The 144,179-nt window shown below is 37.6% G+C and overlaps 1 long non-coding RNA gene across 1 annotated transcript, besides 1 other annotated feature; it reads right to left on the bottom strand.

Moving 5' to 3' along the window:
- Positions 1-38,397: 38,397 nt before the first annotated feature.
- On the bottom strand, positions 38,398-128,535 carry LOC124904447 (uncharacterized). Its single transcript, XR_007066704.1, has 2 exons — positions 128,375-128,535; positions 38,398-39,065 (listed from the first exon to the last, which is right to left on the bottom strand). It is a non-coding gene; the product is annotated as an uncharacterized LOC124904447 (long non-coding RNA).
- Positions 108,202-108,703: an enhancer, noted in NCBI's record as "H3K4me1 hESC enhancer chr1:163724583-163725084 (GRCh37/hg19 assembly coordinates)". NCBI's record gives its function as "activates a minimal SCP1, AML or CMV promoter by ChIP-STARR-seq in primed H9 embryonic stem cells {active_cell/tissue: H9 hESC(primed)}" and the evidence as "EXISTENCE:reporter gene assay evidence [ECO:0000049][PMID:30033119]".
- Positions 128,536-144,179: the final 15,644 nt, after the last annotated feature.

Below are 144,179 nucleotides of genomic sequence, written 5' to 3'. Positions count from 1 at the left end.
AGGCTTGGCCTGCCTTTCCATCTGCACCTTCTGCTGGCTCCCTCTGAAAAGTGCTAGCTTGCCATACGACATTCCCTTGAATTATTTAGATTGGTAAATCTTTCTGCATCTCACATCTTTAGTCCATCTGTTAGCCGGAGCTTTGCCTTTATAGGAAGTGTCCTTTATGCATGCTGGCATCTGTCAGCAGTACACTTTCCTCTTTTATTCATGATCGTCTATGGGAGAGGGTGCAAGCTGCAGAAGCACCGCATGCCTGGTATGCATTTCATTTTAATGGAAGATTACATGACTGGGGTACTGGTTTATTACCTTGCTCCACATGCATCCATTCATCACCTGGCAGCCCCTCACTCAACCTGTTAAGAGCTGCTGGCCCTCCTGCAGCCTCTTGGTCCCAGCTTTTTGCAGGAAGTGGTCTCGATGGGAGAGAGCAAACTGCTCCTTTAAAACAAGAAGAAAGATCGTGAGAAAAGAAAAATTATATAATGGAGAATCAAGGCCAGAAAAAAGGCAAAAGGTCTTGACCTTATGCTGATATCCAGATGCAGACATGGAATTATTTATACAAAGCACTAGATCCATTAAGGAAAATGTTACTGTGAATACCATATCATAGCTGAGTATGTTCTTTCTGAAAATTGTGATCTAAGCTTATACTTTTTTTTTCTGTTTTCACTCATAGGATAATAGAATCTTAGAGCTGGCTTCTCATTCAATTTTCCTTTTATTGATGGAATGGGCTTTATAATAATTTAACTTATAATTTAAATGTTCTCTGGTACCAAAATGTTATCATTTTTATGTCAATATAAAAATAATCAGTAACCCAAATAAGGTTATCAGACATCCTCATTGCAAGCAACCTTCATTGCCTATGCCTCTTTTAGATCAATTAGTACCTGACAATTTTTGCATCGCCCCCTTTCACTCACAAAAGTGTGCTAGTTTGGATGATAAACTATGGCCACCCTAGTACTAAATCATGGGCATGATCACTCTATGTAGGATCATTACTAATACAATTTCAGTGCCCATGTTACTGATTGTGTCTACTCTCCCGTTGGTGCCATGTCAAGCTACTTAACTACGCAAATAATGACTATAGGTGCCCAGTGAGATAGGGGCCAATATCTACATTTGCAAAACATTTTCTCCTTCAATCTAGGATCTTATTCAGCAGAACATTAATTCATTGATTTAATGAATATTTAAAGAGTGCCTACTATGTATCACACTCTTTTAGACACTAGGGATAAAATGTAAGCAAAAGTCTTTGCTCTTGTGGGACTTACATTCATTGAAAATGGCTAAAATTATATTCTGATTGACAGCCAGTTATGGTTTACTACATAAATTAAATTCGTAAAGGAGTGTTTACGAATTAAATTACGAATTAAATTCGTACAGAGTGTTCTAGGCCAGGGAGAGCACAGATTTTGTTAAGTAGTAAAGATAAGCAGAGCGAGGAGGACAACAGATCAGAGAGACAATGAGACCTTAGCACCAATTTAGAGACACTGGAGACATACAAACTCTTATTATATATGAACCATATCCCTTCTCCCTCTGCCACTGCATTTGGTACATCCTAAAAAGAACCAAGAAGGATGAAGGCTGAGGTCCTGACATTTGTTACGGGGACCTATAGAAAAATTGGAAAGTGAAAAGAAGCTACATAGATTACTCCTGTAAGCACAAGTGAGAATTCTCAGATATTTTATTGGAAGGGAACATTGGAGAAAAATCAAATCTGGACTTCTGTGAGATAATCAAGTGAGAACCTGGCTTGTTGAGATTTGGAATTACAGTTTACTGATATGTTTTCAATGTTATCTTCCAACTCTTCCATTGAATTTTCTATTTTTACTACTATATTTTTAATTTTCTGAAGCTCTTTCTGTTCTGTGACTTTTCATTTTTAAAATATCCTACTCAAAGTTTATTAGTATAATATAATCTCTTCTCTCTCTGAAGATAGTAACTACAATGGGGTTATGAAAGCTTTCTTCTCTTTGAAATTGTCTTTGTTTCCTGTGAAGTTCTTTTTTCATACTTGTTGATTTTCATACTTGTTGATTTCCCATGCTCAGAAGAACCCAGAGCTTTGTTTAGTGCTCTGCTGGCACTATCTTGAAATTCTTTAATGTTAGATGCTTTTTACAAATATGGACCTTTGACAGTCCATTTTTGAGAGAGTTATTAAAAGGCCCACTAGAAGCTCTATGTGCTTGGAAAGGACTTGATGACTACTGGCATTCACTGTGTGGTGATTAGGCAGGGACCATATACTTTCATTGCAAATTCCCCCAAATGTCAGTTTCTGTAAGTCTTTTCTCTTTGAAGGTTGCTCTCCTGAGAGGGCTAGCCTCCAATCTCTTGCCTGGAAGACCTAAGCTGTCTACATTACAAAGGGAAAATGGGTGGTAAGACTGGAGAATCTTTTAATTGGGACTGAACGCTTTTACTTAACATCCTTCCCCCTTAGGCACCAGATCTTTCTCTAATATGCCTGGTATATTCCTTTGCTTGGAACCCCTCTGATTCATTTTCCTCAGAGAGTAAAACTGCTTATTCCTGTTAGGATGGAGAGAAAGTAATCACCTATATGAGAAAGTGAAAAAGGGCCTTGGGGGATCAAGTGAACTTCAAACAAACTTTCAGGCAATCTTCCCATTTCAGTCCCTTTATATCTCCACCCTCAGAGATAGGGGGTTCCTCCAATTTCCAAGCCTTTTGAGTGTTCTGAAGCTTGAATTGAGTGGCTTATTTTTGGCCCCTGAACTAAAGGCTTGAGTTTTGATATTTTTGCTCTGCTATGTGAGTTACAAGTAGTCTATCTGCTTTCTCTTTTCAAAAGTATTACCTTTTATCTAGTACCATGTTCTTCTCTCTTCTTTTGAGTTTATTGATTTATACATTATTTAAAATTATTCCATACAATAATAGTAGAATTTCAGGAGGGGGCAGAGATAAAAGTTTATGATCCGTTTTCCAGCTTTAACTGGGGATCCCTTCATTTCTTTCCCAGGGCAAAGATTTCTGATTACTCTTGCAAGTCTTTGTATAAAAAGGTATCAAACTCTCTTGCTATACTAAATACCTTTTCATAACAAAATCCATTGCTTTCTGGCTTGTTTCAACTCCAATTATTACAATAAATATAAAATATAAGATCCATGGAAGGAAGGATTATTTTATGTTGCCACATAATAAAGTAGCAATAAAGAAATAATGTATTATATTGCCTTGGTACTTAAGATAGTGATGATCTATATAGGATTTCAGCCTCAATAAGTCAGAAGGTTTGCAAGAAATCATTGAGAGCAAAAGACTGTTGCTCCTTATTTTTTCTGCTAAGTGAGCCCTCATCAAACAAAATTGGTTCAACTTTCTTGGCAGGTTTAATATAGATAAGAGCCCCAACTGTCTCTCTCACTCTATAAATACTCATTCCATTTGAGCTAGATGACTATGTGGTGGAGAACCCTTGATGTACTGAAGAATGTAGACTAAGAATGTTGTCCTCCCAGCCCTGGGCATCAGAGCTAGCTTCATGGATATCCAGACTGGACAGTTGCCTAGTTCCTCATGCTCAGAAGGACCCAGAGCTTTGTTTTAGTGCTCTGCTGGCGCTATCTTAAAATTCTTAATAATTTTTTAATAAGAAACCACGTGTTTTCATTTTGCATTGAGTCCTGCAAATAATGTAGTTTCAGTCCTATTTGACATATTGAACAAATACCTTGCAAATGTGAGAGTGTCTTTTATGAAGAAACAGTTGGGAATACTCATAGAAGCGATCAAAGCTTAGAGTCTATAAATAATAGGCCAACAAAAGATACAGTACAGTTTGGATCCACAGTTGCAAACACATGTATTCAGGTTCCAGGCAGGCAATTTAAATATAGGAAAAGATTGGTATAATAGAGCAAGGTTAGCTGTGGACGAACAGTAAGACCATGTCCTTTCTAAAGATATTCAAATTCAATTTCATGAACACTGGGTTGTACTGAACAGAATATGCAGGTGGGTATACAAGTGGGTCACCAATTTTCGACCCATGATTTGACACAATCTAGGAGGCAATGGCAAATACATAGTTATTGCCCCAAACACCTGGTCATTTTAAACAGCTTGTTAAGAGCCAAGTGTTCTCTAAGTCAAACCAGTATGCCAGGTCAGTTCATATTGGTTTTTAATTCTTCTTTCATTGCCTTTCAAAGATGTAAATGCATATTTTATACCTAAGACATATACTTGGCACTAGATTTGGTGTTGAATCCTCCTGTTTTTCTTTACTTTGAGTGGAGTCACCCTTGTTATTTATGCTGTATTTAATATTTGCTGTAATATCATTAGATAATTGTGGTGAAGGCATCATTCCTTGAGCAGATGGCCTGAACATTTAGAGTGAGCCCTGTAGCACAATGAATGAAGGCACTAAGAACCTGGCAGAAATGGAACAGAGGTGGGGTGTGTATGTGTATGTGTGAGAGAGTGTGTGTGTGTGTGTGTGTGTGTTCCCCCAAAATAAAATTCACCAAAACAATCGGCAAAAGGTGGCCCAGTCCTGACTCTTGCTGCAGAGACTCCCGAGGGACTAAGACAGTTAAAACTTCAGTGGCTGAACTCTTTCACCTTTAGTTTCTGGGTGTTAGCCAAGCTGCACGCTAACTGATGGAGGTACATTAGTCAGTATACAACTCCTTCCTCAATTTGAAGTTGATTGTTAGTTTCCTCTCAGCATGTCTAAATACATACATATATAAGAATTAAAATTTCTTACCATGATTCTTGGTCTCTCAAAATAAACAAACAAACAAAAACTTAAGTCCTTATGGCCTTGATGGCTACGTGGCATTTGAATGCATAAATATATAAGATGTGTAAAGTATAGGTAAAAAAATGAAAGATGTAGATTCAAGCTCTAATTCTATGTTTATAATATAGACTTGTATAAATCCCTTAACTTTGAGCATCCTTTTCTTATCTGTGAAATGGGATCTTAATGATAACTACCTTTTTGGATTATTGCCAGAATCAGAGAAATAAAGGTCTCTCTCTGTCACCCAGAAGTTTGAAGGTCTTTATAGCTCAGAAGCCTATTCATAGAACACAGAGTGGTAAACCATTTTATATATGAAGCCCAACAATGACTCTTCTCTGGTGGGATAAGGAGAGTATCTCTCATGAGGCAGGTGGGAAAAGCTACTTCTATCCAGAGAAATCACTTTTGTTTAAGAATGTGTAACTTTCCTAAATCAGAACAACTTTCAATGAAGGGGAATACTAGCTACTTTGGTTGGAGACCAAAGATAAAGACAGAAACTGAACTTCATAATCCTTAGGCTTGTGAGTTCTCTAAAGGTCAAAGAGCTAGGCTTTAGAGACACAAGTCATTTCAGTAGACACTGAATTACTGAAGCAACACAAAGCAGCAATAAGAAACTAATATAGACTGGTTTCATCAATTTTTACTCTCCAAAAAATTGTCAATGGGTAACTCATAATATCTGAAATAATATTCAGTACTTACTATATGTTAGGCACTGAATTAAGAAGAATATTTTACATCTATTATCATTTTATCTGCCTGACAATACTTGAAGACTGAAATTAGTATCATTATCATTTTATAGAAAAAAATTGAGGTTAATAAAGGCTAAGTGTCTTTCTTAAGGTCATCAACTAATAATTTACCTGGTTTTACTGTTCCATACCTGATTTATCCCAACTATGAGGTTGTAGTCTTCTTGAAGGCAGAGATTACAACTTAGTTCTCATTATGGTTCCTGAATTCAACTTAAAATATAAATAAAAATGAAGCCCACCTTCATGATGTTAGCCAATGAGAAAATAATTTTATATGCATTAACTTAATCTACAGCCATCTGTTCAGAATTCTACTAATTAAATAAGGAAAGATGTATCTGATTTCCCTTGACAGTCACCTCCACTCTATTTTCTTGTGTCTGGCAGCTATGGCCAGAGGAACATCTCATCTGTGCATCTGGGTTCACTTTCTTCTCATTGGCTGCTCGTTTTTATTATTTATTTATTTTTAAATGATTTAATCAGAGGAAGTTGATTTCTTGCAGGAGATCTGTCATGCAGAAGCCAAATGCTTTTGATATTTCATTAGATGCTGATGGTTTTAGATTTAAAGTTGACACCAAAGTCTAATTAAACATTATGCTAGTGCACATATTCTGCAAATTAAGACACAACACATTACAGAGCCCAGTCTGGGATAAGTTAAAAAGGAAGCTGTCAACATGCAGAGGACCCTGTTAAGTGCCTTAAATACATATTTTGAATTTAAAATGCAAATGGGTTGAAGCCTCTTTTCCTTTCAAGTTGGAAAGGAAAATTAAGGGAGGCAGAGAGTTTTTTGTTTTTTTTTTTAACTAATCACTGAGTTTTGACTCTACTTGCAACCACAGTACATTACAGCAGTTTTAGAAATGGCAAGAGGAACTAATATACAGCTAACAATTCACTTTTGGCTCCTCACTAGCTGAATGAAAAGTAGGAAGCAAACCAATTCCATCAATGTTGACAAGTCAACACATGTATTGAAAAAGAAAAAAAAAACTTTTCAGATTGAAACAGGCAGGACCCCTGGCACTATTTAGATCTGCACAGCTGTGGGAAAATTTCTGTACCTGACTTCATCAAATTGGGGTGGGCGGAGTGTTGGGAGAAGCCAGAGATGCTGTGAAATCTGAGGTGATAGACTCCAGAGGTGCTGAGCTCAGAACAGAGCTGAGTATATTAACTGTGACAAACTGTGTTTCAGCAAAGCAGCGAGTAGGGTGGACCACAGGAAAAAGTGATGTAAGAGGTGGATAAATTTGGGATATTCTGTTCTGCTTTCCTGGATCTCATCCCCATCCCAACTCCCACTACTATCAATTATGTTTGAATGGGACAGTAGCCAATTAAGAGGTTGAGATGAGATTCCGTCATGCTCCACCTAGGTGTAGTTGCTTCTCTGCATTTACTATTTCTCAATCCCTTCCTACTTTTCTTTGAAATGTTATTTGTTTTCATCCAGTAATTACCAAGTGCTTGCTATATTCATGTTCTGGGTAAACACACATATATAAAAAACTCTCTGTTCTGAAAGAGCTTGCATTTGGGAAGGAAAAGAAGATATAGGCCTATACCTTACTGGCTGCGCCTCCAAATGATAAATGCCTCAATGGAGAGTGACACATAGTGTTATCCACCAGGGTGAAGACAAAAAATATGGGGGAGGCAGGTTAGGAAGGAAGGATCTGTGAAGGCCTCACAAAGACAAAATATTTGAGTTGGACCTTTAAATGAAAGTGAGATTTTGACTGTTGGACCTCAACGAGAGGTAAAATATAAACTGAAGTACTTTGAAAACACTGTTGAAAAGTAAAATCATTGGAAGAATTAAAAAGGGTAACATAAAAGACATGTCATGTTCATTCCACTCAGCCAAAGGAAGCACAACTTGATCACTTTCTCTTCCGAGTTGCTTTGATAATAGCTGACTCTAAGCCATTTTAGATGGTCTTTCAAAGGGCTAAAATGGCAGTATTGACTACTTTGAATTTTTAATTACTTTGGTCTTAATAAATAAAACAGAGTTGGGATGCAGGAATCTGATTGAACAATTAATCCAGAAAATTGGATATAGTTGGTTTTATAAAACCTTGTCATTGGATCATTAAATTTGTTTAAATCTTACAGCTTCTTCAGAAAGAACTCCACAAGCTTTGGTCAAAGATCTATTTCAATAGTCAACCCAATTTGTTTTGTTTCCATTAAATTCAGTTCCCACCATATGTACAATAATCTGTTAAATAGCTGGAGAGAAAAACACGTTTGTGCACACACTCGCCCACACATTTTCTTCTCTGCTCTTAAGGAAGTTAACATTTTGATGGAGGGAAGAATTTGTGTACATAAAAAAGTATAGAGCAATAATACATTATATAATAAAACACTAGATTAAATACGATGTGGTGACAAAATCTATAGTAAAAGACAAGCTCTGTAGGTAGCAGAGATGAAAGCAATCAAAACTAGAAAAGCTTGATTGAAGTTGGCTAAAGTAAATAATTTTTTAAATGTATGAACACTACCATCTTAAAGAAGATTTAATAATTTTATCATGGTATATAGTTTGAGATCCAAAAGTGAAGTGACATGGATCTATCAGAAGTTGCAATTTTGCAAAACTTGTCAGTGTACTTTCTTTTGAGGTTCATATCTTTGAAAACTATCTTTAACATTTTGAACTTTTTAATGTTCTTAAAATTATGCTGAGAAGTTTGTGATTTTTAAATTTATCTTGATTTGAAGGCTGAATTAAATATAATTTACTAAATAACATACTTGTGGAAAAATTGATTGAATGCCAAATGGATTTTGCTAACTATAATAATTAAATGGTAATTGCTTAATAATGTCAAATTATTTTATGCTGTGTATAGTTATTAAATACCTGCAAAGAACAATTGAATAGTTTATTGTTTTTTGGCAACTACAATATTGAATAAATTATTTAATAGCATGTAATTGTGTTCTATTCAATGATAAGGTGATAACTGATTGAAAAGTAACAGATGAATTTAGTCTTCACACTCAGTAAGTAATACTACATGGAATAAAAATCCATATTAAATCAAGAAAAGGAATAAATCATATATTTATGCTTATACATCAATAGATTATGTTAAAATTAATTTCTTTTTCATTTCAAAAGTATGCTAGAATGCAAGTTTGTATTTTTAAACATGTTTCTCTAAAAAAATGTTAAAAGATATTACATAAAGCCAGCTTTACCCCTTTCTGTGCAGTGAAGCAGGTGCCTTCCCCATTATATAAGGATGCAGAAAAGAAAATGATATAATGTAACACAATGCCCTATGTGAGCCTGTAGAAGGCTTCTAAGTAATAGGATTCATAATCAATAATCAATGACAAAGTAAGACAGGTTAAGACACAATCTCCTTAAATATGCTCTGTCAAAAGTGGTATTTCCATGGGTAAATTCTCTCTTTTTCTATGCTTTCTTCACTAACAATACCACCTTTGATAATAGGAATATTTACAGAATCATAACACTACAGTTGGAATGGCTCTTAAAATTCATCTAGTTGCTTCATCTTCCAGTGCAGGAATGCACCTCCCATTGGTGTTGCCAATGCACTGCAAGGGGACTCATGCATCTGTGCATGTGTGTGGGGTAAGAAGCCTCAGGCAGAAGTGAGTGTTTCATGAACTACACTATGGTGATAATTGTAGCAAGAATTGCCACAGAATCTTCTCTACTCAGAAGCAGCAAGTACTGCTTCCCACATAGTAACTGACAGAAACGTCCTAGAAAAGAGGGTAGAAAAATGGAGGCAGGTGCAGTGGCTCATGCCTGTAATCCCAGCACTTTGGGAGGCTGAGGCGGGCGGATCATTTGAGGTCAGGAGTTCGAGACCAGCCTGGCCAACATGGAGAAACCCCATCTCTAGGGGGATGGAGCCAAGATGGCCGAATAGGAACAGCTCCAGTCTACAGCTCCCAGTGTGAGCGATGCAGAAGATGGGTGATTTCTGCATTTCTAACTCAGGTACCAGGTTCATCTCACTTGGGAGTGCTGGACAGTGGGTGCAGGACAGTGGGTGCAGCGCACCATGTGTGAGCCGAAGCAGGGCGAGGCATTGCCTCACCCTGGAAGTGCAAGGGGTCAGGGAATTCCCTTTCCTAGTCAAAGAAAGGGGTGACAGACGGCACCTAGAAAATTGGGTCACTCCCACCCTAATACTGCACTTTTCCAAAGGGCTTAACAAATGGCACACCAGGAGATTATATCCTGCACCTGGCTCGGAGGGTCCCACGCGCACGGAGCCTTGCTCATTGCTAGCACAGCAGTCTGAGATCAAACTGCAAGGTGGCAGCAAGGCTGGGGGAGGGGCATCCACCATTGCCGAGGCTTGAGTAGCTAAACAAAGCACCGGGAAGCTCGAACTGGGTGGAGCCCACCACAGCTCAAGGAGGCCTGCCTGCCTCTGCAGGTTCCACCTCTGGGGCAGGGCACAGACAAACAAAAGGCAGCAGTAACTGCTGCAGACTTAAGTGTCCCTGTCTGACAGCTTTGAAGAGAGTAATGGTTCTCCCAGCATGCAGCTTGAGATCTGAAAACGGGCAGATTGCCTCCTCAAGTGGGTCCCTGAACCCCGAGTAGCCTAACTGGGAGGCACCCCCTAGAAGCAGGCAGACTGACACCTCACACAGCAGGGTACTCCTCTGAGACAAAAGTTCCAGAGGAACGATCAGGCAGCAGCATTTGAGGTTCACCAATATCCACTGTTCTGCAGCCACCGCTGCTTATACCCAGGCAAACAGGGTCTGGAGTGGACCTCCAGCAAACTCCAACAGACCTGCATGCAGCTGAGGGTCCTGACTGTTAGAAGGAAAACTAAAAAACAGAAAGGACATCCACCCCAAAAACCCATCTGTACGTCACCATCATCAAAGACCAAAGGTAGATAAAAACACAAAGATGTGGAAAAAACAAAGCAGAAAAACTGGAAATTCTAAAAATCAGAGCACCTCTCCTCCTCCAAAGGAACGCAACTCCTCACGAGCAATGGAACAAAGCTGGACAGAGAATGACTTTGAAAAGTTGAGAGAAGAAGGCTTCAGAAGATCAAACTACTCCAAGCTAAAGGAGGAAGTTTGAACCAATGGCAAAGAAGTTAAAAACCTTAAAAAAAAATTAGTCGAATGGCTAACTAGACTAACCAATGCAGAGAAGTCCTTAAAGGACCTGATGAAGCTGAAAACCATGGCACAAGAACTACATGATGAATGCACAAGCTTCAGTAGCCTATGCGATCAACTGGAAGAAAGGGTATCAGCGATGGAAGATGAAATGAATGAAATAAAGCGAGAAGAGATGTTTAGAGAAAAAAGAATAGAAAGAAATGAACAAAGCCTCCAAGAAATATGGGACTATGTGAAAAGACCAAATCTACGTCTGATTGGTGTACCTGAAAGTGACGGGGAGAATGGAACCAAGTTGGAAAACACTGCAGGATATTATCCAGGAGAACTTCCCCAATCTAGCAAGGCAGGCCAACATTCAGATTCAGGAAATACAGAGAACACCACAAAGATACTCCTCGAGAAGAGCAACTCCAAGACACATAATTGTCAGATTCACCAAAGTTGAAATGAAGGAAAAAAATGTTAAGGGCAGCCAGAGAGAAAGGTCGGGTTACCCACAAAGGTAAGCCCATCAGACTAACAGCTGATCTCTCGGCAGAAACTCTACAAGCCAGAAGAGAGTGGGGCCAATATTCAACATTATTAAAGAAAAGAATTTTCAACCCAGAATTTCATATCCAGCCAAACTAAACTTCATAAGTGAAGTAGAAATAAAATCCTTTACAGACAAACAAATGCTGAGAGATTTTGTCACCACCAGGCCTGCCTTACAAGAGTTCCTGAAGGAAACACTAAACCAGTACCAGCCACTGCAAAAACATGCCAAATAGTAAAGACCATCAAGGCTAGAAAGAAACTGCATCAACTAACAAGCAAAATAACCAGCTAACATCATAATGACAGGATCAAATTCACACATAACAATATTAACCTTAAATGTAAATGGGCTAAATGCTCCAATTAAAAGGTACAGACTGGCAAATTGGATAAAGAGTCAAGACCCATCAGTGTGCTGTATTCAGGAAACCGATCGCACATGCAGAGACACGCATAGGCTCAAAATAAAGGGATGGAGGAAGATCTACCAAGCAAATGGAAAACAAAAAAAGGCAGGAGTTGCAATCCTAAACAGACTTTAAACCAACAAAGATCAAAAGAGACAAAGAAGGCCATTACATAATGGTAAAGGGATCAATTCAACAAGAAGAGCTAACCTAAATATATATGCACCCAATACAGGAGCACCCAGATTCATAAAGCAAGTCCTTAGTGACCTACAAACAGACTTAGACTCCCACACAATAATAATGGGAGACTTTAACACCCCACTGTCAACATTAGACAGATCAATGAGACAGAAAGTTAACAAGGATATCCGGGAATTGAACTCAGCTCTGCGCCAAACGGACCTAATAGACATCTACAGAACTCTCCACCCCAAATCAACAGAATACACATTGTTTTCAGCACCACACCACACCTATTCCAAAATCGACCACATAGTTGGAAGTAAAGCACTCCTCAGCAAAGGTAAAATAACAGAAATTATAACAAACTGTCTCTCAGACCACAGTGCAATCAAACTAGAACTCAGGATTAAGAAACTCACTGAAAACTGCTCAACTACATGGAAACTGAACAACCTGCTCCTGAATGACTACTGGGTACATAACGAAATGAAGGCAGAAATAAAGATGTTCTTTGAAACTGATGAGAACAAAGACACAACATACCAGAATCTCTGGGACACATTAAAAGCAATGTGTAGAGGGAAATTTACAGCACTAAATGCCCACATGAGAAAGCAGGAAAGATCTAAAATCGACACCCTAACATCACAACTAAAAGAACTAGAGAAGCAAGAGCAAACACATTCAAAAGCTAGCAGAAGGCAAGAAATAACTAAGATCAGAGCAGAACTGAAGGAGATAGAGACAAAAAAACCCTTCAAAAAATCCATGAATCCAGGAGCTGGTTTTTTGAAAAGATCAGCAAAATTGATAGACCACTAGCAAGACTAATAAAGAAGAAAAGAGAGAAGAATCAAATAGACGCCATAAAAAATGATAAAGGGGATATCACCACCGATCCCACAGAAATACAAACTACCATCAGAGAATACTATAAACACCTCTACACAAATAAACTAGGAAATCTAGAAGAAATGGATAAATTTCTGCACACATACACCATCCCAAGACTAAACCAGGAAGAAATTGAATCTCTGAATACACCAATAACAGGCTCTGAAATTGAGGCAATAATTAATAATAATTACCAACCAAAAAAATTCCAGGACCAGATGGATTCACAGCCGAATTCTAGCAGAGGTACAAGGAGGAGCTGGTACCATTCCTTCTGAAACTATTCCAATCAATAGAAAAAGAGGGAATCCTCCCTAATTCATTTTATGAGGCCAGCATCATCCTGATACCAAAGCCTGACAGAGACACAACAAAAAAAGAGAATTTTAGACCCATATCCTCGATGAACATTGATGCAAAAATCCTCAATAAAATACTGGCAAACCGAATCCAGCAGCACATCAAAAAGCTTATCCACCATGATCAAGTGGGCTTCATCCCTGGGATGCAAGACTGGTTCAACATACGAAAATCAATAAACATAATCCAACATATAAACAGAACCAAAGACAAAAACCACATAATTATCTCAATAGATGCAGAAAAGGCCTTTGACAAAATTCAGCAACACTTCATGCTAAAAACTCGCAATAAATTAGGTATTGATGGGACATATCTCAAAATCATAAGAGCTCTCTATGACAAACCCACAGCCAATGTCATACTGAATGGATGAAAACTGGAAGCATTCCCTTTGAAAACTGGCACAAGACAGGGATGCCCTCTCTCACCACTCCTATTCAACATAGTGTTGGAAGTTCTGGCCAGGGCAATCAGGCAGGAGAAGGAAATAAAGGGCATTCAATTAGGAAAAGAGGAAGTCAAATTGTCCCTGTTTGCAGATGACATGATTGTATATCTAGAAAACCCCATCGTCTCAGCCCAAAATCTCCTTAAGCTGATAAGCAACTTCAGCAAAGTCTCAGGATACAAAATCAATGTACAAAAATCACAAGCATTCTTATACACCAATAACAGACAAACAGAGAGCCAAATCATGAGTGAACTCCCATTCACAATTGCTTCAAAGAGAATAAAACACCTAGGAATCCAACTTACAAGGGACGTGAAGGACCTCTTCAAGGTGAAATACAAACCACTGCTCAAGGAAATAAAAGAGGATACAAACAAATGGAAGAACATTCCATGCTCATGGGTAGGAAGAATCAATATCATGAAAATGGCCATACTGCCCAAAGTAATTTATAGATTCAGTGCCATCCCCATCAAGCTACCAATGACTTTCTTCACAGAATTGGAAAAGACTACTTTAAAGTTCATATGGAACCAAAAAAGAGCCTGCATTGCCAAGTCAATCCTAAGCCAAAAGAACAAAGCTGGAGGCATCATGCTACCTGGCTTCAAATTATACTACAAGGCTACAGTAACCAAAACGGCATGGTACTGGTACCAAAACAGAGATATAGACCAATGGAACAGAACAGAGCCCTCAGAAATAATGCCGCATATCTACAACTATCTGATCTTTGACAAACCTGAGAAAAACAAGCAATGGGGAAAGGATTCCCTATTTAATAAATGGTGCTGGGAAAACTGGCTGGCCATATGTAGAAAGCTGAAACTGGATCCCTTCCTTACACCTTATACAAAAATTAATTCAAGATGGATTAAAGACTTAAATGGTAGACCTAAAACCATAAAAACCCTAGAAGAAAACTTAGGCAATACCATTCAGGACATAGGCATGGGCAAGGACTTCATGTCTAAAACACCAAAAGCAATGTCAACAAAAGCCAAAATTGACAAATGGGATCTAACTAAACTAAAGAGCTTCTGCACAGCAAAAGAAACTACCATCAGAGTGAACAGGCAACCTACAATATGGGAGAAAATTTTTGCAACCTACTCATCTGACAAAGGGCTAATATCCAGAATTTACAATGAACTCAAACAAATTTACAAGAAAAAAACAAACAACCCCATCAAAAAGTGGGCAAAGGATATGAACAGACACTTCTCAGCAGAAGACATTTATGCAGCCAAAAAACACATGAAAAAATGCTCATCATCACTGGCCATCAGAGAAATGCAAATCAAAACCACAATGAGATACCATCTCACACCAGTTAGAATGGCGATCATTAAAAAGTCAGGAAACAACAGGTGCTGGAGAGGATGTAGAGAAATAGGAACACTTTTACACTGTTTGTGGGACTGTAAACTAGTTCAACCATTGAGGAAGTCAGTGTGGCGATTCCTCAGGGATCTGGAACTAGAAACACCATTTGACCCACCCATCTCATTACTGGTTATATACCCAAAGAATTATAAATCATGCGCTATAAAGACACATGCACACGTATGTTTATTGTGACACTATTCACAATAGCAAAGACTTGGAACCAACCCAAATGTCCAGCAATGATAGACTGGATTAAAAAAATGTGGCACATATACACCGTGGAATACTATGCAGCCATAAAAATGATGAGATCATGTCCTTTGTAGGGATGTGGATGAAGCTGGAAACCATCATTCTCAGCAAACTATCGCAAGGATTAAAAACCAAACACCGCATGTTCTCACTCATAGGTGGGAACTGAACAATGAGAACACATGGACAAAGGAAGGGGAACATCACACACTGGGGACTGTTGTGGGGTGGGGGGAGGGGGGAGGGATAGCATTAGGAGATATACCTAATGCTAAATGACGAGTTAATGGGTGCAGCACACCAACATGGCACATGTATACATATGTAACAAACCTGCACATTGTGCACATGTACCCTAAAACTTAAAGTATAATAATAATAAAATTAAAAAAAAAATAAAAGAAACCCTGTCTCTACTAAAAATACAAAATTAGCTGGGCGTGGTGGCGCGTGCCTGTAATCCCAGCTACTCGGGAGCCTGAGGCAGGAGAATTGCTTGAACCCAGGAGGTGGAGGTTGCGGTGAGCTGAGATCACCCCATTGCACTCCAACCTGGGCAACGAGAGCAAAACTCCATCTCGAAAAAAAAAAAAAAAAGAAAGAAAAGAAAAATTGGTGGAGGAAGAAGCAGGAAGTTTTAGAAGTGGAATATTGGAAAATAAAAATTCTGTGCTGAAGGAGCACATTCTAATCATATGATAAAACTTAACTCTCTCTAGGTATATATAGGTAGATGTATAGATAAATGAGAAAAAGAGGTAAGGACTGAATGTTTGGGTCCCCCAAAGTTCATACTTTGGGGTCCTACTTCCCAATGTGCTGATGGGAGCCTTTGGTAGATAATTAGGTTTAGAAGATATCATGGGGGTGCAGCCCTCATACTGGGATTAGTGCTCTTACAAGAAGAAGAAAAAACCAGGGCTCTCTTTCCCTCTGCCATGTGAAGATAGAAGAAGAAGATGGCCATATGAAAACCTGGAAGATTGTCGTCATCAGACACCAGATCTGTCAATGCCTTGATCTTGTACTTCTCAGTCTTCATGCTGGTGAGAAATATGCGTTTGTTTCTTAAGCCACAAAGTCTATGGTATTTTTTTAATAGCAGCCCAAGCTGACAAAAATAGATAGATGGGACATGACATGATGAATGGATGGGTGGATCAATGAATCAATCACTATTCCTTAGGATTATTGTATTGGTTTTATGACAAAGCCACCTCTCTACCTATGCTCACCATCACTGTGGTTGCTAAACACAGGTTAAAAAAAATTCACATCTTGTAGGCCTAGAATAAATAAACTTTGCTCTTGGACTCCTGATATCTAAAATTAACATTCTTACTATAAGATTAAATGTTTTCTTGGTAAGACATTCAAATAAAAATGATCTTTCCTAACCAATGCATCTCCACCAGTTCTACTCCCCTTGGGCACAGATTATTAAAAGATTATTAACAACTTTTTATCTAGCCTTTTAGAAGTGTGTTTTGGGGTGGATAAGTGAGGCTGTAAAAGAAGGTGCACCAAGTTGACACAAGAGGGGGAGTCAATAAATAATATTCTGGAACTTGATTTTTCTTTAACTTGAAACATAGCTTGGGTATATTTTTATGTGAAGACATATAGATCTACTTACCATTTCATTCTTTTTTATGGTTACATAATATTCTGTTTTATATTGGTGAAGTTATTTATTTAACTAATCTGTACAAGATGGATGCTTACAATATTTACAGCCTTTCATCATACTGGCGTGTTGAATTTTAAAATCAACTCAGAACATGGATTAAGAGCAAGCTGGTACAGAGACTATTCATTAAATAATAGGTCAAACCTATATGACAATAAACACAAGTCTGAAAAGAAGAGCATCAGTGTTCTTTGGTTTGCAATAGATTAAGACAGCAACATAGCTGACTCAATTTATTGCAACATTTAAGGTTGATGATATTAAGGGAAGTTAAAAAATTGGAGTTTGAGACCAGCCTGACCAACATGGTGAAACCCCGTCTCTACCAAAAATACAAAAATTAGCCAGACGTGGTGGCAGGCACCTGTAATCCCAGCTACTCAGGAGGCTGAGGCAGGAGAATCTCTAGAACCCGAGATCGCGCTGAGCTAAGTTTGCGCCATTGCACTCCAGCCTGGGGGACAGAGCGAGACTGTCTCAAAAAAAAAGTGAAAAATAAAAATAAATAAAAAAAATTGTGTCTCTATTCTCTGTGAACACTGGGATGGTCACTTTGTGATTGTGGTCAGTCTGCCTCTTCACCTCCTTCTGGAGGGTGATGATAAATCATATCATGTCACAAACATGCCTATGTGAAGTATTGCCCAGTTTGCCATCATAATGAATAATTGATATTGAAGATAATTAGGATGAACTTAAATACACAAAATGGAAAATGGCACTGGTACTATTCTCTGAAGCTCATCATGCACCATTACATAGAGGACGAAATTTAAAAATCACTTCTCATTCCTTGGCTCTACACTTTTAAATTAAGTCCCCATGCCTCATTCCTTTTTAAAATTATTTTTAGAGTTTTATCAACTTTGTTTTATTATTTGCTACTTTTTAAAAATACTCACCATGGGCCAAGCACTGTGCCAAGAGTGGAAATGCAAAGAGGAAAATGCTCCAAAGTAGTGTCTCCATATCACTTCAAACCAATATTTTAAAAGGGCATGCTGTTATTTTCTTTGCCTTCACGCACAATTGAATCTGGATGCTTTCAGATTGTCCCACTTCACGCTTTCCAGTTACGTTCTGATCTCCTGGGTTCCGGTTTCAAGAAGTGGCAGGTAGATGAGTGTAGCTGCAGCTTAAGGAAAGTAGGAACCAGAGTGAGACTGGAGAGGACCTTAGCTAATGAATCTGAACTTTATTTTATAAGTGCAAAAGGTTTTAACAAGGTAGTGATAAAACCAGTGACTTAGAAAGAGAATGGGCAGTAGGGTAGACCAAAGAAAGAATGCTATTAAAGACTGAAAAATACATGATGGAGGGCCTGAAATAAGAAGAGTGAGAGTAAGAAAGGGGCAGTAATTGTAGAGGTATCATGGAATAGCAATCAGAAATACACAGGAGCAACTGAGTACGGGAGTGAGGGGAAAGGGCATACCGATTTTTTCAAAAGCCCATTCTCTTTTTGCGTCTAGTGAGGAGAGGGTGTTCTTTATCTGTGATTGTGTCACTCTTACCAGAGAGCTTGGTGCTATGTGTGTCCCTGTAAAACCCCCCAGCTTCCATTAAACAAAGTGCTCTTCTTAAATGCCTTCCTTGTAAGACCTGGCTGCCCTACCCCAAGCCATTAGTGGGAACAGAACGTTAATAAGGAGGGACTGTGGTATCTCTAAGAGAGGTTGACCTCCTTCAGCGGAAGCAGGGCACCCATTATAGTGTAATGATAAATCACAGGCTTTTCCCTTAAGACTGTTCTCTGAATGCATAAACATACTGGAGGGAGGAAGAAAGAAAATCAAGCAACAGATGAATAGAAAGGTAAAAAAGAAAGAGAGGGACAGGCAATCAACAGACTCCCAAAGGGATTTTAAAAAATAAATACACCATATACATCCACATATTTGCATATAGTGAAACTTCAACATAACCTCATAAGGAAAAGTCTCCATAAAAAAATGTCTAAATGAAGTATAAGATACAAGGGCTTCAATCTGAGAACCGTAAATACAAATGACATCTCTAGGAATGTTTCTCTGTATTTAATATTATGATGCTTTTCTTTTTACTGCTGAAAATTCAAAGGCAAACTAAAACAAGGGGCAAGGGGGAGTATAAATAATCAATAAATTTGTAAGTGAGATTATTATTTACTTTGCTTAGTCAGGCTTTTAGCTGTATCAGTGGTTTCCTCCTGTTTAACAGAAATAGGTTTTCTGAGGAAAAGATTTGCTGGAATCTTTTCTCTTGAAACATAAATTAAGAACCAATATGAGGAAGGTGTTGACAAATCTTGCAGGCTATTCACTGATGTCTAGGAGACACCTCATTAACTGTTGCCAAAGATCTGCTCTTATATTAGCCACAGCACTGTGGCTATCAGATGACTTTTCTTCTAGAATCTAGGACAGACCAGGCAAACATAAAAATGACATTTAGAGCCCTTGGAAGATAGTTTCTTCTTCAGTGGCAACAGGATTAATGTGAAAGCATGCTGGGAATGAGTAAAGCAGGTCCCAAGGCAGTTGATCTGAGCCTTGTGTTTTTATAGCTTGTCTATGTAGATCAGTGAGCTCATCGTGAGTGTGTGGATTAGTTGGACTGCCTCCACCCAGCTCAGGACATCAGACTCCATCTTTGACTTCTACTTCTACTCTGTCTCAGACACCAGGAGCTTCTTGTTTAGACAAAATCTCTCCAAATTTCAAACCTTGTCTTCTGTCAATGACTTTGTCATGGCTTTCCTCAAGTTTGTCACTTTATATCTTTTCCTTTCCAGCTATACCTAGTATAAATCTTATAATCCAGATCTAATCCAGTGGAAATGGGTTTTTATGTGGCAACTAAATAGAGCCAGATTCAATCTGCTTTCTAAGAGACGCGTTTGGATAAATGAAGGATTGTTGGACATTAAGAGCACTGGGAACAAAGGAATTCTAGCTGTTCCTAGCTCTTTGTACCTCTGGATGCACCTTTCTCTATTTAATCTTCTAGTAGACATTTGGGTATATGGCAATTGCATCCTCACCACCCTTGTTCCATCTAACAAGCTTGTATTTGATTTGGATATCCAAATCCAAACAGTTCTGGAGAGGCTGACTGGACCTCTGGCTGTGGAAATGAACTATGTGACCTAGTCTAAGCTAGTCAATATGTTCCACTCTGATTCCTCACATCCTGGCCTGAGTAATAATTTTAGAAATAGATATGCGACTTAAGCTTGTCCAATCAGAATGAATTTCAAAATTTGCTCTAAGGATGGTGGGACAAAGGTCTCTTCTCTCTTCTAAGGCAGGTCTGAACGAGGAAGCATCTAGCTGTTGGAACTGTAGCAGCTCTCTTGGAGCCATGAAGTCAGGCTTAGAATGCAGCCCACAGCAGGTGAAGTAGAGCAAAGAAATGGGAAGTAAATGGGCCTTAGGACAACACTAGGACTCCATATCAAGCTCTCTGGTAGCTAGCCCTATTTCCAGAAATTTCATTTATATGAGGCATTTTATTAAGTCTGAGTCAGGATTTCTGTTACTCATAATCAAATGTGTTGTTAAGTAATTTGCTTGTGAAGGGTATCCCTGGCTTCAATATGGGTTTTGGTCAAGATCCTTTATAAACCTGATGTATAATTTGTCAATAGTAAATGCATTTCCAATGTGTTTTACCTTCAAGCAAAAAGGAACTGACACGGTGAAGTGCATAGTCCAAAATTATTGGTCTATTCCTTTTTTTCTATCGGGCATCTAGCTAACTTTAAAATTCTTTCTCCAATATATTAGATGTATCTTATTTCCATTATATCAAACTTTTACAATTTCATCCAAAGATTGTTTTCCATGTCCTCCCTTCCACTCTCTTTTCTTCATGATTGCTTTTTGTTTTTCTTTTGATTCTATAGCTCTTTTTATGACAGTTACAGGTATCCCCCCCTTCATTTTAGTAAGAATTGCAGTTAGCACCACTTGCATGGCAAAGGACCAGATCATCTTTGGCTTGAGCTGAGAAGTATGTCCTCCCAGACTACTGATTTATGCTTCAGATTTTTCAAATATTTTCTAATAGTGCTTTCCATCAATAGCTACTTTATATGTACAAAGCATTCATTGCTTTTTAATAACCCAGACTTCTTTTCCTTAGCTTTGTTGTTAACATCTATTCTTTTGACCATACGTCTGTTCAGTAAGTCAGTCATTTTTGAGCCATCATGATTTTCATTCCTTTTCTGATTTATTAGCAGACTACTCTCTCTCTAGTAGGCCTTTCTTTCTTAATATATCTGTGAAAGGCTCTTTGACCCCAGCTGTCCTGAATGTTTTACTGTGCTTGCTGGCCACAGCTTTTGCAATGGGTGCAGTTTTATGAATCAAGATGGGCTTTGCTTTTAAAAGCTGCCCTTTTAGTTCGTTTAAATAAAATGTCTCCAGCTGTGTTTATACTACAAAACCATTTGTAACCATCTCCTCCACTTTGGCCCCAAACATTTTTTATTCATGGACTTTTAGATTGCAGCCACAATAGCTCATGCTTTTGTGCTTTGTTATGAATCTATAATAGCACTATTTTCAAGAATTATCAGTCACTACTACCATTTCTGGGCTTGCCCTTGGAGTCTGAGCCCTGAGATCAAAACATTAGCCTTACAAGCAGCATCTCTGCCCAGAGGCCCAGACAATGTTCCCCACTACCAATTTTCAGAAGCTGATGACATCCGGTGAGTAACTCACTTAGTCTACATGGGATGGGGAGGCTGGCATTACCAGAGGCCCCTATGACCAGGAGAAGACCTTCTGGCTAATTATGGGGCAAGAGATTTAGCCCACATGAGCCAAAAAGAAAAGATAACCATGCCGATATTTCAAAAATTATATTTTCACCGTGGCAATGGCACAAAATAACAGAATCCCTTCAGGGATAAATTATTAACCCCTTATTTTCTCTTTTCCCATAATTTTGCTGTATCTCTCATTTTGTTTTTCTATTCTGTTGCCATTTGAGTATTCCTTCAAGTTCACAAGCAGATATAGAATACTCATTTGAATACTCTCCTTTCCCCTACAACTTTGGTCCCATACAAACATAATTTGTATGGCACTGCTGTGGTTGGGTTGGATTTTACTTTGCAGTAAGAAATGTTGCCAGTTCTGGTAATTATTCTCTCACTGTGATAGAGCATTAATGTGTTATTACAGGTAGCACTATACTACGGGTTATCAAATACCAGTAAGGAACATTAGTCAGACTTAGTCAAGGAGAGAGGAAGAATTGGGAATGTGCACTTTAGTGCCCAGTAATGCGAGGTCTCCTACCCTGGGTAGCCCAAACTAGAAAATAATAATGATAATAGGTTGATTCTAAGCCAAGTCCTTAAGAGAAATTGGAAAATCAAGCTGAGAAGACAAAAAACACTAACACCAAGTTCAGAAAGAAAAAAGGATTTTACCTTGGAAATATAGCCAAAAATAAACCAAACAAAACAAGGGTAAAGGAGGTGTTAATGGATCGTAAAGAATGGGATTGGCCTTAGGGCAATAAGTGAAATCATATAAGTGATACTAAATGCGGTAACATTAAATAAATCTTATAAAGTGTTATGATTATTGAGTAATAGAAAGAATGTCTTACAAATAATCTGTTTAAAATATAGTCTACCCTCCTTACCGGTGGCATCCGCATTTGTGGATTCAACAACAAACTGCTGGTCAAAAATACTGAAAAAAATAATAGCATCTGTAGTGAACATGTACAGTTTTTTTCTTTTTATTATTCCCTAGACAGTACTGTATAACAAGTGTTTACTTAACATTTTCATTATATTATTATATGTAATCTAGAGATTATACAAAGTATATTGGAGGATAAACATATATTAAATGTAAATACTACACCATTTTATATCAGAGATTTGAGCATCTGTGGATTTTGGTATCTGTGGAAGGTCCTGGAACCAATTCCCCACAAATATCAAGGGACAACAGGAGTTTAGGCATTGAGATACTTCAATTAGTTTTACAGAAATCTAGATGTAGCCATTGCTCTGGTGATAGTTTATCTGGGGGCTGACATTATTTAAATTACTATTTTTCATTAAAATATTTCCTGAAATATGTAGTAGCCTTTTTGGTTAATTGCTCTAATTTCTTGTAAAAGTAACAAAGCATGTGCTACCTGTGTGGCAGATTTTAGAGGCAGATTTTCCTCCATAGCAGTTATTGATTATATTAGGCAATGTTTAACTTTTCCATGACAAAGGAAAGAAGAATAGCATAATTGTGTTTGAATTTCATCATTCATCATTAATTACATGTTGATTTTGCAAAGTGTCCCTTAACCATAAATATGATTTCATGCCCATTTGTGTTTTAGAAGCATGATCATTAGGGCCTGCAGTTCTTAAAAGACTCAGTGTTCTCTGTAACATGCAGTGTCTTCTCTTTCCTTCATTAATAGATCTAGTGTTCTCAGCTAAATTGGAGAGAATCCAGCAAGTCTTTTCATAGTTAACAGATAAAAAACAAATAAGTTGGTGGGGTGTGGTGGCTCACGCCTGTAATCCTAGCACTTTTGGAGGCCGAGGCAGGTGGATCACTTGAGGTCAGAAGTTCGAGACCAGCCTGGCCAACATGATGAAACCCCATCTCTACTAAAAAGTACAAAAATTATCTGGGTGTAGTGGTGCGCACCTGTAGTTCCAGCTACACAAGAGTCTGAGGCAGGAGGATTGCTTGAACTCTGAATGTGGAGGTTGCAGTGAGCTGAGATCAGGCCACTGCACTCCAGCTTGGATGACCAGCTAGACTCTGTGTCAAAATAAATACATAAATAAATAAAATACAAAATAAATAAATAAATAAGTTATTATCTTTTTTACTCTACTTTAGTTAGAAAGTTCCAGTTGAAGTTAACAGTGAGTTGCTTACATTTTAGAGCTCATGGGGATTTCAGAAATAGAAATTTAATATTTAAGAATATTAATTATAATTTAAAAGAAAGTGATGTACTTAATGAAATATGATATTGTGGGTTGGATCTTGAAAAAAATTAGCACATTAGTGAAGAAACTGGTGAAATGAACAAAGTCTATAATTTAGTTACTAACAATGTGCCCATACCCATTTTCTAGTTTTGAGATGTTAATGTTGGGGGAATAAGGCAAGTGTATCTAGGAACTCTTCATAAAATCTTTAAAAGTTTTCTGTAAATCCAAACTTATTCAAAAACAAAACGTTTATTTAAAAAGTCAGGCGGTCAGTGCAAACCAGAGGACAAATTGTGATGCCTACCATCACTGTGTTTTATTCTTCTTTGGCAATGTTCTTCTCCTGTATTTAAATGGTTGTATTTGTTTCTCTCGTTTTCCAAAGGCAGAAATTAATTATTAAAAAAGTAGACAGTCAGTTCTATGTATATCAATAATATAGGCATTGGAGACACTTATATTAAAACAAAGATCAAACAAAACAAAACAAAGCAACAAACAAAAACAACAACAGACTAGAAAAGTAAAGGTTAGCTTTCCTTCCTCCTTTCTATTTACACCAAGTTCTCTAAAACGACAAAGACTTTGGCTCTTGAGTGGGGTGAGGATTCATACAAACAGTTTATCAGGATCCCCTTGGCACTTGGCTGAGAATACTCTACAAGTTTTTCTCTATGTGGCAACTGCAGATGCTGTTTGGGCACTAGGCCGCACACCCAGTTCTCTGGACAGCGGCAGATCACTTGGTAAGAACAAGACTCAGTAGAATTCTGATTTGACCCCACCCTAAAGACTTGGATAATGGTGGCTGCTCCATAAATATTGTTGAATGAATAAATTAGATTAAGCAGTGAGCTGGTAGCGGTCGCAGAGTCCAAAGAGCTCTGCTGCCCTGGTCTGCAGATGCTGTATTCCTGACCCAAGCCTAACGCCCAAGCAATGTCCAATGCCTTCAGTGCTAAAACTCACTGCTGGATGTGGGCATGTACTAGGAACTAAATCTGCTTTGTCCTTGAACTGCCCGTGGCAAATCTTGTTCAGAGGTAATAATCATACTCTGGAATCAGAATGGAATAATTTTTCAAGGAGCTTTATTCTTGTCTTCAATTGGAGAAGGCCAGTTGACTGTTGGAAGTTTGATTTGGCATGAACAACACAGCTTTATGCATACGTGCATGTGATGAAGGGTAATGACAACCTACATCATTTCAGGAAGAAATTCTTTTGGAACTTACAACTGTCAAAGACTGTGTGGGCCAGTCCTCTGACATCTTTGCAGTTAAAAAAGCTACTGAAGAAAATAATTCTGAAACAATTTATAATCATTTCTGGCACTGCCATTAGTTTCTAAACAGCTTGTACTTTGAAGTTAGTTTTCTTTTAAATGGCCTACGGCAGAATCTCTATTTGTACAAGGACAAAAAGAAAAGAATCGAATGACTGGGTGTATAGAATGAATTTCAGATTCCCAGTTGAAGCAATCACAGTTGGCCATTTGCTAAGTGTCTACACTTTTCCTCTTGGCTTTCATAGGTGATAGTTATTGCTACAATATGTTTAATAACAAGAAAAAAAGGTTTCAAAGTTTTGCCATTCATTGTGGGGTCTATTATCTACCCACAAATGAAGAAGGGCATCTATTGCTTGGAAAGATTTCAAAGGTATGGAACTCCCCTCTCCAATAATCTAATTCCATAATTAGAAACTCATTCCTTTTGGCCTAAAGCATTCTAGTCTGTTAAAATGCAATTGCCCCTGAGAGAAGTAGCATATTAAGCTTTAGAAGCCATTAGTGTAGATCAGTTTAACAGACCTTTCTTGGAGGGTCTGGGGAGAAGAGTAAAAGGTCTGGAGAAAGAAAAGGCAAGGAAGTAGACTCTCCTACATGCATTTAACATGTTTTCACATTTAATCTTTACATGATCTCAGCTTCCGCTTTCAGATGGGGAAAAAGAAACTCACCAACATTAGGCAAATTGCTCAAGAACATCCAACTGGTAACCAAAGAATCTGGGGTTTAAATTTGGTGCAGTTGACTTCTAAACCCAGGTTCTTCCTGTTAGAGGAAGTTTAGAACACAGAGTTGCAAGTCAGGGTAGGGGAGAGCAGAGTTCTACTCAGAACACAATGGGGAGGGACAGGTAGAAAAAAAAGGAGTGGCCATTTGTAAACTGTGTGGTTGCTAAATCCCAAAACCCTTACAAGGTTTAATCCAATAAAATATTTTCTTTATTTTTTAAGGATTTTTGCCAAACCTATATGAAGGCAGATTAATGTAGTGGTTTCGTTCAGGAGTTCTGGAGTCAGAGAAAGATCTGGATTTTCATACGTTCTTTGCTTACTAAATGTGTGGCTTGGAAACCATATTTTTTCCCTTGGTCCCACATTTATAAAGTGCAAATATTAATTGAACCTTCTTCACAGAATTATTGTGATTGTTAAATAAAATACTGCATGTAAAATGCTTAACATTTTGATTGAGACAGAATAAAATGTCCAATGTTTGCTGTCATTATTTCTGCAAGGAAAGACAAGGGGGTGGTATCCTGTAAGATTGATCCTTCCAATCTTTCTTAGAGAAGGAGGAGCCCCAGTCTCTTGAATTTTTGACAATGAGACTTGATTTATAGTGATATTTGAAACTTCCTTTGGGGTGTGTGTGTGTGTGTGTGTGCATCCATGTGTGTGTGTGTGTGTGTGTGTGTGTGTGTTTTCCTTTCCATATGGGGCTTCTCATCAGCTCATTACAGTTCTGGCACCTTCCTGTCTCTGAATATGGAACAGAAAACACTTTCAGTGCAGTTTTCTCTGAGAGGAGAGAGAAAGAGGGAGACAGGAAGAGAAGAGGTGTCTGAAACCGCTGAAGGATCTGGAAGCAGGTTTATGTTAACTCATATCTTTTCTTTAACGATGGTCAAATGTTTCTGATTGCCCTTTGCCATTCCGCACTTGTGTGTCTGTTGGGGTTATGGATGGGAAGAGTCGGTAGATGAGAAACAGTAAACAGGAAGTTTTCCAAAAGATACTAGGATCGTTAAGTCCTGTGTGAAAAACTGAAGTTAAATGGCCTAGGGAAGGGGAGCCGTTCCCTGTCATTCAGAAAAGTCATCTGGCTACAGTGGAGCATAATATCTAGTCAGAAATATTATTCTTCTAAAAGCTGCAGTTTTATGTAGACGGAAATAAGGGAGAAGGAACAGAATCAGGCTATGGACTTGAATATTGCCACAAAAAATGGATTGGGTTGGGGGTGGTCAGGAAGAGGAGGAGAGGGGAAAATGGGATGAAATACAAAACAAAACAAAGCTGAAACACCCAGGAGAGTCCCAACCTCTTAGCTTGTAATAAGTCAGCTTTTGTTAGCTTGGCTTTTGAGTATTAAGCACTCAGTTCATCTCCATTGATTTGTAATGAGGCTGGGAGGCTCACAAAGCCTTAATCAAGCCAGGATCCCTTTAAAATGAACTCTTCTGCGAAGATAGCTGGCAGATAGCATCTGTGGAGGAGCTATGTTGGAGAGAGCTCACTGTCCCCATTGTGAGGCTTACACTGGGCAAGAGAATGGGGTAGGGGCTTCATTAGTCTGATAAAAACAGACAAGCCAACTTTTCATTAGAGGGATGCACAGATCCACTTTACTTGGCTTTCCTCCTTTACATTATAAAAGCATTATCAGGCCCAAGCTTATGGGACTCATTATTCCATACAAACACCAGGCTTGGAGGTGGGGAGGTGCAGTGTGTGCTGAGCCATCCATCCTGGAGTGGGATTGAGGACCTCTGCTAGCTTTTCAAAGCAAAAACACTGCATGAACCACAGGCCAAGCTTCCCATCTCCATGAAATTAAGATCCACAAGATAATCTACTTTCTTTTTCTACTGTCGGACAAGAGAAAATGTAGAACTTTTGACCTTTTGCAATAAGGGGCAATTTCTTCTAAAGCTTATGCATCAGGGTTCTGGGTTATAGAGAAATTCTACTGCTGATGCTTCCCATGATCTCTGCTTTACTAACATGATTTTAAGTACATTAAATAACTCAGACTGCTGTTGTTATTTATCTTTTTTCTTGCATCATGTCTCATTGTGACATCATGCATGATATTTATAAAATTTTACAGTAGATTTTAATTAGAATTTGGGTGTAGAGGCATTGATATTGAGGCTTGGATCAAGATGCCTAATTTAACTTTTGCAGCAGTTTTTCAACCTTGGCCTTTGCCTTCTGCTACCCCCAACTCTTTGTCTTACTCAATTTCTATACTCTCAACTCTTTGCCATCCACTAACCTGAAGAATTTACACCTAAATTCTAAAATATGATCTTGTCAGCAAATTAAAATTCCTGAGTCTATTTTCCCCACCCTTCTTTATATATAATGATGGATAATGTTTAACACTGCATTTTGTCAGGTAACCCCATTTTCTCTCATGTGACATTACTGTTTGATATTATCTTTAGACTAATAATAGTAATGAGTAATACATGCATCAACAGTATAATATGTCCCAAGTTCTGCAAGATACGTTTATTTAAAATAAAAAATACTTAAATTACCTTCATAACCTGCAAAAATAAAAGTACTTTTTAATTTGCTTTTTAAAAGTTCTATGGAAACCTTCGAAGATGTCTGATCCAGCCACGGAAAACACAAATGTTGGGTGTACTCTTGCTCCAGATTAAACAAATACCTTCCTTTCTAAACCAAGATCTGTAGCTTCATGAGAAAAAGAAAATAGGTTGGACCTGGAGAAAGCTGACATCAACACAGAGAACCAGGGATTCATTGCATTCCCTGGCACACCTGAGGCAAAAGCCCAACTTGGCCTGGGACTTCCTGATGTCATTGTCCATTTGTCTATGTACTTTTGACCAATCAAAACTTCATCAGTATTGATGAAGTCTGCCCAAAATGGCAAGGCCCTGGACATGCTTTTGTGAATTTTAGTTCTGCCACAGAACTAGGCATGAGCATTTCACCTGACCTGTTGGCAGTAATGCTCTTTATCTGGTGCCTGAGGACCTGACCTACATGGACTGGAACTTAACACAGTGTCATGTGCTGGAGTCATGTAATCAACTCCTGTTCGCATCAATCCCAATGTTGTTGATGGTGATAAAGCTAGTGAAGCAACTTGACACATTCCTCTCTTTCCCTCTGTATTTTTAACTTCTGACTCAAAGATGACAGAGGCTGAGGAACTGAAATCTCAACTGTATCTACTGGCAGAGATAAGGTGATTCAGCACCTTGGGGTACAAGAATCCACCAGGCGACTCTTTGACTTAAGGTGTTTCCCAGGGGTAGACAATGAGATCAGTCAGGCCCAGAAATACCAAATGTGAGGGACTCTCTCAACTGTGACATGATGAGAAAGGAAATAAACATTATGCTTTTCTTCAGGAGCATCTGAGTTCACTAGACAAAGGCCTAATTTTACCTCTAAGAATGCAGAATTTGGGGCACTGTCAGGTATATATAGATAATAGCATGGTTGATGAAAGAATTCAACTATTTTTCTAGCTTGTGTAAATGTCTGTAAAAGCCTATTAGTTTCTGCTCTCTGAATCTTTACTGAGACAACGGTTACCAATGTTTATATCCAAAGAAGAGGATAAAACTCTGACCCTTTCTTTAACTTTCTCTTATCTGGGATTGCCATACATTATTATTGTAAATACAGAGATGCTATTCAGGCCTAAACCTGTCCTGAATCAGTGGGAATTTAGGGGGTTTGTATCATCTGCTTGAGACCACACCATGGCACATGTCTACTTGAGACAATCTATTTGATCTGAATGTTAATTTTCTACTTTCATTCAATTAAGAGTTAAATTCTTTCTCTTTTATATAACCGGCACTAAAAGGCCTGAGTTATTTTGTTCCTTTTAGTGATAAATCTAATTGGGTCTCAGTCCTAAAAACAACCTCTTTTTTGGCACTTATCCCAAGAGAGATGGAGTGTGGTGTGGAGGTCAAGCAAAGGGTGATAAATTGAGGAATTATGGATCATACCTTCAGCTCTGTTACTTTAATTGCTTTTAGCATCATTGTGGAAGGAGACAAATTCAGCAGTGGTCAAGCACTTAACCAAATAAAGCAAGAATTGAGGGTGTGAGGAACAGGAAGACACAAGCTCTACTGTGGGATTTTCTGAGGTCAAATGATGTGTAACTCCAGGTTTTTCAAACATTAGCAATGGAATCAGTAAAAGTATTGTAGCCATGGAGAGATCAAGCATCTCAAACAGCACTGATTCTAATACAGTGTGAATGGGCTAATTGCAACAACTAGGGTGAGGTGTGTGGGTGAAGGGGGAGCTGTGTGAGTGAATGGGTGGTCTCAAAGACTGCTTTGGACTCCAGTATGAGGTTGGCAAAGCAGGAAAAGGGCCCGCAGGGCAGTACAGAATTGGCCAAGTCTGATGGTTCCTGCAAGGGTCTCCCAGTTTGGACAAAGAAACTCGGAGAACATGGACCTTAGCCGTGGTGGAATTGCATGGGATGCAATGAGGAAAGGTTCTGACTCCTCAAGAATCTCCACACCACATCTTTTCCCCTAATGCTATGAGCTCTGGTGAAAAGACAAGAAAATAGAGAGGAGGAGAACACAATAAACTAATTATGTATTTAAACAAAATTCAGTTTTAAACAAAAAGAAATTTATATAAATTGGTACATTTTAATTTTCTACCACCAGAAGAAAGTTATATATCTGTACTCCTGAACCTTTGACTATAAGAGTTCCTATAAATGTTAAGAAAGAAAGAACAATAGTAAGTATGAATTGAAAAGGATTTTCAGAAAGAGCATAGTTTCTTAGGACTTTGTTGAGAGATTTTCAATTAATCGGTAGAAACAGAAAGTAGGTTGAGGAATGAATGGGAAATGAGGACCTGCAAAGAGTGGCTGCAGCTGATCCAAGAGCAGAGATGGAGAGAAAAGAAATGAGGCTGGAGGATAAATATAACAGGCCTTGGGGTCAAGTCATGAATAGAGGTGGCTGGAACATGCTATGGTTTGAATATGTCCCCACCAAAATTCAGGTGTTGCCAACATGATAGTAATAAGAGGTGAAGCCATTAGGAGGTGATTAGACCATTAGGTCTCCTCCCTTGTGAATGGGTACTTATAAAAAGGCTGCATACAATGTTAAGCTAGCTTGCCCTTTTGCGCTCCTTCTTTCACCAGTTGAGGACACAGCATTTCTCTCTTTAGGAGGATATAGCAACAAGGCACCATGTTGGAAACAAAGAGCATCCCTCACCAGGCAATGAACCTGCCAGGGTCTTAATCTTGCACTTCTCAGCCTCTAGAGCTCTGAGAAAATAAATTTCTGTTCTTTATAAAGTACCCAGTCTCAGGTATTTTGTTATAGTAGTACAAATGAACTAAGACAGAATGCTTGTAAGTTAAAGACAAATCCAACAGAGAAATAAAAGAAGCCACAGGAAAAATAGAACATATCTTGAAAGAGGAGAGAAGTATGGGATAAAGTGATAGGTAGATTGGTTATTCTAAATAGGAAGAGATGTGCTTTATCTTCTCAGACAGGAAGAAAATAGGTAAAATGATTATACTAAGCTTTATATAAAGGGCAATGAGAAATTGAGAGAGGTAGCGGTTGGTCACATTTCCAGCATGGAAAAACTGCAGCATCTCATCTAGACACTGCTGCATGGTTAACCCTCTCCTTTTAGTGAATACTTTTAACTGCCCTCTCACTTCTAGCATCTGAGATTGTTGCATTTTATAAAAAGTCATTGAAACCTCTCTTATGAGTGTTTTACCCTCTATCTGAATCTCCTTTCTCTTTCTAGTTCTCCATTGCCCTTCCATCGACCTGAACTTAGTCTTCACTGCTCCGCATGCAGTCTTTAGATTGGTTGCCTGCCATGTTTCTAAGTGGGAAATTTCCTGATATGTAACCTGCAATATTACTCCATTATCATTATAATAAATCTAGTATTAAGATACACTGTCCTGCATGCCCTAAGTTTCTATCCTACCCACCTTGAGACTCTACTTGTATCAGAGAGGTAGAGACAGAAGATAAACCCTCTCTTGTTGATTTTTAAAAACATACATGTATGATCTTCTTTTCCTTTATCTTCCTACATTTTAGCATAATGAAACTTCCTACTACTAATTGCTGACCATCTTGGAACCTAGTTGGGCAAACAAAACCTTTAGAAAATGATTTTTTAAAATAAGGAATCTGAGGTTGAGCCTATGGCACTCTATTTTCCTCTGTGGAACTCAGGAGATATGGTTGTTTACTTTTCTTCCTCTGGCAGGTATAGGTCCTCCAAATAAAGAGAACTATATCAATCAATAAAAAAAGAGAGCTATATCAATAGTTTGACAATAGTTATTCAAAATGGTGATGGGGATATGGCTTCTTTTTGATAGTATTGAGACTTCAGATTCTAATAACTTTCAATTTCATGGCAACAGAAAAGGCTTGGTTTGTATTATAGCTTAACATCTATGAGAGATTCACGGGATGTTTGTTGGTTGTGCATGAAAGAATAAGGTGAATACTTTGGGGTAACAGTTTTCTGTTAACCTAAACAATTTAGGTCTTCAATAATACAAACTGAGATCTTAAGTGATTGCTTTATTTACTTATGTACAATCAGTGAGTATCATGTGAAACCTCTTGGGATCTGACTTTTGTAAAAATGTAATATATTTAATAGGAAAGAATGTCCCTTTTAATAATGAGAAGAAAATAATATTTATATAGCTGTTCCATAGATAGAATTTTGGAGTCAAACTGAACTAACTTCCAACTCAGCAACTCACCAGCTGTGTGACCAGAGGTAAGTTATTCAATCTCCATGAGCTTCAATTTCTTCAGTCACCAAATGAAAATGATAATATTTAAGTCTGTCACTTCCCACTTAGAAAGGGCTATGATCAGAATCCTGAATTCCTAAATGTTGTTTCACTGTCAATAAGATATAAACTATTAAATTTATTCCAGTCTAATTATATTATTTATGGCTGATTGGTGCTTTGCCTCAAATCCATGTATGAATAGGCTGAAATTCTGTTTCTCTGCTCCCCTAATATCCAATTTCTTCTGTGCCTCCTCTCCCTGTACTCCATCGTGGTCTTACAGGGCCTTCTAAGAGGGAGGGCAGTTCTAATTAGGGGGCTTCTCTGTACCTACCTCACCAAGTGTGCAGTAGGAGAATGAAGAGAAAAAAAAAGAAAAATGAATAGAAAGTGTTTGCACCAGCTCAATTCCACTTGTAATCCCTTGTTCCCTCCACTATGATTTCTTTATCTCATACTGGAGCTCCTGTGCTTGTTCAATGGGAAATGTGTAACACAACAGACTGGAATGTAGTAGGTACTCAATCAACACTGGCCATTTTTATGTCATTGCAATTAATATTTAATAATTTGGTCATTATTAATGAGAGCTACAATAAATAGGGCTTTCTTGGAAAAAAACTCAATATTCCAGACCACAGGCATATCTTTTTATATAGAAGGGGCTTAGAAGTCCCACCTGGCTTCGGTTAAACTGTCATTGATCTTCTAAAGAATATGAATGAAGTATCTGAGTGTTACTAGAACCAGACAGTTTATGAGGACTCCGTTCTAAGCAGCCTCCCTTTCCCCTGGAAACATATAGAAAGGAGGGTCTTAGGAGCCTTGAGGCTGAATATCTCTTAGTTTGTGCACAATTTTCACCATAGATTGATACTGCCCTGGATCTATAGGCTAATGTTTCTTCTCTGAGATTAACATTTAGCAAGAAATGGAAAATAGAGGTGTGGACAGTATAGGATATATTGAACTACACACAGTAATTTGTGCCAGAATCAGAGCCCCAAGTGCCAGTCAATTAGCAGGTCACTACCAAGTCTGTAGTGTATGCCATTTGCTGGTGCACTGAACCTGACTTAGAAGAAACACTCACCTTCTTGGAGACAGAATGTGTGGTTGGCAACATTCTCACTGACCTTCCACTGGCATTTATTTAAGGTCCATGGGGGTACCCTCCCCTAACATTGGGACAGAGAACTTTGAACTTGCAGTGCATCCTGTGAGCAACAAGTACCAGCTGCTGCCAGAGAAACCAAGCAGGATTCAATGCTACCGCGGAGGACACTCTTTCTGAGCTGCCTGGCTCCATCCCAGGCCCAGCATAGATCAACTAAGGGACTCGAGCCCACTATCTACAAAGGACAGAGAAGTCTGGGCTAGTGCAGACAGCAGTTGTGCCAGGGGGTTGCACTGAGGTCCCTACCTGGGAAAAGGGCCAGAAGAATGGTACTTGGAATGTAAGTTTGTCGATCAGGCATCCTGTAATAAAGCAACCTGTGAGTGGAGCCAGACAGCTCCCAAGTCCTTTCACTGAATAAGGCAATAAATACATCACTGCACCATGAAATGGCCTCTAGGTGGCTTTAGAATGGTTAATTATTGATTAATCTTTATTAATTAATGTATTTAAACACTACTCCTGCTAAACAGGAATATGAAAACCAGTGTTCATGAGAATAGAGAGAGAAAGGCCTGCTGTGATCCCATAGCAGGAAGACTGCTCTGGGCACAGACCACTGCCCAGGAGTGGTCAGCCACACTTTAGTCCTGAAATGTTACCACTAGGGTTGGTAGTGCCTGTAGGTATCACTGCAGTTCCAAGACTGGATGTAAAGTAAGGTAGGTGATAAAATGATAACAAAGGAAGAAGGAGACAGATAAATTGAAAGCATGGAAAATGATGGGGAAAACAGGTATGCAGTTCAACTTTTATTTACCATCTACTATTTGCCAGGAATTGAGGTTTTGCTGAATAAGAAATTGTCCTGCCTTTCAGTGATTTACAGTGTAGTAGGAGAAAGAGAAGATTTCAGTTTATTGTGCAACACACGTATCAACAAATTTTCCCAGAAAATTCTGGAAATACAGGATTAGGATCAGAGAGCACTGAAGCAATAATTTAAATCTATCATGTACATCATTAAGTTTGAAGAGGCTCTGAGATGCCATAATAGTAATAATAAACAATAATAAATATCTTCCTTCAATGAGGCGAGAGAAACAAGTAAATTATTCACTAATTTAATCCCATCCTATTTTCTAGGGCTGTGCAGGTAGTCCAGAATTTCCTCAAAGACAAGCACAGCAGGTAAATGCTGGCTTTATCACTTACTGTCTTTTGGGCTTCATGCAAGCTCCTTCACCTTTATGACCTTTAATTTTGTTCTCTGTTTATTGAAGATAATGATACCCTCCTTATGGGGTTGTTATTAAAAATTAGAGATGACTGTGTGGAAAGTGCAGAGATTCCTGACACATAGGAGTCATTTATAAGTAGTGTAAGAGTCATTTATAAATAGTAGTAAGTAGTCACCATTCTATTTGGCAGTGTAAATTGTAATCCTTTTATTATGTGACATCATGCTCAAAAACCTTTGATATTCATTAATGAACATAGTAAAGAAACTATTACACCAGGAAAATAAAGGAATTTTCACCTTCAGAGAATGACAAACTCATAGCTTGCTCAAGAGCAGGGATCCTGTCCCCAGCTGATGTGGGCTTGAATTCAACCACTGCCATTTTCTAGCTGTGTGACCTTGGGCAAATTACTTAACCTTTCTGGCCTCACTTTTCTTATCCATTGGATGAGGAATAATGATAACACCTATCTCAGGGTTGTCATAAGAATTAAGTATTTTATATTCTATGTAAAGCACTTAGCACAGTGCCTGGCATTTAAAAATTCTCAAACGTTAAGTGTTAAAATAATTACTTATAATACTGCTATTAGAAGGGATCACAACTAAGTCCCATCAATGAAAAATATTCTACTGCCTGATTAAAAAGCAAACTCCTCTTCTGTGCTCCCACTACCCCTACCTTTGCCTTACTCAGAACCACTCCCAACCACGCATGCAAACACTTTGTCATATTAAGTTCACCTTGAGAGCATCTAGAGGGACTTTTCCTAACCTCCAAGCTGCAGTGGTCTAGGAGGACCCTAAACCTCAGAGAATCTCAGCAGGACTTAACATCTGTGCACATTTTTTTCATTCTGAAAGCCAAAATACAATGAACTATTCTAGGACATGATGTCAAACGGTTTATGTTCTTCTTGGTAGAACTCACAGGAATGAATAAGTTGGCTTTCCTATCCCCTAGAAGTTTACAGTTTAGAGGGAAAAAATAATGCCTCTATAAGTAATTCAAATATAAGATTTACTGTCTTAAGAGCTAGAAAACCAGTATAAACAAAAAGCAGAGGGAACGTGAAGGAGAGAGAGAATTCACATCTGGGTTGGATAAGGTGATCTTTCAAGGAGGAAGTGGCATCTGAATGATGTTTTGAAGGATAAGTAGAATTTCAATAAAGCAAGAAGATGAGCAAAGTTAGTCTAAACTGAAGAAACTGTATAGGTAAGTGTAATAGCATAAAAATATAGAGAATATTCTAGAACCTATATACTTTTTAAGCAGTGATTTTTATAATTACGTATGTTGTTTAATTTTATAGTTTCCTTGCTTGTTTAAATTTGAGTTACAATTTCAGTTCCTGAGACATACACAGAGTTCCATATTAGAAAAGGCCTTTTTCAGTTCACAGGAGGTAAGGAGGAGATAGTGACATCTCTCCCCTTCGTACCTTCATATTTTTCTCTATGGAAAACCATTTTGTAGAAAATAATGTAGGCTAGAGTCTGGGGCTGGGCCTTGAAAAAGATACCTCTAAGAAATGCTGAGAAATAATTTCCTTAGTATGTCACCTAGGTTCATTTTCGTGTAATCTGGAATGTGTATGATTCGAATAGAAAAATAAAGAAAGACATAAAAGAGAAACAGAGAGGGAGAGAGCAGGAGGAAATGAAGAAGGAGGGAAAGAAGGAAGGAAGGAAGGAAGGAAAGAGGGAGGGAGGGAAAGAAGGAAGGAAGGAAGGAAAACCAAAATAAAGCAAAAAGATAAAAATAAACAAACAAAATCCCAATCCCATGAAATGCTTCCTCTGACCCCATGGGAAGGCTGGAAAAGCAGCTAATGACAACAATTTGTTGAGGAGCAGGCAGAATGAGCTAGGACAGCACTATTTTCTAGGTCTTAGGTGGGCTCCCCCACAGAAGACAAATCATCAAAGGGTAGTGGCTCCCATTTCCCAACCTCCCCACATTATGCACCACTGAATGCCTAAGGGAAAAGGAATAAATAGCCAGGTAGAGTTCAAACCAGAGAAAAATGGAAACCAGATTCTCTGAGGGAAAAACACAATCAACAACACAGCAAGCAGTGAGAGAAACCTGGAAAGCAGAAATGCTAAAGCAAGTGAGTGAGGCTCTTGCAAAAGGAAATTAGATATGAGCTGCCAGGTGATATAGCAGCTGAAAGGTCAGTGCTATTTTGGGCTGAATATGAAGAGGCTTCAGGCATCTCAGGACCAAAAAAATAAAAATGTACAAACTAGAGAGGGTTCAGAGAAAGGCAACAGCATTGATTAAAGAAGGGCGGTTGGCTTTGTGGTGAAAGATTAAAGGCATGAGATAGGCAGGTGCAGCAAGGGGAGTTGATGCCAATTGTATATTAATAGCACTTTGCGGTGACAAAGCACTCAACACTATGTTTGTTTCTTATCTCTCACATGCGTGTTCTCTCCTTGTAATGTATTCATTCATCCAATAGTCAGTTATTGACCATCTGCTTTGTGCCATTTATTGTGCTGGTAAGCTAAAGTTAAATAAGCTACAGCCTCCATCCTTGAAAAGCTCACTGGCTAAGAGAGACAATGACAAGTGGTAAGTGAAATGCCATGGGGTAAGTACTCAACAGGTAACATTAATTCAAGAAAAGAGATTATTGTTGTGTTGTAATAGGGAAGGGAAGGTTTAAAGGAAAGGCAATCTTTTAGCTGAATTTTGCAGAATGAATAGGTTTTCACAAAGTAGAATGGGCAGGGTGGAGGTGGGGAGAACATTCCAAGCAGAGGGAATAGCACAATTAAATGAATGGATTAAGGTGTATGGCCACACAAGGCTAAAGCCTAGAGTGTGGAGATAGAGCAAGGAAGGGATTTTTGTGAAACACGTTACGAAAGGAATCAATCATTTGTTAGAGTATGTTGGAACATGATGATTGACATATGCCTTACTAACAAACATCTTTGAAGGTCTACAATAAAACTCTGTGCTAGACATTATAGGAAATATAAAGGTAGAAATAACAGTTGCTGGCCTCAAGGAGCTTATTAATCAATTAACAAACATTTGTTGAAGTCCTACCATATTCCAGGTACTAAGCTAGAAAGTAAGAGGATTCATCTTGAATAAGAAAAGCTCCCAGAAAGCCTTCAACTGAGATGATGCCAATGGATCAATTATAGAAATTATTAATTATTCAAAAATACAATAGCAGTCCACAGATATTACAGTGTACCAGAGGTAGGGAGGGAGGACAGTATACAGCAACTTTCTGCTTATTATACCTATTGTGATAAAATAAACTCCAAATCTTAGTTGCTTAAAAAAACAATTTATTATCATGATAACACGTGATTCTGTGGATTTACTGGGCTAAGCTGGGTGGTTCTTGTCTTGGGTCTCAGGCAGTTACTGACAGATGGCAACTGGAACTGGAATCATCTACAGGCTTGACTAGGCTGGACATCCACAATGATTCCTTTACTCTTATGTGTGGTGATTCTGATGGGATGGCTGGCACAGCTAGGGGCTACCTAGGCATCTGTCTTTCTCCGTATGGTATCTTCACATGGCTACTTTGTACTTCTTCACAGCACAGTAGTCTCTCCCACAATAGTCTGAGATAGGTGGTCTCAGGCATCTCATATGACATTTGGATTTCCTCAAAGCATACGCTCCAAGAGCAAGTGTTTCTAGAGGCTGAGGAAGAATCCACAAGGCTTTTTATGAACTAACCTTGGACGTCATCCAATGCTACTTCCACCACATTCTATGGGTCAAGATGGAAGTCACAAGGACAACCTATTTAGGGCCTGATCATCAGGAAGCATGAGTTACTGGAAGGCCATCTTTGGAGACAAGCTACTATGGTTCCAAATGACAATAACGATTCCAAAGGAGGAGGGGTCACTGTGTAGAGGACTATTAGGGGGGCCACATCACTGAGGAGGTGCAGCTTAAATTGGAAGAAATGTGAGTTCCACCTAAGGAGAGAGAAGAAAGACCTCATGGTGAAATGAACATATACTCTCAAGAGGATCTGAGTTCAATTCATGCTTCTATCACTTCATAACCATGTACCTTTGGAAGTAATACCTCACAGGGTAGTTGAACAGAATAGCAAAAACATATATTAAAGCCTGGATCATAGCCAGAAAAAAATAGAAAGGAATTATTATTATTAATCACAAAAGAGGACATTCCAAGCTGTGTAAAAATTAGACACTAGGTACTTTGAGGACCCAATGAGTGACCTACAACATCACGTATTCAGAACGGGTTAGAAGAGGCATCGTATTACAAGAGGCTAGATCTCACAGCTTCTGCATTTGTCACAAATTATACTTCCTAAAATGTGTATTTGAAAAAGAATCTGGCCAGACAACATCATGGTATGATTAGAGAACAAAGAAAGATTGCTTTATCTCAAAATGTCATCTTCTCTAATTTGCCCAAGGGTCTTCCACTCCATCATAGGTAGTTCATTCCTCTCAGTTAAGATATCTTATTCCCTGGGGTCACCTATCACAATGGAAATACTCTGGAAGAGGTAATACCCTCAGATATCATCAATTACTCACAATGTATTATACACTTGAGATTACTTTTCAACAATAATAGTCAAGATATTCTAGGCTATGCAGTAGTAAAAACATTCCCACAATCTTCATTATTTTTTAACACAACAAAACTTACTCATTCATACAAATTCCCTTGCATGTCTGGGCAACTCTCCAGGGCAGCTGTCCTCCACGTGTTGAGTCAGTACTCTAGGCTGCTCTGATCTTATGGCACCTCCATATCAACACATGTTCCCATGATCACCACAGCAGAAGAGAAGCTAGAAGACTCATACACTGGCAAATAAATGTTCCTACAAGAAAGTGACATGTATCCCTTCTATTCACATTTTATTGGCTGAAGCAAGTTACCTGGCCATGCCTAGCTTCAAGGAAGTAGGAAATTATAAGTCCCTCATGTGCCCAGAATAACTGGATATCAATTAAAAATAATATGCATAGGGCATTGACCAAAGAAAAAATTCAAAAGAAAAAGAAATTAGGCTGTAATTGAAAATATTTTCAATAGTGAAGTGGAGAGGAAGAGTTAGGTACAAATTAGGAGGCAAATCTAATGGGTCAACATCATTGGTTCCTGAATACATAGACACACAAGGTAACATTCAGCTCCTAGTAGAGGAGGAGGTGTCAGAAATAGAGGTTTCTCAAAAGAAAAACAACTCAGCACCAGCTCTGACTCTTCCACTTTTAAGTATAAAGTCATTTGTCTTTAAACAGTGTTGTGATATTCATCATCATCAAAAAACCAACAGTCTAAAAGTAATCTTTTGCCAAAAATTAACAATTTGAGAGGGTATTGGGGTAGGTATTTCTGGCCAAAGGGTAGGTAGAATGAAATGAAGAAGCAGAAAACCAACAGTCTAAAAGGAATATGGGGGTAGATATTTCTGCCCAAAGAAGGGTTAGGATGAAATGAAGCAGCAGAAACTGGGCCAGAGTTGAAAATTCAGCAAAGAGACAGGCCAGTAAAAATAAAAGGTCATGTCTGGGATCAAGAGATAAAGTCATGAGAAATTTAAAAAGCAAGGATAATGGAAGCTGCTTTGAACTGATTTCAGTTCAGGGCTCTGGAGTGAAATAGGGCAGGATGGTGCTTCCTGAGAATGATGTCTTTGGGGAGGCAGCAGCAGGAAGAGGCTAGTGATCCAAATGGGAATCTACTAGGCTTATAATAGAAATATCCCAAATAATAGAAATATCTCAAATATCCCAAATAGTTCATCCCTCTAGTCCCAGGACTGCTGCCCAACACAGCCTCTGTGAACTTAGGAAGCTCTAAGGGCTTATCTCTGCAGCCCTGACAAGATTCCTACATGATTCACCCTTTAGCCCTAACTGACTGGGGTTATATTAAGTGAATAGCCAGCTGCTTTTTCTGCTTTAATTATTTCTATTTTGAAAATTTTCGACTTACCAAAAAAAAAAATGAGGAGATATTACAGAGAGTTCATATACATTCCCCCTGCACATACCAGTTTTCTCTATTATTTTCATCTTGCATATCTTACACTACTATGATATGTTTGTCACAATGAATAGTCCAATACTGATACATTATTATTATTAACTAATGAAAGGCAACTTTAAAGAAACCACTTCTAGGGTAGATACTGCATGATCTCACTCCTATGTGAAATCTAAAAAAGTTGATCTTATAGAAGTAGAGAGTAGAATAGTGATTACCAGAGGTTGGAGGGTGAGGAATGGGGGGATGATAAGAAGAGGTTACTCAATGGGTAGGAAGTTATAGTTACATAAGAGAAATATGTTCTGATGGTTTTTTGCACAGTAGGGTGACTATAGTTAACAATAATGCATTGTATAATCCAAAATAGCTAGAAGAGAAGATTTTGAATACTCTTACCATGAATAAATTGTTAATGTTTGAAGTGATAGACATACTAATGATACTGATTTTATCATTATACAATGTATATAGGTATTATAAACATCATACTGTACCCTGTAAGTATGTACAATTATTATGTATCAATTAAAAACAAAATACAAATTTTAAAAAACCTACTTCAGTATATACTCTAGAGACTGATAATGATCATAGTGTCTATTTTTAAGTGAAGTAGAAGGGGTTATGAAAGAGTTAAACTTTACACATAAAGAATGGAACATTTCAACAATCTTGTCTTTGATAGGCAAAGAAAAACAAGAGCAAAATCACATACAGAAAGAAACTCTAGGATCAATATGAGTATTATTTATGCACTAAAGTTCAAAGTCAGTGAGACAGAATAAAATAGGCAGGACTCTCAAGAGATTGAATTCACGATATCTTTAAAAAAGAAATAAAGAAAGAAAAACAGAAAAAAAAAAAGCCTAGTCACCAGGGAGGACTTTCAGACTACCTGTGCCAACTCTCCTCAAATGCTGGTTTTGGAGACTTTTGGCCTATAATTTCTAATAGTTCCTGTAGACTTTGGCCTATAGTACACTAACAATGAATTCAGTAGCTTGTTCCCACAGGTGGGATCTGGAATTACTCATGTTGCTCCAGGCTGGGTATTTGATCATCACAGGTGAATCTCTGGATACTTGTGTATCTTCTAAGCTGAAGCTTTCTCCACTAACACCCAAGATGTTTGCATATCTTAAACCTTTCCATCATGATTTACTTGTTCAACCCTCCCCTGACACCCTAGCTTGCTTGAATGATGATGCCATGGGTCTTCCCACATGTTTCACCAAAGAGCCAGACTTTGTCCCCACCTGTAGCTGCTGCTTGGGAGTACTGTTTCAGGCCAGGTAGACCTCCTATAGGAGGTCAAATAGACAATTATATTGCTTTTCCGATGGAATATTACTATTTCCAAAAATACCTGCAGCAATTCTTACCTATTTGTTGAGTATCCACAACAGTTGAGATCAGACCTAAGATCACTATATCCATGTGGTCACTGTAATCCAAACTGCTGACTGCCTTCCTTTGTGTACAAACCTGACCATTTCTAGAAAGTCTGACATCACAACACAAGTATACAGCACTATATGATTGACCCGAGCAGATCCAGAAACACAGATCAGCACCAAAGGCTATGTAGGAGGATTACTGCTAGAGTTCATAAGAGAGGCCAGGGGGCACAAATATGGTATAATGATTAGGGAAAGTCATTGATAAGGAGAGATTCTGGTGGTAAATAGAGTTTAGGAATAAGACGAAAAGGAGGCCTTCCAAAAAAGGATTAGTTATCCTTGTCATTTCTCAGGACCTCCATTGAAAGTTACTGGTAGTGACTCAGCAACTGCCCTAAGTATCCAAATCACTGCTCTAAAGCATCAGAGTCGCTTGTCCCTAAATTTCATCTCATCTAGTTTTTGGCACAAACCATAAGATCACTCACTTTAAACATTTATCTTACATTTTCAGTTTTTAGTCATGCTTCTATTTCATTAGTGGAAAAATATGAGAGCCCTCCAGTGGCCAAAAATAAAACCTATAAATTTATATCATCTTTAAGTAAAACCTCTTTAGCCTTGTGGAAGAAAAAAAAAAAAGTTGTATCTGTATTTCAAAACCTAAGAGTTCAGTGATAGATAAGGTGGGACTTTTATTATTGTTCCATTGACTCACAAATAAGTTGAATCATTCTTACCATGGCTAAGGAGAGGCACAACATTGGAAAAAGAATCAGAGATAAAACATTACAACACATAGAAAAAAACCTCCTGGTATAATTTCTTAAATGGATATTTGTTTTGTAAAAATAAAGCAACAACAAAGAAGAGCTAACATTCATTAAGGTCAAGTTAAAGAACTCATATAAAGAAGAACTTGGATTCCTCTCTTTGAAGATATAAATCTGTAGCCATGAGGAACTGCTCCTAAATCCTAATAGGGATTTATATAGATATATGGCTGCACTGTTTTTTTCCTTCCTCCCTCTGGCTTATCTGTGCTGTACACTTTCTCTTATCCATGCTAATGGAGGGGATCAGTAGTGCAGATAATTGAAAGGTTGTGTGCCAACAAACTGCTTTGTGGTTGCTGCCAAAAACTCCCTAGTGTTGCATGGTTAATGAAAAGTCAGGCAATGGCAGGGTTCTCATCACATAGCAGCCCAGCATAATAATAGTAGCTATTATTTATTGAGCCCCCACTACATACCAGATTAAGTGCTTTACATCCAATTATCTCATTACATCCTCACCTACAACCTTACGATATTGGTATATTTTCCCCTCTTTTATGGGTGAGGAAACTGAGGCTCAGAAAGACAAGTAATTTCCAATGACCACTCTACTCATTTCAGTGATAAAGCTGTTTTCTGATCCAAGTTTTTTCTATTAGTGCAAAATTCAAAAATGCAGTAATTTTGTTATGACACCTCCAAATCCTAGGGTGCATCAACCCACACTTGGGGAAAATTTTCTTTAAATATGGGATTTGGAAATATTTTCAGAGCATTGGTCCTGATCTCTATAAAGAGATATTTTCAGGCTAGACTTAGTATCCATAGGCTTTCTGGATTTGAGTTTCTCCTAAAATTTTCAGCTAATTTCTGGATGAAGGAAAGGGTAAAGTGTCCATATGCAGTGGATATATTTTAATCTCGACTTACTAAGTTTCTCAGCAGAGTATGGGCTTAGTAAGGGCTTCCTTCTTAATATCTTTCGTATTTTAGCTTTGGAACCCCATTCATCCTGATTCTTTCTTTACAACTACTTCTAATTTATTTCATGGTGGCTTCTTCGTCTACTCATGCTCTACTGGCATTTTCCTTTGCCTTCTTTTTGGCTTGCGATAACTTCAACCAGGACCCAGATGCCAATAGCTTGCCAGTCTCAACAGTTAGCTCTGATCTCACTCCATTGCCCTAGCTTCATACTTCCAACTGCCAGATAGTTACTTCCATGTAAATATCATATTGGCACCTGAAACTCACCAGTTTTGAGTATATTGCTTAGATTACTAGGAAAATTATAATATTACTTAACAAAGGGCCTAGCATTTAATGACCCTTTTAAGTGATATGCATTGCTGTTACCATTATTAACAAACAATGGATGAATAAACGTATGAAGTTCAAACTTCTTAGCCAAGAATATAGTGACTGTCTTACCCTAGCTTTATATCAACCTTCCTTTTCATGCCCTCAATTCTTTCCATTCTGGTGCCCTCTCCCATCTACCCTCAGATACTCTAAGTTCATTTATTAATTTGCCACACCTAAGTATAGACAATATTTTTATTCCATGTCTCTTGTTCTATGCATTTTTTAAAATTTTCTCTTTATCTTGTAAACTGTGGCTCATAATATAAATTTATTCCAAATGCTTTCTTTTTGTCCAGTTCTTCCAGGCAAAGTTAGCAGTACCACTTTTACCTGTGATCCTGTAGTACCTTGTAATATATAATTTGTATTTTAATGGCAAAACTTGATCAGAATATCTGTCTCTTCTCCACTATGAGCCATCTGAAGTGAAGGACTGAGATGTATGCTTCTTTCTATTTTGCTTATCAAAACAGTTTTTTAGCACACAGTAGAGATTTGATAAGAGAATAAATGATCCAGATTCCATATCTTTGGAACATCCAGGCATAGACAGTGTTTCAAGTAATCAGAATTAACTAAATTAACCCCTCCCGGGTGCCTGAAGAGAAAGGAGAAGAAGCTCCACTTCTGAAATTGTGTGGCATTTGGAGTAAAATATAACGGGGAATTTCATAAGTAAACCCTAAGAAGAGAGGTAGAGGAAACTAGAGGGATGGGTGAGGAGCTAAGAAATCAATAACTATAAATAATTAAAATTTAAATGAGATAGAAATAGCATGAAAGATCAGTATTGCATCTTCTTTCTCACTAATTCAAACCACATTCCTTTCTCTCATTCTTCATTCTGATCATTTTCTTCAGCACTCTGTCTAGGCTCTGGCTCTCCAACAGGAGGACCTTCCCACTCTTTCTCCTTTTTAGTCTTCATTGATGTTATGCTCTGCTGGTTGCATGCAGACACCCTAGAGTAACCCCAGGTCCAAAGGAACCCAGGGAAAGCTGAAGTAGCAGGCAGTAGGAGCAGAAAACAAATTAGATTTGTAGGGTTAGCTATTATGAAAAGTGGGAATTCGAATATAGCTGGCCCATAGGAAAACTGGACCTGGGAATCAATTTGGATTCAGGCATCCTCATAGACAACAGCAGCAGGACTTCAAGAGGGTACCCTGTGGTGTTCCACTTTGGACAAGGCTGGACTACTTTCCATGTATCAACTTCATTATTTTTGTACAAACAACTGACTTCTTGTATACTTACTGTATACTTTTTCTGTATCCTAGCTTCTACTGGTACATATTTTATGATTTTTAAATTCACCCATAATTTTTGTCTCCCTAGTTTGACTTGTCATGCTCCTTTTGGAAGAAGTAATTCATTGTCCCTCAGTTTCTTTTTTTTTCTTCTACAGTAGAGGTTTTTAACCTTATTTGACTAAGCACTCCATTTTACACTGAATATTTTACAAAGCTCTCTTTACTATCCTGAAATTTATAAATATACAAATACTTTATAAGTACTTTAAAATTATCTTAAATATAAAAAAGAGAAAAAAGTTTTATTTAAATTAATTAAGTTTAAATAATATATAATGCAATACGTAAATGCTCAGGCGTACCTACAATAGAAAATGAAATAAAGTAGTAAGATGCTTATACCTACACATGAACCAGGATGAATGTGACACAAATGTGGACTGACACAGTGCCTTATATTGGTGACTTAAACACCACAGACAGCATTGCTGGAGATTGTAAGTTTTGTTTTGGTTTTTGCTGAAATGGTGAACAACTCTAAAGATACAAAAATAATACATAATGAAGTACAATTTTTTTAATTAAAAAAAAGTAGGACCTGGAAGTAGGTATACTCCTAGGAAATTCAGTGTGTATTAAACGATTATATGTTTATATGGGAAATGGAGTTAAGTTCTAGGCACAGAAAATTATAAACATTTTTTTCCCACCTAACTGAATGTCCTTCAGGATATTTTTAAAAATGTAGATACAAGACAACTCTTTATTCTGCTGGGTTATTCTTGACATTGTAGTTCATCCAGCCTCCTTAAACGTGCTAATTAAAACACAAGGAAACCTTCCAGTCAGTCACTGTGTCAAATAAAAAACCACCATACATTTCTAAAATTCCATCTAGGGAATAAGTTGAAAATAAATGTTCTATATAACTAGAATCCTTGATTTTGTAACAGGTATTCAGCAACTCAGAATAACTAGACTGCATTTTCCAGCCTATATGGCAACTAACTATGACCATGTGACTAAATTCTGGCCAATGGATGTGAGCACAACTTTTTAATTTTGCTCTTAAAGATGTTCCTTCTTCTTCTTTTTCCCTTTCCCTCTGGCTTAAATGAAAATGTGGTGGAAGAATTTTTTTTTTAAACATTATAGTGAGGGCATCACTTTCAGGATGAAAAGTAAGATGACAAAAGGATCTTAGTCCTTGAATTGTGGAACTGCTTTACCTGTGGCATCAGACACCTCTGATGCCCCACCTTGCATCTCTTTGGTCTTATCTCTGACTTCATCTGCAGTTGCAGTGGAAAGTCCCATGAGGGCTTTAACTCACTTCATACTGACTGTCCTGCATCAAAGGTGTATTCCACATATCTTTACTTTCTGCTATTTGGCTTCTCCTAAAATTTGAATATCAGAAGCAACTTACTTATCTAGAACATATGGGCAGCTAAGAAGTGCAGGGGTTCTCATGCCCTTGGAGAAAACTATTAACCATTTGGGAATGGGAAACTTTGGATAAATGTTCTTGCTTTCTTTACCCTTTTGGATGCACTATTCTGGGAGACAATCTGAACATGTTTCATGAGATCCCTGCAAAATCTAGCCTCTATTGCCCTTAAATTTTATTAACTTCTATGGATGCTCTAAAGAAAAATAACTACTAAGTCAGGTCATAGGGTTAAAGCAAGAAAGTACCCATAGCAATGATTAAAGTGATACTTATCTTTTGCAGCCACAGGTCAAAGAGTGCTCAAAATTCTAATCATAATTTAATTGTAAAGGTGTAATTACAAGGGATACAAAGAACATGGAATGTGCAGCCACAGTAGGTTTATTTTCTTAGATAATAGGAACTGACAGGAAAACTGAAAAAACCCTGAGACCTAGGATGAAGATATTTGGATGAACGGGTCTGAGAGCTGTGAGTCTTATGTTGCCTTAAAACACCTCCCCATCAAAATACCACCACCATTCTTCGTAGAGTTAGAAAAAGCAATTCTAAAATTCATATGAAACCAAAAAAGAGCCTGCATAGCCAAAGCAAAACTAGGCAAAAAAGAAAAACAAAAACAACAACAACAACAACAACAAAAAAAAAACCTGGAGGCATCACACTACCTGATTTTAAACTATACTATAAGGCCATGGTCACCAAAACAGCATGGTACTGGTATAAAAATAGGCACATAGACCAATTGAACAGAATAAAGAACCCAGAAATAAAAACCCAGAAATAAACCCAAATACTTACAGCCAACTAATCTTTGACAAAGCAAACAAAAACATAAAGTGGTGATAGGACACCGTTTTCAATAAATGATGCTGGGATAACTGGCTAGCCACATGTAGGAGAAGGAAACTGAATCCTCATCTCTCTCCTTATACAAAAATGAACTCAAGATGGATTAAGAACTTAAACCTAAGACCTGAAACTGTAAACATTCTAGAAGAAAACATTGGAAAAACCCTTCTAGACATTGGCTTAGGCAAGGATTTCATGACCAAAAACTCAAAAGCAAATGCAATAAAAACAAAGATAAATAGTTGGGACCTAATTAAACTAAAGAGCTTTTGCACGGCAAGAGGAACAGTCAGCAGAGTAAACAGACAACCCACAGAGTGGGAGAAAATCTTCACAATGTATACATCTGACAAAGGACTAATATCCAAAATCTACAATGAACTCAAACAAATAAGTAAGAAAAAAATCAATCCCATCAAAAAGTGGGCTAATGACATGAATAGACAATTCTCAAAAGAAGATATACAAATGGCCAACAAACATATGAAAAAATGCTCAACATCACTAATGATCAGGGAAATGCAAATCAAACCCACAATGTGATACCACCTTACTCCAGTAAGAATGGTCACAATCAAAGAATTAAAAAAAAGTAGATGTTGGAGTGGATGTAACAATCAGGGAACACTTCTACATTGCTGGTGGGCATGTAAACTAGTGCAGCCACTATGGAAAACAGTGTGGAGATTCCTTAAAGAACCAAAAGTAGAACTACCATTTGACCCAGCAATCCCACTACTGAGTATACCCAGAGGAAAAGAAGTCATTATTTGAAAAAGATACTTGCACATGCATGTTTAGAGCAGCACAATTCACAATAGCAAAATCATGAAGAAAACATTGGAAAAACCCTTCTAGACTAGGATCTAGACCCTTTTATGGGTGAGTACTACTCACCCATAAAAAGGAATGAATTAACAGCATTTGCAATGACCTGAATGAGACTAGAGACTATTATTCTAAGTGAAGTAACTCAGGAATGGAAAACCAAATGTCTTATGTTCTCACTGATATGTGGGAGCTAAGCTATGAGGATGCAAAGGGGTAGAATGATACAATAGACTTTGGGGACTTGGGGAAAGAGCGAGGGAGGGCAAGGGATAAAAGACAACAAATATGGTGCAGGGTATACTGCTTGGGTGACGGGTGCACCAGGATCTCACAAATCTCCACTAAATAACTTACTCATGTAACCAGATACCACCTGCACCCCAATAATTTGTGGAAAAATAAAACTAAAACAAAATCATCTGGACCTGCAGAAGCACGCCAGCTCTAGCTGGAAACCAGCTTCCCTTTATTGAGGAACCATGCAAATACATTAACCAAGGCAAATGCTTCAAAAAATGATGCCTATCTTTAAAATCTGTCCCTACATATCTTTATTGACTGAAAACTAGGATCAGGGCTTATCATAACCCAGGTAAGGGAGTATTGTCCATGTTTCAGAAGGAAATGGCTTACTCAATCCAAAGAATTGTAGTACTTGGCCAATAAGTACAAGCAGAGAGTTGATCTTAGAGGAGTTAAGGACTTGGGGAGAGGGGCAAAATATATAGCTACACAAACCCAGTAGTTATTTGCCAAATGTGTAATTGAGATGTATATACTTAAAAGCTAGCAAAATATTCACACTGGTTTTCTAACCTGTGGAATTTAGAAGCAATTATTTTATATAGGGCTAATGGAAGCCTCTGAAACATCCCTCCATACTCTCTTGCCATTATAGTAAAATAGAAGTAATAATTCATCCTTGAAAGAATTGCAAAAATTGGTGTTGTACTCAAAGACTTAAAGTTTGCAGGAGTGTGGTCTCATCATATTCCCACTTAGTCCCACTGTTGGATATCTGAAAAATCAAATGAATCATAATCAGACGTAAATAATTGTGAATCACCATAAGCTTAATCGATTAGTAGCCCCAATAGCAGCTGTTATGCTGAATGTGGTATCTTTACTGAAATTGACACTTGATTGCCCCTATTAATCTGCCAAATGTGTTCTTTTCTACCGGAAACTGTTCATGTTTACATAAAGACAACAGCTGAACATATCTATTGTCTTGTCCAAGCACTAGGTTAACTCTTTTGCTCTCTTCCACACTGTAATCTGCAGTGACCTTAATCATCTTGACATTCCTCAGAAACATCATGTTAGTCCACTATATCAATGTCTAATGATAATTCTAATTGGACCTAGTGGACAGAGAATAGCAAATACTCTGGATATCCTAATAAGACGCATACATGCCAGAAGGGTGAATGATAAATTTAAGGCAGTTTCAACATTTCAAGGACTTGACACTTTAGTTAAGTGTTTAGGGATTCAATAGATCGGAATGTGAGTGAATATCCCTTATATGTACTTTGTAGTTTAGGCTTCTTTGGATTTTGGAGGTCACACATGCCATGACTGCAAATGTTGCTTTGACCTAATTTTTGAGTGACTCATAAAGTTGTCTGTTTTGAGGAAGACAACCCACATCCACAGGGTTCTAGGCCATTCCTTATACAACCAAACATTGCTCTTGGATGAAATGGTGAACAGACAATTCAGCAACCATAATATAATAAGAGCAAGGCAAACTGTAGACTCAGATAACTCAGAAATGAAGGTTTTGGTCACCTCACCAAGCAAACAACCTATATCAACAGAAGTTCCAGGCAACAGTAAGAGAAATCTAGAATGTATGGTGGAAGGAAGAGATTCTGAATATCAGTTAAAGCCACTGGACTAATTGCAGCAATGACACCGTAGCTTTTTTCAGTAACCCTTGTTTATTAAATCTTTTGCAAAGGTTGCAGCCAGCCATTGCCTTGAAGATTCATCAACAGATCGAACTTTATGTAGGAATGAACTAATTTGCACAATGTAAGGGGTGGACTGTGTCAGATATCTCTGCTGCCCCAACCAACATCATCTTAGTATGCATGTGTTTCATGCCACGACAATAGTGGACAGTTCCATATAGGGTTCAACCAACTTTGTGCTGGCAGGGCTTCCCTTCAAGAATGTTTGTGTGGGTTTTGTTACTGCCCTAGAGCTTCCCTCACATGTAGATCCCTGGCAGAAACTTGCTTTGGCAGAATGCATTATCTTCTAAGATGTTGGAGGGTTAATACCTCTAGGAACAATGCTCAAAGGATAAGAAATGGACGCTGGTGTACAAATGCTCCCATCTCCCATTTTTCAACTGAATCATTCTGGTAGGCATTCTGTATTTTTCTCGAAAGATGCCAGTGGAATTGAGGTCCTACTGCTCAGTAATGTGTCCCTATAATGGCTTTTTCTCCTTTACTATCTCACTTTCCTTGTCCCTCATTCTCGTTTACTATCTCACTTTCCTTGTCCCTCATTCTCGTTCTCTGAAATCATAAACAAAATAAACTCCCTGAAAATAAGTTTCCATCATGGATATGTATTTGGGAGAACACAGAGTAGGCCATCAGCCTACTCAGCTCTGGACTGCTAATTCCTGGTCTGACATAAGATTTAGAAACAAACATTTAACTTATTTATGCCATCATCATTTTGGCCAAAATATATCCAATGAATGTACTCCAATTCTAATATTATGCATATTCTACTTATTTCTATCTTGGTGTATCTTTTCCATTTCAATTTCTATGATTTCTAACCATAGAACCAAATGTCAGTCCTCATCTGGCATTTGTTAATTTAAATTTCAGAGAGAAAGACTTTGATTGACTTGTTATTTCACACCAGGTCAATTCATAGCCTGAACATATAGATTGACTGACCTCATGGCCAAAGTGTATTATTGAATAAATTAACTATGTCCAGAAAGGTGGGGGGCATGTAGTAATAAACACAAGGCTGTTCCTTCAGTAAGTGCGTGAATGAGACAGTTTCCCCAGAAGGGGTTGTGAGTCTGGCCAGCTTCATGACTGACGAGAATAATATAGTCTTCCAAATCTCAGAATCTTTCTCATATATCTCTTATTTTCATTCCTTCATTATCATTTCTGCAAACACAGAACCACCCCATACTTATACTGAGTTCTGATAGGTAACCACAAAAGTCTTCTACAACAGCTTTCATTCATACAGCTTCATCTCATTTTCATTCAGCTTTCAGAACTCTGCCAGAGTCAGATTTCCATTTTGATAATTATCCTTCCCTGCTCAAGTATCTACTGCAGGCATTTCTTGCCTATACATCAATTCTAAACCAGCAACCAGAGGTGTCCAATCTTTTGACTTCCCTGAGCCACATTGGAAGAATTGTCTTGGACCACACATAAAATGCACTGACACTAATGATAGCTGATGAGCTAAAAAATAAAATCGGAAAAAGAAAAATCTCACAGTTTTTTTTTTTTTTTTTTTTTGGAGACAGAGTTTCACTCTTATTGCCCAGGTTGGAGTGCAATGGGTCGATCTCAGCTCACTGCAACCTCCACCTCCCGGGTTCAAGAGATTCTCCTGCCTCAGCTTCCCAAGTAGCTGGGATTACAGGCATGCGCCACCACACCCAGCTTATTTTGTATTTTTAGTAGATACAGGGTTTCACCATGTTGGTCAGGCTGGTCTCAAACTCCTAATCTCAGGTGATTCACCCACCTTAGCCCCCCAGAGTGCTGGAATTACAGGCGTGAGTCACCTCACCTGGCCCTCATAATGTTTTAAAACAGTTTATGAATTTGTGTTGGTCTGCATTCCAAGCCATCCTGAGCTGCATGCAGCCTGCAGGCTGCATGTTGGACAAGCTTGCACCAAGTTTGATATTTAAGAACACCCATAAACTACCTTCTTGGATATAAGGGTTTTTGTTAGGAAAAGACTATGTTTACCTTCCTGGTAAATATCTCTTGGGGTCTCTGTAGAGTTCTAGGGAAACAAGAAGTGCTCAGTGGATGCATGTTGAATTTAATTTAATTGCTGCTTCTGAATCTTTCTCCCGTCATCTTCTTAGGCACTTAAGAAATCCTCCAATCTGAGAAAACAAGCATTTTTCAAATGAGAAATCAATCCAAACAAAAGAAAAAGAGTCTATATCATTTAAAAAAAAAAAAAAAAAGACCTCTATCAAGTGGTATCAACGGAAACTAGAGGAGCACAAAATAGATTGCATATTACCATAGGCTATATCCAGGGGGAAAAAAATAATCCCAGAGTTATTTTTGGTTTTTTATTCAACTAAAAGTCTAATGTGCATTGTTATCTGATCAATTTTGTTAATTTCTTTGTAATTAATAATTAACATGAACAAAAATAAATCCACAAAAAATTGGTCAACATGAAAACATAAACACAGTATTTCTGAAAAAAAATCATCTAATTAAACATTATTAACTGAATTTTACTTACTTTAATATTTGTTGTTATTTTTAAATGTCTCTATTTTAATAATAAATATTGTTTAAAAACTGACTTTCTCTATGTATAATTAAATTTGGCATTTTGTTATAGTTCCATATGGCTAAGGGCAAAACAATTTAGCCATTTAACTCCTGTAATAATTATTAGCATAATCCTACTTCTAGTCAAATCAGGTAGGGAAACTGATTCCCAGTGGTCAATTGCTTCAAGGCTCCCAGTTGCCCTTTAAACTTTTTTGGGAAAGTACCCTTTAGATATCATTGAGGGGTACATAGAATCCCTCCCTAGAGGAAAAAAATGTTTGTTTAAAATGTATTGCATACAATTATTGGAAGTGAGGGGGCTGTGGACTCTTTGAAACCTATCCATTGATTCTCTGGGGGTCTTGGATTTAAAACTTATGTTTTAATAAATGTCTCCAAAGTTACATCATGCTCTTAGGGAACATTGTTGTACACTCATTTAGCCATCCTAAGGCCTTTTATGTATCAGACACTGCTAAGTCCTGAGTAAACAGGTAAGTAAAATATATTCCTTTCCCTAAGGGGGTTTAAAACGTAATATGGAAACACTAAAATGAACACAAGTGCAATGAATGATTCTGAATACTATCATAGAAGTACACTTTGGAAGAAATCAACTTGTGTGTAACATTAAAGGTAAAATGTGGAGTCAGACTGCCTAGGATTACATCCCATCCTGGCTTTTTAGAATTAGTATGATTTTGTGCAGTTTCTTTTTCTGTACATTGCAGGTGATAATATATGCAACTCACAGGGTTTTGTGAGGTTAAATGGCTTGGTGTATGTAAATCATTTAGAATAATTTGTGGGCCATACTAAGGCCTCAATAAATTAAGATTATTAAATTAAGATTATAAATTTTGATTATTGTACTCATCGGGGAAGAGTGCTTGCAGCCAGAAAAGTCCCCCTACATAAATGAAGGGGAAGGAATGGCTAACTAGGGGGCAGGAAAAGGAGCAAAGTAGGAATGGTAAATGTAATGTGCTCTTTTCCTTGTCTTCAGCTGCTCTTCTCTGGGCTTTATAAGAGCTCAATCTTCCAACATTCTCCAGAGGACTCAGATGTGTGATGCTTTTCTCTGTGAAACATCCTTCACTCTAATAACTATTTGCAGCAAGTGCTGCTGTGCAAGCAGAGTAAGTGACTTGCACAAGGTCACATAGGGGAGTGCCCACAGAAAGCCAAGGAAACTCCTTATTTTTGCTTGGTTTCTTCCCCAGCACACCAGATGGACTTCCAAATGAAAATTCATTTATTTGATTTATCCAATGAAGCACACATCCCTTTAAGATGACAATAATTATTTTGGATGGGCATTAGAGCAGAATTTTTTTTTCCTAGGGGCATAGAGCCACTATTTGCAATATAATAAGAAAGTCATCAGAATTATTACCATGACTTAATAGCAGAATGCCAACTATTTGCTGTGTACTTGAATCTCTCCAATAATATGTCAGTTTATTTTAATAAAATTAATTTGTGTCATTTAGTTATATTAATACATAAACTAATAATCTATAAAATATTAAGTATCATTTAAAAAAATTACCTAATAGTTCTAATACAGCCTCAAATTCCTGAAGTGGGATTTTTCAAATATTTTCCTATATAAGGCAACTAAACGTTTCAGCCATGCTTCTTGCTTCTTTACTCTAAATCTTGGTTTTGAGAATTAGGTGAGACAATGTATGTAAAGCGTTTGTCATAATGCCTGATTTAATAGGACTCTTATTAATAATAATATCAATAATAACCTAGTGTTTTCATTCTCATAATATGTTTACTATGGCAACACTAGATTTCTTTTTAATACACAAACCTGAAATATTTATAGATACAGTAGATGAACTAGACTTGACTCACAGGCAGAGGGCACAACAGGTATGATTTCACAGCCGGCAGAAACAACTTATTCGCTTGAAAATCCTCCTTTGCCTTTTGCTTCATTTTTGAAATTCCACAATCAGAATTCCAGCCTTGATTGTATATATAATATCATTGGTATTCTACAACTTTCCCTAGTTTGCCACTGAAGACTAATAATTTAAGTAATGTTCATCCGTTTCACCTAAATGTGGGAAACACCTAGAGAAGAGATTTGATCAGGGTTGCAGGCATGGAGGCGGAAAACACAGCGTGTCTGGTATGTTGCAAATTAGTAATTCAGGCCACACTGATGCAAGGAGAAGGCTCAGACTGTGCCCTTAAACACTGTCCTTCCCCAGGATCCTGATCTCTAGCCTCTTGTTTCATTCCCCACTCTGTCCCTTCCTCCTAGTGATCTCATTCATGTCAAGGTTGAACTAGCTGTCTACTGGCTAAGGACCTCAAACCTTGGCTAAGAACCTCAGACCTTTTACATCAGACCATCATTCTGAGAGGCTGGCTGCTCTATTCAACTGCCGTGGGCTCCTTCCACTTGAGAAAGTTTACATGAGCCTCTGAGAGAGCATCAGTAGCCCTGTATGGGCTTCATTACATTCTACCCATCTTTTCCATAGCACTCACCATAAAAAAACTATAATGGTCTCTTTAATGGTCTTTCACACTGGAATAGGAGTGCACTGGGGGCAGGAACTATGCCTCTTGCTCATTCACTCACACATTATTCATTCAACAAATATACAATTCATATTTAGATCTCAAGGAACAGAACTGTTCTTGGCCACAGAAGGTAGTCAATGAATGTTTGTTGAATGTAATAAATAAATGTTGAAGTAAGTGAATAAGCAAATGTCCAAAATAAAGTGGCTACAAACACTAAATACATGCCTTTCTACTGCACAAGTAGACCTGGGTCTGGCCTTGGTTACTGATGATCAGAAACTGCCATCAGAGGCAAATGTATGACTGTCTCTCTTCCGGAACAATGTGTAGCAAGGTTCAGGAAAAGGCTATGTGATGAGAGTGAGATTAAGCAGTTTGATAACATCAGTCTCCAGGCACCATTTCTCATGGTGGACTGAATGATGAATGCTGGCCTGTCAGGCATCTATCGAAATTCCTGGGGTACCTGTCTTCTGGCTTCCAGGGTAGTTCTATCTCTGAGCAGAAGTCAGGAAATGCATTTCCACATTAATGTTATCTCAGCAGCTCCAGAGACTGGTTTTGTTTCTTGGAATTTCCCACTAGGAAAATGTTTTATTGTACTTTCTTTGACCTCTTGGGTAGCTGGACCTGGGTTGGGTGTTATTTGACTAGATAATTAACATGTCTATAAATGGAATAAAGGGATGTATACCTTGGAGCTTTACAAAAACCAGTTCTGCAGGACAGAGCAACCATTTTTCCTCTGAAACCAAATCAGAAAATGAACCTGGGAATCAAAAAAATGGCTTAAGGTGTCTGACTCAGGATCTTTACAAAGCAAAAAGTGAAGAAGAGTCCTAGTGTTTCCCAAAGGATTTGTATTCAGTAAGCATCATTGTTGATTTCAGGCATAGAATTAGAAGGTAAATTTGTATCTAATTGAACCTTCTCATGTTACAGTGATGAAATAGAGTCCTGGAGATTTGAAGTGACGAGCTCAAGATCACTCAGCTACATAATTGTAGAGCCTGTAGTAGAACCAGTATAACCAAATTTGTTGATTCTTCCCTCATTCTTTCTCTGCCTTTATTTTGTTTGGTTTTGTTTTGAACTATACCACATGGTCTTCGGAAAATATGCTGCGTTCTGGCATATATAGGAATCACAGATTTGTTCAGTATTTAACAAGACTCATTGACATTATACATAAGATACACTTAACCACCATGGAACATTCAAGGATGAATTAGACACTCAGTGTTCATGAAGCATGCAGTCTGCTCTATGATAAAATAACATGAGAGTTTCAAAAATGATCTGTAGTATAGGACCAATGAAAGAAAAGATTTCTTGGGAATCGGAAAATGGAATATGCTGTTGTGCACCATAATAGAATCTAACTGTGTGTCGCCAGCTATTATTTTGGTAACCATCCTTATAGGCATCCAGGGAATCTCCTTTCCGGATGGTAAGCAAGATGCTGATTTGTTCAACAATCTTGCATTTTCCGTTCCTGAGAACTGTCATCCCATGTTTCTCCAGGGGTCTCTGGCTTCATTCACCCAAGTCTTAAATTAAATCCCTTGTGATCATTACTGCTAAGTGGAAGAAGCTGTCCTCAAAATGACTGGGAAGTCTCACATGTGCGTTCAGCAAGGATTTGAGCTATAGGGATAGTTAAGGCTTAGGTCAGAAGTTGGAAATTGGTGGCCTTCAGACCAAATTCGGCCTGCAAGTATATTTTATTTGACATATCTAACGTTGATTCACACAGTGTTTTAAATTTGAACAGTTACCAACATCTAAATACTGAGAAATTGTACTTACTAATCTGGATTTCCAGACTCCATACATACACACAAACTGAAAATTCTCCCCACACTGAGTCTGCCTTTCCACATGGCAATGATCAATTGGAGATCAGTAGTCGCTAGTTCTTTAGACAGTGCATGTGTTTTCTAGTTTGCCACAGTCCCCATAACTTGATAGGACTTTTGCAAAGTGGAGGTGCAGTGTCTGATGCCAGCCATCATGTACCACCTATTCGCTTTTCCAGATGGCAACACCTAGCTCCATAGGTATTAGGCTTGCCACCCTGCTTTAGGTAATAATGCCAATACTTTGATTCGTTTAGAAGTTGTTTTATATTTTTTACGTTAGTTTACATTTGATTAGCATGCAGTATTTACAAATTGCTTTCACATAAGTAAAATTGCCTTCTCACAAGTTAAATTGCCTTCTCACAACTCCATGAAATGTGTGAGATAGTTAAAATTATGTCCATTTCTCAGCTGAAGGCACTGAATCTTGAATAAGTAACATAATTTGCCTAAAGTATACAGATATTCCCAAATTACCCAGCCCAAGGCCTTTTTTGTGACATCTCTACTACCATAGCAATAGATGCTATACCTCTAAGAATAAGAAATAAGTAGACAATTGTCTTTTGGTTCTTGTGTTAGCCACCACACTGCTATTGAAGCAAGCCTGCATTAATATACAATAGCAGTGACTTCAGCTACATTGAAATATCTGTATTAGCCTTTAACCCTAATTCAGAATAAACCAAATGTTCTAATTGATAATTTTTTTTACTACAACTGTTTGGCTTTTAAATTCCACCATGAAACATTAGAATATAAGGCACTTTGTATATAAGTTAGTTTACCCCATTTGTTTTACAGATGATAAAACTGAAATTCAAAGAAATGAATGGCTTATCATAGTCATCTAGACAGTGCCAGGATTGATATGATAAGAGTGTCTCAATACTAAAGACATCCTTCCTGCTTTTCATTGTATAATATATATTCTTTGTAAAGAACTTAATTAGTTCAAGGAACATGCAAATGAGTGTAGAAGATATTAAATAAATTGAAGATGATTCTTACCTGACTTTAAATACCTTTAACCTCCTCTACAAAGTACAAACTAAAACCTATTAAAGAAACCAACAAAGAGCTGTATTTAATTTTGCCATATTATATAAAAGACATATCATGTATTAATGCTGTAGGTGATACTAGAAAAAGTTCTTATAAAATTTATAGACTCAGCTGCTTGGAGTTTTCATCTTTTTCTTTCTTTTGAAGTATTGTAGAGCACAGTACACAGGGAGGATCATGCTATAGTCTTTGGGAAAAGGAGCAGAATCCAAAAACATAAAGAATGGAGCTAAAGACACCAACCCATCTGTAGGGAGGAAAAGGACAGAATTTCAGGCTGAGGAGGGATATCTAAGCTAGCTGGTAGAATATAACTATGGAGATGTAGGCAACATTTTTGCATGAAAATCAGGAAGTATGATATGAGTCCAGTCATAAGTACACCTGCAAGAGAAGTGTCTCCCACTGTGAGGGCCAGTGATCAACATAAAACATAACTGAGTTAATGTGTGTGTTTATTACATTTGCACATCTTTTACTCTTGAACATTGAAATGTCAGGTTGGGGGAGGTGCACTGTAGTATGATGGGCAAGATTTAGGGTGCTATGTTCTATGGCTCTTGATGCTATGGTATAGTAGCAGGGCTCATGATCTTTAGATAGTTTGTGAGGAGAATGAAGAACGCTCTCCAAGATTCCAGTGAAGGGCTGTCACAGGGGTATAGTAGTTTACCAGGGCTTTATCCAAGCAGGCAGGGCTTTATGTTCAAACTTTAGTGTGGTAGTGCAGTAGGATACAAGAGTGCTAAGTGGGGAAACCAAGGCAGAAGACAAATTGATGGTTATAGTTACAAAATGAGGTTACAGATTAATTTCAGAAGGCTGAAAGTTGATGAACAAAATCTATGGATTTACTAATCTACTACAAAATCTCATTCTATAACCATACTGTTAAGACAAGATCCCATCAGTTGAGGGCTGAGGGGTGTAGACAGTTAATGTATGTTCAACTCTGGTCAAGATCACCTCACAACCCAAGCTAGCCTGAAAATAACATCAATGGCTGTCATCAGAAGAGTTTGGGGAGATGAGATGATAAATAGGAATCTTAATGATTTTATATATGGTTATACACATTTGAAAAAATACATATTCTCAAATTAGTAGAATATTTATTATACATATTACAATAAATCCAAAGAGAGTGAAAACCTAAATTAAGCATTATCTCACTTCTCTCTTAACAAGAAGTAACACATTTAAGTAATTTAATTTTTTTCACTTGTATGATGCATCTGCCACTGACATTACATTTCTATTTCTGAAAACATTAGTAAATTATACAGGAACATTAAACATTTCAACCACCATCCTTCATCTTTCAGAAAACAACTCTCTATATTGTTATTGAAGAAAATAGTAATTTTTTAAAAAATATTACTTCATCAGCTTTGGGGCTTTGCACTGTAATTTGAAAGCATTAGGAATAAAAACAGAGAATGAGAGCATGCACACTTGAATATTGAATGAAAATTCTGCTCTTCAGAAACAAACAAGCAAAACTAATTGATCTTCCACAGTTTCCATGTGCTGGATTCCACATGTTTAACAATGCAGTGGCTACTGCTTTCTGTAAATTTGAAATATACGAGAAGATCATTTGATTTTAGTTTTGCTCTGGGATTCCTCTCTTTCCACAAGGCACTGAGAGAGAAACACATCTCAATCATCTGCAGATTACCTACTTTTAATTTGTACATGGCAAATCTTTCAGAAGCAAGGCAAGGCTGGCTTGCTTTCAGCGCCATAATAAAAAACGAGAAGAATGCTTCGTATCCATGTAGCTGATAATTTACATAGTATTTTCACATCTGTTTTTTTTATTTCATTGCCACAGAATTCTTGTGAGGTCAGTAGGGCAAGTATTATCATCTCCACTTATAGATGCATTAACTGAGGGACAGAGAGGCAGCAAAACTTGTGCAAGATCACACTACTAGCACATTTTGGGGACAAGAATAGAATCATAATTTCAGAACCCTTTGTGTGTGTATGTGTGTGTGTGTGTGTGTGTGTAATATGCATAAATTTGTGTGTGTGTCTGAACATGCATATATTTGTGTGTGTTGTGTATATGTGTCTGTATACGTATATATTTGTGTGTGTCTGTATGTGCACATATTGTGTGTGTGTGTGTGAGAGAGATGTGTTGTTCCACTTTACTTCTTTTATCCCAATAAGAAATGATAGAAAAGATATCTTTGGTTTAGCCACCCCAATTAAGTTTTATGATACAAAAATTTGTTCTTTGCCGCACGAAAAATGGATGAACTAACCAGATACAGAGTTAAAACTAAAGCCAAAGATGGCTACTTTGCTCAGGCTGAAGTGGACTGCAGGAAGAAGGGAACCAGAAGAGGTGGAGAGAAGGGGAAGAAGGGGGCCCGCAGAAAGGCCTTGATCAACTATGGAGGAATTGAGGAAAGCCATGATGGAGAATGTAGTTGGATTCTTATTTTTCCCCTCCAGAGTGAAGCCTTCACAATGCAGCTTTGCATTCTTGGATGGAGGTCCCTGAACATCAATTCAATCCATTTCAACATGTATTTATTGAGCACAAAGCATGTGTTCAGTCATGAACACAGCACCGTGGGGAACATAAAAAAAGAACATATTACACAGTTCCCACAATATAAAGAAGCGTGCAATCTTGCAGAGAGGAGGAGAGATGGCAAAAATATATATAAGGCAGTGGAGAAAAATCTAAATACATATATAATAAAGTGCTAATCTGAAGCATTGTAATGCATGGAACAAACAATAGGTGTGCTGGGAACTCAAATAAAGGAGAACTTGTTATTTATAGAAGTTCTGAGTGAAATATTTGTGGAGAAAATAGCGCTGAAGATAAAAAATGAGTAAGAAAATATTGAATTTTTGAGTTGGAATCAGCAACTTATGCTGACCATAGAATTAAATTTCATGCCCCAAATCAGAATTCTCTACAAAGTTTTGATAGCCAGACATTTTGCTTCAACTTGAAGTTTTGGATATAGAAATTCTTATTACTGTGAGATATATCTTTTAAGACTTACAAGACTATGGTCTTAACACTATCTTGTAAACTTGTGGATGGTACTTCCCTATTTTGAGTTGAATTCTACCTTCCTGTCCCTCTTGTCATTTGACCATTATTATGCTGTCTTTGGAACCAGTCAGAATGATCCAAATTTGTCTCCCACATGAGAAACTTTTAGGTGTCTGAAGAGAGCCCTTGTGTCTCCCCAAGTCTTCTTTCCAATCTTTATACCCCAGGTTTTTCTGCCAGACAGCAGTCCAGAGTCTTTGAAGTGAGTTGGGGGAGAGAAGGACTGAGAGGCGCAGTTTTTCTTTTGCCAGGCATTTGCTTGGAATGTACGTCTGTAAGAGTAGAGGTATTAGTATGGGTTCAGGTGGGCAGAAAAGTGTTTCTCATTTTTAGCCTGCTGCCTTCATCAGACTAAATGATTGTGGATTTGTGTGTGTGTGTGTGTGTGTGTGTGCTTATTTGTTCCCCTTTTCCTTTCTGTGATTCTTCCATTCCCTTTTGATAGGGTAACCAAAAGTTAAAAGTGTTGTCATGAGAAAAGAACTTCTATGTACAACACACATCAGAATCTGGAATATAATCTTCCATTATTAAGGAGCAGAAGCATTTCTAATGTTGAACCAACACTCCTTTAGACATAAGCTTTGCCTCTTAGTATGCAGAGTGATACTCAGTACTCACATACAGACAGAACTTGTCCAGGGTCACTGCATGCAGGGTGTGGTTGAGGCCAGTATAAAACCCTAGACTTTAATAACTAAAAATGACTTAAGATACCATCTTGTCCAACTCTCATCCTTTATTTATAGATATGGAGACTTATATGTCCAGTGTTTTATCCCAGAAACTGTAGAGAATATGCTCCATGTGGATTTATCAGTCCATATCAATTTATCTAATGTCTTCTGATGTTAGGCTCAATTCTACAGTGATCAGAATAATTTGTCCTATAAAGCCCCTGGAGATGCGTTTAGAGATGATGATATGCCACCCTGTAAACCACTTATATGAGCCAGGTGCAAGACTTGAGGTAGTGTTTTCCAATTTGCTTTTAGGAACCCATTGTTGAGTCACTACCAGTATTGAGTCAGCAGGATGGGCAGTAGAGAGCTGGGCAACATTTCACACCATGAAAAGGAGTTGCTGGGTCAAAACATCAGAGTGCTGGACCCCTGATCAGTTTTATCCTCACTAAAAGTTAGATAACCAAACATTAGTGGCATGTAAATGTGAGATATTACAGAGAACAAAATACCAACAATGAAGTATTCAAAAAATAAATTTAATCCAATCAAAGTTTTAGATCTAACTTTTAGTTCATAGGAAATATAATAAAGAGAGAAACTAGTGAAAAGATACCAGAAGCAGACAAATGCAAAATGCTGAATATTGTGACCTAGTTTCTTCAATAAGTCAATCAGTAGGTCCGTAGGAGGAAAAGAAATAAATAAATAAGGGAGGGAGATGAGATAATTCTTAATTTAAGGAAATTTAAGAGATATTTACATATAATAACCAAATACAATAAGCAGGCTTTGTTTAAATTCTGATTGAACAAACCAACTGTAAAATATCATTTTTTTAGACAAACAGGGCAATTAAGTATGGACTGCGTATTAAGAGGTATTAAGGAATTATTGTTAAATGTGTTAGGTATAGCAATGGCATTTGGATCATGTAAGACAATGTTATCTTTGTAATGCAAATTAAAGCATTTGAAAGTGAAATGAAGTCAAGTATTTGATTTAAACTACTCCAGAAAAAAATAAATGAGTAAAAAAGATGGGGGATGGGTAAGAAGCACTGATAAAACAAACAAAATAGTGATGGTTATTGATTGCACTAAGATTTTCTGTACACTTGAAAATTTTTATAATAAAAAGTCTAATATTAGACTGACAAAGAAAACACATGAGACTGAATGTTTCATATTTTAGATCAGCAACACTTAGCAAAGTGATTAAATAGTGATGTTACAATCATTCTGAGGGCACATTGAGAGATCTGTGATGATGTGATGTCTTCGTTTGGCTTATGAGGTGTAAAGAGAACTTGTTCCTGATTATAAATTGAGAAAATAGAAAATTTCTTTGTTAGAAGGCATGTTGAAATTTCCTGGGAGGAGGAATTCCTGTAGTGATTATAGGAGATAATTTTATTCCTACTTCTAGCCTGACCTATCTTAATCTCGCCTAATAAAAAGATGTAATTCATTTGCATCAGTTTAGGGATGAGAGTTTAAAAATTTAGGAAAAAAACACTAAAAATGCTTAATAAGCAGTAGATTAACAGGAAATTAGATCATTACCGTGAAACCATTTGTTGCTTGTGGCCTCATTTTGCCCATTGTAGCCTCTCTATGCAATATCAGATATAAGAGAAACAAACCATTTAAATGGGCTGAGTGCAGGGGCATTATCAGGACCATAATAAATTGACTCTGTTTGCTGGGCCCCATTTCAACGGGTGCCAATTTGAATACTTTTTTTTTTTTTTGCTCACCAGATGATCACTTCTCACAGGCATAGCCAATCCTATTCAACTGGCTCCTTTGCCGACTGCCCTTTGGCTGAGGGCTGTTGGAAAAATGGGCTGTCAGCCAGGAGGCACAAATTACTTCTCACTCCTTGTCAATGGTTTGAAATACCTGTCTGCTTTATGAAAAGGCAGGAAATTCTCTATCCACTAGGTTCACAGAAATTCCCTTTGTTTCATCTAAGCAAACCGATTAAGAGATCTTTTATTTCTTCGAGCAGAAAAGTCAAAAGTGGCTAATGTTGACACAAAAATCCATCAGACACAATCATGGAACCACTTACGAGTTTCTTGGTCATGCTATAGTTTAGGCTGAAATCTTGACTACTCACATCAGCTGACCATTAATATTTGACTATTGTTAAGCCAAGAGAACATTCCTTATTCCGTCATTCACTATCTAATAAGAATTATTTGAGTACCAGGCGCAGGGCTAGGTTCTGGGAATATGGCTGTGGAAATAACAAGCATAGGCCCTATGACCATAGAACCTATAATCTAGGGGAGAAGACAGAGTTGAAATGCAATGATGGTATTTGATATTTGGCAATGAGGTGAGGAAAAGCATTCTTAAGAAAGCAAGTATCAAGATGAGATTTGAAGGATAAGAAGGTGTTAGATGGAAGAGGCAGAGGAGTGGATGAGCCATTTATTGAGACTGGGAGAACTATAGATAAAGCCAGCAGTTCAGTTGGCTCCCTAAAAGAGTATCAGTCACACCCCAGATATTATTAAATTGATGGATTTAAATAAGTGCTTTAAAGAGTTGCACATTTCTGTTTGATTTTTTCTTCAATATGTAATATGTGGATGATACATAAAATATGGAAATATCCAGAATTTTAAACTTGAGATGGAATGAATTTTATCTGCTTGACTTTTCTTGTGGGATTCGTAGATTCGTAGTGATTAACCACACCTCTGCTTCCATTGATTTCTCTAACTTTCTCTGTCTGTACTTCTCACTGTGTTTTTGCATGTGTTATACACCAATTTGGTGATGATACTAACATGGCCTGCTCACTCAAGTTGTGTGTATCTTGTAAAGTTGTGTAAATTATCTCTCACTAATAACGCTGTGGGAAACATCATTGAGAGTTGGTGTACGTCAACTAGAACACCCATATAACAGTGACTTCAATGAAACAGAGGCTGATTTTTCTCTCACATAAAATAATTCTAAAGGTAAATAATACAGAGCTAAGATGACAGCTTCAAAGTAACCAGGAACAAGAATCCTTCTATCAGTTGGTTCTACCATCCTTAACACATGTCTTTCATCCTCAAAGTCATCACATGGTTCAAGATGACTGCTGTAGCTCCAGCCATACTAACAGAGATTTGAAGAACAGGAAGGAAGAAGGGCAAAAGGCCACACCTACTGGTGGAATCAGCTGAGTCAGTCCCCTTTAAAGGCTTCATGCACATCACAACCTGTTTTAGAGGTTAGGAAAAAATAGGCTTGACTGATTATTCATTCATTCACTCAATCTGGGTACATTGTTGCCAATAAACAAAAATTATGTTACTCAGAATGAAAGGGAGAACAGATGTTCTATAGCAGCAGTCCCCAAACTTTTTGACCTAGGGACAGGTTTCGTGGAAGACAATTTTTCCATTGACTGGCAGGAGGTGTGGGGGGTGGGGGGATGCTATTGGGATGATTCAAGCGCATTATATTTATTGTGCATTTAGTTTCTATTATTAATACATTATAATATACAATGAAATTATATATATTATAATTTATATTATAGTATACAACTCACCATAATGTAGAATCAGTGGGAGCCCTGAGCTTGTTTTCCTACAACTAGGTAGTCTCATCTGGGGGTCATGGGAGACAGCGACAGATCATCAGGCATTAGATTCTCACAAGGAGCATGCAACCTAGATCCCTCGCATGTGCAGTTCACTATAGGGTTCCTGCTCCTATGAGAATCTAATGCCACAGTTGATCTGACAGGAGCCAGACCTCAGGTGGTAATGTAAGTAAGGGGGAATGGCTGTAAATATAGATGAAGCTTCATTCACTCACCTACTGCTGTGTGGCTTGGTTCCTAACAGGCCACAGACCAGTACTGGGCCATGGCCCTGGGTTTGGGGACCCCTGTTCTATAGAAAACAATCAGCTTCTATCACAATAGCTATTATTTGATGGGTACTCATCACATGCCAGGCACTGTCCCAGACAGTTTAATAATGTCATTTTTATTTAATTCCACAATTTTGTAAAGTAAGTATTATAATCTCATTTTGTGGATATTATAAGCTATGGGTTAGAAACAATGTACAGGCGCAGGCTGGAGCAGTAGAGCAGGGCTGTGGGCAAATACTGCTAGAGATTTTCACACAAAATTCACTTTCTTTTATGTCTCCTTAAGCCCTCTATAATCTACAAAATTCAAGATTCCTGTGTGAATGTGTCCCTTTGTTTCTCATCTCTCTTTTTTCACATGTACCTTGCATGTAGGAAGTGTTCATTAAAGATTTGCTATCTGGTGTCTGTTGAGAGCCAAGAGAGAGTTAGGCAAATCAACCTCAGAGCATCCCATTGCATGCCACAGGTGTTTCTTCCAGCCTTCTTACCAATCAGGGTTGGCCTTTCCAGAACAAACCAGTATTTACAGGAGATTGTACCAAGACGTGTACTTATTCACTACTTGCCTGAGGGCTGGCTGCCTCCAGCTGCTCCCTCTATCCAGGCAGAGGCAACTTGGAAAGGAACAAAAGAAGGTGGGGAAAAACACAGAGCCCAATTTACAGGCAAAGTTTCACATCATACTGATATTACAGCCAGTGACTTCTAAATCCAGCAGTCCTCTAAAGAAATAAACACTAACAATGCAAAACAAATCCATTTGCAAATGACTCATTCCCTGGTGTTTTCTCACTAGTCAGTCTTATGAATCAAGGTTATTGTGTACTTTGACTCTTTTTACAAAACTGCTCTGAACAACTTTAGCTATGAATAATCGGAGACTAAGTATATTTACTCAAGGCATTATGTATTCAGCTCCTGTATGTTACTGTGCAGAGAAAAAGAAACCCTACAAAATGCAAGGATGCATACAGATGGCTTCTGTTATCAAACATTTCTTCCAATAATATAGAAACAAACACTGGATCATGTGTCAGAAAGAAAAACAAACCTGAAAACCCCCCACAATGCAAAAGTTAGAACTATCTTCAGTCTATATGGAGCTTTCCAGACCTTCTTTTGCTTATCTCAATTTCTTTAATAGTAGCAGTAGGTACTTCATAGGTGTAAAATTACCAATTTTTTTCTTTCTTTCTCTCTTCCCATTTCAGTCCATTTCCACCTACCTTTTGTGGCATGTCTAATGCTAACTATGTCATTTATTATCCACCTCCTAGGATGGTTGTCAAATCTTAAATGAGATAGACCATATGAAGTACTCAGTATAGATACATCACTCTTTTGAAAATAGCTAGTGGTAAAAAAAATAGAAATTACTTCAGAAAGCTAATACTTTATTGAATGCACTACAGCTGCTTTCTTCAAACTATGTCTTCATGGGCCCCAGATTTTTTGAAGAGGTACCACAGGGGCAGCCTAGGGGGGTGGCGTGGAGTGACAGTCTATATGTTATGCATATAGACTTCTCGTTAAGACGCCATTTTAAGGAGAAAAAAAGAAAGAAACATTACACTGAAAAATTTGCTACTCTATTTCAAGCTTTATGAATGTAACCCTTCATTTGTTTCAGTCACCTTAGACTTCCCAAATGCCTCTAGATCAGTGCTTATCACATAGCAGGGGCTCAGGTAATAAACGTTGAATGAAGGACTGGAAAGGGCCCAATGTGAAATTTTTAGGATATAGTACAGCGCTCCTTTTAATTTTCTCTAGTGTAAAACAATTTTACTGGGATTTAAAAATCATGATCTACCCATTTCTACACATTTTCATGTCTGGAAGAACATGTGAGCCATTCATTGCTTTTTAAATTTCTTGAAGATATTTAATGAACTACTCTAAAATTCCACTACTAGGCACTGGGAATTTGGAGATCACCCAATCCCTGCTGTCAAATTACCCTTAGTCAAAAAGAAAAAAAAAGATACAAATACCACTATTAAGATAAGGAGATCCATGTTATAATTAAAGAGTTAATACTAAAGTTAATATCTTGCTGTTTACAGCAAAGAGTCAATCCACCTATGTGTTCTCAGAAAAGGCTTCCTAAAGGATACAATTTTTAATATAGGTTGTGAAGAATAAAGAGGATTTCACCATTCACTATGCCCTCAGAGCAAATGATTTAAGCCACAGTAAAAATTAGTCTGCAGCATAGTAAAGTGCTTATAATGGGGTTTGTCATATGGAAAAGAGAATGGGAAGTTAGATCTAGACAATTGTGCCAAACTTATAGAACTCTGGGATTCTACATTCATCTGCCAGTGATGTTTAATCCTTGCTGATAAGGTATAGTTGTTAGACTGCTAGACAGCAGTAGACTAATTGTAATAATAATTAGGATCTGGGCAGATATTATTTCTTTAAAGCAATCAATGACTGCCTGAGAATGCTGAACCTGTGAAAGTTTGAAATGAACGAAGATCTATTAAATCATCTTGGCTGTTCCCCCTGGAGGCCAAATTCAGATCAGATTGTGTCATAGTATCTGCCTTTACTCTAGATCTATACTCAGGTTAGCTCAGGGGGAGAGAGAGAAAAGTGATCAAGATAGCGGTTACCTGATTTGTCAGAGTTTCACACAGAAAATTTCCTACAACTTTGGTTAGCAGAGTTCTGTCCCTTGACTCTGAAGCAACCATTGCTCAGTTGATTTTAAATGAAAAACAATTTAGATAGTTATACAAAGATATACACGATTTTAAATGGTGCTTTTCCTGGTCTATTATCTTCACAGTAAGGTAGCCTCAGTATAGAATCACCTTTTAAGATACAGGGTTGCAAAAATGTTTACAAATACTATGTAAAATTTATAACATACTGATCATTCTTGCATTTATTGCCTTGCCTTATCTTAACACAATCCCCTGCCCCTTTACTGCCTAACCAAGAACCACTCTTGCTATCCTAAATCACTCACGCCAGCCATAGAATAAAATTTGACTCTTGCCTGACTTAAAGGGGATCTCTTCATTCGGTTCACTGACAGTTCATTTATAGACTTCTTAGGATTCTTGGGCATGTCTCTAATAAAACACACACACACACACACACACACACCATGGTCATCATCATCACCATCATCATCTCGTTTGCTTGCAGTGTAGCCACATTTTTCTCCTCTCCCCAACACCTTCCATATAATTGCTATGGTTTCTACAGGTAAATTGGAGTCCTGCCTAATCTCAAATTATATAAAATACATCAATTACAGAAGCTGTGTGGAAAAACTAAGAGAATATTTTAGTTTATTTGGCAAAGCCTAAGAAGTTCTCTCTATAAGAAAAGTTAAGGACCCTTTATTCAATCATTCATTCAACAAATACCATGGAGCACCTTATCTTTTCACTGAGAGCTGTCTTCAGGCTGGCTTGCCAGGCTGTGGGATTTTCACCAACAATCAGAGGACCCATTCAGAAGAAAAACTGCAGACGCCCTCTTGGCTTACCTTATTTACAGAATTGTTTTACTTTGCTCACTTAAATTGTTTTAATGGAATCTGTTTCTAACATGGTAGGCTTAGACCATTTCACATTAACAAGAACATTTGTATTTTTAGAAACCTCCAGAAATCTGGCAACAATGACTGCAGCCTCATATTGACTGCCTCTGTGAGATGGGTTCTGTGCTTTTCAGTGTACCATAGTGACTTGGACCACTCTCCCACCCCACCCCAAGAAGCTGGTTAAGGCACTTGAGTTTATGATACTTGCTTACCATAAACTACTTATCTAGAAAGTAGGTCATTTATCTAGAAAACTACTAGCTATGAGGAAGATGTAGAAAGTTTATGGCATCCCTAGGGAATGAAAACACTAAAAGAAGAGAGCGAGAGAAGTATGAGACCAGGGAGCAATATTGAATCAGACTTCACCCAGTTCACTATTGTATGAGGTTTATCACCTCCAACAAATACCAATCAAGTAGCTGTCTTTTCCTAAAGACTTAGAGGTCCTGTTTAGAGATCCATGGTTGTCAATTGGGATCAGGAAAAATCAATTCCATCATCTTACTATCAGACAAATCATTGGCAGGAGTAACGAGTTTCCTGTAAAATGCATGATCCAGGTGAAATTGTAACATAGATTAAGTTTGACTATTATGCCAGTGACAGACAGAGCTTAGGATGACTCCCAGTGATTCTCACTTCCTGGTGTTTACAGCTTTGTGTAATCCCTTCCTTTTGAGTGTAGGAGATATCTATGGCTTGCTCCTTACAAATAGTATATGGCAAAGGTATTGGGATGCCAGCCCGACAATTACATTATACCATAAGTACTGTACCAGGAATAAGAAGACTCAGTATTAGCAGACTAGAGCTGGAGAACCTCCCTGTAGGCCTGATGAATTAAATCATTGTGTTGGGGAGGCACACATACCAAGGAACTCCGGAGTGGCCTCTGGCACCTGAGGGTAGTCTCCAGCTAACAGCCAGCAAAACAAGGGGGGAGGCCTTTAGTCATATAGTTACAAGAAAATAAATCCTGCCAACAACCTAAATGAACATGAAAGTGAGTTCTTCCCCAGTTGAGCCTCCAGATGAGAACAGCCTCACCAACACCTTGATTGAAGATTTGTGAGACTATGAACAGAGGATTCAGCTAAGCTGTTTCGTGTCCTGACCTACAGAAACTGTGAGATAATAAATGTGTTGTTCAGGAGGCTGAAGTGGGTTGTTCATCTGAGCCCAGGAAGTCAAAGCTGCAGTGAGCTATGATTGCATCACTGCACTCCAGCATGGGTGATGGAGTGAGACCCTGTCTGAACAAAATAACATAAAATAAAAAATAAATGTGTTGTTTTAAGCCACTCAGTCTGTGGTAATTTTATCATATAGCAACAAAACATGAATACAGTGTTCTTCAGTCTCCCTTTTATGTATCCCCTCTTTCCCCCTTGGTGCATCCGTTTAATACTGCCATGAGTTATCCATCTGCCCAATAACTCCCCCACTCTACAATGTATTCCTCAATAGTAGTTTATTTTCTGAAGTGCTTACCCCAGTCCTTCCCATTTAATCTTTACTTGCTTATACACTTACCAGAACAGACAAGTGCCTAGTCCTCTGTATAACAGTTTCCACTGCTGCTATAATAAATTACCACAAATTTACTGCCTTAAAGCAACATAAATTTATTATCTTACAGTTCTGTAGGTCAGGAACCCAAAATGGGTTGCACTGGGCCAAAACCAAGATTTTGATAGGGTTATATTCCCTTCTAGGGGCTCTAGAGGAGAATCTGTTTTCTTGCCCTTTTCAGCTTCTATAAGGTGACCAAATCCTTGGTTTATGGCCCCTTCCTCCAGCAATGTTGTAATGAGTCCTCTCACACTAATATCTCTGTGTTTCTCTTTCTCTTCTGCCTCCCTCGTCTACTTATAAGGGCTCTTGTGATTCCATTGAGTCCACTGGGTAATCCAGGATAAACCCCCTATCTTAATTCAATCTTAAATTTAAATCTTAAAATTAAATTAAATTAAATTAAAATTAAATTTTAAAACAATCTTAATTCCATCTATAGCCTTAATTTCCCTTTGTTGTGTTACCATGTAACATTTGAGGATTAGAATGTGGACATCTCTGGGGAGCTATCTTTCTGCCTACCACAGTTTGTGAAAGCTGTAATTTTAAAAAGCAATCTGTGGGACTCACTGAAGCCCTGGTGCTAATAGTCCATGGCGGTTTATAGGGTTAGCCCTTCCAGAAGAACTTGTATCCTAAAGAGGCCTCTCCAAAATACATTAAACTTTCATATCTAAGGAATTCCCCTTAAACTGGAGGATGTTCTGGCACTGGGGCAAGTCTGGGAGAGAGAGATATAATAAGCAAAGATGCGTTTAACGATTCACAGGTCACATCATAAAAATGACTGTTTGCTCTACTCACTTGTAGAAATAGTTCCCACTTTCTTCTTCATGGTCCATACCGGTATTATTCAACTGTCATAATCTAAATAGGTTGTGGTTATAGGCTTCAATGATGAGGTAGTTAGATTAAAAAAACTAGGAGGCTCCCCACAGAGCTGATACAATGACTGCACCACCCTAGGGAAGGAGCAGAAGCAGTGAACCATTTCGGTTGTCACAAAACCCAAGCAACACTCAAATTCAGGGGCTCAGTTTTGTGACTCCCCAGCTCCCCAGTGTGTATGAATTATCTCAGTGGGAGTTCCAAATTTTCCAACATGTCTCCAAACAAAATCAATTTGAATGGCTTTAATTAGCTTTAATTATATTATTACTATTATTATTATGCTCCCTTTGTGAGGTTGATGAGAAATACTTTCGGAGACACAAACCAACAAGCAAATGATAGATACAAGGAAAAAAAATTGTAAATTAATTGCCTGTATGTCTTCTTACTTATATTTCTGAGATTGAAAATAGGTCAATTGTCAATTATAAATGGTTGTGGCATATACACATATTCTGAGACAAGGTCAAGAAACATAGACTGAGTTATTTCTCTTCAAAATGGCTGTTTTCTCCACAATAGGCACACAGTCAAGAAGACACACTCCCTCTCTCTCTCTCTCTCTCTCTCTCTCTCTCTCTCTCTCTCTATATATATATATATATATATATATATATAATCTGTGTTTTCCTGGTCCTCTAAATCATAGTTCTGAGAACTGTCCTGTAGATCACTGTTTCAACTCCCCCATTTTTTTTTAATCTGGCCATGGTTGTCAAGAGGAAATTAATCTCTTGCAGCCAAATGAAATTTGGGCTTCCCAGCACTAGCCACTAATGAAAAATGCATTAATGGCAAGCATCAGAAAAACCCCTGGCTCTCAGTACCAGAGGGTACATTTAAATGATTCTATGAATATAGATCAATAAAACTAATTTACTTACAGCCTTTGTGTGCAGTATTCAGATCTGAATAAAAGTCATTTGTATTACAATGTTTTGTATTAATTTGAGGTATCTATTGTTTTACATATTAAATTAATCTCGGTCTTTAGACAGAACTTCATATACAATATTAAAATATGAGGCCTGGGATTTGATATTAGTAATGCTATGATTTCATAATTCAGCCTGGTTTGCCTGGATGTCATTTGAAAGGCTTGGAGGGTCCCAGAGGGCCAGCTCTGAGAAGCCAGGGTTAAATTGGAGAGAGAGTAGAGGGCTTTAATATTCAAGTATGCAGCATATCAGCAGCAGTACCCAAGGGCCCACTGGCACTTTGAGGGTTTAGAATGGGAGCCTGCTGAGTAGGGATGTGAGAATGGCGTTCACATGCACCTGAGTGTTTAGAGCGTGATGGCTACTGAATATGAATATCCTGACTCGAATGCTGGGATCAAGAGATTACTTCCTGTTTCAATGAAGATAATTATTCATCCATCCAGTATTTACTTAGCACCTTCTTGTTACTAGGTGTGTAGACATGAAGGTTAAGATAAGATTTTAGGAGCTTAAAATTGACACAGGCAAATCACTAGGCATTGTGACTTAACATGATAAGTCTTGTACCAGGAATAAGTACAGGGTGCTTCTGGAGCCCAATGATACAACTCAGCAGCTACATGTTTCCTGAACTTACTTGGCCATGGAATTCTTTTTATTTAAAAAATACTATTAATAGTCCCTTAAACTCTATTCTAATACATAACTGTGGATGTAAAACAGTGACATAGTTAACCAAGAAGAAATGGCGAAAGTTAAAAATTCAACCCAGCTCTCTCCACTGCTAGAAAGACAAAGCCAAGTCTCTTCACCCACTCTGACTCCTTCAGCACCTTCACCACAGAAGGACTCTTGCTAAGTATCCTGAGATATTTTGTCCTTCAGCTAGATGCTGCAGGAGCTACCTAAATGGTAGCTGTGTCATGTCCTATAGTTCAAAATAAATAATAATGTCCTGAGGACCAATGGCAGTTCTGATATTTTTGGTTTTCAGTTATTTGTTTGAAATGATGTAGCGACTGTTATTAGTCAGTTAATCCAGGTAAGTATCATCTTCCACATCAGTAACATTTCTTCGGTGCCTCTTTCTTAGTTTCAGTCATGATGATAACTGGATGTGCAATGACCTTTATAAAATGCAGAGTTTTAAATATATTTAAAGCATTATTACTAGTAGTATTAGTATTATTGCCAAGAAAATTTTTAAAAAAGCAGAAACTACTTATCTCATCCCACTGTACTTTCAGAATTCTGGGACAGCAGGGATTATGAAACGATTGCACCTCCATGCCTTCACTCACCTCCTATCCCCCAGGTGAGAGTTAAGGTGGTTTAGAGAATGGAATTAGAAGGGGTGACATCGATTCTCTGTGCTATCTGTTAATTGTAGAATGACCCAAACAACACCACCCAGCAACTGTAAACCTTAGTTTGCTTATATATAATATGAGGAAATTAGTGATTGCCATTCCTACCTTAATTAAAAGGACTAAGTTTGGAAATGAGATGATGTGTGGGCAAATGCTGTGTGGACCACAAAGTTCTAGATATTATTTTATCCTTTTACATAATCTCTGTGCTAATTAAGACACTAAGCTTGCTGCTAGGATACATCAATGTGCAAGAAAGGTGCAGCCCCTGTCTCCATGTGGCTTCCAGTCTACTGAGCGAGGCAGGAATCCTGGACCTGAGACCTGTGTGGTTGCACAGGGCCCTGTACTTAGAAGGGTTCTACTTTGTCTTAATGTTCTGCTGTTATTGTCTTAGAGTTGTTAATAATTTTGAATAAAGTATCCTGCATTTTTATTTTGTACTTGGCTTCACAAAATATGTAGTCTCCCCTTCTGGTGGGTATAAGAAGTGAATGTTGAAAGTAAAAAATTAAGGGCTGCCCATGTTGAGCCATACTAAAAAAGAAAAGAAGAAGATAGAGGGGAAACACTCAAAATGTCCCAGTGTCTGCTTTAGATGGATGAGGAGGAGAGACCAAAGGTAGAGAGATGACAAAGGAAGTCTGGATGCTTGCCAACAGACCTAAGTAGAAAAATCTCCTTTAGCGACATAAATAGGTTTAGAAAAGAGAAGCAGATGAGATCAAAATGAAGAGGGGCCGTGGAAAAATCACACTTAAAACCTAACTGTGGCCATATTGCTATAAGAGCCTGAGAGGAGAGCACAGTCAATGCAGGTGTGAAGAAAGAGATAAAATCTAGGATAGTGAAGGGTAACAGCCAGATGACCAGGATGAGCTACATCACCTTGGTGTGGCCAAATTCCTTCAGTATGGAGGTAGAATTATTTATGGATGGTCCCTCCCATAAGGCAAAGGCTCTTGCTTTATTGTTTCATAACAAGATCTGCTTGGGACATCTGCTACTGAACAAATATCTAAGCTTTCCCTGCCCCTCCAGAGGCCCTGAATCTGGATAGCTATGTATCCTGTGTGTTTTGAATCACTATTCTTTCCAGATTACCATGTACAAAAGCTTGGTTTATATATTTTATTAATTTTTTCAGTCATTTTCCATATGACTAAGTTGCTGAAAAATGGTCAGTTTACACTAATCATAAAAATTATATGACTTAAGCTGGATAGTTCTGATCTCTACTCATGTGCATATGAGCTTATAGTCTACTAAGAAAGAAATATAGGAAAATAAACAATTAACATATTGCGCAGTATGTACATTAACAGAGGAATGTACTCTTATGGTGGCCAAAGGGAGGAGACAATTATCTTCAATTTTATCAGGAAGCTATCTCAAGAATGCCACCCACTCTGCCTTAAGCAGGGTCTTGAGGAATATATAGGAGTTTGCCAGTAGAAGGGTGGATTAAGTACACCGTAAGTGATGTGAGAAAATCTTCATCACTTAAGGAAACACAAAAAGTTAATATAAAGAATTAAAATAAAGTATATAAACAAAACCTACTCTTCATCATAAAGTCTAAACTTGCTTTGTACTCTGCACACACCTCAGAAGTAAGTACCTATGCTGAGTGAATAGCCTGAGTTAGAGTTATCATTTTTCTTCTTCCCATGAGTTCTAATATTATAATATCTTAAAACAACTCACCAAGTTGGTGGCAAAACATATAATGCCATTTTTCTTATAAAATCTTCTCTTAAAAAACCCAGAATTCTCTGCATTGGCAATTTGAAAACTGGAATATATATATATCCCCCTATAGATTATGAATATACAGTGTCAACTTTAGACTATGAATATGCAAGGTCAACTTTAAAGGTCAAAAGCCATTAACAAATATGGATTGCATAAACCTCCACCTTGTTATGCTCATTATTATTTTAATTTTATTAATTTCATATTATAATAAATAACAATAATATTACCTGACATGTGTAAGCTTTCTACATTGTAACTTATTTTCATAGCTATTATCTGACTTGGGTTAATACTCAAAAGCTCTGTAAGATTGAAAAGAAAAATACTATATAGATGAGGATGCTATGGATCAAAAGGTTGGAAGAATTACTGAAGGCACAGAACAAATTACTTGATGGGAAAACTCTAGCTCCTAGCACCTTACTTTCCAGTTCAGGGTTCTTTGGCACTTACAGCATCTTTGAATAATTAAATATGTCTATGTAGGATATCATATGTAGGACTGATAAGCTAGTTACAAAATTTTCTTTTAGAGGATTTACTGCAGTTAAAAGGGAAACATCTCTAGTTTTTGTAATCTGCTAAGGAACCAACACAGGGAATTGCTTTCTTAGCACCATTCAAGTTGATGCCACTCTATAAACCAAAGATTCCCCTTTAATTTTTAAAGACAGAGAATCATCAAAGGATACATATCAGGAAAACCCCCCCTAATTATCTCCTAACTATTCACACAGATGTGGGCTCAAGTGCATACTCTAGTGCCAGTCACATAACACTAGATTATTTATTTCTAATGACTTTATTTTTACTAGCGAATACATGAAATGAATTCAAAAGCCCAAAGGAATGAACTCAGTGCAAACAGTTTCACTCCCACTCTTATCTGGAGCAAAGAACTCTTTTTGAACAGCTTTGTTAAGATATAACTTACATATTATGCAATTCACCTATGTAATGTTTACAATTCAAGGTTTTTAGTATATTCGCAGAGTTGTGCAACCATTGCCATAATCTAATCATAGAGTATTTTCACTACTTGAAAAAGACACCTCATACACATTAGCAGTCCTTCTCCACTTGCCCTCTCCCCTAGGCCCCAGACAACAGACATCATTATGTCTCTGTGGATTTGCTGACTCTGGGCATTTCATATAAATGGAATACCACAATATGTGGTCTTTTGAAAATAGTTTCATTTACTTAGAATAGGTATACAAAGTTCATCCATGTTGTAGCATGTGTCAGTAATTCATTCCTTGTTATGGCATAATAAGGTTTTATTAGATGAATATACCACATTTTATTTATTCATTTATTAGTTGATGGACATTTGGGTTGTTTCCACTTGAGGTTATTTAAATAAAACAGGTGCTGGAGAGGATATGGAGAAATAGTAACACTTTTACACTGTTGGTGGGACTGTAAACTAGTTCCACCATTGTGGAAGTCAGTGTGGCGATTCCTCAGGGATCTAGAACTAGAAATACCATTTGACCCAGCCATCCCATTACTGGGTATATACCCAAAGGATTATAAATCATGCTGCTATAAAGAAACATGCACATGTATGTTTATTGTGGCACTATTCACAATAGCAAAGACTTGGAACCAACCCAAATGTCCAACAACGATAGACTGGATTAAGAAAATGTGGCACATATACACCATGGAATACTATGCAGCCATAAAAAATGAAGAGTTCATGTCCTTTGTAGGGACATGGATGACACTGGAAACCATCATTCTCAGCAAACTATCGCAAGGATAAAAAACCAAACACTGCATGTTCTCACTCATAGATGGGAATTGAACAATGAGAACACATGGACACAGGAAGGGGAACATCACACTCTGGGGACTGTTGTGGGGTGGGGGGAGGGGGGAGGGATAGCATTAGGAGATATACCTAATGCTAAATGACGAGTTAATGGGTGCAGCACACCAACATGGCACATGTATACATATGTAACAAACCTGCACATTGTGCACATGTACCCTAAAACTTAAAGTATAATAATAATTAAAAAATATTAATAATAATGCTGCTATAAACATTTGTGTATGAGCTTTTGTGTAAATGAATGTTTTTTTCATTTCTCTTGAGTATATATCTAGGAGTAGATTTTCTGGGACATACGATGATGTTTAATTTTTTGAGGAACTGCTGAAATGTTTTTCAAAGTAGTTGCATCATTTTACATTCCCACCATCAATGTGTGAGGATACTAATTTTTTCAATTCCTCAACAACACAAACAACATTATTGTCTGGTGGGTTTTTTTGTTTGTTTCATTATGCTTCGATTTTTTTTTTTTTTGGATTATATAATTCCTAGCAGGTGAAAAGTGGTATCTTATTGGGCTTTGATTTGCATTCCACTAATAACTAATGAGGCTGGGTATCTTTTCTTATGCTTTTTATATACATTCTTCTGAGAAATGTCTGTTCGGGTCTGCTGCCTGTTTTTAATTGGGTTGCTTATCTCTTTATTATTGAGTTGTAAGAATTTTTTATATATTCTGCTTATGAGCCTCTTATCAGATATATGGTTTGTAAGTGTTTTCTCCCAACTGTGGGTTGTTTTTTTACTTCCTTGATGGTATTTTTCATAAGACAAAGTTCTTAATTTATATCAAGTCCAAATTATCTATTCTTTCTTTTATCACTTGTATTTGTATGCCATATCTAAGAAATCTTTAAGTGAAACTAACAAAGATTTATACCTATTTTTTCTTCTAAATCTCATAATTTTAGCTCTGATATTTAGGTCTGTGATCTATTTTGGCTTAATTTTTGGCACATGATATTTGATTTTGGATATCCAGTGATTCTAGGAACATTTGTTGAAAAAGATCATTCTTTCCTCATTGAATTTTTTTGGCATTCTTGTTGAAAATAAATTGGCCATAAAGTAAGGGTTTATTTTTGAACTTACAATTCTATTATGTTAACCTATGTGTCTTCATATGCTAATATCAAACTGCTTTGATTACTATAGCTTTGGAATACATCTTCAAATTTGAAAGTGTGACTTCTCCAACTTTGTTCTTCTTTACCTAGGTTGTCTTGGCTATTCAGGATTCATATTCATATTTGATATCTGAAAAAAAGGTAGCTGAGATTTTAATAGGAATTGAGTTAAATATGTGGATTTATTTGAAAATATCACCATCTTAACAAATTAAGACTTATGATCCATGACTATGAGATGTTTTTCCACTTATTTATATTTTCTTTAATTTTAGGATTTAACTGATAATTTAATTTAAAACATTATAATTTTCTAAAGTTTCTAAAAATTTCTGATTCTTTTAGGAGTGTTTTGTAGTTTGAGTATAAGTTTTGCACATCCTTTCTTAAATTTAGAAAACATTGTTTATTAACTCCTTCTGTTAAATGTATTCCTAATTCATTATTTTGAGTGATTGTAAATGAAATTGTTTTACAAATTATAATTGCAGATTATTCACTACTAGGGTAAAGAAGTACAACATACTTTTGTATGTTGATACTGTATTTGCAAACTTCCTGAGCTAGTTTATTAACTAGTGGCTTCTTTAAGATTTCTTAGTATATGGAATCATATCATCTGCAAATGATCATAATAGCATGATATTAGCTGTTAGTTTTTTACAGCTGCCGTTTCTCAGGTTAAAGAAGCTTCCATTTATTCCTGGTGTCTTTTTTTTATCATGAAAAGATTTTGGATTTAGTAAAAAAAGAAAACAAAAACAATTCTGCATTTATTGAGTTGAATATGTGGTTTTTGCTCTTTTCTTTATTAGTATGGTGCATTACATTACTGAAACAGATTTGGTCTACTAGTTGGCTGTTTCTGTTTTCTATAAACTTTGTGGTTTTGTTTTTTTATTGTATGTTCTTTACTTTCTTTGGTTAAATATTTTTAAATGTAACATCTCAATTTCTTCAATAATTTTTGAATTGCATCTTTTAGTTATTTTCTTAGGGGGTCACTCTAGGGTTTATCATATATATCTTAATTTATAAGAATCTACTAAGGAATCTAATTCCATTGAATATAAAAATATTACTTCTTTATTACCCTATTCCCTTTTCATCATTTTTCATGGTGTTATTGTTCTACATATCACATCTATATATGTTACAAACCCAACAATACATTGTTATAATTATTACTTTAGGTAATTTTATATCTTTTATATCTTAAGCTGAGTGAAGAAAAATGAACATGTTAAAGAATTGGCTATATAATCTTCTCATTTTACATTGCTGGCTCTCTTTATTTCTTCCTGAATATTTGAGTTACAATTTGGTGTCATTTCCTTTCTCAAATTTAGCTTTGCTCCCATATGCCTTCCTTGTGCTGTTATTGCCAAACCTATTCAATTTCTATGTTTTGAGTCCAACAGTAATACACATATTGTTTTATGTATTTGTTTTTAAAATAAGGTAAAATAAGAAATATGTAATTGTACTGTCTTTTATTATCACCTACATATTTACCTTTACTGGATCTCTGATTTTTTTGTGTGTGAATTCACATTCCTGTCTGGTGTTACTTGCTTTCAGTTCAAAAATTTTCTTTAGTATGTCTTGTAAGGTGGATCTGTTAGCAATGAATTATTCCAGTTTTTGTTTATCAGGGAATGTTTTTATTTCACCTTCATTTAAAAAAACTATCGAGTTAGTGGGTGCAGCACACCAGCATGGCACATGTATACATATGTAACTAACCTGCACGTTGTGCACATGTACCCTAAAACTTAAAAGCATAATAATAAAACAAAACAAAACAAATAAATAGACTTATTTTCTAAGCAGTTTCAGTTTTCAAAAAAAAAAATTGAGTGAGAAGTATTAAGTCTTCATATGCTACTCACCTCCACCAATTTCTCCTGTTTTTAGCTTCTCCTATTAGTGTGGTACGTTATTATACTTGACGAACCAATTTTGGTACGTTATTATTAACTTCAGTTCATGGTTTACACTAGCATTTACTCTGTGTTGTACATTCTGTGGGTTTTGACAAACGTGTAACATGTATTCACTATTACATTAACATACAGAATAATAGTTTCACTGTCCTAGAAATCTCTTTTGCTGAGTATTCTCTTTCTCTCTCCTCTCAAACCTCTGGCTACCACTGATATTTTTACTGCCTCCATACTTTTGCCTTTTTCAGAATATCATAATGTTGGAATCATGCAGTATGCAGTCTGTTCCGATTAGCTTGTTTCACCTAGCAATATGCATTTAAGCCTCCTCCATGTCTGTTTATGGCTTAATAGTTTATTTTTATTGCTAAATAATATTTCATTGTATGGATGTACCATAGTTTGTATGTCAATCACCCTACTGGAGGACATCTTATTTCTTTCTAACTTTTGACAAATATAAATAAAGCTGCTATAAACATTTGTATGCAGGTTTTTGTGTGGGTGTAAATTTTCAACACATTTGGGTAAATACCAAGCAGTGCAATTGCTGGATCATATGGTGAGAGTATGTTTACTTTTGTAAGAAACCATCACTCTTCCAACATGGCTGTATCATTTGGTATTTCCACCAGTAATAAATCAGAGTTTCTGGTGCTCCACATCCTTGCCAGGATTTTGTGTTGTATTTTGGATTTTGGCCACTCTAATAGGCGTGTAGTAGTATCTCATTGTTGTTTTAATGTGAAATTCCCTAATAATATAGGATGTTGAGTATCTTTTTCTATGCTTATTTGCCATCTGTGTATTTTCTTTAATGAGGTCACCTTTTTATATAATATTTTTTTCTGGATATAAGTTTTTTGACTTTTTCCCCTTTCTTTCAGCACTTTGAATATGTCATCCTATTGTTTCTGGCCTCCATTTTTCTAATGATAAGTCAGCTGTTAATCTTATTTGGGTTATTTTTCTCTTTCTGCTTTCAAGGTTTTATCTTTATTTTTCTCTTTCAATATTTTGAATGTGATGTGTCTGGTGTAAATACATTTGTATTTTTATCCTACTTGCCTATTGTGCAATGCAAGAAATAAAAAATAAGGTTAAAAGGAAATAAACATAAAGGAGCCAGGAATTTTTGGTTTTAAAAATTCCCAGTTGATTCCAGATGGCAAATATTTCTGTAATTAACAAGTAGCTTCTAAGCTAAATAGAAATTTGGGTAATTATAAATGTAGCTTCTGTGAACACCTGAAATGGAAGTCTCTGTATAGATATATCTTTCATTTCATTTGAGAAAACACTTAGGAGTGTTTGTTGGGTGATAAGGTAAGTTTATGTATGTTAAACTTCATAAGAAATTGGATAATTGTTTTGTTTTTGCAATGATATTACAAAGGGGCATGTAGAAACTTTGGGGAATAGTGGAAATATTCGACTTATTAATTATGATGATGGTTTCACAAGTGTCTATATATAACAAATTCATCCATTAGTACATTTTGAGTATGTAGAGGGTTTGTGTGTGTGTGTGTGTGTGTGTGTGTGTCAATTAACCCCAGTAAGATGCTAAACAATTTTTTAAATACATTCTAATTTTCTTTGTGTTTCCTTCCTTTGCATATGTATTATTTTAAATTGGGTGTTTAATTTTCAAAATTTGTGAATTTTTCAGATGTCTTTCAAATTTTTATTTTATTTTAATTTTCTTGTCAGAGAACATGCTTTGTATGGTTTAAATCCCTTAAAATTCTGAAAGACTGTCATTACCCAGAACTCTGACCTATCTTGGTAAACCTTCTATATGCATTTGAAAATAATATACATTCTCCTGTAGTTGAGTGTAGTGTCTACAAATGTCAATCAGGTCAGGTTAATTGACAGTGTTGTTCAAGTCTTCTATATCATACATATGCATATATATTCATATTCTGCTTGTTCTATCAATTACCCAGAGAATATTGTCCATTTATTAACATGAAATGCCCCTCTTTATTTCTGGCAACATTCCTTGTTATGAAGTCTACTTGTCTGATATTAATATATCAACTCTAGTTTTCTTTGGTTAGTGTTTACACTAATTTTTCATCCTTTTACTGTTCATCTGTTTGTGTCTTTATATATTTACATTTTGTTTCAAATAGACAACATTTACCTAGATGTTATTTTTTAAACCCAATCTGACATTTTCTTTATAATTGAAGTGTTTAGGTCACTTACATTTGATGTAGTTGTCAATAAAATTGGTTTAGACCCTCCATTTTGCTATTTGTTTTTTATTTTTCTAATCTTTTATTTGTTCCTCTTTTCTTCTGTTCCTATCTGTTTTAGAAGGATTGAATATATTTTATAAATTTTTTCTCCAGTTTTGACTAGCTAGTTATATCTTTCATTTTATTTTTGAGTGTGGCTGTCCTCAGGTTTACAATATACATCTTGAACTTATTGTAGTCTACCTTTGAATTATATAACACCATTTTACATGTAGTCTAAGGCCATTATATTCTAATTTACCTTCTTCTCATCCATCATTTTAATAGATTTTACTTTGACACAAGTTATGAAACTCCAAATTTATTATAATTTTTGCTTTAAAAATGTAGTTATCTTTTAAAGTGATTAAGATAAGTAGAATATTTCTTCCATATTTACTCACATATTTACCACATCCAGTGCTATTTATTTTTGTGTATAGATATGAATTCCAGCCTGTATTATTTTCCTTCTGCCTGAAGAATTTCTTTAACATTTCTTAAGGTGCATATTTGTTGATGATGGATTCCCTCATCTTTTTTATTATAACATCTTTATTTTGTAACATCTTTATTTTGCTTTCTTTATTGAGAGATAATTTTGTTCAGCAAAGAATTCTAGATTTTTTAAATCTTACAATTTTTTAAATTTGAACTCATTGTCTCTTGGCTTGCATAATTTCAGAATTCCTCTCACTGTTATTCTGTACCACTTTGTGCATATGTATATTTTTATCTGACTTCTATGAATATTATTTTAACGTGTAAATTAGTATTTTATTTTTCTCTTCATCCTGGATTTTTAACCACTTGTTTCATGTGAATTTTTAAAATTTATGCTGTTTATGGCTTGTTGAGGTTTTGGATGCATATATTTATAGTTCTCACCAAATCTGTAGAATTTTTTGGCCATTATATATTCACAGTTAGTTCTTTTCCTCATCTCTTCCCATCTACTTCTAAGATACCAACTGCATCTGTTATAGAATGCTTGATATCACTACACAGTAATTAGGGTCTGTTCATTTTTTTTAAGTTTCTGGCCTTGATTTAGGACAGTTTCTTTTGCTATGCATTTACCTTATCTTTTCTTCTGCAATACTGTGATGATTATCCATTATATCTAGTGTATTTTTAATTTCAATATGGTATTTTTTATTCCCTAAGATTTTATTTGCATCACTTTTATACATTTTCATTTTCTTCTTATGTTCATATTTTGTGTTACCTCTCTAGATATATTTATAATAGCCGTTTTAATATCTTTTGTGCTAATTTCATTCTCTCTCTCACTTTTGAGTCTGTTTCTCTTTATTAACCAACTCTTTGTATGAGTATATTTTCCTGCTTATATGCATGCCTGGTAATTCTTGTTTGAATGCCAGACATTTTAAATTTTATGTTGCTCGTGCTGGATTTTTTGCTATTGTTGTCATTCCTTCAAACAGTTTTAGACTTTGTCCTATAAGGCAGTTAAGTTACTTATTATTAGTTTGATCCTTTGAGTCTTGCTTTTATGCTCGTTAGGGCAAACCAAGGGCAATCTTCAGTTTAGAGCTAATTTATTCCCACTAACAAGGCAATACCTTTGTGAGCACTCTGCCAAATGACCCATGTTTTACAAGGTCTTTCCGTTCTGGCTCTAAGAAATATAAATGATTCCCAGTTGTCTATGAGCTCTAAGAATTCCTCAGCATACTATTTTCCAGAGCTCTTTTTGCCTGTACACAATTACATTATTTTTATTTGTCCATAGATTGCTACTCAATCAATGACTCAAAGGGACTCTCTGAAAATTTCCAGAGTTTTCTCTATGAAATTCCTTCTTCTCTCAACTCTGTTCCAAGAATTCTAGCTACCTTAGCTTCCCTGTACATCAATCTCTATTTCTTCAATTAAGCAAGAACAACAGGCTCTTTTGGGGTTCTCCCACTCTATCCTATGGCCTAGAAACTCCAGGTAGTAAACTGGGACAACATAGGGCTTCTATCATTTGTTCTTTATTCCTTAGGGATCACAGTCCTGCATTGTCTATTGTCCAATGAATAAAAATTGCTGTTTCATATATTTTGTCTGGCTTTCTCCTTTTTAATCTGGAAAGGTAAACATGAGTTATATTACTATATTATGGCTGAATGTGAAACTCCACATATTTTTTCTGATAGCTATATGATAGCTATTTTTTTCTTTTTTTTTAAAGTTATTCACCTCTGTGAGCCTCAGTTTTCTCTTTAATAAATTCAGAATAATAATAATCTTTATTTCACGAGATTATTGTGATAAAAGTGTATAGCATCGAACTACATCTGTAGTAGGCACTAGGTAGGCATTTCTTTCAATTTACTTTGATAATCAAGAGACACAGTACATCACTCTACTTACCAAATCACTTCCTATCCTGACAAAAGTCAGTTGAAGCATATTTTTTTTCCATACCAATGTCCTTGCCAGCCACAGCCTAAAGGGATCTCTCCTTTCTCTGAATTCTTTTAGCAATTATTGTCTGTAAAATTTGTTCAGTAATTAATCATAGGTGCCCTTTAATAGCATAGCTACTGTTGTCTAGAAATGCTATTTAAATCCTCTATTAGCATATCTCAAAATGCTATTTAAAGCCATTATTGTTGGATATTATCTATTGTTTGTAAGTCTCTCTACCCAACAAGACAAGTTTCTCTGAGGGTGTATTACTCATCATAAATGTGTTACTGTCTCTACAGTTCCTGAATCAGTGCCCAGCACATAATAGGGGCAAAATTATTAATTTAGTTTTAATTATATGTGTTCAAAGGAGTTATTTATTCCTTCATGTTTTCCCCTAACTTTTATCTTTTTCTAATCCCTTTCGGAGACTTAAAATTCTATCCCAGAAATGGCATCATCTTAATAACATGGAATTTATACATTGCTCCTGGTATAGAATCCCTCTCCCCTCTTCAGTCATCTTTAAATGAGCAGCCTCTGATCTTGTGTCTCTAAGCCCCATTCTTTGGCATTATTAAAAGAAAAGAATGGGTGAGGAGAGGACCATAAAGCCCAGGACAATAATACATGAGATAGCAGATACCACTTAGAGGCATGGCAGGTCCTCATGGCTGAAGAGCCACATCCAGTTTGACTCTGTTCCTTGTGTGGAGCATGGGGCCTGGCCGTCTCTGTCCATCCAATCTAAGACTCTGATCAAAGGGTCATAACATGAGGCAAATAAATCTCTGTGTTTGTGATTTCTTGGTTATGATCAAAGATAAATCATGTGCTCTGTGTGAGTTGTAGGATTTATTGTTCTGTTAATATTCAAGAGGGGTCTCACCCCCTACCAAACAAACAAACAAACAAACAAACAAACAAAAAACTGTTGTTGTCTCATGAACTTGAAATCTTATTGATAAGCCAAACACAGGAAAGTCATTTACAGGACTCCTTGGAGGGGCAACTGGTATCTGATTTTGCTTTCTCTACCCTATGACCATGCATCATTTTCCCTTGAACTGGAAATTTCCAAGGAGAAATGACACTTTAATGAATGATGGTGTGGATTTAGAAACCTATTTCATCTCAGTGACTTCCACAGAAATTGAATGTTTGCTAGTCACATGATGACTGGTATGACTGAAAACCCCTGCAAACCTGCTAGAATCGGAAAAGTCCTCTGCATTCTTAAGGCCTGACACAAAATTCAGGTACTCATGATTATAACCTGATTACAGTTCTACAGCAGGTTAATGAAGTTTAAATAATTAGAATCTATTGTCGTAAACTATTAAAACTGGTTCTGGTCACTTCCTTTGAGGTGAGTAATAGTGAGAGTGCTATTCTTTCTTACCTCCTGGGAGCCTGAGGCACGATGCAGAGAAGAACCTCACATATCATGCATCATCAGAGGACTAGAGTGAACTCAGGAAATATTTGCTCTTGTCACATTTTCTTCACCGGAGCTAGAGACTTTTTACTAGGAAAAACTGCGAAGTAGGCTGAATATCTCTAATTTCACCTGGTCCGTAGAGGATGCCCTTTCTTCTGCCTCAGATACTCAATACTTTCATGTTCTTTTCCCCTGTCTCCCACAACTTATGGTTCTAAATGAGGAAAAGTCTTAAAAAGTAATTCATTCACAAATTACTCAACTCTTCTCCTTATCCTTTCCTTAACATGGACAAATCTTAACCAAAAAGAGTGAATCTTTAATGAGGTATTTTCAGCATTAGCAAATAAAAATTTAGGGTCACAGAGGCTTTCTCCTGGTTCATAATCCCAAACCACTACAACTACTCTTAGGCCACCAACATTCTCAGGGTGATCCCGCAGGGATGCTTAATGAGTGTTAGCCACTGCGGAGTTCTCTTCCAACAGGCACAAAAAAAGCCAAGCAAAAATGGTCTGTTTCACACCAGCACAGCTAGCAGGGAACCCACTATTTGATATCCTTCATTCAGAGTAGCATGGTTCCCCTGCTTATGAGCAAATCCTTGTTCTCTCGAGCCTCTCCTGATCTTCTCCTTAAATTCTTCCATTTGCACGACGGCTGCTTTGTCCTTTCTTTGACCTCTTCTCTGGGATAAATGAACCAACACTGGGATAGCTGCTTCCTGTGTGAGTCTGTCGGCTTCACAGGAGGAAGGGGAAAAGGCAGAGTGGTCTCTGGTTTCATCCTTCTTAACGTCTATTTTTCACCTCCATTGACTCCCCAGCTCCCTCTGACTCCCGTGGGTGAGCCCTGATTTCCCCCACTGTCAATACCTGAATCCAGCCTCCCTCTCCCCAGCCCCTTGACTTCCCCACTAACACACTGAACCCTTCATGTTTCAGGAAGTTTGTGAGGGCAGTTGGCGAGGTGAATTGTGCTCCCTGACAAGTATGCAAAGCATTCTGTGATATAGTGGATCTGGAAGCCCCTATTATAGGAGATTTACTATTCTGTTCTAAGGTTGCACTCCAGGTTGAAATTGGCTGACAAGGTCTTAGCTTGGGTAGGATTTATTCCCCATATATTAAATTATTTTTTTAATTAGTTCAATGCCCAGGTCATTTCTAAACCGAAGAAATGTGAAATAAATAAGTTTCTGAAGTAAAAAAGAAATAGGCCAGCATTTGAGTGAGTTGTTAAGTTTAGACAAAAATGTTTGTAGCCCCCAAGCCATTATATATTAACTTCTACACATTGGCTTAAGCACCAAGGAGCCACATACAACCTAGACCTTCACAAATTAATTCCTATTGCTACTGGTCTCCTTGGCCTCTGCTTATAGAGCAACTTTTTTTTTTTTTTTTTTTTTTTTTTTTTTTTAGGGAGGCATAAAGTACGTGTAAAATCTTTGGCAGGAAAGCAGAAATTGGGCCTTTTCAGTTAATCTGAAATCTTTTCCGCATCCCTGGTTCAGTGAGTACATAAGCGTGGGAGAGGTGGAAGGAGGGTGTCTGTGCCTGGCAGATTGTGGGGAGGAGGTATTATTGCCTGCGCGCGTGCACACACAGACACACACAGACACACACAAACCCCAGATGGTAACTAGATGAGGGAGAGAAGCCAACAACACCAGGAGTTATTTTAGGAACAAAACTAGGAATCTGCATATGGCTAGATTTTTCATCTCAAACGTTATTCTTGCATATGACAAGCTCCTCGGTAGGGTCGAAGCCAGTCCATTGATCAATTCAAACTATTTTCCTAGATCCTAATTCTTTGGAGGTAGGAGGAAAGGGTGAGTGGTCCTTTTAGCAGACTTGAGATATTGCAGATCTTCTAGTTAAGGCCCTGTCATTTTCCCAGAACCCTCTTCTCTCAGGGTATATACACAAGGACCAGTAATGGCAGAGAATAGTTCAAAGTTATAAGATTGCAGGAATTTAGCAGTTTCTTTATGTCTCTGGTGGCTGATTAACTGTGTTGGTTATGGGATACTGCTGGTGAGAAAAAAAAGTGTTTGTTCTACTTTGAAATTAGCTTTGCAAATGTTCCACACTTACAAACTGCACCTCAAACAATGATCAATAGATTCACAATTTCATACTGTTGGGGAAAAGACAATAAAAAGGAAGAGTATGAATGGTATAACACCCATTCTTTACTACTCCTATTACCACTAAACAATCTCAAACACAACAATGTGTAAATGGCAATTTAGTAATATCATCCATATATATATCAATAATATTATTATGCATGTGTAAATGCATAAAAGACTACCATTTCCTTCCTTTTCTTTAGTTCTATCTTTTTAATTAATCAGTCAATCCATTAATCAATATCTCTTGATGGCCACTATGGGAGGAGTGCTGTGAGTTTCAGGAGTAATCTTAGTTTTCAACAGTATTTATCTGAAATGCAACGGAAAGCTTTTTTTCATTATTTCACACTGTTGCTGGAAAGACTTTGATGCTTCTGTGACTTGGAGAGAGAGTTTCAAACCAAGAATTTTTTTTTTCTCTTCCAGCATGAGGTAAAATGCCACCAAAATAATGTGCCAAGCTCTGGGCCAAGCTCTGGGTATACAAAAGCAATGAAGACACAGTCACCGATCTCAAAGAGCTCACAGTCTAGAGATGAAGACAGCACATAAATAGTAATTACAAGGTGTTGTATTAAGTGGTTTATCAGATGCATATATTAGATTTCATGTTATAAGAACACAAGAGAGTGAGTCATGAATCAGAGTGAGGAATATGGTAATGATCCCTGCCCGATTTTATGTTTTCAGAAGTAGGGTGAGCTTGGTGCTTGCATAATTAAATTCTCATTGCCCTTATAGAAAATTTTGGGATGGCATGGTAGGCACAAGGCTTTGCAGAGCTTTTATAAAGACGGTGTAGCATGCATCTGTTGCTTTATTCAGTAGGTGGACCTCCTTTCTTCTGAGAATAGCAGCCCCTTTAGAGAGAGAAACAATTGTTCTCCTCTTCTTCAAATATGTGATTATATTAAGGATAGTCAATCACAATACCCTACCTACCAAGTCCCAGAGTTCTTTAATTGGAACTATGGGAAAATAGTCCCTCTTGAGTAGAAAGATGTTAATGCATGCCTCTGTCTGCCAAAAGATATGTTTCCAGCTCTTGAGGGAAGTCCATCTGATAGAAAGAAGTAAAGACATAAAGACAAACAGAAATGAAAGAAAAAGATAGAGAGAGAGCTCTCTAGCGGAGTTCACAGTCCTGGTTCTGGTCATCCCTCAGGCCCAGCTGTGCCAGTACAGTACACTCCCTACCATTTGATTGCAGAGCCAAAATATTTCACTTTCTGCCTCAGTTACTTTAAATAGGTGTTTGCCTCTTCCATCCAAGTCCCAACTAATTTAGATGGCTGGCAGAGTCAACACTCGAATTTCTCCAAAAACCAGAATCTATTCAGACTTAGTATGGTATCAATCCACTAATCTACAAGTGAGATCTGTTTCTGCACACTTCTATTACCTGGTGCTAATGACTCCTCTGCCAGAGCGTTCCTACTATTCCTAGCAGGATCTTATTCTAGGCTGCATTAAGCTACAGGAGGCTACAGTGGAGTACTGGGTTAGGAATGGTTTCCAGTATGGAAGGAATAGACAGGAATGTACTGTCTCATGAATCCCAAGCACACACCCTCTTCTGAAATGTGGGCTAGAGACTGAGTGTTAACACCCTGCTCCAAAAATGTGGCTCTACTACAGCAGTGGAAACTTCTGTCAAGCAATGTCTGCAGATTGGCAACTGAGGCAGCTATTTGGAAGCAGGTTGGGAAAACAGAACAGGTCTTATTCACCAGAACTTCAAATTGAATCTGTCTAGAGCTAAGCTTACCATTCACCCTCCCCAATCTGCTTCTCTTCCACTATTCTTCATTTTACTTGCTAGTTACAATATAACCAGTCACACAACTAACACATGAGGGCTTTCTCATTGATGGAGCTTTCTTCCTCAAGTCCCTCAGCCACAGCGTCTAACCAGGCACCATTCCAGTCAATTTTAACCCTTAAGGATATAAGTATATAAATACACATTTCATTGCTTCTATTCATCTCTACTACTAATTACCTGGCTAAGACACTCATTATATTTTACCAAGTCTAGTGTAATGTCCTTTTAACTGGTCTTCCTGGCTCCATTCTTCTCCTCCTGTAATCCATATTTCACACAGCTGTCAGAGTGATTTGTCTGAAATGCAAATACAATCCAGTCGCTTTCCTATTAATACTCGTGCAAGAGTGTCTCATCACTACAGGAGACTTAGTATGACAGACCAGCTCTGTCTTGCAGTTGTTGGTCCTGCCTGCTTTTCCACTTTCATGGCCTGCCACTCCCCACCCCTAAGTTTTCACTTCAGCTGTTCTGCTCTTCTTGCAGTTCCCTGTTTATACTCTTCTTTTACTAGTATGCTTTTTTTATTAGGCCAGAATTAAGGCACTCAGAGCCCCTAAGCATGGAAAAAAATTAGGATTATCCACGTAAAATTCAGAATATAATATTAAACTATAAAAGCAAGTCCAGGATTGTGCTGATTTGCCCTTAATGACGGCTTTCCCCCTCACCCCCACCCCCTGCCTTTATATCAAATATCCAAAAAAGTTTTATAACATCTGGGGTGTATTATGGTATGGGTCAAATGATGGAATAAGAATCCTTGGTGGAGTTGCAATCGTCAAGTTGATGGGACCTGGAAAGTCACAACTTGCAATTGCTCATGCCTTGCCCTTTCTCCTGGTAATAGACCCACACATCTTCCCCTGAAAATACCTTTCAACTCATCAGAGAAAGGAAGGGAGAAGCAGCCCATGTGTGGAGCCCTTCTTGATAACGCTATTGCCTACCTAGAAGGATAGCTTGATTTTTATCCCCAAGCAATTACTTAAATGGTGTTTTAGCCCCTTTTTCTCTGAAGCAGGACATAACCCTTATTGACATTGTGGCTGCTGCCACATCTGTTAAGCTGACAGAGAGAAGGAGCTGGCCTGATCCTTATGATGGATTTGGCGTTGTCAAACCTTCAGCACAATTTGTCATGGGGCAAAAGGGAGCCTGTTGCCAGTGGAAGGTTCCCCAACCCCAGCAACACAGCGGGAGGAGGAGGTCCCCACCCTTCCTTCTCCTATCACTAAAGTTATACTGTCAGCTCTGAAGTGAACCAGAGAGAGGTTCTAACCTCCTTTTAGGAAGGATCTCTCGCTTTTGCCAGCTGCTGATCATAGGAACTGGAAGCAGCTCACAATGCACTGAGAAGGAAATGTCCCCATGTACCTATGTGGAAGTCTCTTGTCAATCAAACTCTCAGAGACAAATAAAAGCAAGAAGAAAATGAGAACAAAAGTACCTAGGCAAGATCTACTGAACAGAGAGAGCCATGGATGGAGATCCATGTCAGTTAATGAATAATGTGTTGCAGGGTTTGCATGAAATGCGTATTTTGTAGAATAAGCTCTGTCCGTACCCACAGTCTAAGACATCTCTATGCCATTACCGACTACTTTATGACTTAGCAGTCTTAACTGGACTTGCATTCAAAAGAGAGGCTGTAGTTACAGACCCCACTGAACTGAGGTCCTCTGGAGGCAATAAAACACTGAGGAGATGCTATCTAGTGGATTTGGAATATGTCATTCACTTGAAAGTCAAGGAGACAGCTGATTTAAAGTTTCCAGCTAGGTCACAGAAAAGTCAGTAGCGGCTGCTTCCAGCCGAGTTCAGAGTCTGAATATTTATGGTGTCAATCTGAAATCCAGATAACCACAAATAATATAAATCCATTAACTCCCCCTCTACAAGAAAAGCTTTTTGGCTGCTAATGCCTTGATTGCTAGGTTACTGTAGGACTGGTGCATGGATTTGTTGCTCTGGGGCTTTCTCTTTTTTTTTTTCTTCTCTCTCTGTTCCTCTCTCTTCTTCTATACCCACATCTCTTCTAGTATCTGTGTACGCTTGTGTCAAGCTGACTGAGGCAACTTCCCAGGAAAATGAGGCAGAGCAGCAATGCTGGAAATGTCTGGCCTTTTTAATTCTTTCTTGATAAAATGCTGTGGTTTTGATAGTCCCTTTGAGAACAGCACTGCTGGATTATTCAGAGTTTCCACCATTTACATAGAGAACATACACTACCCAGGTCACCAGATTATTGCTCCTGAAGTCTCTTGGCTTATTTATTTGCTCCCTAGCAAATAGCTTGTCTCTTGGCTTGTTTATTTTCTCCCTAGCAAATAACTTGCCCATCAGATAATAATCTTATCTTGGGAGCTCAGGGTGGGAACTGTAAGACCATGCAGAAAGGCTGCTGGCTATAGGTAATGCTGCTCCCCTTCCACCAGCCAGCTCTTGGAGGTGGCTCATCCCTCCTAAACTTCTGTTTGGCTCCCTTGCCTGTGCAGCTTTTGTTATCTTATGGTGTCTCTGAGAGCCGAACAGGCCAAAGTAGTCCTGGACAAGGTGGTCCTAGCTGAGATGATCCAGGCTTTCTCATCCCGGAAGAACTCTAAGCACATGGATGGGGCCTGGGACAATGTGCAGAATGAATAACCTGGGCAAGATGCTTCAATTCATGTTTCTATGCAGATGGAGCAGGAGGTTAGCAGAGCCTGTGCCTTCAGCTGCGATGGGAAGGTGTTAAGTTGTTCTGCTTGGTCAAGTCCTATGAAGAAGCCCAGGATCCCAAGATTACCAGCCTGTTAAACAAGCTGATGGTGCTGTTCCTGCCACCCATGACGCTGCCCTCAAGGCCTGCTTCTGGGGGTAGCACAGCAGCTCCTGAGGGTTTGCCATCCTTGGTGCCACTGCCCAGGGAGAGAAGACCTTTGTCTTTCAGATGATAATAAATGGGCCTGTGACTAATGGGCAAAACCTCACAAAGAAAATCTCTGATTGCATGATTGGAATGGTCAGGGATCAATGTACAGCACTCCTCTGAGTTGAACCACTTCTGATTCTGCCGTCTTCAAATATACTCATGATCTTGAAGACAGATGGTAAAATTCAACAATCATTTTTTTTCACCCCTGCCTCCTTCACCATTGCAATTTTACTATGTTGGTCCTATGTTAGATACTTGAGTGTGAATGGCAACAGAGGGACACCCTAGCATCAGGAAAATTATAGCCTTAAACAAAATAATGTTGTCTTACTTAAATATTTCTAAATAATGAATGAATGATGAAGCTCTGGTAGGATCAAACATACAAACAGCTTGACATATGACGTACAAAGCCCTTCTAAAGCGCTGGTTCTCAATCTTGAGCTTAGATCAGTGGCTCTCAACATTCTCTGTGCATCATCATCACATATTAAACTTTTAAAAAACACAGATTTCTGGGCCCCACCCCCAGACATCTGAATTCAATTTGCTTGAGGTAACAATCTGGGCAGCGGAATTTTTTAAAGCATCCCAGATGATTTTAATATGCAACCGGGATGGGGGAGACACTAATTTAGAGATTCAGAGTTCATGAATTCAAGAGTTTAGGCTCTTCAAAAGATTTTTATGCTCGCTAATAAGTAATACTTCCATGTCACATATTTTGTCAGGCATTGTTTTAGGTCGTTTACAAACATAAACTCATTCATTCCTCTCAACAACTCTATGAGAAAAGTACTTTTATTATTCCCATTTTGCAGACAAGAAAACTGAAACAGAAAATCATTAAGCTTCTTGTCCTGAGCCTCAGAGCTGTTTAGTGGCAAATCTGGGGTTTGAACTCATCAGGATACCAGAGATTTGCTGTGTCACTCTACCATAAAGCCTCCCAGAGGTCTGAGGACCACTCACATAGACATTGAAATATCAGAGTCTGTTAAGGAGCATGAGGGAATCAGGATCTCAAATCTGTTTCCATTCAGAGGACATTTCTATTAACTTGGATGCAAGAGGGATCAGTAAAAATCACCAGAGTAGACTCTCCTTAGTCTCTCAGTCTAAATCTCAGGGAATAGGTTTTTAAACTTTAGAATCTAGTTATGCAGCATCTGTGTCTTTTCTTTATGTCTCACTTTTCTTTCTTTCTCTTCTTTCTTTCTTTTTTCTTTCTTTTCCTTTCTTTCTTTTCTTTCCTCTTTCTTTCTTCTTCCTTTCCTTCTTTCTCTTTCTCTTTATTTATTTAATTTATTTATTTTCTTCTTTCTTTCCTCTTCTTTATTTTACAAAAAGCAAACATACAGAATTAAAGTGGTTGTTTTGGTCGATATGTCATTTCCTGCTCTTAAGGCCAGAAGACCTTTAAAAGCCTATTTTAAATCTCAAGTTGCTGCTTAAGCAGTTAATATGTCTTACAAAGTCACATTTAGATGAGTTCAGGCTAAATGAATCAAGAAAGTATCAATTACATAACCTTCAAAAGAAGGCTGCCATAAGAATGGAAAGGAAGAGTTCCCTGGAGTTTGCCTTGTTTTGCAAGACTTCTATGCCTGAAAAAGTGTCTGAAATATTTTTCAAACTCTAAATGGTTTCATACTCCTATTCACTAATAACCATAATGAATGATTACAAAAATCAAAGTCATTTTTTCTCCTTTTTCCTATAAGAAAATGTCACTCAAAAAAGTGCATACCACTCCCATCTTTGTATGTGAGAGTTAGAGTAAGAAAAAACAGGTTTATAACAGGATCAATGCATTTGACAATCACCAAAGATGTATTTAGCGGCAATTGTAAAATTGTATTTATTGTATTTACTGGCCAAACACTGTAGGGTTACCCATAAGATGCAGTTCCTTCTGATATGATATGCTGGATAACTCACTTCCCACTTCTAGATGGAGCTCCATTCCAGCCTCAGGGAGCAATTTGACCCATGGCAAGTTCACATAAAGGCTACTAGATCCATGGTGCTGTGTCAGTCTAGTTGGCTTCACTATTTGCTAATTCAAAATAAACTCAAATAATTCCTGAGCATCTATTCTGTACTAGACAAAGGTACACATTGTTTTGACAGGGCTTCAGTGACAGTGATGTTATCATCAGAAAAGTATTTACTTACCAGGTAATGTGCCCTGGACATTTCCACTGCAACCTGGAGTTTAATGCTACTCTTCACTCCATCCCACATCATTCCTCCCAAGGCCCCACCTCCAAATAGGTGACCGAATCATCCAGGTTTTAGTATTGGAAGTAATATGCCTCCTGGGATTGTTCATATTCTCCTGTCCCAGGAAACCCCTCAATACTGGAAAAAACAAGAATATTTGGTCACCCTACCCCCAACACATCTTTGATCATCAGCTTGTTTAGAAGCCCACACAGGTGAAGTGTTGTAGCTGAGATGGTTCACAGGGGCACTTCGTTTGTCAGTCACCAGCAAAGAACCTAGGGAAAGACTGAGAAAACACATTTTGGCTTTTGTGGTTTTGGTTTGTGGACAAGGGGTGCTATGCTGTTCCTGCCAGAGCAGTGTTACCCTGCACAGGAAGCATGGGTTGGGGGTTATAGAGGGAGTCTATCCTTGTTGAAGAAATGGAAGGCCATTTATGCTTTTTTGTGTCTCATAAATCACCAGCTTCCATACTTGAAAACCCGAAGTCAAAATGCTCAGCCGGAATTGAGAGATGGTCACTCTGCCTTTGGCAGCACGATACCAGCTTCATTTACAGAGCAGGTACCAGCAGCCCTGCTGACTGCGTGTCATGTCATCCATCATGTGAAACTAAACCAACAAGGCGTGAAGAGATGGTGTGGGAACTCTTGTCAGAGGGGTCAGACTACTTCATCAAGGAGGCAGGGCAATGTTTAGGATAGCAGGCTAATGGGAAGGGTTTTTCAGGGCAGAGTTTTAAAGGGTGCTTCCCCATACTCTGAAACGCTCAGGAGGCAGAAGCTCACATTTATTTTGGGGGCACCAAATTACATTTGAGAAGGTACTCTCACTACTGAAAATACACTACTAGCTCATTATTCTTTCTTCCTGCTTGTCCTTTTTAATTTTTTTCCTGTTGTCAAAAGCTGAAGTGACCACCTTGAGAATTGGCGCTACTTTAGAGTACTATTCATGTTTTATGAAAGATAGATATTTTGAAATAGGCTTGACCATTGACATTGTTTGGACCTGTGTCCCTACTAAATCTCATATTGAATTGTGGTCCCCAGTGTTGGAGGTGGGGTCTGGTGGCAGGTGTTGGATCATGGGGGTGGATTTCTCATGAATGGTCTAGCACCATCCCATTGGTGCTGTTCTCATGACAGTGGATGAGTCCTTGCAAGATATGGTTGTTTAAAAGTATGTGGCATCCACTTCACTCCCTCTCTCTTGCTCCTACTCTAGCTATGTGAAGTGTGCGCTCCCCCTTTGCCTTCCGCCATGATTGTAGGTTTCCTGAGGCCTCCCTAGAAACCAAGCAGATGCCAGCATCATGCTTCATGTACAGACTGTGAAACTGTGAGCCAATTAAACCTCTTTTCTTTATAAATGACCTCACCTCAGGTATTTCCTTATGACAATGTGAGAACACACTAATACAATCACTGAGCCAGTCTATGACACAACGGCCCTACGATATGCAACATTTCATGTCAGATCCTCTAGACAGGTACAAGGAAACAGAGATGGACATTGCTTATATACCACTGGGATTTTAAAGTTGGAAAGAACTTGGAAACTATCCAGTTCAACCCCTATTTTCCTCTCTGACTTTATTGAAGAGAAAAATGAGGGTCAGAAAGGAAGAGTGACGTGTGCTCAAATGACTTGGTGAATTAGTAGTAAGGACAAAACTATAACAACAACCCTGTGCACTTTAGCAACACCATCTTTGGTTCCAGTGAGGCCAACGTGAATATATTAAACATGAATACATTAAACTTCAAAATACAGAGATTCATATATATATATGTATATACTCATATATATGTATATACTCATATATGTATATACATATATATATATATATACACTCAACACACAGTGGGCTTCATGTGGAATCCATGCCTGGCACATATTTAGAAGTTCAAAAATTATTTGTTGAATAAGATGAGAAAATAAATTCAGGAAAAACTGACATAAAACAACTGCAATTATAATATTCTGCTCACAAAAATCTGGTCTTTAACTAATAGCTAACATTAATTGGGAACTCAGTGTATGCCAAAACTGTTCAAATGCTTTACATATATTAACTCGTTTAGTTATCACTATAACTCAGTACATTTTAATCTCCATTTTACAGGTGAGGAAACTTAATGTTAAAATATGGAAGTAATGTGTCCAGTACCATGAAGTTAGTAAGTATGACACAGGCGCCTTACTTCCAGAGCCCAAGGAGTTAAGCATTAATCTATACCATATTCACTGCACTGTGCTGTTAATCGTGATAATAATGTTTTAATCTAGTTTATTTTACAAAGTACCTAATAAACTATGTAAAGCAAGCTGTGTCTTAATTCAGTTGTGTTTGTAATCTATATGAGATAATTTTATCCTACCTCCTGATTGGTTGGCATGAAATCTAGAAAATCAGGAGATTATGAATAGACATTTAATCCAATGCTGTGGAAGAGAGTGAGTTCTCATGCAGATGATTTAATATCAGCAAACAAAAATAGTTAAAATGAGGAATAATTTCATCTAGTTTTTACTGAAAATATTCTGTAAGAATAACAGTCCAAATGTTCTTTTTAAAAAAAATTTATTACTTTTTTACTTTAAGTTCCGGGATACACGTGTAGAACGTGCAGTTTTGTTACATAGGTATAAGTGTGCCATGGTGGCTTGCTGCACCTATTAACCCGTCACCTGGGTTTTAAGCCCCTTGTGCATTAGCTATTTGTCTTGATGCTCTCCTTCCCCTCGTCCTCATCCCAACAGGCCCCAGTGTGTGTTGTTCCCCTCCCTGTGTCCATGTGTTCTCATTGTTCAATTCCCACTTATCAGTGAGAACATGCAATGTTTGGCTTTCTGTTCCTGTGTTAGTTTGCTGAGGATGATGGCTTCCAGCTTCATCCATGTCCCTGCAAAGAACATGGTCTCATTCCTTTTTACGGCTGCATAGTATTCCATGGTATATATGTACCACATTTTCCTTATCCAGTCTATCATTGATGGGCACTTGAGTTGGTTCCATGCCTTTGCTACTGTGAATAGTGCTGCAATAAACATACATGTGCATGTATTTTTATAATAGAATTATCTATATTCTGTTGCATATATACTCAGTGATGGGATTGCTGGGTCAAGTGGTATTTCTGGTTCTAGATGCTTGAAGAATTGCCACACTGTCTTTCACAATGGTTGAACTAATTTACATTCCCACTAACAGTGTAAAAGTGTTCCTATTTCTCCACAGCCTCATCAGCATCTGTTGTTTCTTGACTTTTTCATAATTGCCATTCTGACCAGCATGAGATGGTATCTCATTGTGGTTTTATTTGCATTTCTCCAATGATCAGTGATGTTGAGCTTTTTTAATAGTTTGTCAGCCACACAAATGTCTTCTTTTAAGAATGAATGACCTCCCTCTGTTCATATCCCTTGCCCACTTTTTGATGGGGTTGTTTTTTTCTTGTAAATTTAAGTTCCTTGTAAATTCTGAATATTAGTCCTTTGTCAGATGGGTAGTTTGCAAAAATTTTCTCCTATTCTGTAGGTTGCCTGTTCACTCTCATAATAGTTTCTTTTGCCATGTGGAAGCTCTTTAGTTTAATTAGATCACATTTATCAATTATAGCTTCTGTTACAATTGCTTTTGCAAATTTCTTCATAAAATCTTTGCCCATGCCTATGTCCTGAATGGTATTGCCTAGGTTTTCTTCTAGGGTTTTTACGGTTTGGGGTTTTATATTTAAGTCTTTAATCCATCTTGAGTTAATTTTTGTATAAGGTGTAAGGAAGGGGCCCAGTTTCAGTTTTCTGCATATGGCTAGCCAGTTTACCCAGCACCATTTATTAAATAGGGAATCCTTTCCCCATTGCTTGTTTTTGACCAGTTTGTCAAAGATCAGATTGCTGTAGATGTGTGGTCTTATTTCTGAGGTATCTATTCTGTTCCATTGGTCTATATGCCTGTTTTGGTACTAGTACCTTGCTGTTTTGGTTACTGTACCTTGGACTATAGTTTGAAGTCAGGTAGTGTAATGCCTCTAGCTTTGTTCTTTTTGCTTAGGACTGCCTTGGCTATGTGGGCTTTTTTTCTTTTTTCTTTTTTTGGTTCCATATAAATTTTAAAGTAGTTTCTTCGAATTCTGTTAAGAATGTCAATAGTAGTTTAATGGGAATAACATTGAATCTATAAATTACTTTGGGCAGTATGGCCATTTTCATAACTGATTCTTCCTATCTATGAGGATGGAATGTTTTTCCATTTGTTTGCATCCTCTTATTTCCTTGAGCAGCGATTTGTAATTAACCTTAAAGAGGTCCTTCACATCCTTTGTTAGCTATATTTCTAGGTATTTTGTTCTCTTTATAGCAATTGTGAATGGGAGTTCACTCATGATTTGGCTCTCTGTCTACTGGTGGTGTATAGGAATGCTTGTAATTTTTGCACATTGATTTTGTATCCTGGACTCTGCTGAAGTTGCTTATCAGCTTAAGGAGTTTTGGGGCTGAGAAGATGGGGTTTTCTAAATATACAATCATGTTGTCTGCAAACAGAGACAATTTGACTTCCTCTCTTCCTATTTGAATACCCTATATTTCTTTCTCTTGCCTAATCTCTCTGGCCAGAACTTTCAATACTATGTTGAATAGGAGTGGTGAGAGAGGGCATGCTTGTCTTGTGCTGGTTTTCAAAGGAAATGCTTCCAGCTTTTGCCCATTCAGTATGATATTGGCTGTGGGTTTGTCATAAATAGCTCTTGTAATTTTGATATATGTTCCATCAATACCTAGTTTATTAAGAGTTTTTAACATGAAGGGATGTCGAATTTTATTGAAGGCCTTTTCTGTATCTATTGAGATAATCATGTAGTTTTTGTCATTGGTTCTGTGTATGTGATGTATTACGTTTACTGATTTGCATATGTTAAACCAGCCTTACATCCCAGAGATGAAGCTGATTTGATTATGCTGAGTAAGCTTTTTGATGTGTTGCTAGATTCCATTTGCCAATATTTTATGGAGGATTTTTGCATTGATGTTCATCAGGGGTACTGGTCTGAAGTTTTTTTTTGTTGTTGTGTCTCCGCCAGGTTTTGGTATCAGGATGATGCTAGCCTCATAAAATGAGTTAGCAAGGAGTCCCTCCTTTTCAATTGTTTGGAATAATTTCTGAAGTAATGGTACCAGCTCCTCTTTGTACCTCTGGTAGAATTTGGCCGTGAACCTGCCTGGTCCTGTGCTTCTTTTGGTTGCTAGGCTTTTTATTACTGCCTCAACTTCAGAACTTTTTATTGGTCTATTCAGGGATTCGACTTCTTCCTGGTTTAGTGTTAGGAGGGTGTATTCATCCAGGAGTTCATCCATTTCTTCTAGATTTCCTAGTTTATTTGCATAGAGCTGTTTATAGTATTCTCTGATGGTAGTTTGTATTTCTGTGGGGTCAGTGGTGATATCCTCTTTATCACTTTTTATTGTGTCTATTTGATTCTTCTCTCTTTTCTTCTTTGTCCAGCCAGTGGGCTATCTATTTTGTTAATTTTTTCAAAAAACCAGCTCCTGGATTCATTGATTTTTTTGAAGGGTTTTTCATGTCTCTGTCTCCTTCAGTTCCACTCTGATCTTAGTTATTTCTTGTCTTCTGCTAGCTTTTGGCTTTGTTTGCTCTTGCTTCTCTAGTTCTTTTGTGATGTTAGGGTATCAATTTGAGATCTTTCTAGCTTTCTGATGTGGGCAGTTACTGCTATAAATTTCCCACTTAACACTGCTTTAGCTGCATCCCAGAGATTATGGAATGTTGTCTCTTTGTTTTCATTGGTTTCAAAGAATTTCTTGATTTCCACCTTAATTTCATTATTTACCCAGGAGTCATTCAGGAGCAGGTTGTTCAATTTCCATGTAGCTGTGTGGTTTTGAGTGGGTTTCTTATTCCTGAGTTCTAATTTGATTGCACTGTGGTCTGTGAGACTGTTTGTTATGATTTCTGTTCTTTTGCATTTGCTGAGGAGTGTTTTACTTCCAATTAAGTGGTCAGTTTTAGAATAAGTGCCATGTGACACTAAGAATGTATATTCTGTTGATTTGGGGTGGAGAGTTTCATAGATATCTATTAGTTCCACTTGATCCAGTGCTGAGTTCAAGTCCTGAATATCCTTGTTAATTTTCTGTCTCATTGATCTATCTAATATTGACAGTGAGGTGTTAAAGTCTCCCACTAATGTTTTATGGGAGTCTAAGTCTCTTTTTAGGTCTCTAAGAACTTGTTTTATGAATCTGGATGCTCCTATATTTAGGTGCAAATATATTTAGGATAGTTAGCTCTTCTTGTTGAATTGATCCCTTTACCATTATGTAATGCCCTTCTTTGTCTTTTTTGATCTTTGTTGGTTTAAAGTCTGTTTTGTCAGAGACTAGGATTGCAACCCCTGCTTTTTTCTGCTTTCCATTTGCTTGGAAAATTTTCCTCCATCCCTTTATTTTGAGCCTATGTGTGTCTTTGCACGTGACGTGAGTCTCTTCAATATGGCACACAGATGGGTCTTGACTCTTTATCAAATTTGCCAGTCTGTGTCTTTTAATTGGGGCATTTATCCCATTTACATTTAAGGTTAATATTATTATGTGTGAATTTGATCCTGTCATCATGATGCTAGCTGGTTATTTTGCACACTAGTTGATGCCTTTTCTTCATAGTGTCATTGGTCTTTATATTTTCACGTGTTTTGCAGAGTCTTTCTCTCTGGCGGCCCTTAACATTTTTAACATGTTTTTTTTTAACATTTTTCCCTTCATTTCAGCCTTGGAGAATCTGACGATTATGTGCGTTTGGGTGGGTCTTCTCGTGGAGTATCTTAGTGGCATTCTCCGTATTTCCTCAATTTGAATGTTGACTTGTCTTGCTAGGTTGGGGAAGTTCTCCTGGATAATATCCTAAAGTGTGTTAACTCCATTCTCCCTGTCTCTTTCAGGTACTCCAATCAGTTGTAGGTTCAGTATTTTTACATAACTCCATATTTGTTGGAGGTTTTGTTCATTCTTTTTGATTCTTTTTTCTTTAATTTTGTCTGCCTGCCTTATTTCAGCAAGATAGTCTTCCATCTATGATATTCTTTCTTCTGCTTGATTGATTTGGTTATTGATACTTGTGTATACTTCATGAAGTTCTCATGCTGCATTTTTTCAGCTCCATCAGGTCATTTATGTTCCTCTCTAAACCGGATATTCTAGTTAGCAGCTCCTCTAACCTTTCGTCATGGTTCTAGCTTCTTTGCATTGGGTTAGAACATGCTCCTTTACCTCAGCAAAGTTTGTTATTACTCATGTTCTGAGGCCTACTTCTCTCAATTCGTCCATCTCATTCTCCATCCAGTTCTGTGCCCTTGCTGGAGAGGTGTTGCAATCATTTGGAGGAGGAGAGGCACTCTGGCCTTTTGGGTTTTCAGCATTTTTTTCATTGATTCTTTCTCATCTTCATGCATTTGTCCAGTTTCAATCTTTGAGGCTGCTGACCCTTGGATGAGGTTTTTGTGGTGACATTTTTTGTTGATGCTGTCATTTGTTGCTTTCTGTTTGTTTGTTTTTCTTTCAATAGTCAGGTCCCTCTTCTCTAGGGCTGCTGCGGTTTGCTGGGAGTTCACTTCAAGGCCTATTCATCTGGTTAGCTCCCGTGCCTAGAGATGTCATTCAAGGAGCCTGGAGAACAGCAAAGATGGGTGCCTGCTCCTTCCTCTGGGATCTCTGACCTTGAGGGGTACCAACTTGATGCCAGTAGGAACATTCCTGTATAGCATAACTGACAGCCCCTGTTGTGGGGGTTCTCACCCAGTTGGGTGGCATGGGAAGCAGGACCTGTTTAATGAAGCACTTTGGTGTCCCTTGGTGGAGAGGGTGTGCTGCAGTGGGGTGAAACCCACTTGTCTGGGCTGCCCAGGGGCTCAGGCTTAGGGGGATCAGAGTTCTGTCCCTGAGCCCCTGAATGGAATTGTAGTTCCTGCAGGGAGGCCATGCAGCCACAGTGTAGGCTGCTGCCCCTCCCCTAAGGAACTCAGTACTATTAGACAGCAGGCAGCTACAGCAGTAGTGATGGCCGCCCCTCCCCTGGAGAACTTGGCAAGCTTAGGCCAATTCTAGCAAAGTGGCTGTTGTGATTCTTTGCCACTCCATGGTTGGGACCCAAGGCCCCGGTGGCATGGGCTCATGAGTAGGATCTTCCAATGGGTTGCACAGTTTCATGGAAACGTCATGGTTTCCCAGGCTGGGTGACATGCTCACTCACCACCTCCCTTGGCTGGGGGTGGGGGCTCCCCTGCCACCTGATAGCTACATGTGGCAGGGGAGCCCCCACCCCCAGTCAAGGGAGATGGTAAGCAGCCGCACCACACTGCTTTTCCTTCCTCTTCATGGGTCATGCCAGCTGCCTAGTCAGTCCTAATGACAGAACCTGGATACCTCTGTTGCCAGTGCAGGGTTCGCATGCTGTTTTGGATCTTTTTGATGGGAGCTTCCAATCACCACTGCTTCTAGTTGGCCATCTTGGCCCAAAGGAGACCAAATGTTCTTAAACTTTGATCACCATAAACTTACCTGCCTCTACTTTGATATCCTGCTTAGATTCTTTCACTAGAAGGAAACTCCCAAAGAAAATAACCAATCCAGTTACCCCAGTACATCCATTAATGATCATAGAGATCTTTACCTTTAAATATGTAAAATCAAAATCAAAATAATGGGAGTTAAGTTTCTCACTACAAGAGAAGGGAGTTACAAATATGGAAAGGAAGAAAACTGGAATTAATTCCCATAGTACCAGATTAGAATTGGAGGTAAATTCTTGAGGAGCATGCATAGAGATAGATAGATTATAGATAGATAGATAGATAGATAGATAGATAGATAGATAGATAGATAGATAATCATATATATTACAAATAAATATAGATATAATTGTGGCTATAAATATATACATACACAAACATATAGATACATATTGTGTTATTTTCCTAGGGCTGCTGTACAAATTACCCATATTTGGTGGTTTATAACAACAGAAATGTATTTTCTCACTGTTTGGAGGCCAGAAATCCAAAATTAAGTCATTGGCAGGGTTGATGCCTTCCCTGAGGGAGAAGATCCCATGCCTCTGGTCACGCCTCTAGTGGTAGAAAGCACTCCTTGACATTCTTTGGTGATCTTTAGTTTGTAGCTGCATCTCTCCCATCGTTGCCTCTATCTCACATGGCCCTCTTCTCAATGAGTGTCTGTGGCTCTGTGGCTCCATGTCTTCCTTTATTTTCCCTTATAAAGATGCCAGTCATTGGATGTGGGGCCCACTCTAATCAAATATGACCTCATCTTAATTGGTTATATTTGCAAAGGCTCTTTTTCCAAATAAAGGCACATTCTGAGTTATGGGTAGATATTAAGCTTTGTGGATACACTATTCAACCAGTTACATATATATTTCCTAACTTCACCCACTAAGAGAGCTTGGTTGTAGTGACACACCAAAAGCAATGAGCATACCTAGCACTAAGTGCTTGGTTTCTAAATACCATGCTTAAAAGAGCTAGAGATTTTCTTTTATGTGTGTGAGGAGTGGGAATGACTAATTTCAGGATTGGATCTGGAAAAGAATTAGGTGAGAACTGAATATCTTGTGTGAAAAAGCAAGATAGTGATCAAAGAATGATTGGGGAAAAGTGAAAAAGACCTAAAGTCAGTATGAAAGAGCCAAATTTGGAACAATTTGAGCATGAAAATAAATAATGAAAACCATCAGTCAATACTTATATACCTAGATTCATACATAATATACATACTAATTGAAAATAGAGATATTTTTCATTCTTTTTCCAGCAAATATTATTCATCATATGGATATATTGTAGTTCATATAATTGTTTTATTATGAATTCAAATTGTTTCCAATTCTTAGCTATTTTAATAGTATTGTAATGAATATTTTTATAGTCTCCTGTTTTTAAAAGAGCACGAAGAAGCTGGAACACAATTTGTACAGTAGGTGATCTGTGCAGCTAATCACCATGGCACACATTTGACTATTTAACAAACCTACACATCCTGCACATGTACCCCTGAACTTAAAATAAAAGTTGGAAATTAAAAAAAAAGTGGCAGGAGGTGTAGAAACAACATTTTATTGTTAAAGATCTGAGGATATTTAACCTGGAGAAAAGATGATTGGGAGGTAAGTTGCCAAATGGAAATTTTCATCTTTAAAGGGACTCTACAGGAATAATATAGCTTATTATATCTCAGACACTATTCTCAGTGCTATATATATGTATATATGTATATATATGTATATCAGTGTTTGAGCATTTGTCACCTTCTTTGTCACTAATTATTCGTGTGAAGGTGCACAGAATAGTTAGGTTTCAAGGCTCTAATCTTTACAAAGTGAGAATATATATATATATATATATATATATATATATATATATATCATTGTTCTTAATCCTAACCATAATCCTATAGTTACTTTTATTATACTAATTAGGTGAAGAAACTGAGGCACAAAAGGGGTATATTATTGTCCAATATTAAGTGGAATAAAAATATTAAAAAGTGACTAGTATTACCCACTATTTTTTTTGTGCAAAAAGCAATATGGTTTAATGGACATAATCCCGATTACTCAAAAGCAAAGGTACAAATATAGACTCATCCACTTATTCACTATTGACCTATCTGACTTTGTTCTAGTCACATGACTTTCTATGCCTCAGACATTTTTAAAAGGTTTAAAGGTGATCAGTTTAGTTATTTACATAAGAAACATGTATTTACCCCTGAGCCAAGATGGCTGAATAGAACAGCTCTGGTCTACAGCTCCCAGCATGAGCGACACAGAAGAGGGGTGATTTCTGCATTTCCATCTGAGGTACCAGGTTCATCTCACTAGGGAGTGCCAGACAGTGGGCGCAGGTCAGTGGGTGTACACACCATGCACGAGCCGAAGCAGGGCGAGGCATTGCCTCACTTGGGAAGCGCAAGGGGTCAGGGAGTTCCCTTTCCGAGTCAAAGAAAGGGGTGACAGATGGCACCTGGAAAATCGGGTCACTCCCACCCGAATACCGCACTTTTCCCACGGGCTTAAAAAACGGCGCACCAGGAGATTATATCCCGCACCTGGCTCGGAGGGTCCTACGCCCACGGAATCTCACTGATTGCTAGCACAGCAGTCTGAGATCAAACTGCAAGGCGGCAGCGAGGCTGGGGGAGGGGCGCCCACCATTGCCCAGGCTTGCTTAGGTAAACAAAGCAGCCGGGAAGCTCGAACTGGGTGGAGCCCACCACAGCTCAAGGAGGCCTGCCTGCCTCTGTAGGCTCCACCTCTGGGGGCAGGGCACAGACAAACAAAAAGACAGCAGTAACCTCTGCAGACTTAAATGTCCCTGTCTGACAGCTTTGAAGAGAGCAGTGGTTATCCCAGCACACAGCTGGAGATCTGAGAATGGGCAGACTGCCTCCTCAAGTGGGTCCCTGATCCCTGACCCCCGAGCAGCCTAACTGGGAGGCAACCCCCAGCAGGGGCAGACTGACACCTCATGCGGTCAGGTACTCCAACAGACCTGCAGCTGAGGGTCCTGTCTGTTAGAAGGAAAACTAACAAACAGAAAGGACAACCACACCAAAAACCCATCTGTACATCACCATCATCAAGGACCAAAAGTAGATAAAACCACAAAGATGGGGAAAAAACAGAGCAGAAAAACTGGAAACTCTAAAAAGCAGAGTGCCTCTCCTCCTCCAAAGGAACACAGTTCCTCACCAGCAACGGAGCAAAGCTGGACGGAGAATGACTTTGACGAGCTGAGAGAAGAAGGCTTCAGATGATCAAATTACTCCGAGCTACGGGAGGAAATTCAAACCAAAGGCAAAGAAGTTGAAAACTTTGAAAAAAGTTTAGAATAATGTATAACTAGAATAATCAATACAGAGAAGTGCTTAAAGGAGCTGATGGAGCTGAAAACCAAGGCTCGAGAACTATGGGAAGAATGCAGAAGCTTCAGGAGCCGATGAGATCAACTGGAAGAAAGGGTATCAGCGATGGAAGATGAAGTGAATGAAATGAAGTGAGAAGGGAAGTTTAGAGAAAAAAGAATAAAGAGAAACGAGCAAAGCCTTCAAGAAATATGGGACTATGTGAAAAGACCAAATCTACGTCTGACTGGTGTACCTGAAAGTGACGGGGAGAATGGAACCAAGTTGGAAAACACGCTGCAGGATATTATCCAGGAGAATTTCCCCAAACTAGTAAGGCAGGCCAACATTCAGATTCAGGAAATACAGAGAATGCCACAAAGATACTCCTCAAGAAGAGCAACTCCAAGACACATAATTGTCAGATTCACCAAAGTTGAAATGAAGGAAAAAATGTTAAGGGCAGCCAGAGAGAAAGGTCGGGTTACCCACAAAGGGAAGCCCATCAGACTAACAGCTGATCTCTCGGCAGAAACTCTACAAGCCAGAAGAGAGTGGGGGTCAATATTCAACACTCCTTAAGAAAAGAATTTTCAACCCAGAATTTCACATCCAGCCAAACTAAGCTTCATAAGTGAAGGAGAAATAAAATACTTTACAGACAAGCAAATGCTGAGAGATTTTGTCACCACCAGGCCTGCCCTTAAAAGAGCTCCTGAAGGAAGCACTAAACATGGAGAGGAACAACTGGTACCAGCCGCTGCAAAATCATGCCAAAATGTAAAGACCATCGAGACTAGGAAGAAACTGCATCAACTAACGAGCAAAATCACCAGCTAACATCATAATGACAGGATCAAATTCACACATAACAATATTGACTTTAAATGTAAATGGACTAAATGCTCCAATTAAAAGACACAGACTGGCAAATTGGATAAAGAGTCAAGACCCATCAGTGTGCTGTATTCAGGAAACCCATCTCACGTGCAGAGACACACATAGGCTCAAAATAAAAGGATGGAGGAAGATCTACCAAGCAAATGGAAAACAAAAAAAGGCAGGGGTTGCAATCCTAGTCTCTGATAAAACACACTTTAAACCAACAAAGATCAAAAGAGACAAAGAAGGCCATTACATAATGGTAAAGGGATCAATTCAACAAGAAGAGCTAACTATCCTAAATATATATGCACCCAATACAGGAGCACCCAGATTCATAAAGCAAGTTCTGAGTGACCTACAAAGAGACTTAGACTCCCACACATTAATAATGGGAGACCTTAACACCCCACTGTCAACATTAGACAGGTCAACGAGACAGAAAGTCAACAAGGATACCCAGGAATTGAACTCAGCTCTGCATAAGCGGATCTAATAGACATCTACAGAACTCTCCACCCCAAGTCAACAGATTATACATTTTTTTCAGCACTACACCACACCTATTCCAAAACTGACCACATACTTGGAAGTAAAGCTCTCCTCAGCAAATGTAAAAGAACAGAAATAGTAACAAACTGTCTCTCAGACCACTGTGCAATCAAACTAGAACTCAGGATTAAGAATCTCACTCAAAACTTCTCAACTACATGGAAACTGAACAACCTGCTCCCGAGTGACTACTGGGTACATAATGAAATGAAGGCAGAAATAAAGATGTTCTTTGAAATCAACAAGAACAAAGACACAACATCACAACATACCAGAATCTCTGGGACACATTCAAAGCAGTGTGTAGAGGGAAATTTATAGCACTAAATGCCCACAAGAGAAAGCAGGAAAGATCAAAAATTGACACCCTAACATCACAATTAAAAGAACTAGAAAAGCAAGAGCAAACACATTCAAAAGCTAGCAGAAGGCAAGAAATAACTAAGATCAGAGCAGAACAGAAGGAAATAGAGACACAAAAAACCCTTCAAAAAATCCATGAATCCAGGAGCTGGTTTTTTGAAAGGATCAACAAAATTGATAGACCACTAGCAAGACTAATAAAGAAGAAAAGAGAGAAGAATCAAATAGACGCAATAAAAAATGATAAAGGGGATATCACCACCGATCCCACAGAAATACAAACTACCATCAGAGAATACTATAAACACCTCTACGCAAATAAACTAGAAAATCTAGAAGAAATGGATAAATTTCTGCACACATACACCCTCCCAAGACTAAACCAGGAAGAAGTTGAATCTCTGAATAGACCAATAACAGGAGCTGAAATTGTGGCAATAATCAATAGCTTACCAACCAAAAAGAGTCCAGGACCAGATGGATTCACAGCTGAATTCTACCAGAGGTACAAGGAGGAACTGGTACCATTCCTTCTGAAACTATTCCAATCTATAGAAAAAGAGGGAATCCTCCCTAACTCATTTTATGAGGCCAGCATCATCCTGATACCAAAGTCAGGCAGATACACAACCAAAAAAGAGAATTTTAGACCAATATCCTTGATGAACATTGATGCAAAAATCCTCAATAAAATGCTGGCAAACTGAATCCAGCAGCACATCAAAAAGCTTATCCACCATGATCAAGTGGGCTTCATCCCTGGGATGCAAGGCTGGTTCAACATATGCAAATCAATAAATGTAATCCAGCATATAAACAGAACGAAAGACAAAAACCACATTATTATCTCAGTAGATACAGAAAAGGCCTTTGACAAAATTCAACAAATCTTCATGCTAAAAACTCGCAATAAATTAGGTATTGATGGATGTATCTCAATATAATAAGAGCTATCTATGACAAACCCACAGCCAATATCATACTGAATGGGCAAAAACTGGAAGCATTCCCTTTGAAAACTGGCATAAGACAGGGATGCCCTCTCTCACCACTCCTATTCAACATAGTGTTGGAAGTTCTGGCCAGGGCAATCAGGCAGGAGAAGGAAATAAAGGGCATTCAATTAGGAAAAGAGGAAGTCAAATTGTCCCTGTTTGCAGACGACAAGATTGTATATCTAGAAAACCCCATCGTCTCAGCCCAAAATCTCCTTAAGCTGATAAGCAACTTCAGCAAAGTCTCAGGATACAAAATCAATGTACAAAAATCACAAGCATTCTTATACACCAACAACAGACAGAGAGCCAAATCATGAGTGAACTCCCATTCACAATTGCTTCAAAGAGAATAAAATACCTAGGAATCCAACTTACAAGGGATGTGAAGGACCTCTTCAAGGAGAACTACAAACCACTGCTCAAGGAAATAAAAGAGGATACAAACAAATGGAAGAACATTCCATGCTCATGGGTAGGAAGAATCAATATCTTGAAAATGGCCATACTGCCCAAGGTAATTTACAGATTCAATGCCATCCCCATCAAGCTACCAATGACTTCCTTCACAGAATTGGAAAAAACTACTTTAAAGTTCATATGGAACCAAAAAAGAGCCCGCATCGCCAAGTCAATCCTAAGCCAAAAGAACAAAGCTGGAGGCATCACACTACCTGACTTCAAACAACACTACAAGGCTACAGTAACCAAAACAGCATGGTACTGGTACCAAAACAGAGATATAGATCAATGGAACAGAACAGAGCCCTCAGAAATAACGCCACGTATCTACAACTATCTGATCTTTGACAAACCTGAGAAAAACAAGCAATGGGGAAAGGATTCCCTATTTAATAAATGGTGCTGGGAAAACTGGCTAACCATATGTAGAAAGCTGAAACTGGATCCCTTCCTTACACCTTATACAAAAATCAATTCAAGATGGATTAAAGACTTAAACGTTAGACCTAAAACCATAAAAACCCTAGAAGAAAACCTAGGCATTACCATTCAGGACATAGGCATGGGCAAGGACTTCATGTCTAAAACACCAAAAGCAATGGCAACCAAAGCCAAAATTGACAAATGGGATCTAACTAAACTAAAGAGCTTCTGCACAGCAAAAGAAACTACCATCAGAGTGAACAGGCAACCTACAACATGGGAGAAAATTTTCACAACCTACTCATCTGACAAAGGGCTAATATCCAGAATCTACAATGAACTCAAACAAATTTACAAGAAAAAAACAAACAACCCCATCAAAAAGTGGGCAAAGGATATGAACAGACACTTCTCAAAAGAAGACATTTATGCAGCCAAAAAACACATGAAAAAATGCTCACCATCACTGGCCATCAGAGAAATGCAAATCAAAACCACAATGAGATACCATCTCACACCAGTTAGAATGGCAATCATTAAAAAGTCAGGAAACAACAGGTGCTGGAGAGGATGTGGAGAAATAGGAACACTTTTACACTGTTGGTGGAACTGTAAACTAGTTCAACCATTGTGGAAGTCAGTGTGGCGATTCCTCAGGGATCTAGAACTAGAAATACTATTTGACCCAGCCATCCCATTACTGGGTATATACCCAAAGGACTATAAATCATGCTGCTATAAAGACACATGCACACGTATGTTTATTGTGGCATTATTCACAATAGCAAATACTTGGAACCAACCCAAATGTCCAACAATGATAGACTGGATTAAGAAAATGTGGCACATATACACCATGGAATACTATGCAGCCATAAAAAATGATGAGTCATGTCCTTTGTAGGGACATGGATGAAATTGGAAATCATCATTCTCAGTAAACTATCGCAAGAACAAAAAACCAAACACTGCATATTCTCACTCATAGGTGGGAGTTGAACAATGAGAACACATGGACACAGGAAGGGGAACATCACACTCTGGGGACTGTTGTGGGGTGAGGAGAGGAGGGATAGCATTGGGAGATATACCTAATGCTAGATGATGAGTTAGTGGGTGCAGCGCACCAGCATGGCACATGTATACATATGTAACTAACCTGCACATTGTGCACATGTACCCTAAAACTTAAAGTATAATAATAATAATAATAAAAAGAAACTTCCCTATCATGTACCAAAAAAAAAAAAAAAAAACATGTATTTATTAAATGTAGTAGGTACTGTTTCAAATTCGGGTGCTTCAGTTCTCCTGCAAGTTGCAATCTGGAAAAAGAAACCAAGTGACAGATAAATAAACACGTAGATAAAATAGGTTCGTGTTAGATGCGATGAAAAAAAAGAAAACAAAATAATCACATGAAAAGTAGCTATTCTAGATAGGAGGGTCAGGGAAGGCCTTTTGGAGGAGATCTCATTTTCACAGAGTCCTGAATGAGAAGAAGCCAGCCAGAGGAAGATCTAGTAATAGAGGATTCTAGATCAAACCAACTCTATTGACAATCCCTGAGGCAGGACATGCTAGGAGGAGTCGATGAGGAGCTAGAAGCCAGTTTGGTTGGAGTTTCAGTTATCGAGTATTGGGTAGACGGAAGGAGGTTGAAGAAATAGTAGGAGTTCAGTCTGGTTTTGCACACAACAGTGTGAAGAGTTACAAAAATAAAGGATATTTCTAAACATCATAAACCACATGTGCTTCTCATCTTGGTGTTGGCATCATTGCTGCTGCCAAGGCAGGGCACTGCACCTGGCCACAGGAATATTTTCAAATAGCAGTGCCAAATTCACCATAGGCAGCAGTTATCATCTCTCATTCCCTCTTTCCCTAGCACCAGAAAAAAATGCCTTGGATAGACCGGGGGAAAAGGTCTGAATATTTGTCTCCTTTATCAAATGCAACTTCGATTGACAGAATCCATAGCTATGTTGTTTATATGCCCATATAAACAATCACCCTCATTCAAGAAATTAAGTGACCACTCCATCACTTCCTGATGTGTATACATCAGTGTCATTGTACTTAAAGCAACAGGAGAGCTAAGGGCCAGTCAATTAAAATGATCATATGGGTTTATTTAAAAAGTAGGCAGACAGCAATCAGCTTGTTACGATGATGATGAAGGCATGTTTACAAAATACAAATGGAACTCTGATATGGGTCAAGTACAGTGCAATGAAAAAAATATTGTTTTTATAATCATTCTTAAAGTTGACTTTTCCAAAAGGCCAGTACTATTTTGCCTTATTTAACGATAAAGCATTCTCAAGAGATCAAATACATCTTCCACACATGTCTACAATCTAAACCAAAATTTTGTGTCTACATCTACCTGCATGGGAAACACAGTGAGAAAAGAAGAGTTTCCTCAGGGCTCTTTCTTCAATGGAACATACCTTGTTTATATCAAAGCCTTAAGTATTAGTTTCCAGAGCCTTGCCTCTGAATAAGAGGCCAGATAAACTGGAAGCTAAATAGTCAGGTGCCACTGACCAATGAAGAGTCCAACAAGAAGGACCCAGGTGGGAGCAGGGAGTAGAGCTTCTACTACAGTTCTGAACTTGAGCATTTGTCACCTTCTTTGTCACTAATCTGTCACTAATTATTTGTGTGAATGTGCACAGAATAGTTAGGTTTCAAGGCTCTAATCTTTACAGTGCAGTAAGAAGATCATAATCTCTTGAGCTCCCTTTCAGCTTTGGGTCTATGGATTTATAAAGCACATTAGAAATGGAGGTAAATACCCTGCCCCCCAAGAATACTGTGATAGAAGAAGCTCTCAGTACAACAGAATATTGGTAACTATTGGGTGGTCTTTGAGAAAGTCACTTCACATTTCTCTTCTTCAGTTTTTTTTTATTTTTTCATAGGAAAGGGGTATATTAAATCAATGGTCTTCTAGCTAAAAATAATCTTTATTCTAACAAACTTTTACACCAAGTTCAAACACTTAACATTTTAAAAGTAAAGCTGGCCTGATGAAAGTAGAGGCTAAAAACTTAAACCCCTTAACTCTACTGTTCTTGATGGAGCTGTTAATGCTAAGGGATGGCTGCCTATAATTTTACCAGCATCAAACTGATTTGCATGCAGTTTTGGGCAGCCATATTTTATAATGTAAAGTGAGACACACCTGTATTCAGCTCTGGTGTCCTGAATAACTTTTTCACAAGTCAAACCTTGATGCCCTTTCTAAACCCAACTGAGAAATGTCCAAAATGCCAAGTGATAAACTCTAGGACACTTTTACTTTCTACCTAGGGAGTGCCTAAGAGCACTCTGAGACCTCTTCATGACCCAGCTCTGTTCTATCTCTGGAAAAGGAAGAGAGGAATCTCCCTCTACTGGATAAACTTTTTTTCACAGGATTTATGACCACCCACTCTTGTGTCTGCAGGTCAAGGCACAAATAAAGAAGCTCTCTAAGGGAATTGTTATCAATGTAATGAGACTATCAGGGTTTTGGCCTATGAGGTTAAATGTCTTTGAAGACGCAAGGAAACATTTCAGAGAAAATGTTTCTAGCTGTGGCTATGACTATCACTCTTACAACAACCTAAATACAAATCTCCTTTTTCCTAATGAATGACATAACAGGTCTTGACAATCTTTTTTTCCCTCTCTGGAGCCTCGGCTTTCTCACATTTGAAGGGGATTGGCTCCATACAGGTTGCCCTCAAGGATTCCAGAGATTAAGAAGATAAGTGTCAGTAACATGCAAGTTTCTTAATAAAAGGGTGTTACAGGAATATCAAGTCCTATCATGATTCACAGAAGAATTTGTCCCCCAAAAAGGTTCTTGGGGATTAGTTAAGGTTCAGCTGTGTGTACTGAAGAAAGGGCAAAGGCTGAACCTCCTTGTTGATCTGTCTGGCTTCACTGTTACCAAGCAAGCATTGTATAGAATAAAGGGGCAGGCAATCTGCATGGAATTAATGACTCAGTTGTTCATTCAATACTGACATAGTGAGAGTGGAATGTTAAGTGCTTTTTAACAGTCATTAAGCACATTAGAGCTTTTATATCTTGGTCCCTTTGTCTATTACCAAGTTCCTAGTAAATAAAAATGCTATCAAAGTGAGGTGAAAAACACTATGGAACTCAAACTTTTCTTCTCCACCTGGGAGTGCTATAACTAGACTGCAAAATAATTGATTATAAGGGAAAGAAAGATGAGTTGAAAGTGAATAGAGCCCTACTGTATCAATTGCCTATGTGCCTGGCTTTTGCTGGAATGGCATTCCCTAAAGGACTTACAATTCCACAACCCCTCTGACCCAATGCTATTTGTAAAAACTGATTATCAAGACAGCCCCTGGTAAGGCATATCGATCAGTTAGTGCTGAAGTCTGCATCTTTGTTAAGTTAGAAAAATTTTAGCAAGAGATAGACACCTATACCCATACTCACTAAGAACTATATGTCTTAAGATAAATAATTAATATATCATGTAAATAAGTTTGCGATAGGTTCAATGTGAGCCAGACTCCTAGAAAATTTGCCATCTTTTATATTTTCTACAATCTTCTCACATCTTCTAGTGTGATAGAATTAATAGATCTGATAGAAACATACCTGCATTTCCTAAACAATAGAGTTGAGTAAACACTATTAGCCTGCACTTTATTGGCTTAGGTCCCCCCCTTTAACCCACATTTCTACACACTGACACTGCAGTAATAACAGATGATCATAGCCACACACCTGAAGTATAGCGATATCTTGAAGAGTCTTCTGAATTTCTGACTTTGAATTCGCTTTTGGTTCTATATGCATTTATGGTCTATAGAGGGTGAGCAGACTATGGCTCATGGGCCAGATTTGGCCTGCCTTCTGTCTTTGTAAATAACGTTTCATTGAAGCTCATCTATACCCATTCACTTATCTATTTGTTTATGACAAATTTTGCACTACAATGACAGAGTTGAATAGTTGAGACAGAAATTATGTGGTATGCAAAGCCTAAAATATTGACTATCAGCACCTTCTCAGAAAAAAGTTTGTCAATCTGTGGTCTATATTAATTTGGAAAATGGAATTCTGAGCATAAGCTGTGTTGTAAACAATGGCAGCAAGAGTCTGTTCAGCTCATCAATGCTGATTGTTCACATCTCATCTTACCTACATATCTAGTGATATCATGTTGGTAGCTAGAAATGAGCCATGGTGGGGAGTATTTATATCACAGCAATTGTGAAGCACTACCAATCTGATTTCTCTCCTGCAAGGAGCCATTTGATAAATATTTACCAGCACACCACTGGTAGTAACCTTCTATTAGTTACAACTTCTACTTATGCAGGATTAGACGTGCTGGCACCTGTGAAGAGGGTAGGAAAAAACAGTCTTGAATTGCTGACTCCACCCCTTCCCCATACCATGGCAGCAGCCACAAGGGGAAAAAGAGAATCTGTGCCCTTGAGGGAGGGAGACCATACCATCTGGAAGACTTAGCATTGAACTCAATGCTGCCCAGTCACAGTGAGAGCAAAGCTGTACTAGGTTCAGCTGGTGCCCACCCATGGAGGGAGCATTTGGACCAGCACTAGCCAGAAGGGAATCACTCATCCCAGTGGTTGGAACTTCTATTTCTTGGCAAGCCTCACCACCATGGACTAAAGTGCTTTGAGGTTCTAGGGAAACTTGAAAGGCAATCTAGAACACAAGGACTGCAATTCTTAGGCAACTTCCAGTGCTGGCCTGGCCTTAGAGCCAGTGGACAAAGGTGGCATGGGACCTAGTGAGACACCAGCTGAGGCAGCCAAAGGAGTGCTTGTACCACCCCTCCCTGAACCGCAGCCAGCATAGTTCACAGCAACAAGAGGTTGGGGCATCAGGCAGATTTGTGAGGCCCCATTCCAGGTCCTAGCTCCCAGATGACATTTCTAGACATACCCTGGTCCAGAAGGTAAACTGCTGCCTTGAAGGGGAGGATACAGTTTTGGCAGGATTAGTCACATGCTGACTAAAGAGCCTTTGGGCCCTAAATAACCAACAGCATTACCTAGGTAATACACTGTGGGCCTTGGGTGAGACTCAGAGATGTGCTGGCATCAGATGAGACCCAGCACGTTTCCAGCTATAGTGGCTACAGTGAAGGATTCCTTCTGCTTGAGAAAAGCAGAGGGGAAAAAAAGGGGGACTTTGTCTTGCACCCTAGGTACCAGCTCAGCTACAATGGGGCAGAGCACCAAGCAGATTCCTGGGGTCACTGAGTCCAGGCTTAGGATATTAGACAGCATTTACAGACTGGCCCTGGGCCAGAGGGGATCCCACCACCCTGAAGGGTGAGTCCCAGGCCTGGCAGAATTCACTGAGCTGACTGAAGAGCCCTTGGGCCTTCAGTGAACATTAATTGTGGCCTGGCAGAAATCCCTGTGGGCCAGTGGTTGTGGTGGCCACTGGGAGAGACTCCTCTGCCTGTAAAAAGAAGAGAGAAGAGTGAGAAGGATTTTGGTCTCAGGTTTGAGGGCCAGCTTACCCACAGTAGAATACAACACGCAAGGTAAATGTCTATGGTTTTTGACTCCAATACCTGGCTCCCAGACAGCATCTCCAGACCTGCCCAGGGTTTGAGGGAACTGAATGCCCTGAAGGAAAGGCACAAACCTTTCTGGTTTCCCCACTAGCTGATCGTAGAGTCTTAAGCTCTTGAGTGATCATAGGCAGTAGCCAGGTTGTGGTTACAGTGGGCCCTGGGTGAGACCAAGTGCTGTGCTGGCTTCAGATCTGACTCAGCATAGTCTCAGGGGTGGTGGCTACAAGGGTGCTTGCATCACCCCAAAATCAGGCAGCTCAGCACAGAAAGAGAGACTTCATTTCTTTGGGAGAAGGTGAGGGAAAAGAACAAGAGGCTTTCCCTGGTAATCCAGAGAATTCTTCTATATCGAATCCAAGACCACCAAGGTGGTATCTCTATGAGTCAGCATAAACCACAGAATGATTGGGCTTGGGGCATGAGTTCCTTAGAATACTTGGAAAGCTTTCCCAAAAAAGATGAGCACAGACTGCAAAGCCTACAATAAATGCCTAACTCAACAATGCCCAGACACTGATGAATGTCCACAAAGCATCAAGACCATCCAGGAAAACATGACCTCACTAAACAAACCAAATAAGACACCAAGGACCAATCCTGTAGAAACAGAGATATGTGACCTTTCAGGCAGAGAATTCAAAATAGCCATGTTGAGGAAATTAAAGGAAATTCAAGATAACACAGAGGAGGAATTCAGAATCCTATCAGATACATGTAGTAAGAGATTGAAATAAATTAAAAGAATCAAGCAGAAATTCCAGAGTTGAAAAATACAACCGACATACTAAAGAATGCATCAGAGTCTTGTAATAGTAGAATTTATAAAGCAGAAGAAAGAATTAGGGAAGCTCAAAGATTATTTGAAAATACACAGTCAGAAGAGATAAAAGAAAAAAGAATAAAAAAGAATAAAGTATGCCTACAAGATCTAGAAAACAGCCTTAAAGGGGCAAATCTAATAGTTATTGGCCATAAAGAGTAGATAGAGACAGAGATGGGGTAGAAACTTTATGCAAAGGGATAATATTAGAAAACTTCCTAAACCTAAAGAAAGGTATCCACATTCAAGTACAAGAAGGTTATAGAATGGCAAGCATATTTAACCCAAAGAAGGACTACCTCAAGGCATATAATAATCAAACTCTCAAAGGTCAAGAATAAATATTCCTAACAGCAGCAAGAGAAAAGAAACAAATAACATACAATGGAGCTCCAATATGTCTGCCAGCAGATTTTCCAGTGGAAACCTTACAGGTCAGGAGAGAGTGGCATAACATATTTAAAGTGCTGAAGGAGAAAAACTTTTACCCCAAAATTATATGTCTGGTGAAAATATCCTTCAAACAGGAAGAGGAAACAAAGATTTGCCCAGACAAACAAAACCTGAAGGACTTTATCAACACCAGACCTGTCATACAAGAAATGCTAAAAAGAGTTATTTAATCTGAAAGAAAAGGACATTAGTGAGCATTAAGAAATTATTTGAAGGGACAAAACTCATTGACAATAAAAAGCACACAGAAAAACACAATATTATAACACTGTAATTATGGAGTGTAAACTACTCTTAAGTAGAAAGACTAAATGATGAACCAATCAAAAATAATAACTAAAACAACTTTTCAAGACATAGACAGTACAATAAGAAATAAAGAGTAAAAACAAAAAGTTATCAAGTGGGAATACAAAGTTAAAGAGTAGAATTTTCATTAGTTTTCTCTTTGCTTGTTTATGCAATTAATGTGAAGTTGTCATCAGTTTAAAATAGTGGGTTAAAAGATAGTATTTGCAAGCCTCATGGTAACCTCAAATTGAAAAACATACAACAGATACACAAAAAATAAAAAGCAAGAAATTAAATCACACTGCCAGAAAAAAAAATCACGTTCACTAAATGGAAGACAGGAAGGAAGGAAAGAAAGAAGAGAAAACCACAAAACAAAACAAAATGGCAGGAATTAGTCTTTACTTATCAATAATAACATGGAATGTAAATGGACTAAACTCTCCAATCAAAAGATATAGAAAGTCTGAATAGAAAACAAAAACAAAACAAGATCTAGTGATCTCTTGCCTATAAGAAACACACTTCAACTTTAAAGATACACATAAAATAAGGGGATAAAAAAGATATTCTATGTGAATGGAAACCACAAAGAGAGTAGGACAAGGATACTTATATCAGACAAAATAGATTTCAAGACAAAAACTGTAACAAGAGGCAAAGAAGGTCATTATATAATGATAAATGGGTCAATTCAACAAGAGGACATAACAAATGTAAGTATACATGCACCCCAAACTGGAGCACAAATAACATACAATGATATATAAAGCAAATATTATTAATAATAAAGAGAGAAAGACTTCAATACAATCTAGAGACCTCAACATCCACATCCCGCACTGGACAAATCTAGGCAAAAACTCAAAAAGGAAACATTGGACTTAATCTGCACTACAGACCAAATGTGCTTAACAGATATTTACAGCATGTTTTATCCAGCTTCAGAATACCCATTCTTCTCCTTAGCACATGAGTTATTCTCAAGGATAGACAATATGCTAGGTCACAAAACAAGTCTTAAAACATTCAGAAAAATGGAAATAGTATAAGGAATCTTCAGACCAAAATGGAATAAAAGTAGAAATTAATCACAAGAGGAATTTTGAAAACTATACAAACACATGGAAATTAAACAATATGTATTTGAATGGCCAGTGGATCAATAAATGAAGAAATTAAGAAGAAAAATATAAAATGTCTTGAAACAAATGATAATGGAAAGACAACATACCAAAACCTATGTTATATGGTGGAAGCAGTACTAAGAGGGACGTTTATAGCTGTAAGTGCCTACATCAAAAAGAAGAAAAACTTCAAACAAGTAACCTAATGATGCATCCTAAAGAACTAGAAAAGAAGGAGCAAACCAAATCCAAAATTAGTAAAAGAAAAGAAATAATAAAAATCAGAACAGACACAAATGAAATTGTAATGAAGAAAACATTAAAAAGATAAACAAAATGAAAAGATAAATAAAATTTAAAAAACCTTTAGCACAACTAAATAAAAAGAGAGAAGACTCAAATAAATAAAATCAGAGATGAAAAAGGAGATATTACAACCCATACTGCAGAAATTCAAAGGATCATTAGGTGCTACTATGAGCAACTATATGCCAATAAATTGGAAAACCTAGAAGAAATGGATACATTCCTAGATATATACAACCTACTAAGATAGAGCCATGAAGAAATCCAAAACCTGAACAGGTAGTGAGGTTGAAGCCATAATAAATGTGTCCCAGCAAAGAAAAGCCCAGGACCTGATGGTTTTACTGCCGAATCCTACCAAACATTTCAAGAAGAACTAATACCAATCCTACTCAAACTATTCTGAAAAAACAGAGGAGGAGGGGATACTTCCAAGACATTGTATGAGGCCAGTATTTCCCTGAACCCAAAACCACGCAAAGATATATATAAAAAAAAAAAGAAACAAAACGAAACAAAAAAAACATCAGGCCAATATCCCTGGTGAACACTGATGCAAAAATCCTCAACAATATACTGGCAAACTGAATTCAACACCACATTATAAAGATCATTCATCATGACTAAGTGAGATTTATCCCATGGATGCAAGAATGGTACAACATATGCAAATCAATCACTGTGATACATCATATCAACAGAATGAAGCACAAAAATCATATAATCAATTCAATTAATGCTGAAAATGTATTTATAAAATTCAAAATTTCCTCATGATAAAAACCCTCAAAAGACTAGGTATAGAAGGAACATACCTCAACATAACAAATGACATATCTGAAAGACCCACAGCTAGTATCATACTGAATGGAGAAAAACTGAAAGCCCTCACTGGAACATAAAAAGAATGTCCACTTTGACCATTATTATTCAACATAGTACTGGAAATCCTAGCAAGAGCAATTAGACAAGTGAAAGAAATAAAGGGCATCAAAATTGGAAAGGAAGAAATCAGATTATCCTTGTTTGCAGATGATATAATCTTATATTTGGAAAAACCTAAAGCCTCCACCAAAAAAACTACTGGAACTGATAAGCAAATTCAGTAAAGTGGCAGAATGTAAGATTAACATACAAAAATCGTAGCATTTCTATATGTAAATGGTGGACAATCTGAAAAACAGTAATCCCATCTACAATAGCCACAAATAAAATTAAATATCTAGGACTTAGCCAAAGAAGTGAAAATCTTTACAGTGAAAACTATAAAACACTAATTTAAGAAATTGAAGAGGATACATACAAAAATGGAAAGATATTTTATGTTCATGGATTGAAAGAATCAATATTGTTAAAATGTCCAGATTACTCAATGCAATCTACAGATCCAATGCAATCCCTATCAAAATGCCGATGACACAGAAGTAAGAAAAGTATCCTAAAATTTATATAGAACTGCAAAAGACCCAGAATAGCCTAAGGTATCCTGAGCAAAAATAACAAAACTGGAGGAATCACATTACCTGACTTCAAATTATACTACTAAGCTATAGTAACCAAAGCAGCATGATATTGGCATAAAAACAGACACATAGACAAATGGAACAGAATGGGGAACCCAGAAACAAATCTATACATCTGCAGTGGACTCATTTTTGATGAAGGGGCCAAGAACAGAAATTGGGGGAAAGGTCATTCTCTTCAATAAATGACTAGGAAAACTGATATTCATATGCAGAAGAATAAAACTAGACCCCTATCTCTTGCCTTATATAAAAATTAAATCAAAATGGACTAAAGACTTAAATCTAAGACCTAAAATTATGAAACTACTACAAGAAAACATAGGGGAAACTCTACAGGACATTGGTCTGGGAAAAAATTTATTGAGTAATATCCTACAAGAATAAGCAACCAAAACAAAAATTGACATCAAGTCAAAAGGTTTCTGTACAGAAAAGGAAACAATCAATAAAATGAAGATAACACACACAGAATGGGAGAAAACATTATCAAACTATCCATCTGACAAGGAATTAATAATCAGAATATATAAGGAGCTCAAACAATTCTATAGGAAAAAAAACTAACAATCTGATTTTAGAATGGGCAAAAGATCTGAATAGACATTTTACAAAAGAAGACATACAAATGGCAAACAGGCATATATGAAAATGTGTTGAACATAATTGATGATTAGAGAAATGCAAATTAAAACTACAATGAAATATCCTTCTACTTCAGTTAAAATGGCTATATCCAAAAGACAGGAAATAACAAATGCTGGCAAGGATGTGGAGAAAAGGGAACCCTAGTACACTGTTAGTAGGAATGTAAATTAGTACAACACTATGGAGAACAGTTTGGATGTTCCTTGAAAAACTAAAAATAGAGCTACTAATGCTGGTAATAAGGTTTGGCTCTGTGTCCCCACTCATATCTCACCTCCAATTGTAATCCCCACATGTTGAGGGAGGGGCCTAGTGGGAAGTGATTGAATCATGGGGATGGGCTTCCTCCTTGTTCTCTTGATAGTGAGTGATTTCTCAAGAGATCTGGTTGTTTGAAAGTGTGTGGCACTTCCCCCTTCACTATGTAACCCTCTGCCATGGTAAAGATGTGCTTGCTTTCCCTTCACCTTCTGCCATGATTATAAGTTTTCTGAGGCTTCCCAGCCATGCTTCCTGTACAGCCTACAGAACTGTGAGTCAATTAAACCTCTTTTCTTTTTTTTTTTTTTTTTTTTTAATAAATTACCCAGTCTTAGGCAGTTCTTTATAGCAGTACGAAAATGGACTAGTACAGCTGGGTACATACCCAAAAGAAAGGAAATCAATATATTGAATGGATATCTACACTCCCATGTTTATTGTAGCACTATTCATAACAGCCAAGATTTGGAAGCAACTTAAGTGTCCATCAACAGGTAAACAGATAAAGAAAATGTGGTACATATACATAATTGAGTACTATCCAGCCATAAAAAAAGAATTAGATCCTGTCATTTGCAACAACATGGATAGAGCTGAAGGTCATTATGTTAAGTGAAATAAGGCAGACACAGAAAGACAAATTTTGCATGTTCGCACTTATTTGTGGGAGACAAAAATTAAAACAATTGAACTTGTGGAGATAGACAAGAATGGTTATCAGAGGCTGGGAATGATAGTAGGGGGTGTAGAAAGAGGAGTAGGGATGCTTAAGGAGGTCAAATGTAGTTAGAAAGAATGATTAGGGCCAGGAGCAGTGGCTTACGCCTGTAATCCCAGCACTTTGGGAGGCCGAGGCCGGTGGATCACCTGAAGTCAGGAGTTTGAGACCAGCCTGGCCGACATGGTGAAACCCCGTCTCTACTAAAAATATAAAAATTAGCCAGGCGTGGTGGCGTGCACCTGTAGTCCCAGCTACTCGGGAGGCTGAGGCAGGAGAATCACTTGAACCCAGGAGACGGAGGTTGTAGTGAGCCAAGATTGCACCACTGCACTCCAGTCTGAATGACAGAGCAAGACTCTGTCTCAAAAAAAAAAAAAAAAAAAAATGAATTAGACCTAGTATTTGATAGCACAACAGGGTGAGTATAGTCTATAATAATTTTATTGTACACTTTAAGAATAACTAAAAGAGTATAATTGGATTATTTATAACACAAAGTATAAATGCTTAAGATGACAGATTTACATTTACCATATGATTAACATATATTACATGCCTGTATCAAAATATCTCATGTATCCCATAAATATATATGCCTACTATGTACTCTTAAAATTAAAAAAAAATCATTATGTATTATTAAAAATCTTGGTTGTAATCAAATCCAGAGTAAACCATCTTACACTAAAAGGGAAATATATTACGAGGAGAAAAGTGTATCTCCGAGAAAATCCAATTTTAGAAATATAGCTAGACATCAAAGAAAATAATATAACCAGGGACTTCAACTTTGTCAAAACAAATTTTCTAATCCATCAAAAAGAAGGGGTAGGTTCTAAATACAGCTGTGTACAGACCCTAATTTCACAGGGAAAACAAACATATAAACTCTGACAAAAATAAATAAAATAGCAATTTGGTGATCCTGGGGAGAGAAAAAAAGCAAACAGATTCTGAGGATAAAACATATTTTTGAAGAGAAACCAGTGTAGAGTGATTTTCTTGTTGTTATAGGTTTTATCCTGTTGGGATGGCCAGAGACAGTGCTGCAATTGGCAGCTAAAACACCTATGGACAACCAGAGTCTTTCTGGCCCAAAGAATCAGAAGCCAGAGTTTTGGCTAAGAACTGAAAACTGACGGGGAAATTCAGAAAAGAGAGAGCCAGAGAGGAAAAACTTCTAAATTTGGTATATAATCTCTTCCTAAATCTCTGGCTGTCCTCTGAACCATACATGCAGGAAGTTGATTCACAGCAACTCAGATAAAAGCAAATGATCTGAACTAAGATTAGAATAGCTATCCCAAACACAAAAATTTGAATTTGAATTCAACCCATTTAATTGGCTGCTAAAGCAAAAACATCAACACTTTTAAAAAGTCTACAACACCAACCAGAGTTGATACAAGATAATATGTATAACGGTTGGAATGCACTTCAAATTAATTGAGATGCACAGAACTAGGAAAATGTGACTCAGTCTCAAGTAAAAATACAAATGACTGGGACCAACCACTTAATTATTCATAATTTGAATTAGAAAATAGAATTTTAAAGTAGCTACTGCAACTCTCTTCTGGCCATCTGCTTCATTCTCTGTCTTCTCTTTTTCTTGACTTCTCAGACTACAGTTAAAAAATATGTTAACTTTTTAATAGTATCCCATAGGTCACTGAGACTGTGTTTTCCCCCTCCTCCAATACTATAAATTGTTTTCTTCTTAGATTAAATAATTTCTGTACTCCTTTTATTTTCACTGACTTGTTTTTATTTAATCTCCATTATGCTTATAAGTCCTTCTAGTGATTTATTTTTTTACTTTAGATATTCTTTTAATTCTGGGATTTCTATTAGGTTTTTAAAAAATGTTTCTTTTTCCTTTCTTGAGATTTTCTATCACACAATTCATTGTCAATGTATTTTTTCTTTAAAGTGCTAAATAAAAAAAAAACCTGTTTACCTAAGCTCTATATCTAACAAAAATACTATTTAAGAATTAATTTGAAATAAAGGCATTTTCAGATAATTAAGGAGAAAATTTGTTGTAAGCATAGCTGCTTTACAAGGAAAGGAAAAAAACATTCTTCAGACTCAAGGGAAATAATAGGAACAAATCTAAAACTAAATTTCTATGGAAATATAAAAGACTACTTTGTGTTATAATTTTATTAAATTATTAGACATATTTTTTCATAATATTTTACTAAACAGCATTGCCTTCTAAGGATTATGAAGTATATAGATTTCATACCTGCAACAAATATAGAACTAAGAATTGAGGAATGATAAGTAGGCTGCTATAGTTATAAGGTTTCTACAGTTTACACAAAATTGTACGGTATAAACTTTAATTAGGCCATGAAAAGTAAAATATGTATGTTATAATGCTAATAGGAACCACTAAAAGGAAATAAAGGTTGAATATCCCTTATCCAAAATGCCTGGGACCAGAAGTGTTTTAGATTTCTTTTTTTTTTCAGATTTTGAAATATTTGCATTATACTTACTAGTTGAGCATTCCAAATCTATGAATCTGAAATCTGAAATGCTTCAATGACCATTTCCTTTGAGGGTCCAGTCAGTGTCCAAAAATTTTGGGTTTTGGAGCTTTTTAGATTTGGGATGCTCAACCTGTGGTTAATAATGTAAAGAGAGGATTTCTGCTTTTAGTGATCAGTAAAATACTAATGAACCCATTCATCTTCAGATAATACTATAAACTTTGGACATATATTAATACAAAAGGAGGCTATCTGAAAGCACTGAAAGTGAACAGAAATAGCTTCTGGTGGGGTATCCATACTTAGAGGAGGGTAGTTGTTACCACACTTAGTATGAAGGCAGGCACAGTCAAAATGGTGTAGGTGTTGGAGGTAACAATAAAAAATAATTACAGGTTTTCTTGCTTGTGTAACCAGAGGACCAAGGCTGAAAAACTGGCTACTGAAGTGAGAGTGGGGACATAGAATCCCTTGAAGGAAAGAATAGGGAGGAGATTTCCAAATTCTGCTTGACAATCTTTGGCTTACCTCTGAATGATACATGGATGGAGCACATACTAAGAAGCTCAGATAACGCCAGGTGTGGTGGCTCACTCCTATAATCCCAGCACATTGGTAGGCTGAGGCAGGTGGTTTGTTTGAGCCCAGGAGTTCAAGACCAGCCTGGGCTACATGGTGAAACTCCATCTCTACAAAATAAATAAATAAATAAAAATAAATAAGAAGCTCAGATAAAGACAGAATATTTGAATTAAAATGGAAAATATCTGGGCCAGGCGCAGTTGCCCACATCTGTAATCTCAGCACTTTGGGAGGCTGAGGAGTGCAGGTCACTGGAGGTCAGGAGTTCAAGACTAGTCTGGCCTATATGGTGAAATCTTGTCTCTACTAAAAATACAGAAATTAGCATTTCTGTAATCCCAGCTACTTGTGAGGCTAAGGCATGAGAATCATTTGAACCCAGGAGGTGGAGTTTGCAGTTAGCCAAGACTGCATCACTGCCCTCCAGTCTGGGTGACAGAGTGAGACTCTGTCTCAAATAAAAAGGAAAAAGAAAAAGAAAATATCACCTGAAAAACAGCAGTTTATGTCCAACCAGCTTAAGTGCTTGTTAAAATAAAAAAAAAAAAACAAAACCAGAATTCAAAATTTCAGCAACTTAATATTCATAAAGTTCAGATGTAATTCATTACTTAGTCTCAAGAGAAAAGATAAACTGAGATCAACTCCAAAATTACAGAATTGTTGGAATGAGCAGGAAAGCTTACACAAGTAGTTAATAAAATTATTTTCAATGAAATTAAAGAAAATAGGGTTGCAATACATGAAAAATGTAGGGAATATTGGCAGATAAATAGATAGAATAAAATAGACCCAGGACTGGGTGCAGTGGCTCATTTGTAATCCCAACACTTTGAGAGGCTAAGACAAGAGGATTGCTTGAGTCCAGGAGTTCAAGACCAATTTTGGCAACATAGTGAGACCTCATCTATACAAAAAATAATTTTTAAAAATAGCCTGGCATGGTAGCCTGTGCCTATAGTCCCAGCTACTAGGGAGGCTGAGGTAGGAGGGTCACTTGAACCTAGGAAGTAGAGGCTGCAATGAGCCATGGTTGTGCCATTGGACTCTAGCCTGGGTGCTAGAGCAAGAGTCTGTCTCAAAAAGAAAAAAAAAAGTGAAAATTCTAGAACTGAGAATAACATATTAGAATTTCTTTTTAAAATAGGTTAATGAAGATGACAGTGGAAATGTTTAGTTAATGTTAGCTATTAGGTTGGTGCAAAAGTAATTGTGGTTGGTGCAAAAGTAATGGCAAAAACAGCAATTACTTTTGCACCAAACTAATACATCAATAGAAATTGCACAATGCAAACAGCATTGAGAATTAGTATATATACATATGTATAAAATGTCAAGGACCTATTAGATAATATTAGACTGACATATATGCAATCAGAGTCCCAAGAGAAAGGAGATATAGGATGAGACAAGAAAAATATTTCAGAAAGTAATGGCTGAATGTGTCCCAAATTCAACTTAACACTCAAATTTGCTAATTCTAGATATGCAATGACCCTTTAGCAAAATACACATGAAAACAGTCATGCCTTGGTACATTGTATCAAAAATTAATAAAAAAGTTGAAGAGCAAATCCTGAAAGCATCAAAAGAAAAACTAAAAATTACATGAAGGGGAATAACAAAACAATTAATGGCTAACTTCTGATCAGAAATGATGGCAGCCAGAGATAATAAAATACAGCTTTAAAATGCTGATATCAAAAACTGTCAACCCAGAATTCTATATGTAACAAAAATATTGCTTGAGAATGGAAGAAAATGAAAATATTTTAGATAAAAGAAAGCTAAAACCTATCCTACAAGAAATAACAAAGTTATTCAGGCTAAAGAGAAGTGATGATCCAAATAACAGGATTAATTACGTTTTTGATATTCATAGAACCTTAAAAAAATCTTACAGCTATAGAATGTACATTCTTTACAAGTGCACATGATCATTCAGAAAGATAGACTTTATACTGGACCATAAAACGAATCTCTTTAATTAAAAAAATTTGAAATCATTTAGAAAATGTTTTCTAACCATAATAAAATTAAGCTGGAAAACAATAAAAGAAATATATGTGTAAAATCCTCAAGCATTTGGAAATTAAACAACATGCTTCCAAACAATTCATGGCCAAAGAAGTAAAACAAAGCATTGTAAACATCAACTGAATGATAATACAAATGCAATACATCAAATATACAAAATACAAAATGCGATATATGGAAGCAAGCATATTGTTCACAAACAAAATTTGAAAAAGAACAATTATTTACCACCTGATTTTAATATTTCTACAAAGCCAAAATAATCATGACAGTGTGATACTGGCATAAAAGTTGGAAAATAGGTGAATGTAAAAGAGTTAACACAGAAATAGAGTTACATGACATATGATTTTTTGATAATGCATCAGAACAATGAGGAACAAAAGTCTTTTTAACAAATGATGCTAAAATAACTGGATATCTATATGGAAGAAAATGAACTTTGCTACATACAAAAAAGTTAATTTGAAATAGATTTATAGACTTACATATAAATGCCGAAACCTGAGAGCTTTTATAGGTGAAACTTGGGTTTAGACAAAGGAGTATTAGACAGATCCTCGTGACCTTATTGATAAATTAGACTTCATAATTCAAACTTTCTCTCATCCAAAGATACCATTAAGAAAAAGAGCAGGCAACAGCAAACTTGGAGAAAATGTTCACAATACATACATCTCACAAAGAGTTGTATTCAGATTATATAAACACTCACACTCACCTGAACATCTAAAATAAAAAAAGAATGACAACACCAAATGTGGACGAAGATGTAGAGCAGCTGCAACTTCATAGATGGTTGGTGGGAGCATAAAATAGTTCCACTACTTTGAAAAATTTCCCACAATTTCTTTTAAAATTAAACATATGCCAACTATATGATCCAGTAATTCTACTCCTAGGTACTTTTCCAGTAAAAAATGAAAGCATATGATGACAAAAGTCTTGTAAAAGAATGATCACCACAGGTTTATTTGTAATAGTTGAACAATGAGAAACAACTTAGATGCTTAAAAATAGGAGCATTGGTCGGACGTGGTGGCTCATGCCTGTAATTCCAGCACTTTGGGAGGCCGAGGCATGCAGATCACCTGAGGTGGGGAGTTCGAGACCAGCCTGGCCAACATGGAGAAACTCCGTCTCTACTAAAGATACAAAATTAGCCAGGCATGGTGGCACATGCTTGTAATCCCAGCTACTTGGGAGGCTGAGGCAGGAGAATCACTTGAACCCAGGAGGCAGAGGTTGTGGTGAGCTGAGATCTTGCCATTGCACTCCAGGTTGGGCAACAAGAGTGAAACTCCGTCTCAAAAAAAAAAAAAAAAAAGAAAGAAAAGAAAAAGGAAAAAACAAAGGAGCATTAATAAATTATCTGAAATATTGATACTGTGAAATACTACTGACTAATAAGGAAATATTTGCTGCACAAAATTGTATTAGATTTCTATTGGTGCCATAACAAATTACCACAAATTTCGCAGCTTGAAACAGTTCTAATTTATTATTATATAGTTATTTAGGTCAGAAGTCCCATACAGGTTATTTTATCTAACTATAGGCTTGTGGTGAGGCTCAAATGAAGTAAATAATTATATAATGTGGTATTTAAACAAAATTCATCATCCTATTCCTATTCTTTATAGCTTTTTGTTTTTACATGAAGTATTTGTTGAATAAAAAAGTTGATAAGTAGATTATAAGTAAAAATTTATAATTTCAATTTTGACTTCTTCAATCTCATTCTTTTTCAATTCCCCTCAATACAATCTATGTCTTAACCATGGTAATCTTTTAGTCTTTGAAAACCCCAACTCTCTCAACTATTAGGCAGTACTATTCACTGTGCCTAGAATACACTTCCTTCACTTCCTCTGCTTTCCAAATCCTGCCCCTACCTCTCTACCATTTCATTCCTACAATTCAGAAATCCATATATATCCTTCATATTATTGAACTTTACTTTTGAGTATACTTTCCTCCAAACTCTAAATGAACATAAGTCTCCTTACTGTGAATGTCATATTTGTTCAATGGATACGTGAGTTACTGATTTTCTCTATCCACATAGTTTATGCTAAACATCCTCTCTAGTTCTTTTTTTTCCATGCTACATTCTAAAGCCTATGACAGAAGTAATGTTTTCTGTCTTGTTTACCACTATATATATAGTACTTATTGGGGAGCCTAGCAAACAGTGGGTGCCTGATTAATAGTTGTAAAATGGCTGACTGAATGAAGAAATCAATGAGGACAGTTAGCATTATCAATGTTGTGGCCTCCTGCAGCTAATGTGGTTCTTAAAAATTTTCTGATACGCTGAATCAATCTTTCCTGAGAGGTACTTAGTTTACCTTTTTTGCCTTCGACACTTCTGAAAATGTTTCCTCTGGATCAGAAGCGTGTTTCCTGACTGATGCATTCATTCCTGCCTCATTTTAACCTCTTACTTGATCAATGTAAGGCATCTCTCAGAACCACCTTGCATAGCAAGATTTTCTTGTTCTGGACCCTTCTACTAATCACCCAAGCTGATTGCTTCACGCCTTACTCTAAATCTTCCCAGAATAACTTTTTAAAATAACAACAAGCGAAAGCAAGACTTACACATTTATGCTTTGCCATCTAGTTATAGGATATCTTTATCAGAATTCTTATTTATTGGTAACTTTCCCCTTTGGTATTTCAACTCCCTCACATTACATACTATTATATCCTATTATTGTCCACTGAATAAATAAGAAAATCACACGATTTTCTCTAATATAAACACCATGAATATGTGTTGAAGATGGATGTAAGCTGTAGCTACGCAGCTGCAGCTCACACAGAACAACATGGAGTGGAAAGATGCCAGGAAGATCCAGTTTTAGGAAGTTACTGACAAAACCAAAAATAATCATTGCAGGATAATCATGGATCAGGGGCTGCTCTACACAATGGTTGCTGTGGCTGTCTATGAAGATGTTATTATAGGACACAAAGTCCACGCAGCTGGCTTCACAATAAAGTGGAATTCTTTGCAGAAAACTGATGAACTACTGCCAGCTTCTAGGTCCAAGGTAAACAAGAACAGAAAGAATAGATTTATTTTCCATTTGGACTCACATGTAAGCAGACTAACCGCATTGCTATTGCTGAGGCTAAAAAAGGGAGTAGACAGTTTGGATAGAGTTTCAGATTTCTGGTTCTCATGTGCCCTGCAACTCAAATATGCCCAATGGGGAAATGCTGTGGCTTCCATCTGGAAGTTGTGAGTAAAGAATCCCTCAATTTCAGTGCACCTGATCTTGTCACCAAACCTCACCAACTTCACCTTGAGCTAGGATTACTCTGGAATCTAATACCAGTCTATGAGATTACCAAGGATATATATAAAGGGAAGGGGGAACTTGACTTGGGAAGAATAGTTACCTTATGAGTAGTCTTAAAGCCATTTAGCATTTAGACAATGGTTTGTTTGTTTGTTTGTTTGTTTGTTTGTTTTGAAGGGTGCCACAAATGTTGAGGATATTCTTCCTCCAAGTGTGGTACATGGCTCAATTGCATTAGAATTGATCAATTATTCCTGAAATGGTTACGTTCAGTTTCCTGTTCTAGATCCAATGTACTGTTCTTTCTGGTTGTAGAGCATGTGATTCTACATTTTCACAAGCACTCTAAAGTGCTTTAATAACACACTAAAATTGAAATTGAATAAAGCCCATGGGACCCTCAAAGTCCCTAAATTGTGGATAAAATTTAATGCAGTTGCCAAAGAGAAGTTCCATAGCTTTCACACATATTCTAAATGTTCTTGTGCCCCTACAATGTTTTAAGCCATCAGATTACACCATCTTCTGAACAGTGGTTTGGCTTTTGTTGACTCACACTCATGCTAATTATAGCTTTTTTTGAAGCATCGACAAACAACTATAAACCAATTCCCAGATAATCTAGGTCTAAAATTCATAGTAGTATGAAAGCTGCAGGGAAAATCCTTTAGTCTTTGCCTTAATCCTTTCTTTCCCTTATATCCCTAATTTAGATTTCCTATAGTTAAATAGGTAAATGTTTTCAGACTCAACCCCACTTGTAAGCTTGAACCATCCTGACAAGAATACATAATATATAAGAAGTCCTACAATATTATCTATCCATCTGGAATAAGTTTTGTGATCAATAGATCTATAATCTCGGGAACTAGATTTCAGCCCTACATACTTCTGTAAAATAAAGTTACAATACTTCCTACCTGCCTTTCCCCCCTTCTTCTACATGGGTTTCTTACAGATACCATTCTATATCACAAAACTAGCAAGCAATACATTTTCACCTGTTTTATTTTCTTTAAATTCAATCTGGGCTCTAAGCTCCCAGATTCCTTGGTGGACAGAAATCTAATGTCTGCCATTACTGAATTCTTTAAAATATCCATGACAATACAAAAATCCTAAAATGCCTTACCCAGAAGAGCATATTAGGCAAAGGACCTTCAGTCGTTAGGCCAAATTGATTACCATTCAGATATCCATTGACCCACCCTGTATGCGTCATATTGAATTCAGCATTGGTGTTCCTTCCATGCCTTATTTTGAAGATGGGAAATTTTTCTGGAGCTAAGAACCCCAGTGTCTTAGATCCAGTGTCTTCATGTGAATCATATGAAGCCTCTGGAATAATGGGCAGGCATCCTTAGGCTCCTAAACACAAAATTTCTCTCCTGTTACAGAATTTATTGCATGTGCAGGTGACACACGGACCTCTTTGCATTGCTCTTGGGAACTGAGCATCAGGGAACCTAGCACAAATGTTGATGCTCTGGCTACTGCTATTGGTGTGAGCCTCTAATCCATGACTCAGGTGTCCCATGTTTTCTACTAACATCCTTTAAACTGTAGCAGTTTAACAAGTTAGCAAGTAGAGATATTGCTATGGTTTGGCTGTGTCCCCACACAAATCTCATCTTTAATTCCCACATGTTGTGGGAGGGAACTGGTAAGAGGTGATTGAATCAAAGGGGCAGGTTTTTACTGTGCTGCTTTCATGATAGCCAATAAGTCTCACGAGATCTGATGGCTTTATAATGTGGAGTTTCCCTGCACGAGCTCTCTTTTTTGTCTGCTGCCATCCATGTAAGATGTGACTTTGCTCCTTGTTGCCTTCTGCCATGACTGTGAGGCTTCTCCAGCCACCTGGAACTGTAAGTCCATTAAACCCTTTTTCCTGTATGAATTACCTAGTATTGGGTATGTCTTTATCAGCAGTGTGTAAACAGACTAATACAGGTATAATCTCAGTGCTTGTATAATTCTTGGCACTTCTTTGTCCTGCCTGCTGGGTGGGACACCTCCCAACTCTAATAGCAAGATTTACCCCAAACAAATTTGGCTTTGCCAAATTTCTTCCACACTCTATATGGGATTCACCAACAGTCCCTTTAGGGGTCAAGGCCATGCTCCCATAGGTCCTTATCCCAAAGCATTGTGGTATCTACTCCCAAGTTCTTCCTGTCCTCTCCAGACCTTGATGCTGAGGTTCCACCATGCAATATACCTGAGCCAACCTGCATTTTACAAAAAGCCTCAACCAGGATGAAGTGTATAAATAGTGCTTACTTATTTCTATATTTTTTCAGAGTACTTACTAAGCGCCACAGAGGTATAGGCTTTGTTGTAAAATAAATATCTATTTTATTAATCTTTAGGGAGCAGGTAATTTTACATTATGATGAAACGATTAAAGAAGCATTTTTTTACAAACTTTTTTAAATCTAAGTTTCATTTTTTTTTCCTGTTTACCTCTAGGTTCTCTTCCTCTTCTCTCATATTTTATGATCCAATTGGATCATTGACTATAACAGCACTCTTCCTGCCCATGCACAAAACTCTAACTACCCTATGAAAGGGGCCATAACTGTATTCTATGACTCAAGGCATTTCCCAGCCTACAGTTCCTATTTCCCTTCCCAGTTCAAACACTTTAAGTAAGTATGGTTCACAGGAATTTTTCTCTTGGTCTCTTGGATACACACACACAGATATACACATACAAATATGCATACACAAACATGCACATATATACATTACATTAATGAAAAACATTAATATGTATGCATAGTTAAAACGTTAATAAAATCCATATACCCAAAACCCAGCTTACAAATAAAATATCACCAAAGTATTCAAAGTTACCTGTATGACTCTCTGTAATTCCATTCCAGCCCTACAGTAAACTGCTATTTGAAATCATTGCCTTGTTTTTCTTTGCTTAATTTATCTTTTTACTTCATCTCTGTATATATTCCTAAACAATATATGCTTTGGCATGCATGGTTTTGGACTTTTTTGTGAATGGGATCACATGTATTAATTTGTGACTTTTTTCCTGCAATGTTTATGGTAATAATTATCCCTATCACTGCAAATATGGATAGACTCATTCACTTTTACTTGATGGATTCTTATTTTCCCTCCAGCAACTTTGGTTCATTGACTTTTGTCTTTTCTACCTGGCTTTGGTCCCAGATAATGCTTCACATATCACCCTCTGTAATTTGCATTACGTTCTGTAAATCTGGGGCTAGTCCTGTCTTCCTTCTCCTATCTAGCCCAAATCTCTAGGATATCCTAACCAAGTTTGGGTCCTATACCCAAAATCTCTCTCTTTATTTTTTTTTTTTCTGGAAAGGATCATATCTCTTACTTTCCTAGGAGAGCAATGAAGGATCTTAGGCATCTACCTTCTTTTCTACGCAGTAAGATCATGGCTGCTTTTTAAATTTTATTTATTTATTTATTCACTGAAATGGAGTCTCACTCTGTTGCCAGGCTGGAGTGCAGTGGCGTGATCTCGGCTCACTGCAACCTTCGCCTCCGGAGTTCAAGCAATTCTCCTGCCTCAATCTCCCAAGCAGCTGGGACTACAGGCATGTGCCACCACACCCAGCTAATTTTCGTATTTTTAGTAGAGCCAGGGCTTCACCATGTTGGCCAGGATAGTCTTGATCTCTGGACCTCATGATCTGCCCACCTCAGCTTCCCAAAGTGCTAGGATTACAAGCGTGAGCCACCGCGCCCAGCCTGGCTGCTTTTTTTTTTAGCAATCACATGCTGGTAGAAGGTTAAAAAAAATCTGTTTATGATTCCTCTAACTCTTTATCCACCTCCCTTATAGCAGAATGTGTAAGTAACAGATAGTGCAGTCCCACATAGCCCAGAAAATCTACCCATCAAGGTTTAGCTCATCTCAGCCCAGCACCCTAGTCCAAGTGAGGCAAATAAACAGGCAACGTGGTCAACAAACAAAATGAAAAACAGATTCAATGAAAGTTAAGAAAAATAACCAAAAAACTAGTAGGTAAGATGCATTTTAAGGATCTAAAACACATCCTTGTATTAAATGTAGATGGAGGATGGGGAATTGTATTGAATATGAAGAGACCACCTTTTACTCTCATATGCGAAGATAATTTTCCTTTTCAATTCCTCTGTGACCCTTCCCTATCCCCTCTCACTCTTTTCTCCTGCTATCCACATCACCTACCATGTGCACACAGCAGGCAGATTACTTAGTATTAGCACGCTAAATTTCATAGACCTAAATTAAATTAACTGTTCTCAGCCCTTCCTTTCTCAACATTTTTGGTTGAAGTTACAAGATTTGATCTGATTTTGATCTGAGACACAATGCAATGGGTTTTTATGCAGGCAAAAGTTGGTTCATTTAGGCTAGGAAACTGATGGAACAGAGATGCAGGAATGTTAAGAGAGTGAGGGACTGGCAGTAGTGAATTGGGGAAAGGCAATGCCAACAGAATTTTGGCAGTTTTGCTGATTTTTGAAAACATATGCAAGATTAGATTAAAACACTCTTCAAACTAGCAAAAGCTGGGGCCAGATTGTCTCTGCTATAATGTTCAGGCTGGCTGGCACTTTTGACTCTGAATTTCTGTTTAAGTGTCAAGCCTGACCTTTACTCAGTTTAATTCAATTCAATTCAGTTCTACAAAAATTATTGAAGCCAACTTTTGCCAGACTACTGCACTAAAAGACCCTAAAAAATATCATTTAGTGTAAAGATTATTTTTAAACATTAAGAAAAAAATTCCAAGTAAAAGTGATGGTTCTCAGGGAATTTTCCTAGCAAATGGTTTCTCCATCTGACTTTTGTAAGCATGAGCATCAGTTATGACAACAAGCCAGGGTCAGAAAGAAAAGATAAAGGAAGAAAGGCATAAGGGGAAAGAATAAGAAAAGAATAAAAAAGGGAGAAAAAGAAGTATAAGGGTTGGAAGCTGGTTCTGAAATCACATTGGTGAGTATCATGAGATTCATCTTTCTTATTTTCTAATGGGAGGCAGCATGATGTAATGCAATGTCCACTGAGTAAGAGTTGAAAGATCTTTCATGATCTGAATGAGCAACTTCACCTCTCTAAAAGTTATTTTTCTTAAGCGTAAAATGACATAATATGACCTTACATTTTAAAATTGTTCTGAGAGTCCAATTAAGAAGAATTTTTAAAGTCCTTTAGCTACCAAAAATTTAGATTTGAAACTATTTTAGGGATGTGTCTATGTCCTCTTTCATTTTAGTGATCCTCTTCCTAAAGGCCTTTTCTCAAGGGGCATCCTGAGACCTGGAGAGATAAAAGAACATCTTGCAATGGACCAAGGGAACAGTGACAATTACAGATCACAACCTTAGAGTCCCTGTGGTCTGAGCTCATGGTTGTACTGACTTGGTTTGGTGAACTGTGGCAAAGTGAAAAAGGATGGGATCACGAAAAGGACAAAGTAAAGATAATAATCATGTAAAACATCTTTATAAGACTGTGTTTCTCTGAACCTGATGTACCTTCACATCTACTGACAGTATTGTTCCATTATCAGTTTAGTGCCAATAGGTAGGGGAATTATCTTTATTTTAGCCAAATTGTTTACATATTATTTGCCAGCAGGGCTGTCATATATGTGTTCCCCCTTTTTCTGCTGTGCAAAGGTACCAGACACACCAGTGTTGGCCCTGTCTGAAGACTTAGTCTGTCCTTAATCAATAAGAAATCTTGACTCACAAAGCTATTTTGGAGACCAAATCTTGTGCAGCCTTGTTCCATGAAGCCCTCCATCTAGCATAGAGAAGGTCCTAAGCAGTACTCGGCAGAAGTAGAGGAGTTTGGCTAGTGGCCTCTCATTATCTGAGTGTCTCCACAGGCTGTATATTGCATATCTTCCCCATCCTAGCAGGGCTTCCCCAGCTGGATGTCATAATCTGACCAAATATGGTAAATTGATAAAGGTTTAGGGGATTTGAAATCCAAGGAAAACGGCTCTTTTAATAGTGTGTTCCTAAGAATGACAAGCTTTCAAACTCCCCAAAGAAGACTCTCTGCATGGAATGTTAACTATTCTGATGAGTTTCATTTCTCTTCACCTTTTATTTTTTTTAGGAATGAGAGGAGAGCTGGTTAGGAAAGATACCTGTATGGAATATCTAAATTAAAAAGTTGCTTCTATCAGGTCTTATTTAAACTTCCACAAACTAGAGCTATATTCTTGTTCCAATTCATTCTTAGGCAATATATTCCTTACCTAAGATAAACTAGTACTAGATTTCAACTTCCATTGCCTTCCTATAACATGAATGAATGAGTGTGTCTTTAGAATCAGATCCTCCTGTCACTTATTAGCTATGACTCCAGCCAAGTTCTTCACATCTTTGAGATGCAACTCTGCAGTGATTAAGAGGGTGGGCTGTGAAATTAGAGATTTTAAAGTCAACCACACTTATACTCAAGCCCTACCTCCAGTTTTTTGTAGCCCCAGGCAAAACATTTAACCCCTCATAAACTCAGTTCTCTTATCTATAACACGAGAAAAGGAGCATTGATTACAACATTGGGTTGCTGTGTGAATTGAATGAATGTGGTTAGTCCACATAATATTCCCTCAATTAATAGTAGTTAGCTATTACTATATTCTTTGTCTAAAAAGATCGGAGATTAACAAGCTCACTCTTAAGATATTGTAAAAACATATAAGTAACTATGTTAACATGAAGCTTTTTTGTTTTGTTCTGTTTTTGGTGTATCTGGCACATAATTTCTCAATAGCTGATTGGTTTTTTGTTTTGTTTTGTTTTCCTGTTTTGTTTGTTTGTTTGTTTTTGAGACAGAGTTTGGTCTTGTTATCTGGGCTGAAGTGCAATGGCACCATCTTGGCTCACTGCAACCTCCACCTCCTGGGTTCAAGCAATTCTCTTGCCTCAGCCTCCCAAGTAGCTGAGATTACAAGTGTGTGTCACCACACCTGGCTAATTTTGTAATTTTAGTAGAGACAGGGTTTCACCATGTTGGTCAGGCTGGTCTCGAACTCCTGACCTCAAGTGATCCACCTGCTGCGACCTCCTAAAGTGTTGGGATTACAGGTGTGAGCCACCGCGCCCAGCCTTCAATAGCTAATTGTTGAATGAATAAATGCTTGTGGATGTCATATGTTGATCTTTATCAAACACTGCTTCTCTCTTTGTCTGTTTTCCCTTTAATTTTTATTTTGTCTTTTTCTTGTTCTTTTCTCCTTTTCTCTTCTCTTTTTGTTCAATACAAACCATATTTTCCTGTGAAACCATGGTCTTAATTGTTCTCATTCTTACTTTTCAAACACATCAGTAGCCATTTTCATCTACAAGATTGGTTCCCTAAATCCAGTCAAATGATCTCCTCTCTTCCTCTTTACTCTTTCCTTAGACAGAATTTTTCAGTCCTAGGATTCCCTATAGGGCCTGATAATTGCATTTACTGATCAGATTTAGTCAGATTTACTTATTTGTTAAACTGAGTTGAGACTGAGACAGTGGTGGTGAGATTGTTCCAAGACCTTCAACAATCATGTCCCTCAATTAGGTGGCTAATTTTTACACGCAGGGAATTGAATCAAAAGTCAGAATAACAGTTGTTTCAATTAAAATCATTTAAATAGACAAGCCTCAGCTATCCATTAAAAGTAAAATATTTTCTAAAATAGTCAGGATATGTTATTTTATAATAATAAAACCTTGACCCACTGACTTGCAGACACACAAACGAGGTGTTTTAAGTTGAAATAATTTCTGTTCATTTTAAAAATAAAGATAGATGTAAAGGTTACTTCAAATACCTATGTCTACAACTCCCCAATATTCAGGCTTTTAGCCTGTGTACCAAAGCCTTCCTCTTACAGTGTCTCAAGTTGCTAGCGAAGCACTTTATAAATTTTCTAGGTGCCTCTGCATACTGTGTTTTGTTCAGAGATGTAGTTAAGATTTGACTTAATTGCTCCAGTAACCTGATTCTCTTTTTCCTGACAACTGAACATACAGATTGTCGTAGAAATGTCACTGGTAAATTCAAATACATAAAGATGGAATTTCCAGGCCAATGCTGAATAACTAAAACTGCCCACATCATAATTAGGTAGAAACATAGGTGAGATCCAGATAGAAATCTGGAAATATCTATATATTTCCTGCTGAAAATATAAAGAAAATGAAAAGGCATGCTTCAATTTTTAACTAGATTGGAAAAGATCAAGTTCTAATATCAGATATCAGAGGTCAAGCAAAAAATCTTAGGTGAAAAAGTAGTAACTTCATTGCCTATCTAATGACACATAACTCATCCCTATGAAGCAAAAAACAAAAGAATGAGGAACAAGGCATATTATCACTTCCAATTGCCCTCCAATAACCTAGCAGACATTTGAGCACTTTATTCGTTGGAAGAATTTTTTGGTTGTTCCAGTAATTACTGGCTTTGGAATTTCTCTATATGAGAGACTTAAAAGTAGAAAGTGGAGGAGAGAAGGAATTGGAAGTGTCCAAGAACATATTTATAGCATGCTATATAAAACTGAGTAAACATTACGATTTCATGCTTTTAAAAAATGGAATGGAGCTGAGGAAGATGGGAGGTACTCCTTGATGCCACCTCTGGTCAACTCAGTCACCTCCACCTCAAAGCTACCATCTGTATGATACTTCACTGTGAAGTCCAGCAAGGAAGATTGCTCTGGACATACTTTAGATCCCCTTCACAGGAGAGACACTTTAATTTACTATCCTTACAATGTACTTAATACATTTGAATTACAGTTTATTTCAACTACATTTATTGAGTGTCTACTTTGGGTGCAGGTGCATGTAGAAACTGGCACCACAAGGATAAATTAGATATAGCTTCTCTTCTTAGGTAGCATTTAGTTTAGTGACACAACCATATAAGCAGATAGCCCTCTAAAATTTAATAAAGGCTATAACAGAGTTAGACACATTGCCACTGAAAAACATAATTTGAGTGCCAGTTGAAAGAAAAAGTAAAGGAAAATCTAATTGAAAAAAGAATACATATTAGTGAAAGTAGCATCTTCTTTTCCAAATTGCAAATACATTTCATAGCAACTACTAATCATATAGTACTAATTTCCATTTATAAATATACCAGATGTGTGTTAAACTTATAAAGAATTTTTTTCCTTCAGATTTGTAAGGCTAAAAAGAGAGTTCCCATTTAACCCTTGACATTCATTCATCTCTTCTGTCATTTATTATTTAACAGCTATTATGTATCAGGCTTCTTACTTGTTTTATAATTAATTTCCAAAAAGTCATCAAAAAGCAATTTAAACTCCATATGTGTAAGTTGAGCATTGCGATTTTTTACAGGGTTATTATGAAGCTTAAAGGTCATAGAGCGATATAAATATCTATATCTTTTTATTACCGTAACTTATAAAATTGTGTATACAAGAACAAAATGCCCAGGACTTTTTCCTAAATTCATGAGCCTCTTATCTCCTACTCATTGCTACCTAAAGCTCCCTGACACCTACTGTTTCTCAATTATTTATTCCAGGCTCAATATAAAATCACAAGAGGAACTTCTGGCTTCCATTTGGAATGCATAGCAATGTAATGAGCGTTGTTCTCATCCTAAAAACAAGAAAAAGCCAAATAATCTACAAATCACAACTTTTCTTGAACCCATTAGAGAGCTGAGGTCAAAGTACAATTAACTTGCTTGACATCTGAAAAGGACAGGTGTCTCCAACAAAGGTAGGACCCAAGCACGTGCTTTCCCGTGGCAGAGCACATGCCACATAAGCTGGCAGGAAAAAAATTCAGCTTAATTTTTTAAAACAATTGCTAACAGTCAAGTGTGGGCTGAAGGAAGAGTAAAAAAAACCAGTTGCCATGACACAAGAGGAGTTTGCAGCACTTGCAGGCACTTATCCATGGACCTCACAGCTCACAGGAAAGATTGGGGCAGGGAAAGATTCTGAGATAACTTTTTTTTATGGTGCAGACCTGGGAGGTGGGACACAGTAACTGCCAAAGAAGATTACTACCCAGATCCTCACTGAACACAAACTAAGCTACAGAAATTTGAAGCTAGTGGTACTCTATATCAACAACAAAACTCAACCCAGACTAGCTCCAGATAGGCTGATTAAATCCCTCACAGTAAATGTCTAGCAGACGTGTGCGTATTTCCAGAAATAAATACTATTTAACTCAGTCTCTCTTGTCCTACATAAGATATTTCATTTTCAAACAAAAATTATAAGCAAGAAAAATAATGTAAGAAAAACAATACATTGTTAACAGACAAAATAGTCAGCAAAACAATATGCAGATATGACAGATATTGAAACTCTCAGATAGGGGGTTTCAAATAACTATGACTAGTATATTAAAGACTAATG

The sequence above is a fragment of the Homo sapiens genome, chromosome 1, assembly GCF_000001405.40.
Source record: "Homo sapiens chromosome 1, GRCh38.p14 Primary Assembly".
Classification (NCBI taxonomy): Eukaryota; Metazoa; Chordata; class Mammalia; order Primates; family Hominidae; genus Homo; species Homo sapiens.
This window is presented reverse-complemented; position numbering and strand designations above follow the sequence as displayed.